Source organism: Camelus ferus, chromosome 25, assembly GCF_009834535.1.
Source record: "Camelus ferus isolate YT-003-E chromosome 25, BCGSAC_Cfer_1.0, whole genome shotgun sequence".
Lineage (NCBI taxonomy): Eukaryota > Metazoa > Chordata > Mammalia > Artiodactyla > Camelidae > Camelus > Camelus ferus.
This window is the reverse complement of record NC_045720.1, coordinates 30,192,093-30,336,271: the sequence shown is the minus strand read 5'-3', so window position 1 is coordinate 30,336,271 and position 144,179 is coordinate 30,192,093. Positions and strand designations below refer to the sequence as shown.

Here is a 144,179-nt window from a genome sequence, read left to right as displayed (position 1 = left end):
GGAAGACAGTATGGAGATTCCTCAAAAGACTAAAAATAGACTTACCATACAATCCAGCAATCCCACTCCTGGGCATATATCCAGAGGGAACCTTAATCCAAAAAGATACATGCACCTCAATGTTCACAGCAGCATGATTTACACAGAAGCTGAATTTGGCTGGCAGATCAAAGGCCAGCCGGTCCCCGGGTGTGAGGAGTGAGAGGAGCTGCCTCCCAGCCATGGGATGGGAAGCCCCGGAAAGTGGAGATCATGATGGAATCCCTTCCTCCTCCAGCCCTGTGCTCCTCATCAGCTGTGAGCAGAGGGCATCAGGTGTGCATCCAGCTACAGATGCCCCAGGACCATCTGCTCACTGAGCCTTCGCCTCTGCATGGCTTCCTGGGCTGTCACTCAGCAATCCTTAGCACAAGGCCTCAAGGGTTACTGGCATTTCACGAGAGGAGACTCAGTCCTTTGGTTTAAGCCTCTGTCCTCTATTACATACAAATATCCTGAAACAAGAGGCACTCTCATGGGGGAGCTAAGAGCTGGATTCTAGTACCAGTTCTGCTGCCAGTTTCTGAGAGACTGGGCAGCCTCCTCAAACTGGGTCATGGGACACCCTCTCTGAGGGTTAGTCAAAGACTGCCAGGATTCCAAGGTAAACAGATAAGAATGAATGACCCTCACACTTGACTGTGGTCCTTTTCCAGAGAGCAGCTTAGGGGGAAATGGATACAGAGAGGAACTGGGAGGCTGTGAGCCCTGAAAAGGAACTTTACTACCTGGCTTGGGGCTGCCCAATGCAGAAAAGTCAGTGCTCACAGAATAGAGTCACAGTGTGACGCCCTGGACAGCGCATCTTGAGCCCTTATGACGCTTAGAGGAGAGAGGATTCTGGGATACTCCTCTCTCTGGCATGAGGCTACAGAATAAGCTAGTGGGAAAGGAGAGGGACCCACTGGGTACTTGACTGCTCCTTAATCACCAAATATCCCCTGAAGGTTTTATACTATAAACACACTTGCCAGTTTTCTCCAATAAAAGATGAGATGCCTCCAATTATTTTTTCTTTTTTTCCTTCTGAGGGCCCACTACTATTTGAGTTTGAGTACCCATTTTAGGCAGAGGAGTTATTGTAGCCTGGACACAGGAGGGTTGAACTATGTTAGGCAAAGAATTTTGTTGTAGTTGACATTGTGCTTAACATTGGTGGGTGGTTGGTGTATGTTTGCCTTGAGTTTGCTAAGGGGTTGAGTGAATTAGACAACTGCAATGTTTCCCAGCTGTCCAGCACCTTTTTAACCTATCTTTGCTCTATTTGGGAAATTCTAGCTTTACGAGTTCTACTTCATTAGGAAAAATCCAGAAAACCAGTTCCCAAACTTCTGTCATTAGAGTACAGGTGTATGAACTGGGTTCCACCAATCAGAGTTCCATTTTACTTGAAGATGAGGACTTTAAGGAGAAAGGCTCTGGGTGGGACCCGTAGTGCTGGCAAGGGGGAAGCCGAGGTTTCCTTTAGAAGAAGTAAAACAGAAATAGTGGCAGTGCTGGTCTCCTTTTCTTGGTGGGGCAGCCACAAGGCAGCAGCCTCTTCGTCAGGACAGCTCTGTAGTGTGGATTCGGAGGTGGTTCTATGCGACTGGTTCTCCAGGTTCCCCCCAGTTGTGAGCTAGCCCATTTCCTTTCCATAAACTCCCTCTGCCCGATGACCAGAATCAGCCTCTGTGGCTCACAGTGGAGGCCCCGAAGGGCTCAGCAGTCAGCCACTAAGTCCACCACTCCTTCCCGCAGACACTCTGGCTCCGGGATCGCTGGTCCCAGCAGGAGCGGGAGTCTCAGCCAGCACTTCAGAGTCCCCCTCTTCAAACCTTGCCCCTCTGCCAATTTCCTCCCGCCTGTAAGATCCAGGGCCCCCAAGCCTCTCACAATGCCAAGCTAACGGCCGCTGTACCAGGAAATACAAGGGGAAGAAGGGGCCTGTAAAACCCATGTGACCACATGAGTTGTCCTCAGCCTGGTTTCAAGAGCCAGCCTGTAGTCAGAGAGACTCAAGTCTCCTCTCCTGGACTTGAGAGAGGGGCCATGTGCTCATCCAGGATGGCTTGTCAAGGAAGCCACTTTGGGGTTTCCATTCAGCTTCCAAATGCCTGGCCATCGTTCATTGCATTCACAGAACCTTTGAGTTCCTTTTGCTTAGTTAATTCACCACTGGCGCACGAGAATCTCAAGAAATGCCCACTGACTTAGGTGATTGCTGCTTGCCTCTGATTAGAAGTATTTTCAGAATGTAAACTCCACTTCATCAGAGATGAAGCTGAATGAATGACCAAAGCTAGAACGGGAAATGCTCCACCAACACAGGCGAAGCCAGTGCAACAGGGAAGGACACCCTGGTGTTGTCACATGTGAGACCTGTTACTCACAAAAGATGTCTCAACCAGCCAGTGCAAGTAGTGATACACACACACAAATGACAGACATGGTCCCACAAAGTCGGATAAGGGGTAGCCCCAAAATGCCACTTCCACTCCCAGATAGAGGCTTCCAGAGCAGCCTGGCTCCCTAAAGAAAACAGACCTAGAACGGCTCCCAGTGAGCCCAGAAGGCTCACTTCCCTTCCAGGTGGAAGCAGAATTTTCCCATCCTATGCAAGCTAGAGTGGCTCACTCCAAAACTATACACACAAAACACCACCACCAAATAACCTACAGTTGCACAGACAATCAGAGTAGGTGTGGTCTGAAAATTCCACTTCCACTCCCAGACGGAGACCTCCAAACAGACTGGCCCAGCTCTTGAAAGAGGACGTACCTGGAGTGGCTTGCAATGAGCCCAGAGCTGCTCACTTCCCGCACGGGAATGAGCCAGATGGAGTGGAGAAGATCCCAGCCTGAGCAAGCTGGAGCGAATCACCCCAGGTGACACTAAATGTGGACCACAGCTTCTTCAGAAGTTTCTCAGCTCCAAACAGCCTCATGCCAGCAGCTGATGCCTTCCAGGGAGGGTCCCTCCTAGTTCCCCGGAGTGAAGAGAGCTCCGGCAGCTGCCGGGACCCAGGGAAGGAGCTGGCTCTGGCCAGATCGACCTACCACAGGCCCAGACTTCTAGGCTGGCTTTGCCAAAGTTATTACCGAATGCGAGTTTGTGTGCCCAAAGCACAGTGAGGCCAAACAAACCAAATGTCACAGTTTGGAGCAGACAAAGGTTTACTGCTGGGCCAAGCAAGGAGGATGGGTGGCCCATGCCTAAAAGGCCCCGAACTCCCTGAAGGGTTTCAGCTGAGTATTTTAAAAGCCAATTGAGGGTGGGGCATTCCCGATCAGCTGTGCACAATTCTCTGACTGATTGATGATCAGTCCCTACGGGCCAGAAGATCTGGGGGCCATGTGCTCAGGATCATCAAGTAGTTAACTTCTTCCATTTGGTGGTGTTTTTTAGCTACTGTCTGCAAAGCTCCTCGTCTTAAAAAAAAAAAAAAAATGAAGGAGCAACCGTGCATATTAACATCTTCGGTCTCAGGCCTGCTTGAAACTGGTCTTTAATGCCTACGTGAATTAAACACAGGCCTCCCATGACGCCACCCCCTTGCACGTGGCCTTCAGACGATTATGCAGAGTCTCGCAACAAATACACTTTTAGTGTGTGGCTGACACTAAAACGCTTGCATGCATCACCTCACTTATCCTTCAAGGCCTTTGAAGGATATCCGTTATAGAATAATCTCCATTTGACAGATGAGGAAAGTGAGATATTAAATGATTGGCCAGTGGATGGTGGTCCCCAGGTTGTAACCCAGTCCAGCTGACACCAGAGCCTGTAGCCCTAACCAGTGAGTGTTCTGTGTCTGGTAGACAGGAGGGTTTCTGAGGCCCCTCTACTGCCTGTGTGTGGGAGAAAACGCCCAAAGATTCTTGTCACCCCCAAATATCCAGTCTCCACTCTGAGTCTCACAGCACCTACTTGAGACCCAATGAGAGGCACTATGAGAACTTACACATCCTAGTGAGACTCACCATTCCTAGGAAATTACTCTCTTGTCTTATACCCTGGCATCCCCTATCCTCATGAATGCAACCTTTAAGAACCAATTATCTCTAGAAAGGTATCTGAGTGTTCATTCAACAGAATGCAAAGACTCGATTTTCTATTTTATTTGTTTGGTCAAATATCCTGTCCCCTAACCTCACTCCAAGCATATGGGACCCACTTTTCCAACTTCTGTGATGGATAAAGTTGCTCTGGGTTGCCACGTGCCCAAGGTTTGACAGCAAAATGATTTGCTTTAATTTGCCAGGAGGAAAAACTTTGTCACCAGTTACTCCAGCTATTTCAGACTTATCTTCAGTTTGTCGAAGAAAGTTTGCTCGAATAATTTAAACACTGATGGGAAGTGGAGTGGTGGAGGGCAAGATGAATTCCTCTATTTTCCAATCCCTTCACCCCTAATCCATCAAATGAAGAATGAAATGTATAGACTATTTCAAAAATAACAGCCTCTCAGTCACAGCACTCTTTGACAGTAAGCTGTGGATAAATGATTTTTCAGGTGTTTTGAACATTATTAGTATGTTTGTTGGGAAACTTTTTGTCATTGTTATGAGACCCAGATGTAAGCTGGACACTGTTGTGATTTAAGTTGGCTGATGAAGGCCCCTATCTAAAAGTCTCTCATCTATACCTCCTTTTTTTTTTTTTTTTCACAAGAAGGACATTTTTGGACATATTCCTTCTTAGGACAGAGCACCTAAACAGCTCCCCAAGAAGGGAAGTGGATGTTGACCTGAGCTGATTCTACAATGGAGCTCTTTGTCTTCTGCTACCCAAAGTCAAACCTAAAAATACAAACCTCCGTCTGTAGCAAACACCAGGGTGAAAACAAACAGAAAAAACAACCATTTCCACTTTTTTGCCAGAACAGGAAGTCGTTACCAAATAGAGGATCTTAATGCCTAAGTTTGGTAGAAAAAACCAAGAAAGAGTAACGCAGCAGTTAAGCCAGTTTTTTGGGGAGTGGAGCATTCTCTTCCCACGCTCACCGAGAGGTTGCTAAGCAAAGTGTCTCACTAGCTGCCCAGCAGTGGGATGGCCACTTGGTCCAGGGAGGGGGCTTTCTCACTGTCCTGGGCTCACCTAGGAAACCGGAGCTTAACACAGCCCCTGATTACTTTGCCATGTCCACGGCAGCATTTTTCCTGGAATTGGAAAACAGCTGAGAAAGTCGGGCAAGTCCTCCTTGCTCATATGATTCCCGTCCTTTGGTTCCTTGTCCATTTCTTTGAAACCTGGGACCCATTCCAGCCCTTCTTCTCAAGGGTGGGGCCTGCAATTTGGTTTCAGTTTGATCTGTCTCAGTATCTAACCCGGTATGGAGTTCAACAAAGAATTTTATAAACACTTTCTGAAGCCAGCGTCTGTGTCTCACAATCTAGACATCTGGACGTAATGTTAAACAAACATTACCAGCCACAAAACCAGTTGGAGCTGTCTGTGGTTACTTCAGCCCTGAGAAATTCCTTCTTTCAAGATTCTGGCCTGATACCTGTGAGAAGTAGCTTTTGACCCCATCAGGCTCCTGGCTCAGTGAGTTAGAACTGCCCCTGAATCATTTTCTTCCCTCTGTGATCCATCATACAAAGCTGGATGGCTCAGCCCCTCCCTAGTGGACGGCTCAATGTTCTTCCTCTGACGCCAACCCTACATGTGACAGTTTCTGCTAAAATACTTTTCTTTGGGCCAGATTCTCAACAAAAACAGTGTAGGGTAAAGACTGATTCTCTTCATTTGCTTAGAGACCCAGGAGGCATTTGGGAGCAGCCTTTCAGAATCCCATCCTATGTGAGTTTCCATGTGCTCTAGGAAAAGTTTTCCACCTGCCGTCCATACCCTGATCTTCCCTGAGTATAAGATAGAGATGCCGCAGTGGTGGATTCACCAGCATTGTCCAACCAAAGTCCTACATGTGGCTTTCATGTCACCCACAATCTCATCATTGCTAAAAATAATAGTAGCTACTGTTTATTGGTCATTTGCTACATAGGCAAGGAATTGTTAAGCCGTTTGCGTGCTCCATCTCATTTATTCTTATGATGACCCTGTTGGGTAAGTATCTCTGTTATTCCATTTCACAGGGGAAGCTAAGGACCAGTAGGGTGGACTAGCTTGTTCAAGGGCATACAGCTTACCAATGGCAGAACCACCACTAACCAGGTATTTCCAACTCCAAAATGCATGCTTTTGATCCTGGCCTTAAACTTCCTGTCAAGTCAGGGTTGATGAAAGAAAAAAGAAATCTCAGTTTTTGTAATTACTGCTCGTTGTGTGATGACGTGTCAGGACCAAGTGCACAGCTCTTATTCATTCCAAGGTCCCTCTCTCGTGGCTGTTTTTCTCCCTGGCCCAGGATGCCAGCAAGCACAGGACTCTGAATGGAGGTGGTAACAGAATGAAGAAGTAGTTTAAAGATGCAGAGTTGGGGGAAGGGAGGAAGGAAATGAGCTTATTGGGGAAATAAGGAGAAAGAATATTCTTTGAGCTGTCTAGAAAGGTTTGACCCTGGGATCAGCCTGGAACGATGAGTTTGGTGCTTCCAACAGGACCAGTGTTTTGACTGTGAGTTCCAGAATGTTCAGCTACCAGCACCCGGATACCCAAGGGAGTGAGGATGGCCGAAGCAGGCTCTATGGAGGGGAGTGGTCACTCACACACTACCCTGGCATTTGCAGTCTCCAAAAGGTGTATGCTTTTTGAGGGTTGACCAGACTCCCCAGCCCTGTTTCCACTCTTAATCATCCAAAGGGGAAACTCACACCCACTCTACCTCAATCACACAGCAAAAGAACACGCTGTAAGCGTGCTGCCTGCAAGCGGTAAGGGCGGGATGCCTGCTGTAGCAAGGGCTCAGGTTATCAGGACGTCTTTCCCTTTGCAGCCCCGTTCTGCAGGACATTTCTAGTGGCTTAAAAGTTTTGGCATAAAGAACTAAAACTAGGTAAGTCTTGTCAGAAATAAACACATGCAGCTGTGCTATTATATAGCCTTGGGGGTATACGTATGTTTGTGTTTCTTGCTGACAGGTAAACCTTGCTGATGTATACGTCCACACTCCAGGGGTCACGTTTCCATATCTGTTGGCGTAAATGGAAAGCAAGATACTGTCCGCTTCCCTTCCTTCAGCCAAGCAGCTATCTGGACCCGGGGCAAGCTGGCTCTGCCAACGTGCCCGAGGGCAGCTGTGGGTTGTAAACCCATGGGTCCAGGTTAATGTTTAATTATGTTTATATCTTCCCTGATAGGGGGATGGAATTTGCCTAATGACTGTGTTTCAACTGAAAAGTTAATCAGTGTCTAGAGGAGCCAGTCACAGACCACCACGGAAGTGCAGTGAAGTTGGACTCCGAGTACTTGTTCTCAAGGGCTGTGCTCCCGGGGTGAGAGCAAGAGGTGAGCAGCGCCTGTGGCTCGAGGAGCCCGGGGCGGTACTGCTGGTGGACTGCTGTATGCCTATGCAGAGCTCTAGGCTCCAAACGCCAGGGAGGCATCTCCCAAGCGTCGCATGTCCTGTCCGGCCAGCACACCTGGCTATGGTCCTGCTTTCTTCAGGCCCCTTTATCACCTTGACCAGGGGCCCTCTGTGCCCACTGCTTCAGGGCTGTTCCTTCTGGAACTGTCAGTTAGAGGGGTGCTTTCATTCTTGCAGACGTACATTGAGCATATGTCACGTGCCAGACCTTGGGGCTACTGAGAGGGAGAAGGTGGGCGGATCTCAGCCCTTAAGCAGCTGGGAGAGAAGGGAGACAGAAAGACAATTACAATCTGGTGTGTGATACACTGCACGAGGCAGTCTGACCCCCGGTCACATCTTGGGAACCAGGGAGGCCTCTCAGAGGAGAAAAATAAAGTCTCAGCAGAACCTAGAAGGTCAATGGGAGTTGTCCAGGTTGATGCATCCTCAAAGATATGTCCACTTTATAATCATCAGAGTCTGTGAATTTTACGTTATATGACAAAAAGGGCTTTGTAGGGGTGATTAAATTAAGGATCTTGAGATGAGAGGTTATCCTGGGTCATCTGCGTGGCCCTAAATATAATCACAAGTATCCTTACAAGAAGGAGACAGAAACTAAAAAAATGAAAAAAAATTGATGAACTTTATCAAAATAAAAAAACTTAAATTAAATATATATATGTATTTACATGCAATATATTGTATATGTGCAGTCAAATTGTAACAATTCTACGTAATAAAACTAAAAAATGAAAAAAATTGATGAACTTCATCAAAATAAAAACTTCAAAAAAAAAAAAAAAAAAAGCAAGAAGGAGACAGAAGATTTGACTTCAGCAAAGAAGAAAGCAAGTAGACCACAGAGACAGAGACTGGAGTGATGTGCTTTGAAGATGGAGGAGAGAACCACAAGCCATGGAAAACAGGTAGCCCCTAGAAGCTGAAAAAGGCAACATTCAACCCTGGGTCTGTGGCTCTAGCAGCTCCCACTGGATTTCAGAGATCTCCTCTGAAGTAACAAGAACCCAGAGCAATTTGATTTCATTCAATTAAATACTGAGTCATTCCTGACTTGTGCAGGAGTCCCCACATTTGTTCTTTATGATAATTTGCCTACAAATGTCACTGTGTTAGGCTTGAGTTTTGAGATATGAAATTAGGCTGTGCAGGTGGATTTTTCCAACTGTATCTTGGGTAACCATAAAGAGGAACCTAAATGCAGCTGTGCCTGGAACTGGTGAGCTGGGACCTGGGGCCTAGGAGGTGTGTTTCTGTATCTTTGGGGACTATATTCAGATAAGAACCGACTACTACTGATGCTTTCTGGTCTCTGGACCCTTTACTCAGGTGCCAGCGGTGGCTGAGCCAAAATCCCAGGTTCCTTGTGCTCTTCTGGATGCCCTCAGATAGAACTTGCTACAAGAGTTACAAACCTAAGTGTCTGCAGGCAAAACATAATAGAGGTTGGTGGTGTCTGTCCTACCTAAAAACATTTGAATTCAAATATTTAAAAAATACATCCCATATAGCTTTCAGGCCAGCTTTGTAACTCTGATGAAATGAAGCCCTTTTCAAAATCAACCTTCTCTCAGTTTCATCAGGAGATCGGATATTTTTTTTTTAAGAACTGACCACTGTGGCTGTTTAAAAAGTTGATTTGTGTTATGGGGGAGGGGGCGCTGGAGAAGGAAAAGCCGAATGGAGCAGGTACCAGAAGCTTCTGGAAGTACAGACCCGAGGAGTCAGTAACACCAGCTCTCACTCCTTGTCACCTCCAGCTGCACCAGTGAGGCTTAGATACAGTTTACAGAACATTGCTAATAATGAACTAAACCACTTAGAAGAAGTCATTGGTTCAGGATATGAACTCAAGGCTGGGGTCTGTGGCCAAGGAGAAAAGCATTTGAGAGAAAGATCTTTCCTCTCAGGCAATAGGAATGTTGTAGCCCTTCAAACATAAATAAAGGACAAAAGAGCTTCATAACAGGATGTCCTTATTTAACAAGAGGTCTGGGGTGGGGGGATGCTCCCAGGCCAGGAAATGTAACTTGTGATAAACTTTTTTGGGGCAAGCTCGTGTCATTGAAGGAGTAAGGTGATGGGTGGTGAGGGGAAGATGACAACTGAGTAAATTAGCAAAGAACAAGAGGCCTGGAGCCATAATTTCTGACCTCTGTTTATACTTCTAGCATCTTCAGTCTGTATATCTGTATAATGGTGATAAATTACTTTGCCCCAAACCCTGTGCATCAAATTCTGGAAGGAAAAAAAAAAAACAAAAAACACTTATCAACCCAGAATTCCATATTCAGAGAAAATACACTTAAGAAATGAAGGCGAAACAAAGACTCTTTCATGTAAATGAAAACGAAAAGCATTAATCATCAGCAGACCTGAATTACAAGAAATGTTAAAGAAAGTTCTTTTACGCCAAAGGGAAATGAGATCAGATAAGAACTCAAATTATCAGTAATGAAGGACACTAGAAATGCCAGATATATGGGAACTTGTAAGAGTCTATTTTCTCTTAGTATCTCTTTTAAAAGATGAGTATTTAGAACAAAATGTGTAACATTGTATCATAATGTATACAACATATGTAGATGTAATACATATGACAAGTATAGCACATAAAGGCAGTGAATGAAACTGCACGGTTGCAAAATCCTTTCATTTTTGTGAAATGGTACAATATTGACTCTTAAATAAATTGTGGAAAGTTAAGAATATTTATTATTATCACTAGAGCACCCACTTAAAAAAAAAAACTAATGCACATAGGGTTAGCTAAAAAGCCAGTAGATAAATTAAAATTTAATTTAAAAAAAATCAACTAACTCCAAAGAAAGGAGGGCAAAGAAATAGAGGAATAAAAAATAGATTGGACAAAGTAAAAACAAACAACAAATAACCACATCAATACATTAATTATATTAAATATAAATTGGCTAAACATTCCAGTTAAAAGTCAAAGATTGCCAGAGTAGTGGTGATGCCATTCTCATAATTAATATCATGATGTTATTGATAAATAATATAAATATGATAAATAGGCCTTCAGAGTGATGCTGAAGAGACTGCAGCAGGTATTAAAATGAGATGGGTCTTCCCATGTCAGACTTTCAGCCTGGAGAAGGCTGGCATGGTAGGGAGGTTGGGCTGTCTCCTCCCTGACCTCAAACCCACATCAGGCTATCTTTGACCTCTGGGTGGTTTCCCAGCCTGGAAACCCTCCCCGCCTCTTCTCCATCTACCCCAATTCTCCAAACTCCTCAAGGTCTCCCTTTCCCCTAAGACTTCCCCAACTCCCACTGAGCAGAATCTTACTGCATTGGTAACCTGCAAAATTCCCATTCTGCAGTCTTCCTTTTTTAAAACCAGAAATGGTTATTCTTTCACATTCATGCTTTCTGTTCCTGCACTAGATACGGAGGGTATGGTGAACATTTGGCGTTTGTGTTGGCTGTCCTGAAGCCGAAACCCCTTTATGTTTGGAGAATTCTCCACCTCTTGAATGAGTATCCACCTCCCACTGCAAATCAGAACCTTCTAGCTTCCCTTGCAGCAGGATGAGGACACGACTCGGCACTGGAAGCCCTGGAATCTTCAACCTTGCAGTGCTGACAGTGGTGTCCCTACAAGTTGTTCCCACGGGCACACACAGTGGTGCTTCCCACCCTCCAGCCTCTCGTGCTTGCTGCCCGTTTTCTGAGCATGTGGTTCCCGGCTATACTCTTCTAAATTTCTTTTCTTTTGAACCAGTCAGAATTTGTTTCTGTTGTTTGCAAGTATGCAGCCTAAGACAAGTACATTTGCTCTATAAGAGCATTTAAGATACAAAAAAATTTAAAGATTCAGGATTCAAACTAAGACTCAGAATTTGTCTCTTTAAGAGTTTTCCTGGCCATGTAGGCAGTTGCGCTTGCTTTTGAGAGCCTCCGTGTGGTCCTCTTTTCAGAGAGCTTAGCTCTCCATCCAAATTATAAATGCTTTGAGGTGGGGACTGTTCTGAATACCTCTTGTATCCCAGCAGAGAGGCCAGCCTGTAATACTGCTCTGTAAATACTTGTGGATAAAGGTAATTTGCCCTCCACAAGCCTGAACAATCCTTATGAACCAATAACTCCTATAGGTTCCCAAGAGCATAATGTGCATTTTCTAGCTACAACAGGAGTCCATTCATTTTTGCTTATCTTTTAGCTCATTGTCTGACGGTTCACTTCAGCCTTCTCCAGCCTCCTTTTGGTCTTTAGCTTAAGAGCAAACTTGTTTAGCTCATGAAAGGCTAAGTTTTCTCGCAGCTGTATTCAGATCCCTCCCTGGCTGGTAGGCTCCCTCCCTGCATATCTCATGACTTTGTCCTCTCCCTTTAAGCTGAGACCCACGAAGCACACCAAGGACTGTCAACATGGCCCTTGTCCCAGAGAACAAAAACCAAAACTGTGTACACCAGTTCTGTCTATCCAGGCCATTGTCAAGGCTCTTGAGTTCAACGTCATCCACTTGCCAGCATTGGCTCTTTCTTAGAAAATACTGCTGTGCTGACACCTGCCCTCCCTGAGTCATAGCAAGGGTCTCCGCCCAGTTGAGAATCTGTGGATTGTGAACATAAACAGCACAACTTCCTGTTCCTCTAAAAACATCCTGCGGAGAGGGGAGGTCGGCATTAACTAAAGATGCCATCTCCGCTCCTGTCTCTTTCTGCAGTTGTGTCCTGGGTTTGTGACCTCATCAATCAACCAACTGCCAGGGAGAGAGTGAGTACATACTATGTGCCAGGAGATGGCCCCAAAGAAACAGAGAAGACAAGGCCCTGGCTTCAGGGGTCCCAGGTCGGTTCAACAAGTATTTACGGAATTCCTACTTAGGCAAAATGGTTTAGGATGGTGTGCCCAAACCAGGGGTGAATCTTGGCCTGGAGCTTTTGAGACAGGAGGGAAGTGGGCAGAGCACAACCACTGAAGGAATGACAGCAACTGAGGAAGGACAAACTGGTGAGAACCAAGATGGCGGAAGATTTGACTTCCAGTAGACCTGGAGCCTCAGGGCGCACCCACAGGCTCCGTGAGTCCCCAGGCTGACCTTAAAAGGCCAGAAAGTGGGTGGGGAGGGGGGCCCAATTCCTTGAAATCCCTGCCCCTTCCCCACTCGGGGAATTCAGGGCACAGATACAGATGGGGACTGTTAAGGTGGAGAGGGCGGAAACAGGAAGGGCTTACCAAAGTCACACACACAGAGTGCCAGCAAGTTCTTAAGCCCCAGGAGAGTAAGGGATGGGTGTGAGGACAAGCAGAGATCATTCAGTGGATTAACAGCGAAGGCAGGCCCTGACTGGTGTGCACTCACACTCAGAATAGTTATGAAGAGAAAAGGGAGCCTAAGGTGACAAAAAATAAACAAATAAAAAAACCCCCTGAGTCTCTTGCCTAAGGCAGCAGCTGGCTACTCCAGTGAACAAATTCCCACGGACACAGCAGTTCCTGGAGATGCCACACTGGCCTGCCCTCGCCCTTCATCCCTCCCCCATCTCCAAGCCAAAAGTTCACATTATTCCACGGGACACCCAATCAATGTCCAATGCTCCCCTAAATCTTCTTGACTTCTCTCGTACCTCGGTAGCCGGGAGGAACCAGCCTCAGCTAGAGTGGGGGTGGAGGCTGCAGGACCCTGTATTAAGGGCTGTAACCCCAAGTCTGGTCCTGTTTTCCATTAACAATATCATTAAGGCAAATGCACCTGAATGGGATCCTTGTCCGAAGATTAATATCACGAGACTGATGCTGAGCTTGAATCTCTGAAAGGCATTTGTGCTCAGGGAGGATGCTTGCTAATGCTTGGTTTTTATTTCCCCTGGAGCTGGTAGACATCAGCGAGGTCTGGGGATAACGAGTAACAGCACCGACAATAAATTTTAAACCAAACAAAGTAAAAACTCCAAGAACGCTAACGCAGACCAGGGCCGGGGTACGGCGCATGTTACTAAGACAGCAATGATTGGCGGGCAGGTTCTAGTATCTGCTCCTTAGAAGCAGTAGGTGGCCAACTCTTGCTGGTATTAGGTCCTGAGTCATCAACTTCTCAGTATGTCACACTGTGAGGGTGACAAAAGGAGCGAGAGTGGGAGGGTGAGGGTGGGTTGGGGAGGTAGAGGAATGGGATCTGCCGCAGGGGCTGTGGGCTTTCCACCAAAACCCACCTCTCTCTCCTTCTCGCTGAGTGAGAGCCAGGCAGAGTTTCCCAACCCCTCTTGCACGGAGGGGCGACCATGAGACTGACTTCCAGCCAATGGAATACGAGGAGCTTTTGAGACAGCACCACGCATCCTTTATCTTCTTGTCCCCTTTCCATGGACTCAGGGCCCTTGGGGATGATGGAGCTACAGCTGGAAGGAATCTGGTCACTGAGCCGCCATGCGGCTTAGAGCCACCTGCATGCCCACCACAGGAATTCTGGAATGGGAGGGAAGGCCACAGAAACTGCTTTTCATGAGCATTCTCTCCTTGAGCTTCTGGAGAAAAGGTGTAGAGGACACCAGAGCTGAGGGTCAAGACCTGGGACACCGAAGCAGGACAGACCAACCAAACAAATCAAACACAGCAGCCTTCCTTTAGGAGCCTGGTAAGAACGAAAACCCAGGAGGAGCTGTCAGCTGCCGGGTGAGTGCAGTACCAGTGGCCTAGCGCACCAGGGGCTCCTCTGTAAGCTGGTTCCCCAAAGGCATTGCCGGAGAGCGTGAATGCAGAAAACCTCTGTGAGGTCAGTGCTCCTGGGGGGCCCCAAGGGACTGTGCGCACAGGGCCCCGTCAGCAGGAGTGACAGGTTCACCTAGAACCTCCCGAGAAAGGCCTGAAATGCGGGGCTTGGAATCCAAGAGACACTCCCTCGTGGTTGAACCCACGCCCTCGATTCCATCTCCTCCAAGACCCAGTGATCCGGAGACGTCAAGAGTATATTTAAATACGTGTTAAATCAGTATGTTAATGACATTCCATGATGCTCGTGGATACATATTTGTAAAGATGGACCCCCATGGAAAGATATTTTCAAACTGGAGGGAAAAACAAGATTGTTTTCTCCAAAGTATTCATTAAGTAAATATTTACTTCAGCATTCCAAAGATAGACAAGGCCTACCTCCTGCCCTGCTGAGCTAATAAAATACAGGTGTGGTTTTCCAAAGTAGACGTACGGATGTCAAGAAGACGGAGGAGCAATCAGAAATCAGTATTCAGGGAAGAGAAAGAAATGAAATGTATTAAAATTCAAGAATCTCATATGTGTACAATGAATTAAATTACATTCCAGAATTATTCCAAAAATGTCCTTTCAAATCCTACTGACTTTCTAAGCGATTTAGCTTGACATAAATGACATCTTTGTGTACACTCAGCAGGAACTGAATTTTAACTGCCTGTAACAATCACTTCCCAGTCCTGCAGAAGGTGTGAGCCAGAGCTTAGCACTGAACTGCAGCTTGGTGGTTCTGAGAGCAGATATGTCTGTGCCCCTGGAGGGCGGTCAAAGACAGAGAGGCCCAGAGCTGAGGACAGGAAGGGAGGCGTGACTGCTGGACCTTTGTGCTTGAGAAGTCTCTTGCTCTTATTGAAAGAGTTGCAAATCCCCAGAACAACTTAAGCACACGCATTAAAACACACAACATCCAAAGTAAAATTAAGTTTAAAATACTGTTTACAAAACTAAACATATACTTAACCATAAAGTCCAGCAATTGTTCTCCTTGAAAACTTAACTTTCAGACGAAGGCTTGCACACAGATGTTTACAGAAGTTTTGTTCCCAAAACTGGAAGCAGCCAAGATGTCCTGCAGTAGGTGAATGGATAAACTGTGGTCCATCCAGACAAGGGAACTGTATTCAGCGATAAAAGAAATGAGCTGCTAAACCACGAGAAGACACACAGGAACCTTAAACGCGTATTACTAAGTGAAAGAGCCAATCTACTAAAGGCTGCATGTTGCATAACTCCACCTAACGCGTATGGCGTTCCAGAAAAGGCAAAACTGTGGAGACAATAAAAAGATCAGTGGTTGCCAGGGGTTGGGGCAGGAGTAAGGGGTCAGGGACTAGAGGAGAGGGAGGGATAAACAGGTAGCGCACAGGGCATTTTTCGGGCAGTGCAACTCCTCTGTATGGTACTGCAGTGGTGGATACACGTCATCATACATTTGTCCAAACCAAAGAAGGTACAACAGCCCAGGTTAACTTTAATGTAAACTATGGACTTTAGTTAATAATAATGTATCACAATTACTGAGCCATAAAAAGGAATGAAATAATGCCACTTGCAGCAACATAGATGGACCTAGAGATTATCATACTAAGTCAAAGACAAATATCATATAATATCACTTATATGTCTAAAAATAAGACACAAATAACTTATTTATAAAACAGAATGAGACATAGACATAGAAGGTTACCAGGAGGGAGAGAGGGGAGGGAGGGATAAATTGGGAGTTTGGGATTGGCAGATACAAACTACTATGTACAGAATAGATAAACAACAAGGTCCTACTGTATAGCTCAGGGAACTATATTCAATTGCTTATAGCAACCTGTAATGAAAAAGAGTCTGAAAAGGAGTATATGTGTGTATATGTGTGACTGAGACATTGTGCTGTGCGTCAGAAACTGACACATTGTAAATTGACTATACTTCAATAAAAAAAGAATATGAAAAAGAATATATATGTATAACTGAATCACTATGCTGTACACCAGAAACGAATACAACATTGTAAATCAACTATACTTCAATTAAAAAAAGTTTTAAAAACTGATGTATCAATATTGGTTCATCATTTGTAACAAAGGTACCACACTAATGCCAGGTGTTAGTAATAGGGGAACCTCGGCAGGTGGGGTTAGGGAGGATATAGGAACTCCGTACTTGCTGCTAGTGTTATTCAGTCCCTGGTCCTCTAATTTCAGCTCCCAAAATGTCAATCTAATAGTTTGAATGGCTAATCCAGAGCTGTCAGTGCAGCTTCGGAAGTCACTCTGATTATTTCCTTTGTGCTCACAGAGGAGTTACCACTCTTCTGCACTGACCTGCAAGAGGTCAGTGGGAAACCAGCCCCAGAGTTCTGACCTGCTGGGAAAGCCAGGAGGGTTTGCTTTCTGGAGCTTGGCCAATTCAACTGCCTGCACGCTGGCTATGGGTTCCCCAGACCCCTGGCCCTTGCCTCCCCTGGGAAGGAGACGAGCGTGGAGAAGAAGCAGAGCTGACCAGGGAGGTCAAGTAGTGCAGTGGGGAAGCTCACAGGCTCTGGGCTGCAGTCCCAGGTCTCCCCTTACTCATCTGTGAAATGGAGCAATAAAAGTACTTATTTTATAGGGCTCAGGGAGGGAACAAATGAGATGTTAGTTGAGACAATGAGCACAACGCCTGGCATGTTGAAAAAGCTTAATAAATGTTTATTTATTAAAATAAAATTAACTTTATTATAATTAATTATTACACCTATTATACAAAGGTATAATAATTATAATAATGGTTATTGTTATTTTACTTCCTTTCTCATGGGTTTTTGGCGAGGAATACATCAGAGGAGAGAACAGGTATAAACTGCTAGAGGTAGGAGAAGGGTTTACAGACAAGAAACGGTAGCTTTACGATTGCAATGTCAGGTTATGTTGTTCACTGTTGGGACATAGAAAAGGACAGATATAGATGCTTGAAAACATCACGGGTGAAGTCCTGCTGGGCTCTAATCATGAAGGCTGCAGTTCTAAAAAGAAAAAAGTCCTCTGTTAAAACAGTTACCAGAAAACAGTTGCCTCCCTCCCTGGCCGGCTTCCATGCTCACTCCAGTAGGAGCAACTTTTATGAGGTGACAGGATAGGACCTCACAGATACGCAGCCTGGACGTGGATGGACCGCCGGGTCCGTGGGAGAGAGATGGCTGCTTTTCATCTTCACGATGGGGGCCCTGCAGGCCGTCAAAGCCCAGGCAGGGGATCACAGGCCTCCAGGGTGACCGTCTGTCCTGGCCCTTGGCAGATGTGGCCTCCAGCAGGCTCTCGCCCCGTGGGGGACAGGGATGACCTCCAGCGTCTGGGCAGCTGGCCCCAGCGTTCTTGATATTTCTGGCTTTGGATTGTTGGGGTTGGGAAGGCAGAACAGGGGGTGCCTGAGAATAAACTCCTGCTGCTGTGGAGGGCTGCCTCCAGGCTCTGCATGCCCTGGGGCCCTTTGTAAAAACCTGGTCCAAGGAGTGATAACAGGAGGGAAAGAGACACAGACACAGAACCTTTCCAGTGATACATGCACAATAAACATCTCTGGATTTTTCCATCTGGACAATGCAAGCAGTCCCAGTGTGTGATACGCTAGCTACACACTGGCATGTCTTGTACTGGGAACAAACTCAGTGACTGGGCCCCCAGGTATTTGGCTTTTCTGTGGCTGTGATGAAGATTTGTGAAGAATGTTCATGGGGAAAACAGCTCCCACCTATGGGGAACACAGGGATGCGCTATGATTTGCATTGGGCAAATAAGACCCGGGTCCTGTTAATTCCCAGCACTTTTGTGACTCTCTGGTGAGCAAAGAGAGGCAAGGGGGTCTTGGTTAACCTGAGAGAGAACAAAGAACAGGTCTGTCTAGGGCCACCACGTCTCTGAATGGCCCTCCCTGGGGACTGTGTTAGGTACTGTGTGACATGAGCTAAACATAAGCGTCCCGGCTAATGTTTAGGGTGTTTACAACGTGCCAGGAGCTGTAACAATCTCTGCAGTAGAAATGAGCAGAGTTAATGTTTAGCAGGTGTGCCCTGGGCCAGGCTGGCGTTCATTTAATAGGTTAGTGCCCAAAGCTGATTATTAAGTGTTTTCCTGGGTACTAGCATTGGCCCCCATTTTACAGATTAGGGAACAGGTTAAGAGAGGGCAGCAGCCTTGCCCGAGATCAGACAGCTTGTCCGTGCAGAGCCTGGACGCAAAGCCAGGCTGTCTGAGGACAGACCTTGGCGCTTCGCCTGGGCGTTCACTGCGTTTAAGACCCACAGTAAGTATCTGGGCGAGAGCGCTGTTCCTTGCAGGGACACGCCTCCCGCACCCTGCACGCCTGCGCAGTGCAGCGCAGCGGGGTGGGGTCAGTGGGGCGTGGCTCGCTGTCCTGTGCTCCAGTCCTACAGGGGAGGCGGGGATCTGGGCTTCGGAAGTACCAGCTCATAAAGAAGAAAAGCTAACCACGCTTAAGGAAAGAGAGGGACTCTCCCTCCTTAAGAGAGAACCGAAAAATGAGGCAAGAGGGATGCTTCCTGGGAAAAATGTCAAGTCTTCAAGTCATCTTCTGCCAGGGTCGTCAAGCTGGAATTTATCTGACACATTCCTCCACGAGCTTATTACGCACAATGCTAGACTAAGTATTTTGCATATATTTTCTCATTTAACCCTAAAGCAACGCAGCGTGGGTGAGGTACCATGACTGTGCCCATTTTACAGGTTGGGGAAGTGAGGCTGAGAGAAGTGAAAGGACACACTGGATCTGACTGCTGTGTAAACCCGTGATGCTGGTAATCATTATTCTGTACTACCTTTCTTTTAGGAATTTCAAAAACAGTGAAGGCATAATGTGGTCTGTGGCTTTCATATACATTTATTTTTTACAGCTATATTTCCTTAGCACCTGCTATGAACTAGGAACATCTGTTCGTTTATTCAACTGATTTGTCAAGCCTTATTGCATGCCAAGCCAAATGCTGGGCACTCACTGGTGAAGATCAGCAGTTGTCCTTACCTTAGGGGTCTTGCAGTGTCGGGTGAGGCAGGTGGAAGGAGGAAGGAGGAAGGGGAGAAGGCGCTGGGAAAACTGGTTCACATTGTAGAGAGTTTCCTGTGAGCCAGACACTGTGCTGGATGCTAAGTGATACATCATTTCACCAGAACTGCCCCCTCCGTCAATAGACTCTCAGGTAGATTATTCTTTTTTTTTTTCTAATGAAGTATAATTGATTTACAGTATTATGTCAGCAGTGCACAGCACAGCGAATCAGTATTTTTGCAGATTATACTCCTTTACAGGTTATTACAAGTTAATGGCTATGGTTCTTTGTGCCGTACAGTGGGTCCTTGTTCCTTATCTGTTTTATATGTAGTAGTTTGTATCTGTTAATCCCATGCCCCTAATTTGTCGCTCCCCCCTTGCCTTTCCCTTTCGTAACCGCAAGTTTGTTTTCTCTGCCTGTGAGTCTGTTTCTGTTTTGCTTATATGTTCGTTTGTATTATTTTTTTAGATTCCACATGTTAGTGATACCATACACTATTTGTCTTTCTCTGTCTGACCTATTTCACTCAGCATAATATTCTCTAGGTCCATCCATGTTGGGGCAAATGGCAGTCTTTCGTTTTTCTCTTTTTCTTTTGGCTGAGTATTACTCCATTGTGTATATGTAGATACCACATCTTTATCCAGTCTTCCAGTCATCTGTTGATGGGCACTTTGGTTGCTTCCATGTCTTGGCTATTGTACACAGTGCTTCTAGGAACACTGGGGTGCATGTACATTTTCAAATTAGCATTTTCATTTTTCCCAGATATATACCCAGGAGTGGAATTGCTAGATCATACAGTGGTTCTATTTTTAGTTTTTTGAGAAAACTCCATACTGTTTTCCATAATGGCTGCACCAATTTACATTCCCACCAACAGTGTATGAGGATTCCCTTAGACAATTCTTATTACCTCCATTTCGCAGAGGAGCAAACTGACTTGGAAAAGTTGGATAATTTGCCCCAAGTTTCACAGCCAGAACACAGTGGAGCTGGGTTTTGGACTCAGATATCTGACTTCAAAGCCTGTGCTTTTATTTGCTGCTTTATATTCCCTACTTTTCATGTGTAATACTAGCCCCGGACCTGCAGGGAGCCAATATCAACCCCATTGAACTGATGGGAAACCCAGGCTTGGGGGGAAAGTGCTTTGCCCAAGGTCTCTCTGGCTAGAGCAGGGGGTCTGAACCCAGGGATTCTGGTGCCAAGTCCAGGGTGTGCTTGTTACTCAGCATCACCTCTCCGTGACAGAAACCTGGGGCCAGGAACCAGGGGGTGGGGGCTCCCCCAGCCTCCCGGCTGCACCTCTTCCAAGCACTGGTGGAACATACGTCGTGTGGCTGGACACTGTTTTACTGATGTGTTTAGGGCTGGCATCCAAGCATCTCTTGAAGCTCCGTAGGAAGCCGGGTAGGTGGGGAGGGGTGGGTGTACAGGGACGCACCCCACTTCCCGCCACCAAAGAAGGGGACTGGAAGCCTTTGTGCCCTTTCTCCTGTACTTCATGTTCCAGAGCCATGCCCCGTGATTTTCACCATTTCTTGATAAGAAGGAAGAGGCTGCTGATTCACATTGAAAGGAAATGGCCTGGGTTCTGAAACTTCCTGTTTATCTGGTATCTGCAACGATATCCGTGTTATGCAAATATCACTCCTCACTTCTGAAAAATGCGGGCATGTACACACACACACATACACACACATACACACACAGACCCCTCGCTTGGCCCTGTGCACTGGGTGTCCTCTGTACCCAATAAACTGAAAAATGATTCCACTAACACAATAGCCAGGCTCCTGGGGGAACCTGCTGTAGGAATTTATGATCATTAAAATAGCAGCTTTTGTCTTTGGGTCGAAGAGCTTAGCAGATGTTCCCACCAGGTAAGTCCTCGCTCTGGCTCCTGGCCCAGGGCTGGTTTGGTCTCTCCCTGGCAGAGCCTGGGAGGTGGGGATCCCTGATGAGGGAAGCAGAGGTGTGAAGGGAGCTCCTCCAGGCCTCAGGCCCCACTGCAGCCTGGGAAGGCCATTCCCTCGTGGCCCAGCTCTTCTCTCGCTGGGCTTCCAGAAGGTGCCACATGCCACTTCCAAGCCCGTGGTGAGTCCAGGACAATGAGACGTTGAACATTTCTGTTGGTTCACTGGGACCTTTTTGCAGGTCTATCTTTCTTTCAAAAGTTCAGATCTGGGCCCCAGGCAGCCCCTTGCTGCGCTGGTCTGCGCTCCCAGAGAGCGATGGCCCCTGGAGCAGGCCCGGGACCCAGGCTGTGCCGCCGGCTGCTGGCTGCCTCCACGCTGGGAAGCTTTTTTCAAAAAGCTGAACATAAGCTTCGATTTTAATAGGTGAAAGTGAAAATGACATGTGACTTCCAGAAAATTCTCAGAAGTTCAAAAGAATTCTTTGTAATGAGTGAAATAGCACTCTTCAAATGGCTGAATGCTTTTCTCATATTCAGAGTTGAATTAGGGGAAATAGATATAAACTCCTGCAAGAGGAAATCTGGTTAGCTATAAATTAAAAAAATTTTTTTTCCACTCTAGTCTTTTCCTGCCCCCATCCAAAAATCCTCAGCCAGGTGGCAGGAGGGTGGCCTTTCCTTCCCCTACTTAGAAAGGGGTGCAGCTGAAGTTCTGGGGGAGTGGCCATCACTGGCTTGGAGCTGGATTTGCAGATTCTAGGCCAGTGCTCAAAGGGAGTGGCCCAGTGACAGGAGCATAAGCTGAGACAGGTCAAAGAGGGTGGACATCTTGACTCTGTTATTTACCAGCTGTGTGACCTTGAGCAAGTGACCTAACCTTACCAGGCCTCAGTTTTCTCACCTGTAGAATGGGGTTATCATAAGGATGATGGGAGACATAGTGCCTGGTCCAGGACCTGGAGCACAGGACAGGGTCAACTGGGGAGGTGTCATGATGGCCACATGCTACAGAGACACTCATGATGCTGATTCAGCCTCACTCACTATAACAGGTTACGTGGGACCCGAAAGATCTTCAGAGTGTTTCTAGAATCCGTCTTTGGGGCAGAAGTTTGCCTCCAAGCTCACTCTTTTTTTAGGGATGCCCATGAGGAAATGATGAGTTGAACAGTGAAAACTTTTCTGAGAAAGGAAATCTCCACCCCTTGAGAGGGGCCCAGCATCGCTTTTCACACTTATCCATGAACTTGACCCACTGTGTCAGTGCCCACTCAGGCTCTGGGAAGTGAGAGATCACCCTGCGCTTCTGCAGATATGAGACAAGGCCAGAGAAAAGTGGAAACAAATGCCTTAGTGCATAACCCACGTGAGGCAACTAAAGACACAGATTCAGCCCACATAGCCACTGAGCACCTACTGTGCACCTGCTGAATGCCTGGTGTGCTGTCGAGCATCGGGGAGACTTGTGACACTAGAGTGATAGCTGTGTCTATACTGCAGTCCAGACACCAGGCTGGGTGCTCTGCAAACAAGATTTCATTTCAACCCCCCAGGAGCCTCTCAAGTATGTATTAGCATCCTGACTTATCAGTGAGGCACAGAGAAGTCCCTTGCCCCAGGCCACACAGTAGCAGGCTGCACTGGAATGCATGTCCCATCAGCTGCAGTCTGAGCTGGCCACCCTCTCCCTGCCCCCTGCCCCACTCTGCACCCTCCAGCCTGTGGGAGTTAAAAAGCAGGAGATGAAACACACAGCCCAGAATGCTGAAATAAGGATACAGATGCCAAAGAGCCCAGAGGAAAAACAGACAAAGGAAGCAAAGGAGCCAGGTATGACTTCATGGAGGTGGTGGAGTGGGGATGGGACTGGAGCATATCTGGGAGCAGGAAGCAGAGGCAGGAAAGAGAGTGGAGAACATAAGAATGTGCAAACTTGAGGAGAACTTGAGGAGACGAGGGCATGTCTGAGGCCGCTTTTCGTCCCCCTGGAACTGAGGACAGAGCTCTGGGAAGTGGCTGGGCCCTTGGAGTGTCTGTTGTCTGTGGGTTCTGGACTCTGAGGCTGGCCTGACACTTGCTTGGCAAGTTCTCCCTGCTCCTGACAACCTGCACCCTCTTCTGGATGATGGGTGTTGGATGACGGTTGCCTGAGGGGCTGAGAGTTATCTGTACAGCTTCCCAGCAAGCAGACAAGCCAGGTACCTGCTCTGACCAGCCGAGAACTTGCCCTGCTCCTTGCGTATCATTCGCGTCTCCCCCCAGGGACACCGGCGGCATGTAGAGCAGGTCTTTCTAGTCAATGGAGCCGGTAGGTTGGGTTGGAGTGGGGTACGCTGCAGAGGAGAGAGAGCGTGGGACAGGGCAAGAGCTGCCACACTTGCTCCCCTCCCATCTGTGGACTGGGGTGAGGCCTGGACCTTGGAAGAGTGATGACCAGGGAGGTGGGGGCAGGCACAGCTCCCTCTGTGTGGAACTCAGCATGGCTGCCTCCCAAGGCAGGTGTTAAGACCCAGTCTTGTGTTGACTAAAAAAAAAAAGGCCCATCCTAAAAGCTGAGAATTATGTTTCATTTGGTGGACAAAGCTGAGGACTTAAGCCCAGAAGACAGGCTCTCAGCTAGCTCTAAGGGACTGCTCCGAAGAGGTAAGGGAGGAAGGATATACAGTAATTTTGCAACGAAAACCAAGTAGTCATAAAATCAAAAGATTATTATTAATTAAAGAAACCAGGCATCTCAAGTTAATGAATTTAACACTTTTCTGTGTATGAGAAGATGCCAGAGTCTGGGCTCACTGAAGCCATTCCCTTGATGCGCTTCTTAACTCGGTATCCTGCTTGTTTTCATCCTGAGTCCCCTCAGGGTGCACAGTTGGGGCAGCTGCAGTGCTGACGGCTTGATGGCTGCAACACAACATCCTTTGTTTACTGATATGACAGGCGACATTTTTCATCCACACTTGCATGGCCGTAGGCCTCCCAGCATTACTCATCGCAACAAGTCCATGTGCCCGACACACAGTGAAGCCAAAAAATACTGAAACGTCCGAGTTTGGAGCAGAGAAAGGCTTACTGCTGGGCCGAGCAAGGAGGATAGGTGGCTCGTGCCTAAAAAGCCCCGAACTCCCTGAAGGGTTTCAGCTGAGTATTTTAAAGGCCAATTGAGGGCAGCGTGTCCCAGGGTATGCGATCTGCTGTGCACAGTTCTCTGATTGATTGACATCATTCCTTTGGGGCCAGAAGGTCTGGGGGCTATGTGCTCATGATCATCAAGTAGTTAATTTCTTCCATTTGGTGGTGGGTTTTAGTGTCTGAGAAACTCAGGAAATATGCACGAGATACTGTTATCTGGGTACTTCAGAGAGGAGTTCGGCAGAGGATATGCGGGAGGGGTCTGTCGTGGGAATGCCCCGCATGGTCCTCCTGCCCGCTTACACCAGCTGGGCACTGTCCTAGCAGCAGTGCTGAAACTCTGGCCATGCCCCTTCGAAGGCTGCAGACATTGCCAGTGGGGCCAGAGCAGATGGAAAACACACCCCACGGGAGACACTTGGCTTCCCCACACCTGTTCTTCCTCCACTCTGCCCATCTCAGGCTGCCAAGACCAGAATTTGAGGGGTCAGTTTTAACTCCTCTCCCACACCTGTCCCGTTCAGCACAACTCAAAATCTTGTCGGGTCCACCTCCAAAATGCCTCCTGGGCCTGCCCACTTCCCTCCAGCGCCATGTCCAGCTGTCTCATTCAAGTGCCATTGTCTCTTCCTCAGCCACTGCCGTGGCCGCCTGCCTTGGGGCTCCCCCATTTCCACCTTGGCTTTCTCCAAGCCATTCTGCCCAAAATAGTGAGAGGAATGGTGATAAAACACAAATCAAATCACCTTTGCACTTGTTGCATCAAACTCCTCCTCTGACCCCAGGGCCCCTTCCTGCAGGGAGACGGACGGGGTGGTGCTTCATTCCTGGGCTACTCATTCATTCACTCACTCACTCATTCATCCAACACACAGTCACTGAAGCCCTGTCATATACTGTTTTTAAGACCCTGGGGGCAATGACAAAATAGACAAAATCCCCCGATCTCTTGGAAGTTTTAGTGGAGGGGAGGGCTGCCGATCAATAAACCGATACAGAAGATGTTACAGGTTAGATGGTAAGACTAGGAAGAATGCAGGGCAAAGACGGGAACTAAGGGTGCAGCGGCTGGGGGTGGGCCCCAGGGAAGGCGGCACTGAAAAAGTGACACTTAAACAAACACCTGAAGGAAGTGAGGAGTGAGTCACGGGGATACACAGGGGGAAACTCCTTCTGACAGAAAGAACAGCAGTTGTGCCCCGCACAGGGAACACACCTCGAGGCTTGGGGTGTTTTTAAGGAAGACCCTATCTCCTGTTTTTTAAAAGCACAGTGTTTCCACAATTTATGGTTATATATTTTTTAGATTATTGTGTGCTTTCCCTTAATAAGCTGTCAGCTCTCTACAATCAGTGATGCATCTCTCTTGTTGACACCTGAATCGTTCGTATGACGTTATTAGCACAGGGCCTGGTGTCTCAAAGATATTCAGTAAATTTGTGTTAAATGAGGCAATAAACCTGCCAACTGGCACTACAAAGGGGCATGTGTGAGGAGTCCCTTTGGGGGCTTCTGGAAGATGACTGGGGACACTTTGAAGGGAGTGGAGTTCCACTTGAGCAGGTGGTTACCTCTGTGGTGGGGGCGGGGTGTGCTGTGAGCTGGGCATCACTGTGACCCCACTGTATATACAAGCTTTGGGATTCCCGCCATTGCGCTGGTTTATGAAATAAAAAAGAAGGCATGCTTCCTTCTTGTTAGCTCTGATACCCTGTTTTAAGTAGTCCTCGTCCCACTGTTCATCCTCCCTAAGGATGGGATGGAGCAGACCGACTCTTCTCAGAGCGATTTCTTTTCTTGTCCCAGCAGCAAAGCCCACCTGTGGTACAGGGGCTGTTCTCACTTGTAGGTTTAGACCACGCCTGCCCTTCCAGCCAACGGTACAGAAAACCTGAGAAGCAAGTTCTACTTGACAAGAATTTCTTGCAGACCCTGGAAAAGGCTTATTCTTTTTTATCGTGAAGGTTCTGGCCAGTGTGGTAGCAGGAATGTTAACTATCGATGAGGAGGAGAAGATAAAATCTCGCCACCCTCCAGGGCCTGGAATTTCCTCATTCCTGAGCCCAGGCTTCCTTGAGAGAGAGACTGCCAGTGCCTACTCCTTACCCAGTTTCCCCTTGTGCCTTATTGAAAGTAACTGACTGGGGGAGGGGCAGGCACATACCCAGCTAAAACACTGTGTTTCCCAAATCTCTTGAAACATGGGACAGACAATGAGGTATAAATGCAAGGAGTTGAGTAAGGCTTCCTCCTCTTAAAAGGAGCTAGCAAATGTGCTCTCCACCTGCCCCTCCCCTGTTTCTCCCCCAGAACACTGATGTGATAGCTGGAGCTCTAGCAGCCATTTTCGACCATGAGGCAACCTTGGAAAGGGAAGCTACAAACTAAAACATAGACTTTCAATCTTTAAAGTTGAGAAAGAAAAACACAGCACCTGACATCTGGAAACTGGCCTGATACTTTCAGCCAGTCTTAGTCTTGTTAGAAGCTGGCCTAGACATTCTCTTGTTGGGCATAAATGATCTCACAGAACACCAACAATGGACAGGGTCACTCTGTGGCTGTGATAGAGTGATTCAAACAAACCACTTCATAATTTTATCTAAAAACAGACAAAAACAACCACAAAATACTGAACATCTCCCTCTCTTGGCTAATTTGAGTGACGGCTGCTTCTTTACCAATTGCAGCTTTGGCTGTGATCTGGTCTGCCCTCCTTACTGATAAGACTTACAAAGATACCCAATCATAGAATTGTCCCATTTCCTGACAGCATCCAATCCAGAGCAAACCCCTGCTTTCTTGGACCCTCCCCAGATTCACCTAACCAAAGCTCAAGTCCTTCAAGTCCTTTCAAACACCTTTTTACTGAGATGGCCCCCAATTCCCCAGGGTGAACAGCAAGTGATCAGACCAACTTGTTCAGCTACAGGTATTCAAGTAAGTCATGTGGAAGGAGTTACAGAGCAAACTGTGGGTCTGCGTTATAGAGCAGCCCATGTCTGTGTTTCTAACACTTTCCCAGCAATTCGGAGGCTGCTGGGCATTGGGCCCCACTTTGAGTAGCAGGGCCGTCAAGGACAGTGGATTCCAACACCAGAAACACTTGGGTTTGGCCACAGGACCCCCACATGAAACCTAGACTGCTTTCTAGAGACAATATGCCTGTATTTCAATTAAGCCACTGCTTGTTGCTTCTCTGTAACTAGCAACCCAATCCAATCCATTGCCCGGGTCCTTAGAGAGGCATGTGCGTCCAGCTGCAGAAGCGTGTTGACAGGGCTTTGCGGTGGCCAGGTATGTGCAGACCTAGCAGGGGTCAAGGAATGATTGACCAAATATGTCGCCTTTGAGGTGAAATTTCGAGCAGCCAGAGAAACCAAGTCATTCCACTTAGTGGAAGGGTTGAAAATCCTCAAATGGTCCCATGTCAGCTGCATGTTGGGCTCTTGGGCTTGAGGACCAGAAACATGAGAGTTTCCAAACTGTCCTTCCAGCTGAAGTTGTCTGGGCTTCGCCCCACCTCGCCCTCCAGCTCCAAACTCACCATCCCACACGTAAGAGCACCACGATGTCTCCCACCTCCTTGCCTTTGCTGTTCCTTTCGCCCTGGTTGCCTTTCCCATCTCCTTTCACCAGGTCAACTGCTAACTCTGACCTGGCTCAGCCTCCCACCCCCGGCAGCCAGCTGAGTGCCCTTCTCTGTGCTCCCAGGGCACCTGGCTCCCCGACCCTCATTCTTTCTCAGGTTACATAGCCTTGATTTCTTCTGCAATCATCTTTCCATTGGTCGTCAGCTCCCAAGGACAAGAGCCATGTTTTCTTCATCATCACATCCTCAACACTCAGTAAATCTGAAACTGAACTAGAGGCTTCAGTCGCCCACAGCTTGCCCTTTAACCTTGAACCCACTGAACGAAGGTTAAAGGAGTGAAAGAAACCCTTCACTAATGTTTCTCCTTTGGGCTCATGTGAAATTGGGGGGTCCAGGGGCTTTAGGCGTGAAACTATAGGTCATAACCCCCTTGGAAACTTGGCCCCCAAGAAAAACGTGGGCTTCTGAAAACCCACAGGGGTATGAATTAGTGTTTAGTAAATAACTCTTAAACTGAAAGTTAGGACTCGTCTATATCTGGGCTTTTCATACTTGAATATGCTTATAAGTCACCTGAAAAGCACATGCAATTTAGCCCCCAGGTGAGTTTTACATGCTGAGACCCGAGCATTGGCCTCATCCAGCAGCTGCTTAGAAACTCAAAATCTTGGAACCCACCTGAGTTCTACTGAATCAGAATCTCTAGCGGTGCGACCCAGGCATCAGTATAAAACTCCAGGTGATGAAATCCAGGTTCCCAGAAACAATGAAAGAAAGGTAAATTACAGCAATAGTGCCCACCTAAACGAGTGAGCTTACACTGTGATTGACTTACTTTCCAATCTCACAATAACTGAAGGGGAGTCACTGAAAATGGACTTTGAAAAGAGAGAAACACTAATGACAGTGCCTGGATGATGATGACGATGACAATGAGGATGAAGATGAGGATGAGGATGTAGCAGCATCCACTCTGTGTGTGCGGGGCTGTGACTATGTAAGTGTGCACGGGCAAACTTTTCAAAGGAAATAAGCTAAAATGCTCACAGTAGCTGGATTATGAGTAATTCCCCCCCTCTTCTGTAATTAAAAAACTAACTTTTGTATTATTTGTATAATAGAAAGATACATGTATTCAACTTATAAATGTGCTCTTACTTCACACTGTAGGGGACAAAAGGGGCTGTGGGTTGGGATGGCTCAGTAGTCTCATGGCATCTCATGAAAACCAGACTGTAAGCCTTTCTCGGTGTTGAAGAGGGGAGGTGGGGTACAGCAGGCACATGGGGTGGAAATGCCGTTAGGGTATTTGTTGGAACAGCTTCAGTGCAAAAGACAAAAACCAAACTCAAACTGGACTGCGCCAAATTTAGGTGAGAAAGAGGAGGAGAAGAGGAAGAGAAAGAAGAGAAGGAAGGAAGGAAGGAAGCAAGGAAGGAAGGAAGGAAAGAAGGAAGGAGGAAGGAAGGAAAGAGGGAGGAAGAGGTGAAAAGAAATTGCTTGGTTCCGTAAAAGAAAAGACCAGCTGGAGCTGTGCACTCTGAGGATGCTTTCAGGGCTGTCCACCTCTTAGCCTTCCTTCCCTCAGCATCAGGTCCACTCAGGCAGGCTGTACCCTAGACGTGAGTCTGGCAGTTCCTGCTTGAGTTGCCCCTGACTGGCCCGGCTTGGGTTATATGTCCATCCCTGCGCCTTAGAGATGTAGGGCTGTGGTCTGGGCCACGTGCCCCCTAAGGAAGCCCGGAACAGAGAGGGGTGAAGAGCTCTCCTCCAAGGAAAGCAAAGTGCTGCCGTCAGAAGAAGGAGGTGCAGGGCAGGAAAAACCACTGGATACCAGCTCCAGTCAATTTTGTTACTGATGCTTGGAAGATTGGCTCTTAGATGTGTCCCAGGCATTTTTCAGACTTGGGTTGAGAGTCTAGGTAAGACGCAGAGTGGCTGCAGTCTTCCAAAGACCAAAGCTGCCCTCGGAGGCGTGGGGGCGGTGGGGGTTCTTACTCACCGAGTTAGCACTGCGCACAGTGCTCTCGGGAGGAGGTCGGAATTTCCACGTGGTAAGTTCCCTTCCCTGTACGATGAATTACCGTCTTGATGAGAAACCCGTGGGTATTCTCTGAATGAGAAGGAATGTACCACCTTCCTTTCAATGGTGACAGTGCGGGTGCCACGACAGGGTGCGGACTGATTGATCTACGCAAATACCCATCTACGCAGACACCATCCTGCTAGCCTCTGCAGAATACGCGCCTGGAGATCATTTTTGCCGCCCAGGATACGCCACCTTTGCCACAACCACTCTCCCCACCACCCGCGCACCCTGCGGGCCCAGGCATGTCAGCCCGGAGTTCCCCGGTTAGAACCAGATGAGAGATCTCTGGGCCTAAGATTTGCGGAGGTGGGGCTGGGGGTGGGGGTGGGGGTGGGGGCGGTAAGCTGGCTGGCAGTGGCCCAGGTCCCTCCCAGGGACCGTCCCGGGCCTCTCTGTCCTGCCTCTTTCATCCCCAAAGGGCTCTTCCCCATCCCTGGAACTCCCACCCGCACTGGGCTGTGTGGGGGCAAGAGCTGGGGAGGCAGGGAGGGTGGGGAGCTGGGAGAGAGACCGCCCCTTCCACAGGCACCAAGGGGTTCTGCTGGTGACCCGACCTGACGCCTGCCCTGACCTCCACAGGTCCCCTGACCTCCGACAGTGTCTGAGGAAACTAAATTATGAGTAAAAGTGAAAACAAATTTTTTTTTGTTTTGGGTTTTTTTTTGGGGGGGGGGTGGGGAGAGATAATTAGGTCTGTCTGTCTGTCTGTATTGTTAATGGATTGGGGATTGGATTGGACCCAGGATCTCGTGCATGCTAAGCAAATGCTCTACCACTGAGCTATACCCTCCCCCACTAAAAGTGAAATTTTTTATGAAAAAAGGTAGAAACAGTAAGAGTGAAAAAGTTTTCAACCCTGGCTGAAGAAGCTAAAGACACTCTCACACTAGTTTGTTCTCTGGTGGATCATTTCCATCAACAGACAGGTATGCTGTTATTTCTCCTGGCTTTTACAGTTTTCTCTATAAATAATGATTCAACAAATAAATATTATTCATTGATAATTAATCAATTAATAAAAAAGAAGAAGAAAATCTCTTCTATAGAAGAGTTCCAAATAATACATCGTAGGTAGAACCCCCTCCAGGAGGTAAGGTGTAAATCCCTTCTCCTTGAGGGTGGGCTGCACTTAGTGACTGGCTTGCAAAGAGCAGAATGTGGAAAGGGACAAATCGTAATTTTATAGGGAAAAAAACCTGGCAGACACCATCTTCATCAGGTGAGGAAGGTAACATTGCCAGTGGTAAGCCACGTTGCTATCACGTACCCTCTGATATGATCTAATGAAAGGGGTACTTTACCTCTGGGGTGTTCTTCCCTAAAATCCCTAACCCCAGCTGAATCATAAGAAAACCTCAAACTCAGATTGAGGGACACTGTAAAATACCTGACCTCTTTAAGACTGTCAAGATCATGAAAAGTAAGAAAAGACAGAGAAGTCATCACAGATTGGAGAAGACAGACATGATGACTAAATGCAATGTGGTGTCTTGAACAGAAAAAGGACATAAGTGAGAAAATCATGAAATCTGTTTAGAGTTTGCAGCTGGGCTACTTGTATCATACCATTTTAATTTCTTAGTTTTGCAAACATGCCATGGCTTTTCAAGACGGTAGCATTGGGTGAGGCTGGGCCAGCGGTACACCACAGCTCTCTGTAAACAAATAAACAAACAAACCTTCCTCTACAATTGAAAGACTGACAGAATCAAGTGTTGATAACTCTGGAGCAACTGAAACTCATACATTGCTGGTTAGAATGTAAAAATATGTAGTCATTTTGGAAAACATTTTGACAATTTTTTAAAAATTAAGCACATTATGATATGACTCATCAATTCTACACCTCAATATCTATCTTAGAAAAACTGAAATTTATGTCTAAACAAAGACTAGTATACAAACACTTCTTTCACAGCATCTTTAATCATAATAGCCAAAAACTGGAAACAATTCAAATGTCCAACAACAAGTGAATGGGGAATCAAGTTGTGATATATCCAGACAACAGAATACCACTTAATGATAGAAAGGTGGAGTTATGTCTCAAAAACGTGCTGAGCAAAAGCAGCTAGACACAGGAGTACATCCTGTATGATTCAATTTATATGAAATTCTAGAAAAGGCAAAACTAATCTCAGTGACAAAAAGCAGATCAGTGGTGCTGGGGATTGGAGTGGTGATGGAGAGAGGGACTGACCATAAAGGGGCGTGAGGGAATTTTTGGGGGGTGATGGAAGCGTTCTGTATCTTGTTTGTTGTAGTGGTTACATGGATGTACATGGTGGTTACAAAACTCATTGACTTGTATACTTCGAATCTGTTTAATGTAAATTTCATCTCAGTAAAGTTGATCTTTAAAAGAAGCTTGCTCTTGACCTCACTTACCCTGCCAGCTACTCTTTTGTAAGACTCCTGAAGGAGCTGTCTCTACTCATGTCTCCAATTCTGTCCCATGTATTCTCTCTTAAGTCAACACCAATTAGGCTTTTGTTCCCATCGTGCCTTGAATACTATTCTCATCAAGATTACCATGACCTCCGTGTTGCTAAATCCAATGGTCAGTTGTCATTTCTCAGTCACATCTTACTGACCTATCAGGAGCATCCCATCCCATTCACACCTTCTTTCTAGAAGCACTTTCTTCCTTTGGCTTCCAGGACACAATAGTCTCTTGATTTTCCTTTTAACTCAACTACCCCTCAATCTCCTTTGCTGGTTCTCTTTATCTTCCCAATCTCTTAATGTTGGAGTGTCTTGGGGCTGTCTCTCTACAGTCACTCCTCAGATGATTTCACTGAGTCTTGGGGTTTTAAATTCCACCCATATGCTGGGAACTCCCAAATCTGTTATCTCTAGCCCCGACCTCTTTCCCAAATTCTAGACTCATAATTCCAACTGCCTACTTGACATTTCTACTTGGATGTTGAATAGACCTGCCAAACCCAACATATTCAGACTTGAACTCCTGGTCTTCTCCCATAAACCCGCCCACGCGCAGCCTTTCCTCTCTGTGTAGGTGGCCCTGACATCTTACCATTTGCTCAGATCAAAAACCTAGGAGTCACCCGTGACTATTCTTTCTCTCACAACCCACTGGCTCCACCTTGAAAACATATCCATAATCTGTCTGTTCTTTATTATCTTCATTGCTACTCGCTTGGCCCAAGCAGCTTTCACCTGGATTGCTGAAGCAGACTCCTAATTGCCCCTCCGGGCTCCACCTTGGCCCTCCTCCACTCTGTTCTCAACACAGCGACCAGAATGACCCTGTTAAAACTTCAGTTAGAGCGTGTCATCCAAAACCCTGTAGTGATTTTCTCAGACTAAAAAATGTCCTTGCCGTGGCCTGAAGGCCTGCACGTCCAGCCCCCCACCCTGCTCCCCACTCCATCCCTGTGACTTCATCTCCTAATACCCTCCCCCTCCCCCGGCCCACTCCTCTCCAGACACACTGGTCTTTTTGCTGTTTCTCCACCTGTCAGGTATCGTCCTGCCCACCTGAGGGTCTTTGCTCTAGCTGCTCCATCTGGATGTGCCACTGGCCACCTTCCTCGCCTCCTTCAACTCTTTATACAGACCTCACCTTCTCAAGGAGACCTGCTCTGACTGTGACATTTAATATGCAACCTGCCCCGCCCCCAGCTCTTCTTTCCTTACCTTGCTTGAGTTTTCCCTTTGTTTCCGTGTCGCTTCCAATTTTCTAACATACTTTTCCATCTTATATATTTTGTCTACTTTTTATTGTCTGCCTACTCAAGGGCAGGATTCTGTTTTGTTCACTGCTGTACCCCAAGTTCTAGAACAGTGCCTGGCACAGAGAAGCTGCCCGGTGAGTATTCGCTGAGTAAATTGATGAAGTTTCTCCAGAGGGAGCAGATTTCCCACCCCTGGCCTAATAGCCCAGATCTGACCAGGCTGGCACAAGAGGAGGAGCATCTGGAGGGATCCCATCCCACATCATGACTGAGACAATCGGGAGGCTCGGACCCCCGTTTTGGGTTGTGCTCTCGGACCTCAGACAGACTAGGGCCTCCCTCTGGTTTGCGGGGCTGCAGTGGGCTCAGAGCAAGCCCCCACTTCCCGAGGTCACAGCTCCTGGGGAGCCTTCCCAGTCTGTCGCTGCATTGTCTAGCCCCACGTGGCTACCGAGCCCTTGAAGTGTAGCCAGTCCAGACTGAGACGTTTCAAAAGGGTAACATTTCCAAGACTTAATACAAAAAAGAATGTGACATAGCTCAGTAGTATTTTTTTAAATGTTGATTACATCTTACTATTTGGGATAAATTGGGTTAAATAAAAACACTATTAAAATTAAGTCCACCTGTTTCTTATTACTTTTTAAAAATGTGGCTACTAGAAGACTGAAAACTAACTACTTCAGCGGCTTGCATTATATTTCTATGGGACAGCACTGATCTCCGAGGGAAAACTACTCACATTTAGAAGTCAAATCCCATGAGCTTGAAAATCCACATTTCCTAAATGCAAACTGATGGTTCCTTTATTTCCAGTCACACTGAGATACAGTAGGATTCCATTAAGACAAAAGCCCCTTTAGGATTTGACTAATTGGGTTAATGGGGACTTTTAAAGAAGCTTTGTCTTTGTCTTTATTCTTCTATCATCTGCCGCTGCTTTGCCTGCGGGCCGAGAGCCCTCCCGGAGAACACGCGCCTGCCCCGTGGCTCCTCCGGAATGTACTGAAGTCCCACGTGTGCAGGGGCCGGTGGAGGCGGGAGGTAAAGAGGGCAGCTCTGGGCCCTGACCCTGCGTCCTGGTGGGGCCTGCCTGCCGCTCGCGGGCAGTGTCAAGGCCACGATGGCCCAGCTCAGACCTGAGGGTGCATCTGTGCGCACTTGGGGTGATTACCCCGTGGGTGCTCAGGCCTGCTGGCAGGCATGCAATCCCAGACCTTAGGCCAAAGGGAAGGACGAAGGCAACCAATTCTGGATGAAATAAGAGGCTGTTAGCGAGTTTCAGGAAAGACCGGCTCCCAGAAACTGGGAACACTGTGGAGCTGTGACTTCCAGGAGGCCAGGCCCCAGAAGAAGGGTGCCCCAAAGCTGGGGGTCAGGGGGCACAGGGAAGACAGAATGAGGGGCTCATTGAGCTAAGGGCCTGGCGCCAGGCAGACACAAGGATGGAAGGAGGGACTGGGGTGAGGGAGACTTTCTTCTGTTTTCCAAAATTCTGTAATCTTGCCATGTTGTTTTTATCTAATTGGAGTGGGGGGGGGGGGGGGAGAAGTGGGCAGGGGGAGAGGGAGGTGCAGCGTATCTTGAAAACTTGCCCCTGGATGTAAGCCATCTGCCTGGCCCTGCCTGGCAGTAGTCATTCCTTTCTGACTCAGGGCTGGGGATCTGGACTGGGAATTATAATCTTAAGTTTCTTGAGAAAAGCAAAATAAAATTTCAGCCTCTGTTTTCTCCTTCTTTCTCACTTTGCAGGCTGTAGGGGGAAAAAAAAGAAAAAGAAAAGCCAAAGCCAAAAGGATTCACAAATTGCAAAGTTAGAAAGTGAATAAGAAATGAAAACGAAGTAAGATGTTATTTTAAATTTGCATGAACAACAACTCAGAAATGCAGGTCAATTTACGACAGGGAAGTGGGCACGACTGTCCCGGATGTTCTAGGGATGGACGGGGCAGGAGGCAACTTAGGACAGGGACCAAGGTAACATGTCCCTAGCCAGCTTGCTACTGGGTTAGGGGGTCTCCTCAGCGAATGGGGGTTGCTGGGAGTCTTGCCAGAAGCACCCGAGAAGTATGGTGGGGATGGAGGACCCAGCCTCTTGGGGGCTCAGAACCTTCCATCCCCGAGCCCTTGTCTGCCTGTGAGTGAGCTTCCATCAGCCACAAACTGTATTTATGGCATCTCAAAATTTTCCGCATGAAGTAACATTTTTCCCCAGACCATTTTCTTCACAAGTGAAATCGGATCCCCACAGTCCGTGGAGACAGACCAAACAGTGTGACATCACCCTCCAGGGAGCCGTCACTTTAGATACCATCATAGCCTTTTATTCAAGATCAAATGGATGTGACTTGCCTTGTGGAGGTCGTCGAATCCTGCCCCAGCAGAGGCGGGGGATGGGCCCCTGAGCTCTGGTTGAGGAACTGGGAGGGCGGAGGGTGGCAGGTGTGCTGGGTGGCCTGCAGGGTGGGACTGGACAGGAAGGGCCCGTGGGGAGGTCTCCCTGCTGCCTCTCTAACTGCAGAGATGCTGCTCCATGACGTGCCGTGATGGGGCAGCGCTCCTGCCAGGGACACTGGCCCCCGTGTCCCTCCTCTCTCAGCCTCCCATGCTCTGGTGATGGTAGCCAGGTGCAGACAGCGCTGACCTGGAAGTTAGACAGCTTGGATTCTGCTTCTGTTCTGCCTTGCAGAGCTTCTGAGCCTCAGTTTCCCTCTCTGTGAAGGTGGCGAGGGTCAAAAATCCCAGCTCTGCTACACTACATAGATGCCTTGGGACCACACAGGAGAATAAGCATACGGACCTGGGAAGCACACGCCTGCTTCTCCTGTTCCTGCCTGCAGATCTGTTAACACTCAGAGGGGAGTATTCTGTAGGTCCTCAGCCACAAAACCCACGGCTCCCTACAGGGGGAGTCTGGGGGGATTGGCAGGGACTGTGATCCACGTCCTCCTGAGCTAATAACAAACATGTTATTTAATGAAAGCACCAAGAAGACGAGAAGACATCCTGTCATCTGGGAACCCAATCAGCCAGCGCCGAGGTCCCGACCCATCACTAGAGAACAGAAGTTGTCCTGTCTTTCTGCAAATGAAAGCTTCTTAAAGTGTAGCACACGGGCTGTCATAGTTCTAGGTAGTGGTTGGCCATGAAAGGAAGTAATCCATGAAATGATGCTAATAATCAGGAGTTACTGCCCACCAGGCTTGCACTGAGCATTTTATACCCTGGTCTCCTTTGAGCCTCTGGTTGGTGCTCCAGTTCTCGCCTAACGGATGACAAACCTGAGGCCACTTCACTCTGACCACAGGCTTGGGATCCAAACCAGGTCTGTCTACCCCAAGGCCCATGTGTTTAACCACCACACCATTCAGCCTCCCAGTCACAAACAGAAGCTCTCTGTGAAAAGCTGCGCCTTGTTTATTTTGTTTTCTTATGAATTTGATAGACGATGAGGCAGGGAGACCAAGGTGTGTGTGCTTCCTCGGATGCAGAAGGTGGGACACCTCACCTCCTCTTGTGGTATCTGTTCTTGCAACTCAGAAGCACCATGTTGACTCTGTTATAACCTATTTTATCCAAATTAAATGATCAAGAAAAATCATATATCTGGATATAGTTTAAAAGGCTGACATTGAAAATAAGTTGACAGTTCATATTTATTCCACAGCTGGGAATGTTATTTGAGCAGTTATAAACCAGTGAACCAAAGTCAAGTCACTGTCTGGGTCATTAGGACTCCATTAAAGGCACTGAAGAATTTCAATCAGCAGGAGAAAAAGGGTGCAGCCACGTAACTTTAGAATTGGAATAATTTCTAGTAAGAAAAAGTCTTTTGACTTAATAGAAGTTGTATTCTGAGCAGGGTCAGATGTTTAGTTTGTACAAAGAGAATCATAATTTCAGGCAGTGGGAGCTCCAGGCCCTTCTGCGCATAGCATTTTCTGAGTCAGGGCCAGAGAACAAGATGACTGCTTGCCTTCCAAGTTTCTCTCTCTTTCCTCCAACAACAGCTCGAGACTAGGGCAGGGCAGGCCTTGGAAAGGTGTAGGTCCAAAGGGGAAATAAGGAAGGCAGAGCCCTTTTATGTTGGGGCTGGGGCTGCCACATTCCAGAACGGGGATTCCAGAATGGCTGGAGGTTTGCTGATTGAGGATCTACTGTGTTCGCATTTCAGGGACCAGAACATACATTTTGAAGATCATAAGAAGTACAGTGGGTTACTAAGCTCAGCCATTAAAATATTTCTGTCATCAGGCAAGATGATGTCACCACAGCTCTGGGGATCTGATGGCGCCAACATACGGATACAAAAACCAAGAGAGAAAGGTTTCATGCTACCTACATAGAAAATGAGCTCAAATAGAAGAAAAGATATGCTTCCATAATTCTCATTTCTATGTTATCATCAAGAGTACTTCTATTAGAGGAATCCCTTCTAAAATAATTTAGCAAACATGGCCACCAATATCCGGATCTTTTCTCATAGAGCTCAGTGGAAATCATCTTCTTGAGTCTCACAGGGTGTGCATTTGGCATTTTAAAACTTCTGTTGTCAAAAGGCACTTCCCACCTCAATGTATACTTGAGACTGGGCAGTTCAGAGGTTATGAGCTGGGGCATTTCCCTTCTGTCACTGGAGAGGTCTCTGGGCTCTACTGATGACTGAGAGGCTCCTTTACTGCGGAGGGGCTGTCAGAGCTCATGAGATGATGCCTGGAAGGTTCTGTAAGGCCAATGAAAAATAACGGACGGGGGTTGTAATTAATAAAGCAGTTATTAAAGCTTCCTCATCAAATCAGAAATTATGTGATAATGTGTAGATCATTTGCACATAAAAAGCTAGAGTTCAGCCACTAAATCACATAATTTATTCTGCTGAGAGAAAAGAAGTAACTTGTATTGAGTTCCTATAAAGTACCAGGTACTTCCAGATATGGTGACTCACTTAATGGGAGAGGCATCATGTTCTAATGGCCACACGCAAAACCACTGGAATTAGATTCTTAGTTTGTTCCATGACCTTAAGAAACATACATAACTTTTTAAGCCTTGTTTTCTTTATGAAGAGAGAACAGCAGTATCAATCCTTGCAGGACCTAGTACACGTGTACACACAGCGCTTGAGTAAGACAGTTTTATTATTATTAATTATAAGTCTCTGTGGGGGGGCTATTATTTCTGTCTTACAGATAAAGACAACGGTTCAGAAAACCTAAATTTTTTGAGCAAGGTCAGCCCATATTAGGTAGAGCAAGAACCTCTCAGCTCCAAGACTACATGTTTTCCAGTATAACCACAGACGGTGCCATCTAATCCAAGACTGGAACTTAAACTAAAATAACAAACGAATGTGGATAGCTCAATAAAGTGAAATACAGAACTGATATCTGGTTAAGTATGTCTCCTCTCCCCAAATCAGGGGCTCGACTAAAGTGAGAACCGCCCAGGCCTAAACTTACAGAAGAAGAATTCAAGGATCCTCACATTTTATTTTCTCCTAAATTTGAGTCAGAGTCTAAAAGAACAGCCTGTGCTGATGGAATTGTACTAACTAGGACTGTCCAAAGTAAGTTATAGTTTTTTGCCAGCTTTCTGTGCCAGTGACCTAGAAACTATTTCAAAACCTATTTTTGTTTCTTAGGGGTTGAAATTTCAGTGAAGCAGTCCAGCCAACTCTGACCTGGAGTCTTCAAATTTAGAAATTAATCCCCAAAGAAAGGGAATACTAATTTTTATTATGACAGAGAATAACCTTCTCATAGCCCAGTTACAGGAAGAAACAACTAATGCTGTAATGCCACACCTCTAAACGCTTGCAATTTATAGCACCAAGATGCAAGAGAACTAGGCTAGCAATTATCCATGAACCTCCAAAAAGGAATCTGGCTTATGGACATGCACAAAACGTAAGCATTCTGTAGAGATAACGCTGCATACTGTACAATTTTAACAGCTCACAAAGGGATACTGTAAAGAAAGAAAGAAAGGAAGGAAGGAAGAAGGAAGGAAGGAAGGAAGGAAGGAAGGAAGGAAGGAAGGGCGAGCAATTGAAATTTGCTAAAATGTATTCACACATAAAACAATATGGGTACATGTTAATTTGTAATGATTCCAGCAAAAAAAAAAAAATCCATTTGTTTATTTTTAAATCTCAACAAATTTACTATTGCATATTTCAACTTGAAATTACCCTTGGTCAGAACTTATTATTAAATTGATCCTTAGATTAATATGGACATGAAAAAATAACCCAGAATTAAAACAAAACAAAACCTTTAGGGGAAAAAAAAGGGGAAGAAGAATCTATTAAATACCACTCGGGTGAGTGATCCCTAAGCAGATACAGTGATAGCGTCATCCCGGTGTGGGGTATTCTCTTATCTTCACACATTTCTCATTTTAGAGATGCTTCCAAAGCTGTGGGAGAGGACACACAGGAACACATACAGCAGAGCTCAATTAACACCCACAAGACATCTCGGACACACTGGGGCACCAGGCAGTGAATGGCCTTGTTAAATACCATCCAGCAGGGCATTCTGCAGCTCCAGCGCCAAGCTGACAAATGGTCCTGCAGTCATCAATCTCCTAACTTGAATTAAAAGTATGCAGCAGACAACGGACTGAAGAAATAGCTGTTCTAATAAAGAAGTACTGTGACTGACCAGTGACAAAGTGGTAACACCAAGCCTGCTATGGAAACTCTGGAAACTTCTGCATGGCTTCCTCACAGCCTTTCCACAGTGTAAGGTGCTTTATAGAGAAAGTGCACTATTTGATGTGAATTTTTTTTTTTTGAGAAGCGAAACAATTTCTCACTTAAAATGTTTATCAAGTGAAGATGATAGGTTTACAGTGATTCTCCTGTTCATAAAAAAAAAAAAAAAAAGGAGATTTGGGTGACAGGAAAATATTTCCCTGGCTTATGACAGCTTACTGAACAGGTCAGTATCCTGGTTAATTATTAAAATACACAGAACACAATGCAAAGTTTATCTTTATATAGCTAACACCAGATACTTGTATTTTTTTTTAATAACAATTAGAATAGCATGTGGGAAGTCAGTGGATGGAGACCAGTGAGTAAGGGGCAGTGTAGTTGAGGTAAGAGTAATAGACTACAGATAAACAATAAGTTTCTTCTGTATAGCACAGGGAGGAACTATATTCAATATCTTGCAGTAACCTATAATGGAAAAGAATATGAAAACAAATATATGTATATATATGTATGACTGAAACATGCTGTACACCAGAAATTGTTGACACTGCATTGTAAACTGACTCTACTTCAATTCAAAAAAAAAAAAAAAAAAGGAAAAAATAAAAACTAGAGTGAATTCATGTAATGGTTCTGCCCCTTTCTTCCTTGAGGGGCCGCAGTCACTGAGTCCCTTAGTCTTCTCCCCCCTCCCTAGATGACTTCTAACAGCCCTCATCTCTGAAACTGTGATTACAAAACTTGTTAATGTTCATTTTTTTGACTTCACTCAAATGATTCACCAAAATGCTAGAAGAAAACTAGGACATTTGATTTCCAGCATTTAGACTATTACCTGCTTATTCAGCAGGTATTTTAAATCCCTTTTGGAACAAAGAGACACACATAAATAAGGTAAAATGACAATCTCAGCTATGCCAAAAACCACAGTTGCATTTTGAATAGAACGCAACAGATGATTGTTACCAACTGCAAAAGGTCAATGCAACTGACAGGTAAGTTTGTGGCAGTCCTATCAATCCAACTTAACTGTCTAACTATCCATCTCCCATCATGATTCAAAAATGATATAAGGGGGCTTAAATAATACAGAATAGCATAAATGAAAAGTGAACATTCAGAACAGGAAAATAAAACTAAAGATGAGGGTATAAAATAAACCAGGAGTGATGTTCTAATAAATCACCATAATGACCTATATTACAATCTGCTTCTGGTGGAACCCAAATTTGGCATTAAGCTTGTTAGCATCCAGTGTGAAAGAGGAATTCTACCTGATCAACTACATAATTCATAGAGAACATAAGATGGAAGCAAAGCTCAGCAGAAATGCAGTTTGCGGTTGTAAGAAGCAATCAGGGGGTCTTCACACAGAACTGCGCCAACAGCATGTTCAGTAGCCTTCCTTAGAGTGGATGCAATGGTTAGTACACAGGGCTAGTCCTCGAGACAACTCTCACTGCGAGACAACATCACCACCAAGCAGAGCCAGGCATCACAGTACGATGGTCAGAAGAGGCTATAGTCCCACACTGTCTGACTTCACACCCCAGCTCTGTCATGAAAGCTGTGTGACCTGGAACATGTTATTCCAGTCTGCCTCAGGTGCCCTCAGTTTCCCTAACTGTGAGGTGGGGGTAAAAGCAATTTGTGAGGATTAAGTGGGTTCATAAGAAATGTACAGTGTCACCACTTGTTCACGAAGAGCTCAATACAAGCATTTGGGGTGGAAACTGCCTCATGACCGTTCAATAGCTTACTCTACCCTGTCCTGACGAGCCCAAGGCAGGTTTGAGAACAGTGCTGTCCAAAGGAAGTTTCTGCAGAAACACTGTTCAACACAACAGCCTCTTGGAGGCTACTGAACAATAGAAATGTGGCTAGTTTTATTTTAAAATGTAAAATGGGAGGGAGGGTAGAGCTCAAGTGGTAGAGCGCATGCTTGACATGCACAAGGTCCCAGGTTCAATCACCAGCACCTCCTCCAAATAGAAATATATGAATAATTATGAATAAAACACCCCCCTGCCAAAAAAAAAAAAAGATGTAAAATGGAGCTGGCTTTCAGGCTCAGATAACTATGCTCTGACAAACTGAATTTCTAACTTAATTTGAGTAGCCACAATGAAAGATACAGAAAACAGCCATCACTGCAGAAAGTTGGGGCAGTGTTGATCCAAAACATCTTCCAAGCAATACCCTCTTCATGCTGTTATCAGCGGTCTTTGATGACTATTAGGCAACAAGGAACCCCAGACTACTCCTTGACGTCTCACTGGAGTGCGTCCAAACCCCCGTTGCCAGGAGAGTGTAGACCCTTGTGCCTATGTGGAGCTGTCCATTTGTGACGTAAAATGAAACAATGAGCAGATGAGTGGCTGAACACAATGCCAGCCTATCTGTGCTTTGAGGGAAGCCAAGTAGGTATCCACAGCAAGGCCAAGATCCTCTCCAGAAAACTTTGGAATCTACATCTGAGCACAATGGAATGGGCTTGATCCCAGAGTTCTACCTCATCTAGCACAGCTGGGATTGTTTCGGCTTGAACAATTTTAAAGGGTGGTTTACCCAGATGCTGGCCTCTTTTTCCTCCAGCGTTCTATTAACTTTGAGAAATGCTACTTCCTGGTGTACCCTTCCAAGATAAACTACTTGGAAAAGGTATACCAAGATGACTAAAAAGAGAAGCTGTAGTATGTATGCATCACTGATAAAAGTAACAACTGCTGAAGTCAATAAATGACTTAATATAAGTCATGTAATATGAAGGAAAAACAAAGGGAAAGTAACTGATAATGAAATGTGTATTTCCACATGTGAATGCCCAGGTGCAGTGACACTAGACGAAGCAACTAAGTCACTGGTACCCACACACACAAGTATGTGGGGACTCAACCATCATCAGCAGCAGCACTGCTGTCAGTAACAAGATTTTTTGAAATAAGTATAATTCCTGGTCAAGTTTTGAACAAAATAAAGTAGAATCTTCCCTCAGTTATCTCATGAGTGTATTCTTAGAAAATTCAGGGTACATTAAAACTGTATGAAAAAATACTTTAAAATGTAAAATGGAGTTAAGTTTTAGGCTCAGATAACAAATTAAAAAAAAAATCATATGAATGACCAGCAGAACGTTCAAGAATCATGGATGTGGCACAATTCTTTGTTGTGCTAAACTGTCCCATGTGCTGTAAGACATGAAACATCTATGTGACCTGCCCACTGATGTCAGCAGTGTCCCCAGTTGTTTCTAAAACCATGGGTCCAAGCCCATCATATTAATTCAACCAACACCACCCGCACAGGTAACTGATTCGTCAATCCAGGCCTAATCAGCCAGTGCACGGCATTGGTTGGTTTGAGAACACGGTACACGACGTAATGCTGGCCAATGAAACCGAGAGGAAGTTTGCTGGGGACTTTGCAGGAAAGCTTCCAAGGAGCAAACCAAAGGAAAGACAGTCTTTTTTTCTCTACATGGTCACAAATGGATGTGAGGCCTGAAAATTCTGGACTCATCTCAGAACCAGCTGGAGGATGAAACCAACAAACAGGAAGGGAGAACAAAAAACACAGGGAACTGAGCTAAATGTGGATTATGTCACCCTTGGGGTCTACTCCACCTCTGGGCTTCCAGTTACACAAATCAATACGTTTCTTACGGTTCAAGTCATTTTGAGTTTGGGTTTTGGTTTCTTGCAGCTGAAAGCACTTTGATACATACATAAACAATTTCACAAGTCAAAGACCGGGTTAAATAAAACAACAACAAAAAGTGACTATTGTTCCTAGACTTCTATACCATGTGGTAAAAAAACAAACAAAACAAAACACAGTATTTTTTCCACCTGTGGTAAGTGTGAGGCAGGCTGTGCTGGTGGAAGGCCTGCACGCTCTTACGTAAAGGAGCTAGGGGTGCAGGGCTCTGTGGTTCCTCCATCCAGCAGCAGGCATGTTGTGGAAGGAGAATGGCCAGCACAGTTCACACATGCAGCCTGTTCGAGGAAACACGAGAAAAGTACACGTTTAATCTGAAAAGGAAAAGTACAGTTACAGGAAAAAAAGTATTTGTGTACAAAGAGTTCCACAGGGCGTACTGTGAACAAACAGGAGAGGAAAAATAGACTAAGTCTCCGTTCTCATGAAACTTATCAAAAAGATAAAAAAAAATACAGTTGACCCTTGGATAGCAAGAGTTTGAACTGTGTAGGTCCACGGATGCCCAGATTTTTTTGTTAAATACACAGCACAGTACTGCAAGACCATCTGCTGGGTGAGTCTGCAAGTGCGGAACCACGACACCAAGGGCCCACGGTAAAGTCACACATAGACTTTCAACTGCACGGTGGCCAAGGCTCCTAGTCCCAAACCCTGCGTTGTCCAGTGGCCAACGGTGCATGTTTCTGAGTACAGCACGTGATGAGGAAATGGTACACAGGGAAGTGGGCAGTCAGATATGGTTAATGGTTAAGGGTAAGTATTTGTAAACAGGAGTGGAAATTTTAGTAATATATGCTGCTGAGATGGCAGCAGGCAAGGTTCTAGATGATTCCAATTGCCAGGTTCATGACAGACAGCAGGGCAGAAAGAAAGAGTAAATTTATAATTGGGGAAAGGCCTAAATGTGGAATCCCTGCTCTACCATGTCCCAGCTGTTTGACCTGGGACGAGCTACTTAACCCTCCTCATCAGTTTCTTCATCTTACAAGACCGGGAAGTGTATCGGGGGTGGGGCGAACATAAGGAAGAAATGAGATGAGGTATGCTGGGAGGTGCTTAATCATGATAGTTATGATCATTCTTAAAACCACAAGCAATTCACCCAAATTAATTTCAGAATATTTATAAGATAAGCAAATGTGAAACTTGAAATACCTATTACATCAGGTTTGAAAAAAGCTGTTTTTTTAAACAGCCAACTGGAACTCATTTTTAAAAACCCTACATTAAAAGAAAAAACAATGATACAGAAGAAAATAGATTGTGATTAAGAGATTATAAATACATTTATTGATAGTATTACTGAATACTGAATGTAGAGAATAGAATACAAAGAAATCAGCACTTAAAAGGAAACATTAATCTTTAAAAAATGCAATATATTTACATAGATGTTAACCAATTTCACACATGTTTAGAGTTATAAACATAGACAAAGCTAATTTCAAAGCTTTCAATCTGAATGTACTTTGATGAATTCTAGTGTTCTCCAGTCTAATGTCCACTGTTTTTTGCTGTATTTACACCAAGTATGATTAATTTTATTTGTATCTAACCTAAAAGCAAGACTCTGTGCGCTGATCCTGAGGCAGCCAGGTAAATCAGGAATTTCAGAACACCTCTTTGAGACAGGATAAAGCCACATGAAAGAAAACACCTCAATTCTAGATATACAAATGCAAAAGAGAAAATATTAAGCAGCAAAGAGAATCACAGAAATATCAATTCTATTCTAAACTGTAATTTCTAATTCTAGCAGCAGTTCAATTAGCAGTAGCTTAGATGACTGTGTGTGAAAAATGAAACCATTAGTTCTTTCACTACAATTTTTTGACTTAATTATCAAGTCTTCACATCCTATTTTAATAATCCAAGAATATGATTTATATACAACATAACCATTAACAAAAGAGGCCTTCAAATGTACTGCTGAAAAATGCAGTATAGTTTGGGGGCCAGATTTCAATTCACATAATACTACAATGCAGGAAGAGTTTACGACACCTAGAATAGCGTTCAGCGCTGTTAATTCAGAAATACTCCATCCACTCTTGCCATCGGAGAATTACTGACATGGATGGGATTGTTATGACAATTCTAACAGGGCCTCTAAACAAGGTTGAACTTAAAATGAAAAAATTATAAACTATGATACAATTGTGACAACACAGCTAGCTTATAGAACTGAATTTTTCACATAACAGCGCTACAGAATTACAGTGACAGGTAAACATCAGAAACATCTCCCCCTGCTAACTACTGAGTAGAAAAGGTTTTCTGACTGTATTTTTGATGACTCGGATATCTTGCAAATAAACACCAGAAGAAAGTGAAGAGTGAAAAAATGAACTTCTCAAGTTCTGTTTTCACGAATATTATAAAAAAGCAAAGCAGTTTACCAAAAAATCAAAATTATCCTAAAAACAAATAAATATGAGATCAAATCAATCATTCGTGAAGAAAATATAGCATATTTTCAAAAGTTCTGTTCGGTTTGAGACTAGACTTAAAAATATTAAAACATACCAAACAGATTCCAATAACACTGATTTGCTATTCAGGCTTTGAAAAAAACACTTCAAATTTTAAGCTGAATGTTTCATATTCCCCGGTATTCCCCAGAGAAAGTAAATACAAAGAGAAAAGTGGCTTTTGAAAAAATAGACAAACAAAAGCAAAACAAAACTAACCAAAACTAACCACGTAGGATAACCTTCTCCTTTCTGAACGTTTCACTATCGTTGAGCCTACATTAAGGTGAGGTTTGTACAGTAAGGGTTCCTAGCCCCGGCCTCCATCTTTTGTTCCACAGTCCACGTTTTATCAGAGAAGGCTGTGCAGAGGCTTTCCTAAGGAGTCAGGCTGAGTTGGAGGTAGCTTAGGACACAGTATGCTTGACTACAGTATGTAGTTAGTTCAAATAGACATGTCGTTCTCCTAAAAGGATAACAATGTGTAAAAATGCCAAAAGGAAAAATGGACAGCCCTCACTGCCTAGCACTAAGAGAAGATTCTGAGAAACTGAGAACAAACACTGGAAGCCAGGACACTGGCACTGGTTTCATCTCCCACAAGCTCCTTCAATGCACCAGTTCAGGCTGGTTTTCCACAAAGGGCAGCACCCCACTCACATAGTAGGCGATGCCAAGGGACAGCAGAGCAATGACAAAGATCAGGAGCAACACCCTCCAGAAGCCCAGATCCTCTACAAACTCCTGCCACGTGGTTCGGAAGCTGGACAGGACTCCTTCTCCTTGCTGCAGGTTGGGATTGAGCAGGGAATGGCTTTCCATGGCACTGTGAGAGAAGCAAAGAGAAAAGAAAGGGTATGAGACAACACATTTCACCTATTTCAAGAACATAAAGCAAGAGGAACTGCACTGTTCAGAAAAGACCAACCTTAAAACAACACTTACAAGAAGAAAACTGACACATGTACGCATACTCTCACCCACCTGTGTGCTGATTTGTGTATCTGCATGCATCTCCACAATGTACCTGTAACTATAAATTGCTAAATAGCAATGATTATGTTTCATGCTTTAGTATCTGGAAGGGTCAAAGTTCAGAATCCTTTTCTAATAAAAAATGTCCCAAGCAGAAGTCTTGAAGTAGGTCAAATGAGTTGTTTCCATCAGATACTAAAGCAAAACACATTTTGGTTATTTGAAATTTAGACGAATTCAAAATGTGAGAATTCATGTTGATGAAAATAAGCAAAGATGGGCAAATCTAAAAAACTGCTTTATACAGTGTGTGAATCTTAAAGTGAAAAGGGGATTTTATTCATTTAGTTCAATAATCTGACCAGTGAAGGAATTCCTTCTCGCAGCTGTCATCCTCTAATAGTGGCTGCTCCCTCTTCAGGCCGCGGTACACTTGGACAGGGCTAGCCACTAGGAATTCCTCCTGATAGCTTCCTCCCACTGGTTTTAGTTCCATCTTGTACAACAATACAGAGTAAGTTTATTTCTCTTTCACATTAAGGCTGAGTCTAGTTGAATATAAGGTAGTACAAATACTATAAAAACACTGATTCTGGTTTTCAGAACTATATAAACAAAAAATATGACCACCACAAAGAGAAAACAGCGTATCTGATGCTGGTATTCAGAAGGCTGCACTGTGATCAATTCCCAGCTCTAAGGAATCAGCATGCACAACTGTGTCACAACACGCAGGCCCAGTAACAGGGCATCACTTAGACTAAAGCCACAATGACCATAATCACAGGTACCAGCTGTCTACCGCTATTACTATCCTTCCTAAACTCCTTCTCTTCACATTCTTCCAACCATCTTGGGACAGAACAATGGAAACAGCATAAAACAATTAGAGTCTGGTTCTTCGTGCGTAACTGACAGTTTTCACTGTAACCTACAACTTTTACTTCTGAACACTGTGAGCCAGACGCCCTTCAGCCTATCCTGGCATTAGTCTTCTCTAGTCATCGGAAGGTGACTTCCTAAAGGGCCGGTCTGCTTAACATCCAAATTTTTTTATATTGAAAAATGTTTATCTTCTTAATAATAAAAGACATTTTCTAGTTTTATTTTTAATTTTTTTTATTTTTTATTGAAGTATAGTTGACTTATAGTGTTGAGTTATGAGAAGACATTTTCCATGGTTATCTACAAGAGTATGAAAATTTAAGAAATCTCAAGGAAGTTCAAAATAAGATTGGAACTCTGAGAAGTTTAGGAGAGGTTAATTTTGACTTACCTGAAATTTACTGACTATGTCTGAATCGACATGCTCTCATACGTAAAGGTGTTAGATACAGGTATCTCCCACTTTTTCAAAGTTCGCTTTATGCCACCTCACTTTTAAGAAACATCTGCGATACTACCTGTATTCGCTAACTGAAAAAAATCCCAAGAGGAATTTAGCTTTTATACGAAAAAAGGCAAAAATCAAAAATATTGTTCAATGTTTGTTTTGCAGCGAGAGTGGCACCGCCGAGCTGCTTCCCCAGAACTACACTCCTCATCTCAGCACCCAGCTGCCAAAGCTCTGAACTGTGTCTGTGAGCCTCTGTGCCTTATCCTCATTTCTTCTGTGCATCCGTTAGTGAGATGACTCCTAAGAGAACTGCTTCTTTGCTTGATGCCACCTTGACTCAGGAAAGGTTTCCTAGAACACTCTACTTTTGCATAGTAAAGGGTGAAAGCGGTGGGAATCTACAAAATGAGAATTCAGTCGCGCAATCTCTAGGCACTAGTGAAGTTCTGCTAATTAGAATTTAGCCAATGAAGTGTTTTCTACTGTCTAGGAAATACCTGATTCTAGCATGGTGGTCTGTGTGTGCATGTGTAATTATTTTTGTATATGTATCATCTATACTGTCTCTGTCATCCATACCTACAAAGTGAAGAAGAACTAAATTAAACCTAGGATATATGGGGGTGTGGGGAAATATTTTTCATCAACTAAATGATTTAAAGGCCTGTAAGAAGTTATGCTATTTTTCAGGGAACCCTAAAGGAAATGGAAAATACTTGGTACATTCAAAATCTTGCTTTTATCTCTTGCTCTAGAAAAGACGAATCATCACACAGCTGTGCCACAATGCCATGTACTAGCCAATCCTTTTAAGCTTTTCCCCCCACTTTTTCTTCTTGATATAATTCACGTACCATAAAATTCATCTTTTTAAAGTACATGATTCAGTGGCGTTTAGTCTGTTCACCAAGTTGTACAACCATCTCCACTATATAACCTGAGAACATTTCTATAATAAACTCTGTACCCTTCAGCAGCCACTTCCTACCGCCCCTGCCCTGCTCCTGGCAACCACTAATCTACTTTCTGTTTGCTGATTATGGACATTTCCTATAAATGGAATAGTATGATACGTGGCCTTCTGTGCCTGGCTTCTCTCACGGGGCACATTTTCAAAGCTCATCCATGTTGCAGCACATGTCAGCATTTCATTCTTTTTTTTACGGCGGAATAATGTTTCACTGAATGGATAGGTGACATTTTGTTTATCCGTTTATCGGTGATGAATTTCTGGGTGGTTTCCACCTCTTGGCTATGAAAATAATGCTTCTATGAACATCCACGTACAAGTTTTTGTGTGAACACATGTTTTCAATTTTCCTGGGCATATACCTAAACGTGGAGTCGTTGTGGTAAGTCTGTGTAACTTTCTGAGGAGCTGCCAGACTGTTTTCCACAGCAGCTACGCTACTTTACGTCCAGCAAAGATTGAGGGTTTGAATTTTTCCTTGCCGGTAGTAGTTGCTATTGTCCATCTGTTTGATTACAGCCATCCTATTGCGTAGGAAGTGGTATTTCACTGTGGTTTTAATGTGCATTTTCCTAAAGACCAACGATGCTGCCCTTTAAGTGTTTTACTTTACGCTTCACCCACCGCCTCCCTACCATGGCACTGGAGGGCAGGAGTCAGTCCGGACAACCAGGTTTTAAAGAGCTGTCTTCACACTATGCTGTGACTAATATGCATACACATGCTGAACTGCAGTGGCAGGTACGTGAAAGAAGAATAAATGTCATACTGCGCTGCTCAAGTGACTAATCACTTCTTAGTTAATAAGTAATCACAATTGATGCAACAAAGTTAAAAGTGTATTTCGAATAAAGAGGTGCCAAGAGATTGGCTATTAATAAAAAACACCAAGCAAAAATGCATTCTTGGACATTTTTCACGGTAAAGAAGCTTAAGGTAGTTATGAAAATAATCTTTAAGTCCTTTTGGAAGAACATGATCTTTAACAAATAATAGGTAACTCAATGCTACTGAATTGCTGATGGCATTCTGACCGCCAGTCTGCAGCAGACAGGAGAGAGAAGGGCCTGCCCGTGCACCTTGGACTTCTCCCTTGTTTCATGTGCTTGCCTGCTTTCAGTGGTGACTCGCGAGGCGCACGCACGGGAGCCCCCGTTTCACCTGTTCCAGGTCACGGGGAAGTCGCCTCATGTCCACGTCACTGGCGGGTGTGTGACATCTTGTCTTACACTCTCTGCTCCTGTTTTACTGTCCTCAGCACTTTAATTCCCTACCCTTGAAACTCCCTTTTCGGTCTCTTCTAATACTGTCCAAGTTCTTGGCCTTCCTTCTCTCTCCTCCCTTTCTGAAATTCCTTTCTTTTTGTGACCCGTATCTGAATTCTCAAACTCCTGCTTCCTTCCCTCCTATTCAGCCTTTCCCCGCCTGTACAGCAGGCTTCCCTGCACACTGGCTAACAGAACATAATGTGCACGTGGGCACATAGGACTTACTGTTAATAGCTTTTCAATTGTAATCTGGAGCCAGAAGGACAAAATAAAGTTCAAAGAAAGAATCAAAGCTCTTTACTTGAAAGCAAATAAATATAAAGCTCACAAAAAGCTATCATAAAAGATTCACTTAAAGTGACTCGCCCCTTAAGAAAAATGGTATCTTAAGTACCTTTCACTTTCAGCTGTCTGCATGGTCTCCAGTTTTGAGTGAGTTCCTCTGTTAAATCCTTTTACCTCCTGTTCTTCCAAAGATTCCAGCAATCGGATGACATCTTTATTCACTCCTCTGCGCTTTGCCAGCACTAAGGGTGTAGCACCTTGATGATTGCTAAAAAATTTCATAAAAATAAAGAGGTCATCATAGCAGTTTTATTACCCTGTTAGTAGCCATTTGTGTAGATCTCAGTGAGGAAGGCATGGGCCCCATTAACTCAAATCCCAGAGCAGAACCAATGGTTGAGCCAGAACCTGAATTTTGAGTTAACCAATTTATTTTTTCCTTTTAGGGAAAAAAGGGACAAAAAAAAAAATATATATATATATATATGTAGGCATAAGAGTAGATAAATGAGAATAAATAAAAAGAGAACATCTTCCTAGAAATTAACTGGAAAATTCTACATTCTAGATTCATTCTTGTCTGACATTTATATTTTATGGGAAGAGTATATATATTTTAAAAATACGTAAGAATTAAAACAAAACTCAAGCAATCAAATAAGCTGCTTTGGTTCACCGAGCTATTCCACAACAGGAGACAGCCCAAGTAACACTGAATCCTCTAGTCAATGCCCACCACATTTTGTCCTATAGTAGCAAAACCATTTACTGTCTTATTCAGATTTAGGGACATTATAGTACCAATACATTAGGGCAACATGTAACTGTAGCTTAAAGGTCAAGGTTGCTTTTAAAAGTGGTCTGATACCTTTCCCACTCAAGAGACAAGGTATCACTAAAACAAACAAACAAACAAACAAACAAAACCAAAACCAAAACCAAAAACCTACTTCCTCAAATTGTTCAGTATAAAAAGGACTCAGCCCCAGAGATAAGGAGGCTGGCATGGTATGTTACATGACAGAAGTCAAACAAGCTCTGGATCAGGTGGAACGAGGTTCAGACTCCAGCTGTGTGACCTCTGTTACACCATTTAAGCCAGAATTCTTGTCTCAACCATCATCTATAAAATGAAGATAACACCTACCTCAAGAGCTGTTCACTCTGAGGATTAAATGAGCTAACACAGTAAGTGCAATGCCCAGACCATAATCGATTTTCAACAAATCTGAGTTCTTCTCTTCCTTTTCCCTTGTCTAACAATACACAATTAATGAGGAGCAGAACCTAGCCACTATTTTCATAGAAAAACTTACCACTGCTTCTGCATAAATCTAGAAGTCAGCCTCTTGCTACATCACTCCCCTAACAAGATGACACTGTCCTCAATACCTTTCTGAACTTGTCACTACACCTGATCAACGAGGAGACAAAATCAGTAGACTTCCAAGATTAGACCACTGGTTGAGAGACTAACGGGAAGAAATGACTAGACTTCAAAAACCACGGAGAACTTACCAGATATCAATTTTGAGTCCATTAGAAACTAAGAATTGAATAGTATCCACGTGGCCACAGAGGTGAAGGGCTGTGTTTCCCTGGTAGTCTGTGGCCAGGAGGTCAGCACCGAATTTATGTAACAACTGGCAGATGTCCACGTTGCCTCGGGCTGCTGCGAGGTGAAGGCCTGTTCTGCCCCTGCCGTCACGAATATTTGGGTCAAAGCCACTTTCCAAAAGCCGCTTGGAGTAGTTAAAGTCTCCATCAATGCAGGCTTGCAGCAGGGGCACGTTAGTCTGAGAGGAATCATTTACAAAAACGTAGGACATTGCTGGAATGTGGTGGAGGGAATATGCCTGTAATGAAATACGAGGTGAGTGGGATTTGCTGCAGCCAAACTAAATCAAGACAATGAAGTCACTCAGAAAAGCACTATTTCTTTTCCTTCTTGGCCTCCTGCCGCTAATAAATCATCTCACCAAACAGAAACAACAGCAGAGTTATCAAGTATATTTTATTTTCCATTAACGTGTCTCTTTAAGTTAAGCAAGATACAAGCAATTTGATTTAAGTTTACTGCTCTGTCAGAAGACACAGACAACATATTCCTTAAACTTCAAATAACTACCTACATGCACACACACACACACACAAATGTTACTACTGGTAGAGATTCTTACTAAAAACCAAGTAATTCTCTTTCATATATTTGCTTCTTACTGTATTTGAGATATTCTATTTGGTAAACAGAATTTTCTGCTCAAAAGTTAACTAAATCAGCTTTAAAAAATAAATAGCTTAATTCACACTCAACAAGGACCTGCTAAATGCTGTGTGTATAGTACAAACTTCAAATTTTAATTGAAATAGAAAAGCCAAGGAAAGTAAAAAACTAAATTTAAAAACTGGAAATATCATAAAATTGATCCAGATTGTCCATCGTTTTACGGCGCTGATCCTATTCTGCTCCGTCCTGTGGTTATCTAAATATCTGATTTCGCTAAACTCCCACGGTCTGAAGACGGAGCGGTGAGGAGAAACAGGTCTCTGGGAATTCGGAGGTGGGACCAAGGCAGCAGTCCTTGCTGTGTCCACTCTAATATTCCACCCATCTGAGCAGCCCAGGTTCACCAGTCGGTCTGTCCACGCCTCTTTCACTGCTGCTTCTCTGTCCCAGCAGTCTCCCGGTCTCTCAGTGTGCGCGAGCGTGTGTGTGTGCGCGCGCGCGTGCGTGTCTCCACCCCACCCCCAACTTCCCTTTCCTTGGTTCACTTAAGAAAAAGTTAAAGCCTGATAAAAGAAACTTTCCTAAGAAGTTAAAGAGAAAGCAAACCAAAACAAGAAAATACAAAGGCAGAGACTTCTGTGCTTGTGAAGATGGCTCCCTTTACCTAAGGTTACAAAAGTCACAGATGAGCTTGGCCTGTAATTTATCAGGCGAAGTCCTTCCTTCTGGAACACAGATGGAACTGGATGCTAGATCAATCTATTGTGCCTAACCTCAAGGGAATTCAGGAAAGCCTGGCTCTGGAGTTTGGTAAGATTCTTTGTCCCTACTCCACTCTGCCTGGTTTCCAGCAGAGACACAGTCCCTCTAGCCCTGGGCCACCTTACACTAAGCTCTGTTGCTGCCCTGGGCCCACCACGCGAGGCGGAGACATTAATACTGACTGAGAGCCTGTTCTGAGCCAGGCACTGCACTAAGGGGTCTTAATAAATTTCGTTTAACCTTCGTAACAAATCCATGGTAAAATTTATTACATCTGAATTTTAGTAAGGAGTCAATGAAGGATTTTAAGCCAAGGAAATGGCATGGTCTTAGTATATCAGTCCTTCAGAAAGATCACTTTGTTTGAGATATAAAGAGGTTAGACTGGAGGGGGTCAAGACTGGAGGCAGGGAGATCAATCAATAAGCCGTTGTAGAAATCCAGGCAAGAAATGACAACAGCCGGACCTGAGACAGTGGTGGAGAGAAGACGGCATACTGGAGAGGGACATACTAAATAGAATTAACATAACTTATTGACCTGCTGGATATAAAGAGTGAGAAGGAGTCATTAAGGATAATTCTAAATAAGGAGAAAATCTGCTTATGATTAAGAATTACAGAGATCAAGTTAAGATAAACTTCAGATTATGGTACCATATAATGCTTCTTAAGAAATTAATCCAATGGGAAGATATTACTCAAAAAAAATGTCAAGAGTTCTCTTTTGAGGGTAATCTCCCTATTTTCCCCTACAGTACTCACTGGATTGGATCATAAAAAAGACAAAGGTATCACAAACTTTTTAAAAATTAAAATACAACCTATCATGTGCTTTTCAAGAGGCAATGTGCTTTGGTCAAATTCTCTCAGAATAGATAATAAAAAACAATCTACTTGGTGTTTTTGGTTCAAACACAGTAAGAATTCTTGTGGTTTGCAGACTGGGATTCTTTTGAATGTTGGCTCAGTAAAATGGACAAGCCTTTCTTGTCTATTTTTAAGTGAGAGAAAGTGTGGTGTATTTTGTGAGTTTCTTTGTGTCTTTGCAAAACTACTAACCTCCAAATTTATTAGGCCCAATGATAGATAACATTTTTCATCTTGATCGCAGAACTGATTCTGCCCAAAAGCAAGGCCACAGTTCACTGAAGCTTTCACGTATTTTGAAGAAGTCCACAGCAGAAAATACTAACCTGGGCCTTAGGATTGGATCTTTCTTTCAGTGGTCACACGGCAGTTTCTCTGAATTCTTAAGAAGGTTTAACAAAATATCCAGAAGTGTGCTGGCAAGGATCTACAGGAAACAGAAAATTCAATTATAACAAAGAAGTGGCGTGAAAAAGGACTTGCTGTTCTACTAAATACAGACAAGCTAGACGGGCCTGTAGATACTTTCCAAAAAATCTCTGGGTAAGGCATCAACTTATGAGGCCAATAAAGTCACCGACGAGTAACAGAGTGGTGAAAAGGAAGAAGAGACGGGCTTAATAAGGAGGAGCTCTGTTGCCCACAAACAAGCAAGCACGCTCAGAAAGAGGAAAGAGTCAGATAATGTGCCATCAGCAGAGGACAGACTGGGCTCCAAAAATTCACTCTACGTCAGCAGAAATGGAATGCATATTTTCACGTTATAAATGGTGGCTACATCTCAGGTTAGCCCACTAAAGCACTTTTAGAAATAAAAAGCTGTCTGCATTGGGGAAAAAAGTTAAAAAACCAATACTTGTGTTTAAACCAAACAGGTACATTTAAGAAAAAAAATATTTCTAATCTGTCTTAAATGCTGGTACTTTACCCTCCTCCTGAGATTGTCCCCCACTGTTTCTTTTCAGTGCAGAAGAGATGCTGGCTCAGATCTACCTGCAGTCTTCTGCACAGCCCTTCCTGACCCAGCTCCTCCTGCACCGTGGCGCTGCCTGCCCTCCCTCTCTGGGCCCTGAGAGACATTTCCAGAGTCCCTGGCTTGTCCCACTGCACTCTTCTCTTGAGGGAACGTGGAAGAGAGGGGGTCATGGACAGGTAGTATGAACCACAAAAAAATCAATGGTAATTTGTTAGGCAAACATTTACTGTGTGCCTAAAATGTGCCAGGTACCACACTCACTGGTAAATTTAGGACATAAAGTCTAAATCCCAAATTTATAGTTCCAGCTGAAATTCATGACTTTTACTGGTCATTCATGCTATTACCAAATCCCTTTAAATAAACTTATATAGGGAAGTAATTAATGGTATTTTATGAAGCTCCACCTAATGTACCTACGTCAGGCTGTATCTTACAGGCTAGCAGTGCTAGGCTGGAAGCGAAGATGAGGCTGACAAACTGTACGTGAGCACCAGTCCCACAACAGCTGAAAGAACACCATGATGACACGACAATATGCACAATGCCCACCTCCCTGACTGTGCCCTAGTTCTCTGTGGTTCTGCAACACCAACTCAGACAAACTTCCTATCCCTGAGCCACTTAATTTCTTTAAACACATAATCTGTGTTCACCAAAAAAGCCTACAACTTTCTTTCCTTGTCCTGACCACTGGAGCTGAGTCTTCATGCCTGAAGCCTGTCTCTAACATATTAATATATGATCTGGCTTTTTCATTGTCAAGACGGTACAGGGGTTATTCTGAAGATAGCAGAATTTACATTATGAAAAAGACAAGTGCTGCTTTTTGTTTGGGGATAAAATTATAGATTATATACTTATGCCCCCACCAAGAAATCCTAATATTTCCTTAAATCCACAAGAAAGACCATTTTTCTCTGATATGACAGGCCCCATTAAGAAAACAACTTGATCAAATTACAGATTTATTTACATGATTTCAAACTTAGTATTATATAATGCATTAGGCCTAATTATTAGAAACCTGCCAAGAAACTGTCCAAAACCCCAATTAAATCATTAGAAATCTGTTACTGGCTTCCCCAAGAAGTTATAGAAGTGAATAAAATTCAGGACACATTAACCATTGTCCAAAGAGGGGAGAGGACTAAAGACTTTTTAAACTTTGTTGAGATAACTAGATTCAAATTCAGTTGTCAGAAATAATACAGAGAGGTCCTGTGTACTTTTTACTTAGTCTCCCCTGATGGTATCATCAGTGACACTGACGCTGAATCAGTCAAGATACGGATCACTTCCAGCCCCACGAGGATCTCTTCTATTGCCCTCTTACAGCCACATCTACTTCCCTTCTGCCCCCACCCCTCCTCATCCCCTGGAAATGGAAGACTACTGTCTTCCATGTCTATAGTTCTGTCATTTCAAGAATGTTACATGGATGGAGCCATAGAGTATGTAACTGTTGCAATTTTTTTTCACTCAACATAATTATCTGGAGATTCATTCAGGTTGCCATCTGTATCAACAATTTGTTTCTTTTTCACTACTGAGAAGCATTTCATGGAATGGATATACCACAGTTTAACTGTCTATCTACTAAAGGACATCTGGTTATCTCCAGGTTTTGGATGTTACGTTAAAGCTTCTAAAACATTCAGGTACATATTTTTACATAATGTAAATCTCCATTTTCTCTAGGATAAACAGCTAGAAGTGCAATTTCTGGGTCATATGGAAGCCTAAAGATTTTGATGGAAAGACTATTGAGTCTGAAAGTGCCCATCTTCCCCATGGGAAAAAGAGAGTAAAAGAGAAAAAGCCAGATCTTTGAGGTCATTTCTCTGGGTGCTAAGAGAGTGAGAAATCATTTATGGATGAGTCTGTAGGACCAAGATTTGGAAGGGCTCAGGTGGAAGCCCTGGCACTTACCAAAGGGAATGTATCGTATGAGCCACTGCACAAGTATAGTTAGAGGCACGCATGTGACAGCTCTCGAGGTGCACAGGAGGCTGAGTCTGTCACCCTGTGAACACATGTGAGCACACTGGAGCTGCTTTAGAGGTGGGGAGAGCAGGACGGAGAGATGCGCTAGTCTGACTCTCCCGACAGAGGTGACTTTGGGAGTGTACAGTTCTCTGAAGGCCGTTTTTCTACTGTCAGATGTTCAGAGAGCGTGGCTACTCCACCCAGAATGTATCCAGAGCTGGGATGCCTGGGACTGAACCCCACTTCAGCTCCTCACCAGCTCTAAGACTTAAGCACCATAAAATGACAGATACTACGCAGGAGACCAGTGCTCTCCTGCACCTGAGCTCGTACTCAGCAGCGTTCTGTAAGCCCCTGGAAACGTAGCGGTTTCTAACAAACGAGTGACCTCTAGTGGGGGGTAAAGGAAAGAAAGAGAACTGGTTCCTGGCAGAGGAAAAACCGTAAGAACAGTCAATAGTGGGGACAGTCAAACCCCAGAAAGTCCTCCGGTTGTTTACCAAGGCCTGGTTCTGGTTCCTAAGGGACATAGTGTCCATAAGGGCCAGTTGACTGGCTCAGAGGCCGACTCCCTGGGACTGTTCAAAGCAGGACTCTGAGGGTCAGGTCTTAGAGGGCTGGCACAGCGTAGCGTTTAAAACTCTAACTCCATGCTCTGTGGCACTGCCCAGGAAACTGCATGGGGATGGAGTCACTCATCCTCTGGGACAAGGCAGTCACCTAGATCCCAGTAACAAGAGCTCCTAATGCCAAATAGTGCTTGTCTCAACCCACGTACCAAAACAAGGAGGTTTTGGTGAAAGCTTGTGAGCCACCGACTTGATAGAAATACATTTTCTTATTAAAACATTTTTTTACATTTTATATATTTTTTTATATTTATCTTAGGTCAATCTATACAACTTTAAGAAAGTATTCTTGATGGTTAAGAACTAATGGAGAAGACATGTCTATTTTAACATACACTTACTATACCATCACTTTAATTGGTCTTCTGTGTCCAGTATCACCAGCCATACATAATGTATTGATTTATTTTTCATTTTGAAAGGTCCCTAGGAAAGGCAAGACTAAGTGCTACATTCTTGGTTCAGATGGACTGACAGCCTTATGCCTATATAGCAACTTTGATCAGAGATCAAAGCACCAGACACTTCAAGGAAATTCAACGACAAAATAGCATAGCTGGAAAGACACACCAGCAGATCTTACTCCCTGCATCTTCTAATGTCAAAGGAAAGAACTAAAACTGAGAGTGACACACAGTAAATGGAGTCCCCAAATTTGGATTCGCTACAGCTCACTTGTTTTATTCTTGCCCTTTAAAAAGGATACTTGCTTTTAAAATATAAAATAACCTCAAAGAACCAAAAAATAAAAACGCCCAATGAATTCATTAAATCCTAACTGCTTGCACTTTAGAATTATTATTCTTAAAACCTAAGCAGTGTGCAGATCCACAGATACTAGGCATGGGGAAAAAAACAAGCCATATTTGAGAGTAAGTAAAAATTTTAACAATTTAAACTTTTCCCCATATATTGGTATGTTTCTTCAGTCTGCTTATCTTTAGCAGCTTTATTTCTCAGTGTTCTTACTGAATTCTTTAGCACATTAAAAAAGAATCTGTCCTATATTTTCCCAATTATCACACAGAGTGGAATTTGTTGACATTTTAGACCAATCAAAACGCAAATAGTCTAAGAGAAGTTTAAAATAATATTTTTGATCAAAATTCAACTATCACAATGGGTTATTAGGCAATGTATTTAAAAGATGTGATACAGATGGATCTGACTACAATGTAATAAGGTTATAGAACCAGTTTCATTTCTTTATTGGCAAATAGTTTAACTGTGACAGCAATCGTGATGCAACACTTGCTTTTGCTCACTATAAAACTTCCAAGATTCCAGTTTATAGTTCATCTTAAACTGCGATGAATTTAGGGTCCATATTTATCTGTTTTTTTGGAGTCTGTGTTGAAGGGCCTGAGATTCACATAGATCTTATGGCTAGAGTTCCAAATTTTAACCTTTGAGGTATCTACCAAAACAAAGGCAAAGCATATGTGAATATTTACTTTGAGTTCTTAAAAAAGGAAAAGGGCAGCCCCCTTTCTGAAAGCCTGGTAGTGAGTAAATAAAAAAGGAATTGAGAATATTACCCTTTTAGGCTATTGCAGTACCATGACAAATATTTTAAAGAGGAGGTTTATAAATAGAACCTTCTGAATTTTACTTCTAAGGCTCAAAAATAATTAACAGAAGTTCAAAAAGAGTAAATTTTAGATAGACCTGGACTCACCACAGATACATTTTTACTTTATGTTTAAATTTGTGGAGAATACACATTTTATGGTATTTCCAAGTCAAATTTAACTCTAAAATGTTTTAATTTTGTGATTTCTTCAATGCCAAGCTGTCAATTACTTCATAATTAAAACATTATTAATGCAGTAAAGCTGTGAATTACAGAGCTACTTTAATAAAGGCTAGTTCATTGTGCTTAAGTTCATATAATAATTAAAAGTAGGCTAATCAGGTATTACTTAGGTGGTGTTCTTAGGGAACAAAGGATTTACTTATGTTTGTAAATGGTTATTATGTTATGTTTATTATTTATAATGAAAAAGAAAAAATGATTTGTATTTTTGCTATTACACTGCAAACAACTGCTTAGCAACATGTTTTAACATTTATTAAGTTATACTCCAGGCATTATTTAAGTGTTTTTCCTGTAATAACTAATTTAAACCTCATGGGAAAAAAACCTAAATGGGAAGTACTATCATTATTCTCATTTTCTGGGTGAAAAAAACTAAGTCACTAAGTTTGTTTTCTTAAGATTCTTTTTATATAATGAATTAATTTAGCAAATCTTTTCATCAAAGATTACATAAAGGGAAACATTAGTCTAGTCCACACACTCTGAATTAAACTCTTGGAATCATTTTATTAAAAGTAAACTTTTTAAACTGTGGGAAAACAATAAATATCTGGAAATGTTTCTTACTTTACAGGAAGCATCAGTCTAGCTTACATATTCTGAATTAACTCTTTGCAATCACATCACACAAAGTAAACTTTTTAAAATATTAGAAACCCAAATAAAATATTTGGAAAAGTTTTCTACTTTACAGGAAGTGACTACATTCCTAGACTCACTGTTCAAGTATTTCTTACTTGTTAGGATAGTGAGAAAACATTTGCCTAAATTTTTATTTCTCCATCAGGAAATCAAAAAATCAGCAAACAAGAATTTTTGATATATATTTCCTGCAATATTTATATTATGTAACTATTTTTTTACATTATTAAAATTTAGTTATAATTCAAATTTCAGAACGATATTGGTTTAAAAATTAAAATTAATTTTTTACAAGGAGAATATTGTTTATCTTGGATATTTCATTTTACTCCAATGCTTTTCAGGATTTTCCAAAATTTTTACTGTGTAATTTTACCATGTTTAAAATTCTTAGCAAGGGACTCCCTCTCATAGACGTTTCCAACTTATAATTATATAATAGAGGCATTAAATAAGCTCTAGGAGGTCAATCTGAAGTTTTTCATACACGTGTTACTTTTGTAATAAGAGTTATTTGATTTTTTAAAAAATTACCTTTTTCCTAGCTACAGCAGTACGCTATTTACATGGCCTAATTGCGCCACCTTGTGGCCCACATGGGCTTCAAGAGCAACTTGAGCATCTAATACTGGTATAAAGCAATACCAGTAACCGCCTTTGAAGCTTCTGTTTCATTTCAGTTACCTATTACAGTGCTCATTACTTCGGAAATTGTTCAGAATTGGGATGAACTTCAATTTTCCTTAAAAAAGAAAAGTTAACTAATACAATTTTGTAAGTCAATTAGAAAGAAAGAAGAAGAAAGAGAGAGAGAGAGAGAGAGATTTACCAAGCAAATTAACAGCATAAATATAAACATGAAAAATCTAAACCTCTTTAACCTACATTATCAGACTTCATTTACACAGAATTTTTACGGTACTATGAAAATGACATTCTTACTTATTCATTTACTCGGTGTTATTTAAAAATGTAGAAATTAGAACTTTTGTAAATTATTCCTTATTTAAAAAAAATTATTCCTTATTTTCTAAATACTCCACAAAATTTAAACCAGACTTTACCTCAAATAGTTTGAAGGTACAAGATTGTTTTCTTAGGAGAAATTTAAATTTATTTCTGTGAAACTTTTACAGCTGGAAGGGCCATCCAGGATCATCTAACCTAGATATCTAACCCAATCTCCCTATTTTTCAGATAAGGATACTGAGAACCAGAGAGGCTCTAACTTTACCTGCCAACCCTTACCTCCATGGTTCTAGATAAATATAAATATTTTATTTAATCACTTTCAATCTTTACAATGCAACAGATGGCTGGACTGCACCCGCTTTGGAAAAAGCATGTAAGATCACGAAGAAAAAAAGATATATGTGTGTATATATATATATATATATACACACACACATACACACACACAAATACAAAGATCATGGAAAGAGTTTATGTCCCCAGAAAAGATGGTGTAAATCTGGTATATACTTGCAAATTATTTTGTACATGGCATTAATTTACTGAGGGCAGAAACAAGAACCTAAACTCATGTCCTCAGACAAAAAGACAGCATACTTCAAAATAAATCCTGGTTCTCAACTTCTTTGTGCATGTATTTTGTCTTTAAATGTATAGTTCGTAGCACCTCTATGTTAATTTTAGCCTAACGTAAGAACAAAGATAAGTGGCAAATGAACACACTCCACGCAAGCACTTTTATGAGCCCTGAAATGTATTATGTAAAATGGACAAACTTCACTGGGTGTTGGTTTTGGAGGTTAACAATACATTATCATCAGCAGCAGTAGTATTTTATTTCCACCAGTCACTGATAAAATAATCCAAGCCAAGTTGCTACAGAGCTGAAGATGGAAGTAAACTTATTTACTGTGGAGATGACTACAGTGCTTTCAAATAACTTATATATGAAAAATTTACAACTCACCTGCATTAAAGAGTTGTACATACTTGCAGACTCCAATCCCTCTCCCCCTTTTCTCTCTTTAAATCACACCGATCAGTTTTCTCCCCCATTCTTCTGAAAGTGCTCTTGCCCAGTCACCAGTGATCTTCACACTGCCAAGTCCAATGGTCATTTCACAGTCCTCATCTTACCTGACTTATCAGATGAGCAGGAGGAGAAGCTGGTCACTTTCTCCTTCTTGAAACACTCTCTGCACTTGACTTCCAGCACTTCACCCTCCTGCCTGCAAAGGTTTCTCCTCTCAGTCCTTTTGTCGTTCTTCATTTCTCCAGCCTCTCAACATGGAAAGTGCTAGCGCATTCAATTTCATGGCTTTAAATACAATCTATATGCTAGCGACTCTCAAATTTCTATTTTGAGCTGGAACTGGTTCATTGAACTCCAGTCTCAAATAATCCCACCTCAACAGGCATCTCAAACCTGATGTGTCTACAACTCAACTCTTGATTCCCGCTCCACCCTCCTTCCCATCTCTCTCCACCCTCAAGTCTCCCCCATATCAGTAAAGGGCAACTCCATCCTTCCAATAGCTCAGACCAAAGGCCTTGAGGTCATTCTTCATGTTCAAATATTTGTATTTATAGTGATTAAAAAAAACTTATCGTTTTTTCTGTCGAGCGAAGTGTTTAAGTCTTCAAGTTTGTATCTTTTGTTTTGTTCTTTTTTTTCCTCTGGGAATTTTTCAGGGGTTGGCTCCACTCTCTAGTTGTCCTAATCATTTCATACATCCTTTTTAACTGTTTTCTTTTGCAGAGCTGCTTAAGTTAGGCCCTTCCATTACTGATTTGATTTTCTGTAATATTTGTTGTTCCTTACTGTTTACAATTTGGATTTTAAATTTATGTTTTTATATAAATTTAGTCTTTTTATCTTAATCTCCTTATGATACTGATTTTAAAAAAATTTTATATATTCCTAATCCACGTTTTTCTAGATTTTCTTCTATTTCTTCTAGTAAATAGTTGTCAGTGGTATACTGTTCTGTGTAGAGCTTATGAACCTCTTCTCTTACAGTGCAGAGTTCACTAACTCTGTTGACTTTTTTATTATTTATACTTTAAAAGTGAAAGAACTTTTGAGATTATCACTGTACTACTGAATTTGTCATACCAAATTTGCTCAATATTATTCTACTAAAGACTTTCTAGATTTTTTACAAAGAAAATAACTAGAGAATTGGATTTTGTGTCGGCATTCTGTAAGGGATTGTACTGTGGTGTTTGAAAAAGACTTACCTATTTAAAATATTTTTGGTATTATTAGAACTTAAGTTTACAGTTATATCTTTGTAATAAAATCCTTTTTTTCCAATCCAGTATACAGCCCTAAGAATGATCAACTTAAACTTCACATATAACAATAAAATCAGTAACAAAGGAATAGCTAGTCTCCAAATTAAATAGATGCTTGTTCCTCTTTCCTTTTCTTTCCAGCTTTATTGAAATATTATTGACAAATAAAAATTGTATATAGTATTTATGCAGCATGATTTTTTAAAGGTGTACATGTGATGATTCAATAGTACATTGTGAAATGATTACCCCCATCAAGTTAATACATCCATCACCTCACATAGTTACCTTTGTGTGTGTTTGTGTGTGATGAGAACACTTAAGATCTGCTTAGCAAATTTCAAGTATATAATACAGTATTAACTATAATCACGATGCTATACATTAGCTTTTCAGAAATTATTCATCTTATAACTGTATGTTAGTACCCTCTGACCAACATCTTCCCATCTCCCCCACCCCTCAGCTCCTGGTAACCACTGTTCTATTCTGGTCCTGAGTGGGACTTTTTTAGATTCCATGTATAAGTGAGATTATACAGTATTTATCTTCCTGTGTCTGGCTTACTTCACCTAACATGATGTCCTCCAGGTTCATCTATGCTGTCACAAAAAACAGGATTTCCTTCCTTTTTAATGGCTAAATAATATTCCATTGTGTACATGTACCACATTTTCTTTATCGTTCATCTGTGAATGGACACTTAGGTTGTTTACATATCTTGGCTATTGTGATTAATGCTACAGTGAACATGCAGCAGGTATCTCTTCCAGATAATGATTTCATTTCCTTTGGCTGTATACCCAGAAGTATAGAGCCTGAAGAAGAAGAACTTGCCTTTCTTTTTTAAGTGCTATTTAGTTTTTTGGAACTTCTCTGTTCACTGGTGTGATAGGCACTTCCTCCAAGGCAGTGTATAGAGACATTTAGATAATTTAACTTCTGATTTGCCAGTGGTTAAAACAATTCTAAGACTAAATATGTTCAACAAACAGTAGACACCCCTTTGCTAAAAAAAAAAAAAGGTAACTTTTTTGCCCCTAGTTCTTGATCAAGTGGCCATAAACACACATTTGGCAAAGAAGTGCTGGTATTTGTGTGTACTCAACAGGCTATCCAAAAAGCAGTAATTTTAACAAATTTCTGAATACAGTCAATTAAAAGGTATGTGCACATTGTTATTCAGGGATGGTACCAATCAGTCAGAAACCAGTGCAAGAGCACACATGGTTTATTTAGCTATCTTTTCCACACTGGGTCTTTAAGAGATCAGATACTCTGCTGTGTTTTACTTTTTAAAAAACGAAGTATATTAAAACTAGCCAAATAATCTCTATTTTCACTTATTACATTATGGTGTCTTTTTTCCTTTAGCCTGAGTTAAATTTTTACAAAACGTCCTGAAGTATGACATTGTCAGAGCAGTTTATCTAGACATTCCAACTCTGGTGGCAATTTTAGTCCTAGTATCAGTTTTTTCCCAGAGCCAAATGGCATTTCTTTTATTTAATTCTCTTTCTGTCACTTCCCCATTTGGGGCTATGTTTCGCCTGTTGGCTGTTTTTCTTAAAAACAAAGCAATAACTGGTATTGTCTGTAAGAGTTTTCCCTCAGTGAGCTTATTTTATCTCATTTGTTTATTCAGAGCATCCTTTCAGCTTGTTCTTCAAGTTATCTCCTTGGTGAGCTCCTAGAATTTACCCAGCCTTCAGCCTACTTCCAACCACCATGAGATTTGTTCCATTTAAGCGTGAGATTTCTTAGACCTCAATTTAACTCCTTCTCGAAGACAGTTAGATACCATTACACCCCACCCTTCCTTTGATCTTTGTCTTTTGCTGAAACATGTAACACAAGCAATTTTTTTTCCTTCTTAGAAAGCAGTGGCAGATGCATATAGCAGTAGGAATCAAGTGGTAATGACTACTTTAGGTTCTGTGTCATTTAAATATTTGGGTCTAAGTAATGGAAAACCTAACTTAAACTGTCGATAAAAAAGGGACTTTATTGATGCCTGTATTTGAAGTCCAGACTTAGTGTAAACTTCAGGTGAGGTTTAATCGCGGTTTGCCCCTGTTTCTCTGTCTGCCTTAGCCTGTGTGCGTCCCTTCTCTCTCTCTCTCTCTCTCCTCCCACCCACTGCCTCTATCTCTCTCTGTCCTTTCTGAAATATTTACTAAAATGATTAAGGCAACTTTAGCTGTCATCTTCACACCATATTTTCAGGAAAAAGGAATATATCATTCTAGCACTCCAAGTAAAGGGTCTTATTGGACTGAAATGTGTCTACCTCTAAATAAACCACTACATCGAGAGGAATGTAGTATGTTCCATAACTTAAAATAATCAGAGCTGATCCCTTCAAAACATACGGACAGTCAAGAGTAATAGTGTTGAGCACTAACAGGACAGGAAGATGTAGGACTGGTGGGCAACCAAGTTGTGCCCACGACCATGGGACTGGGCCTCCCAGGGAATGAAAAACACATGGTTTGGGATCAAAACAGTACATTAAGTTAATGTTTTAGCATATGGAAATAACTGACAGAATACAAAAAGTGGAAAACCAAAAAGATGTAGTCAGAACAGTAAATTAGTTAAACATCTCTACATAAGCACAAAGTGATGAGTGGAGCTTAGCTGTCTGGAAGTGGGCACTGGCAGCCAAGAATCTGACTCCTGCTGGGTACTGAGGATAGAAAGTGCTCCGCAGACAAAAGACTGGAGTGGGGTTATGGCTTAAAGTCAGGGCCTCGACTGGTACCTCCTAGGCTTGCTAAGAGAATTAAATAAAGGTAGTAGGTTTGAAAGCACTCAGCAAGCGACATAGAGCAAGCCCTGAAGACAGCTATTACTGCAGTTCCTTCACCACTGACATTACAGCTATTTCAGCTCGGAGCGCCTTGGTACCACTGTCCGTTTTTATACGGAGAAGAATTACTATTTAATGGTTTTTTTTTTTTTTTAACCTCGTTATGTTCTGTAGCCAACTGTGGACACTATGGAGCATTTTAAAGAATGTCTTTTTATCCAGGCAGAGGCCGGTACCGGAGGACAATTTGCTTCTTGCATTGCATGTTAGTTAAGAGGCAATGCTGTCCTTTACCCCGGGCACCCGGGGCCCGTGCCATCGGGACAGTTCACTCACGTCTCAGCTGCTTCTGCTTTCGCCTGGACTGCGGGTTCCCAACAGTCGGGGGTAGCCCACCACCGGGGCTAATGCCATCTTTTCTGGCCCGACGCCTGGACGCCGGCCGAGGGCTTCGGCCCGGACCTCCGCCCTCACGATTCCCGGCGAGCACGCCCGCCCCAGGCCGGCCCGCCGCGGCCCACAGCACGGCCTCTATGCCCCGAGCCCCGGAGCCCTCGCAGGCCCTCCCCGGCCCCGCGAGCGGCACAGCCCCGCGAGGAGGCCGCCCGGACGCGCCACGGCTGGCCTGGCTCCGGCGGGCGGCCTCGCCCCGCAGGCCCCTCGGTCAGGCCCGGGGCCGGGGCTCTGCAGTGCTTCGGGGTTGGCGGGGGAGGTGTCAGGGGCTTCCACCCCGAGGCCGCCCGCGGGACGCGGCCCAGGTACCTTCAAGTCGGCCGAGCAGCGGTAACAGCGGCAGCGCCTTCCCCGCAGCGGTGACGACGGCGGCGGCGGCGGCGGCGACAACGGCAACAGCAGGCGGAGAGGAGACGCGGGCCACTGAGACTCGCGGAGCCCCGCCTGGGCCAGAGCGGCCTCCCTGCGCCGCGGAAGGCGCGCCCCCTGGAGGCGGGAGGCCCTCACGGCGGCTCGGCCCGCACGGAATCAGAAACACCGTGAGCCTGCTGTAAATTAGGCAAAGCATCAAAGGTGCGGCCGGCGGAGGACAGCCGAAAGAGGTTTCCTCCCTCCGGGTCCAGGAGCGCTTTGCAATTTTCAAGTCCTTTTCTAGAGAAACATCCCAACCCTGAGCCAAATGAAGACTTCAAAGATCAGGACAGTTTTACCAAGAGCTGTAGACATCAATTAATAGCTGCCGGCCTTTATGTTAAGTCGTCTCTACAACCTGAATTGGTATATTAGTAACAGCAACTAACTATTGGCTGCTCTAATTCTAAAATATGAGCGTTTGCATTTTCGAAAATGGTTTGAATACTTACATCCCACTTTTTAGGGTTCCTAGACTGGATACAAGATATATCCAGCCGAAACTAAAAAGGTGGTGGGTGGTGGGAAGTTCATTTACTGGGAAATTTCTTTTTTTCTTTTTTAGTTTACTAACAACTCCAGCCCTACAGCCAAGAAGACTTGCCCTGCATGGTGATCTTCCTCCCCCTGAATTCTAGCATAACTCGCCCAGCCAAGCCACCCCCTAAGGGGTCTCATGTCCCTTCATTCAAGGGCTATTACTGCCGTGGAACAGTTTGTTCCTGGAAACCTCATTTAAATGTTTAGGATTATTGTCGAATTTGAGAAAACCTCTATCAAATCTCTTTCATATAAGAATAAGATTTCGGGCATTCCATATTTTCTCGTGCAGTGACTAATCATAAATATTAAGTACTCTTTAAATTGATGAAATTTATTAACCAATTTGTCATCGATGTCCTCTTTGAGGCTGTATTGAGATAACATCTTCATTGATGCCCATCAATTGTGTCAAATCAACAAAGAATTTCAACCTTTTCCCAGTGTGTTCATACAGTTCCCTCCTTTTCATTAATCGGTTTATCAAATAATCTGAGAGCCTATTCACTAGTTCTATTCAAATTAATCTCTCCATCTTCATGAATTGCTGCTTTTGTTTGATCTGAAAAAATGTAGAGACTGTGCAGACAGCTTTTTCTTCTGGTGAGATTAAAAGAATGAACTGGATGCTGTACATATTCTGACTCCATGTCAGCACCCATGGGACTTGAGCACAGTGGGCGTTAGGAGTGTGCATGGAAGCCCTCCCCACACTCCAGCAATAGCTTAATGCTGCACAGGACCATGAACCACATAAGCAGAGCCCACCAAATGCAAACCGGAGTATCCTCAGCAGCATTCCTGATTAGCCAGACCCCCGAAATACCTGTAGCTATGCCACATTTCTCAACAAGAGGACAGTGCCTTGGCAAGTCTGAGTGCAGAGACAGCAGCCTTAAACAATTGTAGTTAAAATAATTGAATTTCATAAGCTTTGCAGAAACATTTGACCACGTGAACATACTTCCAAGGTCCCTTGCAGGGTCTTGGAAGGGGCCTGTACAAGGCAGAGCCATATTAGTTCCTAATTGTTATTGTAACAAATCACCACAGACGTAATGACTTGAAGCAACACTAATTCATCTTGTTACATTTCAGGAGGTCAGAAGTAAAAATCAGTTTCACTGGGCTAAAATTAGAGTGTAGGCAGTTCTGAATTTCCTTCTAGAGGCTCTAAGGAGAACCCAGTTCCCTGTCTTCTCCAGCTTCTAGAAGCCTCCTACAGCCCGTGGCTCGTGGCCCCTTCCTCCAGGTTCAAACCCAGCAGTGTGGCATCTTTTCTCCTCTCTGATCTCTGCTTCTAACCTTGCATCTTTTCTATCTTTGACCCTCCTGCCTCCTGATAAGTACCCTGGAATTATGTTGGGCATATCTGGAAAACCCAGAACAATCTCTCCAGGTTAAGATCTTTAGTCACATCTGCAAAGCCCTTTTTAGGTAAACAGTCACAGATTCTGGGGATGAGGACACCTGTAGGGGGAATGTTACTCAGCCCACCACAAGTGCCGTGAAGCTTAAACTCCATTTCCTTCAGCTAAATCTACCTTTTCTTCCTTATTACCAAAAGCTAGTTAGTCCTGAGTGCTGATTGTGAGAGTTTCAACGGAGAGGAATACCTATAATTACAACTGATGAGTGTTACAAAGGAAAAGAGGAGGGATGTTATATGAGGGCAGATGGTACGGGGCCTAATTTAGATGGAAGGGCAGTGGTGCCTCTGAATAAGTGACGTTTAACTGAGATGCAAAGGATGAGGAGTTAATTATACAATGAACAAGAGGAGTGTTTCAGACAGAGGGGACAGTATGAGTGACCTGGAAATGGTTATGTCAGAAGGTCAGTGTGGCTGAGCTGTGTTCCTACCATCAAACTGTCAGCCCTGCCGCAAGGAGGGACACATTGTCAGTAGTCAAGAGAATTAGCTTAGCAGTTCTCAGCCCTGGCAGCACCTTACAGTCACCACAGGAGCTTAAAAGGGCCAACACGCTAGCCAAGACCAAGTCAGAAGTGTTTGGAAGTACAGCCTGGCACCCATATTTTTAAAAGCTGCTCAGAGTGTTCTAACGTGCAGCTGGGGTTGAGAGCGACTGAGTCAGATGCAGCCACAGAGTAAAGAGTGAAGGGATGACAGAAAGTATTTGCTTGCAGAAGGATTTTCTGTTAGGAGGTTTTCTTCTGTTTAGAGAAAAGAAGGGTTTGGGCCATATTGATTATACATTCCTATTCAGTTTTAGGAAATGCAGAAAAGGCTTTCAAAAGCATTGTTAAAATAAGCTACAAGAATATACTGTACAACATGGGGAATAGAGCCCATATTTTATAATAGCTATAAGTGGAGCGTAACCTTTAAGAATTGTGAATAACTGTGTTGTACACCTGTAACATATATAATATTGTACATCGACTGTATCTCAATTTTTTTAAAGTAAAAAAACCTTTGTAATAGAACATTTATCAGAAGATACTCAAAGTGATACAGCAACCATCCCAGTTTAACCAGTTGTCTCTGTAGAAAAGAAATGTCTTGGAAGGGAGAGATGTTCAAAAACACGCGTATCTGCAAAGGAAAAGGCATTTCTTGGTTTTGAGATCTATTTTCCGGAAGGCATTCTGTTTTTTGTAGTACCAACGCATGACCACTAGAGGGAGATATGCTCCCAGAAAGCGTGGCTCCCCCTCTCCCGCCCCTCCCAGTTTCTCACAACCCGCCACGGGGAATCAGGTGTTTTTAACAACACTGGGAGTTCTCAAGGCATAATCATTGAATCAGCAAGTCACAGGATTAGAGACAAGTAGCATATATCTTTCTGCACCAGAGTTAGACTCATTTCAGTTCTCTGACAGTTTAAACATCTGAACCACTGGGGGAAAAAATGAAGTTTGTATTTGTGCCAGGCATTGTATTTGCAAAACTAAGGGGAGAAAAATGGAAACCTAGGAGGGCATTTTCCTTCAGCAACTACCACAATTACAAATGAAGTATTCAAGCAAGTCTTTCAGAAAGAGATCTCTTCCTTTCTTAATTGCAAAGTAAACATCTTAGGTCTCCTTGAATTTCTGGAGTTAGTGAGATAACAGCTAGACCCCTGGGAAGAAGAAAAGAGCTTAGCTGCTGGCTGAAAACCGCCTTGTTGTTTTACTTTGCAATTACCCACACATGGGAGAACCACACAGATTTTCACACACGCATCAGAAGATATAATGTATGTGATGGGCAAGTATATAATGCCTGGCCCCAATTAACCTTCCCTTCCAAAAGTAAAGTAACTGATCATTAGCAAGCAAATACCTTTTGCAAAGGTTTAAGCAAACACATTGCTTTGCAAAGCCTTTAAATGTGACTGGTGAGATGTGGGTTCAGTCAGGGAAGCGGAACAGCTGTGTTCTGGGATAATGGATTTATTACAGGCATTCCATCTCACACAGCTGGGGGAGGAGTCCTGGAAGTGAAGGTTTGGAAGGAGGTTTTGGAGGATCAGATAAAAAGTCAAACTAGTCTGCCTGAGGATTCTGGGAAGCCAAGCAGGGTTTGGGTCCCACTGAAGTGGGAACATGAAGGGGGATCTTGAGGATCCATTGCCTCTGTGCAGCCAGCCACTGCTCTGAGTCCCCACCAAGTATCTGGTGGTGGGTCTGAGGCTCTGTGGGTCAGCAGGGCCAGGAGGCAAGAAGAGCTGGGTTTGGAGTGGAGGGGGACAAGGACAAGCTGGAAACTGCCAGGAACTGGCCTTTCCACGTCACTGTATCTGATTGTGAAAAGACAGTCAGAAGGTAACGGCTACTGCCTTGCTCTGTCTCCCGGATCTCATGGAAAGTCCTCTCTGCTCATTTTAAACTGAAACCATACAGGAGAGGGGACACTGGGAAACATAGTTCCCAACTTAACCAAGTGGATAAAAAAAAATCCAGTACACATATAGGATCTTACAACTAATTTTGCAGGTAAGAAAACTAAGGGCCATGTAGTTAGGCTAATTGCTTACACTCACATTACTAGCTAAAAGGAGAAGCTCAGAATTCAAGCCAGAGGGGTCATTTTTGTACTCCACCATCATGCCTAATGATGCTACACAGGCCACTCAGAGACTCTTAGCCCAGGAAGGGAAGTCAGAAATGATGCATGGAATTTTTCTACCATTTTCTTGAAATACTTTAGAGTGCTTACTTGTTTCTATTTTCTTTTCAAATTTTTATGTTTTAAAGTGGCATTTTAAAAATTTATTTATTGGGGGGTTAGGTTTATTTACTATCTATTTTTAATGGAAATACTGGAGATTGAACTCAGGATCACGTGCATGCTAAGCACGTGCTCTACCACAGAGCTATACCCTCCCCCTCCCACCCCAGAGGGCGTGGGTTTGTTACATCTGGGCAAAGAAATGCTAAGGAAGGGCTCATCCTGATCCCAAAAGGCTCTGGGATGTCTTCCTTGTCCAGTTTAGAAGATTCTAGCCATCTGTGTTGGTAAAGCATCCATTTCAACCCTAGAATGGCACTTAGCTCACCCCAGGGGCTCAAACTGAACTGAAATTTTAGGCTTAGAGGGATCTTAACCCTCGTCTTAGACTCAAAACAAACTCCTGGCGATCAAACAGAAGCAAAGCACAGCTTCTTAGTCTTGAAATAAACTCCAGGAAGTGAGCTTGATCAGAACTTGCCTCAATTCCACTCTTTTCCTCACAAAACACCTATCCTGTGGTTTCATTTCCACCTTTACAAAATTGTGATGCTCAAGGTCAGGATAAAGTCCGAGGCTATTCTACTCTGACAATTATTTTCTGCAAATACAACTGGACTAAAGCATCTTTTGACCTTATACTTGTGATTGACAAGAAAGGTAACTTCTGACATTTTTATAGGAAAAATAAAAGGTAGGATAAGTTATGCAAATTGATCTTAGCCTATGCACTTTTTTTTAAAGGCAGAGTGAGAAAAGACTTACAAATGATCTTATTTTGTAAAAACCTGAAAAATGTATTTTACATGTCTATCTTCCAAGCTCACAAAGTACATTAAAAAAACAAATGAAGCTAGTTACTTTTTGTGTTTGTTTTTGTTTTGTTAAACATCTAACAGGATTTCAGAAAGAAAGTCCCAGGTAAGGGGGTTTGCATTAAGGCAGTAAGGTTTTAGGGTTTTTTCTTCAGTGAGTTCTCTGCCCAAGATCTCAGCCTGTCTTCATTGTGGTCGCCAGACTGCACGTCACCTGTTTTAATTTTGACAAATGAAAAGGGAAAAGAGATGTAAGAAAAAAGGGGTAAAAAGAAGATCTATGACACAAACAACCCACAGTTGATGACAAAAGACAAATACTTACATACATAATGGGTATGAATCCAGTGACCTGTAAAAATCTTAGGTTTTTGTGGTGCGTGTTCAGTCAGTACATGAAAATACACTCTGATGTACAATCTTTCTACGTTCTTCCCTAACACAATGCGATACAAGTAGTGGGAGTGGAACCACTCTCCCTCTGAGCTTAAGGAGGTGTACCTGTTGGCCCAGTACTTCTGGAAAGCATGATGCTCCACCAGCTATTGTAAAGCAAAATCTGGAGATCACCTCTGCCATTGATTGATTTTTGAATAGAACTTGTCTCCAAGTTGTTGACTTTCACAGCATCTATGTTTAATAACTGCCATTCACATGTCTTACCCATCATTTTTGTTCTGACTTTCCTTTGATTGAGACCCAGAAGCAGCAGACTGACGTCATCTCTTCCTCTGCACACTGGACCCCATACAGAGGATTGGAGCGCCCCAGAAATTCTGCAGGAACCAGTTGCTAGTGAGAATAAGAGCGCGCACGTACACAGCAAAGCCGGCTCACACTTTTCAGCCTGCTGTTCCGAGCGCCTCCACCCCCAGACAACTGCTGTACCGCAGACCCCATCAAATATGTGCTCTTGTGGACAGATGGAAAACCCATTAGGAAGTGCAGCCAACTCCGTGTTCCCACATTTCCGGGAGAGAAACCACATTTAGTGCAGGAGCAATGCAAAATCACTAGGGTCAGTGCCTTTAAATCAACTGAATGTCTAATCTTTTCCAAGATATTACACAAGCAAAGCCCATGTGGTTAGCTAAAGACTTTGCCCTACAAAAAAAGTACATGGGCTAGGGCTAGACCCAAGCCCACCATGTATTTTTTTCTATAGCTCTCACTTATTTTTCTTATCTGGAAATTTGTTATACAAATGACTGACTTCTTAAGAATACTAACAAATAGCTATTACAGAGCAACTTATAAGTACAATTATACCTCAATAAAGTGGGGGGGGCACAGTTATAGGACTTCATTAAAAGCCACGTAAAAGGGATTTAGTTTGTCATACTTTTTCTGAGTTAACTCAGCATGTCTTATTTTGGGGTGAATGAGCCAGCAAAATGTACCTAACTTTTTCTTGACTTTTTTTCCCGGCATCACTGGTGGCAGGATTCAGACCATCCTCATGAAGGAGAGAAGTGTTTTCCACTCTGTCCCCCACAATCCTGAGTCCACATGGGCCACCCACACCCAGCCTGCCTGCTGGCTGCTGGACCACAGTCCACACACTGCATGAGGGAAAAGTGTCCCGGGACTGAACCCAGGACCTAGTGCACGCTAAGCCTGGGCTTTTTTTTTTTTTTTAAGTGGGAAGGTAATTAGATTTACTTATTTATTTGTTTTTTGGAGGAGGTACCGGGGATTGAACCCAGGACCTCATGCATGCTAAGCATGCATTCTACCACTTGAGCTACACCCTCCCCTCTAAGGTAATTTCTAATGTACATATTTAACATAAAATGTGCTTCCCAATTATGCACGTGGGGTTGTGTGCAGCTGTGAGCTCACCACATACTGGTGGCTTTGGCAAGCATGTCAGCTCTTCAAATGAAGCCTGCGCGTGCTCCCTTCCGTGGGACCCAAGGGGGCTCAGCCCTCAGGGCCTAACCACAATTTAATCAGCTCTGTCCTTTTTTCTCATAATTATTTTTGTGAAATTTGCAAGCCCAAGTGTGTTTGCCTGTGGGCAGAGTGCTTACGCCGGTTATTTTAGGCTTAGGAGCAGCAGTAGGAACAAACACGCATGTCTAGATGTGGGGAGAAGTGATGTCAGTGAACGCAGATGTATCAGGAGGACGTTTGGCTGAGTGGGGACCATTTTTGGAGGTATATGAGGAGTGAATCTATAGACTAAAGCATAGGCTGGTAATTTCCAAAGCCCCGCCATGCCACTTAGGAGTTACTTGATGGAATTCAACAGTTGCCTACCTTCATACGTCCTGCTCTGGCTGGTGTCTCCTCCCGTGCTGGGTGGCTGTGCGGTGGGGAAGGTCCCGCCCCAGCAGCACCACCGAGAGTGAGGGCATCACCTCCAGCAGTGATGGGGTCTCACTCGCTGTCTTCCCTCTGAGCCAGCAGCAGGGAAGTCCACCCTGGCAACTGGAGTTTAGACTTTTTACCCAACGACGAAGTCCTCTGATCCAGAAGTGATTCAAACCCCAATTCTTTCTAGATAAAGATAGGCCCAGTAACCCCCAGAGGGGCTACTCCCCGCTTCTTCTCTTGCATAACTGCTGGCGAATATGTCATTTTACAAAGTAAGTTTTGAATTTTGTTTCCTATCCCTCCCAGTTCCTTTATTCTTCACGGTGTATACTGTGGAATGCACCTGTATTTTTCTTCTCACATTCTGACTTGGATGATCATCTCAGTGTCTCAGGGGGAAAAGACTATTAAATTCAATGCATCTATTTTTGCCAGCCTCAGATAGGAATAAATTGCTCTACTGACAAGGATGCTGCAGTGGTGTGTGCATGTATACTGACCCCTCTTCCCTCTTAACACGTTGCTGGCACAGAGTGGGTTTACCTGTTCTTTCCCAAACACCGTCCTCATTCTCCCATCAGTGCCTGTCCTTTCCTTTTACGCGTGTGCCTCCATCGCTGCCTCCACTTGGCTCTCCTCTTCCTTCAAAGTCCCTCTTCCCCTCGGACCTTCCTGACCACCCTCCCTCCTTAACTTCCTTTGACACATAGGTCCGCACTACACGTTGGACACCTGCTACATGCTGTCTTGGATTACTTGCTCTTATGATCAAGTGGCAACGTACAAAATATGTACCATTCAACCATTTTAACATACAAAACAGCAATTTGATTGCATATGGTTCAATTTGATAAATGCATCTTCTCACCCCCAATATAAGTTCTCTTCACATTCCTAAGGTCTTCAATAGACCCTTACACAGTGTAGGCATTTGCTATTAAAAAGAAATAGACTTTGACTATTCTTAATTTGGCAAAATAGAGGATAAGTTTCCATTTTAATCTGAAAATGCATTCTAATCCATTAATAAACTCACCAGGGGTGATTTGGGATGTTTATGATTTTCTCTTGCAAAAATGTCCTACTACAGCCTAGAATATAAATATAAAACTTTATGGCACTGGAAGTTATGGCTAGAGATGTTGCTTTATAAATATTATGGGTCTTTAGCAAGTTCTACACTTCAAAAAATCATTCACAGAATTTTCATCAGTGAATTCTATATTCAGTAGACTACATTTGATATTTATAATATAATTTTATATTTATAATTCATTTATAATTAATTATACAACCCAGTTAGTAAAGAACATTAGAATATTACACTTTATCTAATTATACTGATTCCTCTGTCCCTCTCCCTTATTGAGATCTTAATTCTACATATCATTCTATTCATTATGATGATAAACTGAAACTGGATAAGGAAAGGTCCAGCGAGAAAATACACATTTTAAAGCTAAGGTATCTGATGCTGAGTACAGAGCCCCACTGCTTTCTAAAGTAAAAATATTCAAAATAGCATGATGGCTATTGAACTGAATTCAGTATTCTAAGGACAGAATACAACCACGACAGTGGAGAGAGAACCGGGCAGCCTACCACTTTGAGTACATCCATATTGATAGTCTCAGAATGAGGTAAGGAAACAAATCAGCATGTCATCACCTCCTTGCTCTGGGGCTGTGGTGGGTCAGAGAAGTCCAGATTTCTTTTTCATTGATTCCATTTCTTAGAGCCACTGCTAATGAGTCGTGTCTTCGGAACTTAACCCCAAATGCACTTATGGTGTTTTATCCTGAGCCTTTCATTCATGCAGTATCAGAAAGTGTAAACGACTTCATGAAGCCAGGTCAGCATCTATTTTAGGAAGGGGAAAAAAAAAAAGAACGAGCTTCATACTAATTGATTCAGATTTCCCATTTGTCATCTGTAAGTCATTAAAAACAGACTACATAACCTTGGTTTGTGTTTCTTTTTAATCTTGACATTTACAGACTTCTGAAGTAGTCTTGATGCATATAGTCCATCTTCATGTGGAAAAAAAAAAGGAGAAAGGGCCACACTTCTTCCGTTGGTGGCAGGAAGCCTACTTTCAACCCCCAAGCTCTTTCACGGTCAAGATGGCCTTTGAGAACATTTTTTAAAAATCAGACTTTCTCTTCAAAGATCTTCCTTTATGGTCCCAAAACCACAGTCAACTTCAACTATCTTAATCTTGCTTTTTCTTGGTAGAAAACTAGAACAGGCTTTCTGCTGCAAAGTAAACAGAGATCAGAGATTATATATGAGAGGAAACAACTTCCATAGCAGCAATAATAGTAAAAAAAAAAAAAAAAAGTCAAACGTTAAAATAACATTAAAAAGGCAACAGAAAGGTTATATTTGTTTAAACAATGGTTGTTTTTAGAAGCTTTGTTTTGGGGTAGGTATGCATCTGTTAGTGCTGAGATGACGAGGTAGGCATGTCCAGAGCATCTTTCCAGGCACTGTGATGTCTGTCTCCAGGCAACAGTTGAACTCTGCTTCTCTTGTCTTTTCCCCCTTCTCTTAAAGATATGTGGCTTTCAATTGTTAATTTCACCCCAAATCTTTAGGGTACGTCCCCCACAAATACAAAGTTTTAATTTAAAAAGTATTACAACTATTTAAAAACACTTTAAGAGGTTATGGTTGCTACAGACCTTCAGTGAGTGAATAGTTGGCTTTCATTGTTTATAAAATCCCAAAGACAGGGCCGTGGAGAGTGGGCTTGGGCCTTGGTGAAATAAATGTGTGACAGTCCAACAGGCAGAGCAGCTGAAAAATTTTTTTTTCTACAAGGGATTTGTCTCAATGGAGAGGCCCCACAGCAGAGTGGTTAAAGGAACAAACAAATTGTATTTGTTAAACAACAAATAAAGACAACTTGGGTAAGGATACTAATTCCATCATTTGCTAGCTGTGTGACCTTGGGCAAGTTACTTAACCTTTCTGTGTTTTCAGTTCCCTTGGCTACAAACTAAGGATGATAATAATACCTGGGTTTTTATGAGGATTAAATGAGTTAGGTGTGGAAAGCAATTATAACAGTGCCTAGCTCAGGATAAGCTCTCTATAAAGCCTGGCTAAAATAAGTAGAATTCAATATAATTGGATAGCAGGCCCCCTTCTGACATGCTGGCCCTGCCCGGAGCATGAGCGAGGTCGGCCTGCTTTAGTGTTGCTGCTCATCCCTACTGACTGTTGTGTTGTGGCTCTCAAACTCAGACATGCACCCGACTCACTTGGAGGGCTTCCTAAATACAGATTGCTGGCCCCCATCCCCGGGGTTTCAGATCCAGTAAGTTTGGGGCTGAGGATTTAAATTTCTAGTAGGTTCCCAAGGGATGCTGACCCTGCTGGTGGAGGGGCCTCCCTCTGAGAATCACTGTTCTAGGGACAATGGTTCCAATCCTGCCTGTTCATTAGACCATCTGGGAAGCTTTAAAAAAACCTCCTCTGCCAGGCCCCTCAGATCAGTTAAATCAGAATATCCTAGGGTGGACAGCCCAGCCATCCTTCGTTTGTAGAGCTCTCCAGGTGATTCCAATATGCAGCCAAGGTTGAGAAGTACAGCTCCATGCCATCACCTTGCAGCGAAATGGATGCACGTAAGTGATGGAGAGATTACTACCGGTATTTTACAGATAAAGAAATTGAAGCTCGGTGCAGTACTTCCCATTGGGGTACTTCCTATAAAGGCTGATCTCCTGAATCCATCCTTTGGGGTCAGACCCAGGAATTTGCCTTTTAATAAGCACCTCAAGAGTTCCTTATACACATTTAGTTTTTTGATCTGCTGGAAGACACACAGTAAGTGGTGGAGTTCCCATCTCCTGTCTCTGATGTAAGCAGTCTGAAATGCTGTTGTTATGTAAGAGTGAAAACTCTGCATTTAACTCTATTTTTAAAATTTTTCTCTGTGCTTATTCACTCAAGGAAGGACCTTACACACTTATAAATGCTGTACTTACACTATCTTAAAAGACACATCAGACCCTGTAACAGGAGCTCGACCCATAATAAACCCCATTCAAATGCTACTTAAAGGCCACCTTTATTTCGTTTACCTACACTAGGATTTGAACCTGGAAAGGAGTGAGTTAAGGGCATGGCCCTGGAGTCAGACTGCCTGCTTTCCTCTACCACTGATAACTACAACCTGAAGCAAGTCATCTCACCAATTTATGCCCCAGTTTCCTCAACTGATTTACAGGATCAGGTCACGATGAACACATTCATCTGCAAAGAAGTGCTTAGAACACTGCCTGGTGATGCGTATCTATTAATGTTTTTCATTATGATTTTTACTATTATTGTTATCTGCACAGCAGATCTAAATGCTTGCAAAAGTAGTTTATAAACTTTGTTATAAAAGTTACAAATATATATATATATATGTTATAAAAGCTGTTTTATAGAGTTCATTGTAGAAAGTCCATGAAACTAAAATATACAAACTAGAAAGAGGATTTTCCCCAAAAAAATGCATGGAGTGTAGAAGAAAATCACTAAAGAGTTTTGTGTTCTTGAAAGTTTTCTATATATAAAAACTTGAAAGTATTCCTCCTTGCCCCCTGGGGTGCCACAGTAAAAACACCATGTTTGTGTGATGGTTGTCCAACTGGACCAGCCTCCATGGAGCAGCTTCTGAGAAAGAGAATTCTGCCTTATTCTTAAAAGTAGAATGACTCTCGTTATTTAACGGGGGGGGGGGGGGAGGAACGGGCAGATTTATCAAAATTACAATATATCCATTACATAATTTTACTCACAGACCTGGCTTTGTTGAACGTGGTATTTTCTGCTTTTGCCCTGCTCCGGAACTTCAATCTGCTAAATAGATTAGTGAAATGTCAGTCAGCACAGCCGGAGAAGCGAGCACACAAACAATCTCTTTAACTAGCACATTTCCCTTCCACAGTAATCCTCTTGATGGGCCCGAAGGCTGCCAGTCAGCAGGACACCTGCCTGTCATCTGCACATCCCCCTTCGTTTGCAAGTATCTCAGTGTTACAGAAGTTGAGTCCCCAGAAGTTAAGTGAAGCTCAAAGTTTGACGTTAGTGGCTGCCTATGGATTTTGTGCTTTCACATAGCTTTTAAAAGGAATTCGCACGAAATGAACTCCTAAATCCAGAAATAATCCACAGAGCTCCAGTCCGTATGTTGAACCAAAGCCAAATGGGGCTTTGATTAATCAAAAGGCATCGTTAATCAAGGGAAGAATCAAATTGAAGTTTAAGATGCTTGAACACAGCTCATGCACAGAAGGTAGACTTAATATAACAGTCAGGGGCCTGGCAGAAAGCAGATGGCCTACTCCTGGGGTAACTGAGGGGAGCTTCTAAAACGAGCTGCTTCGTGGCGGTGTGGGTAAGATTAAAGTGAATCAGTGAAGGGATGTCGGAGCGCCCAGCGGCCAGCAGTGAGGGGCTGGCGTGGGTGGGGGTAATTCTTACCACTTCTAGGCCTGAAGGGGCGGGGGGACAGCTGGTACTGGAACCAGAGTAGCCGAAGCAACAGGGAGGAGAGGTCACCTACAGGAGCCGTGGCCCTTGTCAGGGGGCCGGGCCAACCACAGGGACCCGGCAGTGACAGAGTTGCAGAAACGAATACCCCAGTCTCAGTTTTCTCCCACGCTCCCATCTCACTGGGTTTTCCCATGGGTGACCCCCCTCAGAGGCTTGAGGTCAGAGGGCAAGGTCACGGCACACAGAGGTCAGTCTCCTAGCCAGGATTTAGGAGAAAGTGTTCTTAGACTCTTCTCACAGAAAAACCAAAGAAATACTATTAACCAACTATGTATGATGTACACAGCTCCACCTGTCACTCTCCAATCCGCAGTATCCCTTTACTGATTGCCCTTCTCCTCCAACAGATATAAACTGGACACGGAGTCCTCAGTTTCTAGCCACTGCCTGGTAAATACAGGCATTTGGGAATGATGGAATGAGGGCGTGAATTAACTAAGTTGTTTTTTATGGCTTATTATTCATGAGACTACAGAGTGGGGCATTTCAAAATAATGGGATAAATAACATGATACTGCAAAAGAGCATTATCTTTTAACTATGGTTAACTTAATTTTGCAGTAAAATACACTGCTTTGAAGGATACATAGGACTTCCTTTAGGTTAGTATTCTTAATAGAGATGTTCACATATTTGAAGCCTAGCTCAGTAACTTTAAAAAATCATCATTAAGTCTCAGTAAATGGGGAATTAATACTCTGATGCCTTATGTGTTTTGCTACTATTATTATTATTTTACAATATTACATTATAGTTTGTAAGTAGTCTTGTGCAATGAAATACGAAGTTGGGGGGAGCCTCTTGGAATTTCTCTCTCTCCTAGTCTCCTTCTCTACCCCTCCCTAGGTAGAAATAAATAAAATAGAACCCATGATACATGTTAAGCAGTTTCTGATATATTCTGTTTCCTTGACTTATTTCAATATAGAGAGTTTATGAATTTTATATAATGGGGAAATAACGTTGGGGGAGAAAGCTAATCCTCTTTTCATAGTGCCGTATTCCCACACTCTCTCTCATCAATAGACAGTTTCTGTTAATCAGAGGACCATTTATCCTGCACAGTAACTTCCCCCTGCTCGGCTTAGACCTTTCTTGCGATGGCTGCAATGTCTGTACATCTTCCATGTGCTGAACTGGACCAGCTGCTCAAAGGCTGACATTCCTGGGATGTTCCTGGTGTTTTCCCTTCCCACCGTATAATGGGAACATACTTCAAAGCACCACTTTCCGAACCCAGTGGCCTTTTACATAGTTTGATCTTGCCCCAAATGAAAGAGGAGTGACGAGAGAAGTAGGTATAGCCATGGTAGTTGGGGAGAGGGTAAAGGTATGAGGCAAGCCAGAATCAGAAGGCCACTTTGTTCTTTGCCATTTTTCAGAAAACCAATTGAGACATCCAGACCCACTTTTAAGTAAACCTAATAAGGTAAAGATATATGGACTAATAAAAACAATCAAACCAGGCATAGATTATTAAAAATAGAAATTGTTTTTCAATTCAGAAAATTATTCACCAGCATGTTCCTGATACCTTTCATGTGTTCAAATTATGGCTTAATATACAAATAATACTGATGACAATGCACTTTCAGAAACTCCTTAGGACTGTAAATTGACTATATGTCAAAAAGAAAAGAAAAGAAAAGAATAGAAAAGAAAAGAAAAGAAAGGAAAGGAAAGGAAAGAAAAGAAAAGAAAAGAAAATTCCTTAGGGACACATCTCCTGCATAAAATCCATCAGCTTCCTCTTCTTGGCATCTTTTAGATTTCTTCGCGTAGCAGAGATGGCTGGTAGCCTGCTCCATTGTCCATTTCATCCTTCTTTCTTAGCAATAACACCCAAATTTATTTGGAAAGACAACATAATCTGCACAAAGACTACCTTTACTAGACTTCCTTGCAGCTAGGTGTGGGCATGTGGTGTGACTAACTCTTTGCCAATGAGCTGTAACCAGAGCTGCAAGCAGAAATTCTGTGTGGGATTTCTGAGACTCCTCCTTAAAGAAAAGAGGTGACCCCTCTGCATACTTCCCTTATACTTGCTGCCTAGAATGTGGATGTAATGACTGGAGCTCCAGCAGCCATCTTGGACACGAGGTAAAGGCCACACACTGAAAATGGCAGAGCAGAAAGGTCTCTGGTGACATCAAGAAGCCACCATCCAAGCCTCAGACTGCCTACCTCTGGGCTTCCTTTAGGTGAGAGAGAAACAAATGTTTATTTTGTCCAAGACACTTATTTTGCCTAATTTGGTTTTTGTTATAAGCAGCCAAATATACTCCTAACCAATATACTTTATTTTCAAATGAAATAATCCTTTAATTCTGTTGTAGTTAAAAGTAGCAAATGCTACAAAAGAAAAAATTTTAGTTTTTTTGTAAAAGCAGAACTCTAAGAAGAATGTTACACTTTTTTTTCTCCTTTCTTGTTTGCAGTTAATACTGTCTTAAGAATTTAACATGTTTTTTGGCTGTATGTTTATATTTTCTTTATTGCATTTGTTTGACTTCACATTGTAATGATCTTGGGCTGGGTACCGCTCAGTGGTAGAGCGCCTGCTTAGCATGCATGAGGTCCTGGGTTCAATCCCTAGTACCTCCATTAAAAAAAATATTAATGATCTCTTCATAAATGGTTTAAGTCTTACCTTTACTGCCTAAAGCTAACTAAGCTAATTAACTTTAAGTTAGCACTAAATTTCTTCTTTCATTGCTTCCTTCTTACTAGGATAAAACAGTACTATTTAATCTCCCCAGGGACCATCTGCTTTATTTATGGAGCTCCTTTGGTTACAGTTTCCTCAATTTCTCTTTCCCTCCCCAGATCCTTTACAGCTGTCAAAATCTTAGAATTTATTCTGCCTTGCAAATTAGAGACCTCTGTATCTCAGTGCATACAAGCCTTCTGTAAGTGATAGGTGTCAGTTCAGACTTTCTGTGTTCACTTAGAAAATGAGTTAATGTCAAACATTTATATGGCTACTTTAAGCTTCGTAAAATGACTTGCTCTCATCAGCTGTACTTGTGAAGAGGTCCAAAACTCAGTCGAAGTTCCAATAGCTGCTCTATCAGTCCTGTTTCCCTCCCATGGTCCCATTCTACCCAGGGATTTGTAGATGAAATTCCAGACTGAAATGTGGACTATTCCTACAACATCCAATTTTCGAGAGGAAGGGTCTTAACATTTCTAAGAACTGAAATAAGGAAAGAAATAAAGAGTCTGTGGAAATCAAACTTGTTTTGTATTTTGATAAGGCAATACAAGTTTTATTGGCTCATATGCTGATTTCGCTATCAGCCACAGGGATAAACTAGAGATTTCAATTTGTGTGCAAACCTAAGGAATGTGGTAGCATGGTTGTTCTTCTTGAAAACTTTAAATAGATTACTACCTTCTCCTATTAGAGAGCAAACTCTTTAGCTATTCATTGTACAAGTATATCCTGCATCACGTAGCTTACACTTTATTCAACCACATGTGAGATCACTTCCTCCTTTTAATGGGGCTGCCTTAGTTAATTATTTTTCTCTTAATATATAGGTCTGTCTGTCTGTCTGTCTCTCTCTCTCTATATATATATATAAATTGGAGCCTAAGAAGGTCCATCCTGCCTAGGAGGTTAGATTTTATTGCTCTTTTAAAAAGAGCATCTTTGATTCTTCTATTGCTTTGATTTGCTACTCTCTAGTACATTTTGAATTGTTCAAACACCAAGGGCCAGTGAATTTAATTTTCCCTGGGAAAATATTTTCAGTTCTAGAAGAAAGAGAAGTAAGTATAAAATGCAATTTTTTTCTTAGAAAAATGCTGCAAAGTCAAGTAAAGATCAATGTTAAACTAAAGCTGTTATCCACTCACTTATAAAAGACTAAAATTAAAACATTAAGGAAAGTTTTCAAATATTTTTTGTTGTATTTGTAAAGACCAGTGTACTAGTCTGCAAAAGAATTATATTTGTAACCATCAACCAAGCAGTAGTATTTGTAATCATTTTTAAAAATCAAACTGTATTATCTTCTTTGGGACATGCTTATATCATGATGGTGACAAGGGAAGGAGAAAATTTAAAATCCCACGCACCCTTTTTACAGCTTAGCACCAACACTTTGAATGAGTACCTGGCCTTTATTGAAGAGATGGAGACTAGAAAAACAAAGTTTAATTTTACATTGAGAAAAAAATTATAGCCTTGAAGGCTTCTGTTACTTGGTGGCTTCTCCTAACTGCTAAAGGCATCTTAATTTGGCACAGTGGAAATATCAAGAGGCTGTGAATTCTTTCTGGAGACTAAATCACAGAGCTTATGAAAGGTCATGGCGGCTGTGTCGAAGACCTCTCAAGATCCTATCTTTATGATGTTGCTTCTATGGTAAACCTGGAATCTTCCATTTGGGGGAAGGTAGAAATACAAGGACACAGAGTAGAGGGTTAGAGAACTCTCAGAAATCCAAGGATGACTTCTCGTTGGAAAAAAATGGCTTGAATTCTAAAGACTGAGCTCCCAGAGGGCAGAGATGCTCACATCTGGGCAGCTGGGTTCCTGCCTGGAGGACCAGACTCCACTGATCCAGGGAATTCATCAGTGTAGTTTAGTGTCAGCTGGTGGTGGAAACTTAAAGTGAAATATCTACACAGATAAGAGCACTTACCATTTCTGGATTCTCTGCAGCTAGCTTTACCATCTTGTCTGAGATCATCTTTTTCAAGCAGCTACTCAGCAAAAAAGCCTGAGAAACCCAGAAATAAAGAACTGTCAGTTGAGGATATTTTCATCATCTTCCTTCTCATCTCATACCGTGAAGCAGATCTTGAGCCCTGCCCTCCAATAGCACGCTTTTAAGAATTTTGGAGTCCTTTACCTTTCATAAATTTGCATAAGATGTAATTAGCAAGTAACCATAAATTTTCTCAATTACACAGACATAGTTACAGTACATTTTTAGAAAGACAGATTAAAAATGTCTGGGATCTCATTACTAATATTTTTCCCTTTTAAAACTCCCTTAACACATCCCATTTTTAAAATTACTTTGTAAACAGCTCATGTCTTATGAGCAACAAATAATAAAAACTGCTTATTATTGTAATCCAAACAACTGCTGATGGTCAATCTTATAACTAACTGTATGTGTAATGCTTGAGAGACTTAAGGCATAAGTAGTAACCTGTTTGAAAGAATATATTAGCACATTATGGCCTTTACTGAAATAAAAACAAAATTATTTGTTTTTCTTCACTTTCTTACTTTTCTGGTATTTTTAATCATTTGCTGTCCAGATTGACAGTTGCCCCCAGCATTACCTGTGGCTTATTGTTGGCTCATCACTGTTAGTGCCGAGATACACGTTACACGTCCTGCTGCACCAAAGCTGGGGCTTCCTTTTCCCAGGAGCTTCCCCCCACGTGCCAAGTTTAAGGTTCCCTGCCATCTTAATGGGAGCTTGCTCCTCTACCATGGGTCCTTTTTCTCTCCTTGTCCTGCTCTCAGCTCTCGGCTTGCCTTTTGCTCGTTTGGCCCTACTAAGGTTTAAGACAACTGAAGCTCAGAGCTCAAGGATGTAGACCTTTAGGGTAAGTTGTGCTCAAGGATGGTCACCGCACTGGAGCGGGGAGGAGAGGCAGAGGAAGCTCAGGCTGGGGTGGTAGCCAATGCAGAAAACTCCTGGAGGACAGGCCACGGAAAGTAGAATTTGAGGGCGAGTGGCTTACACAGAGGGAGCCTTTCAGAGTCTTGCAGGACTGTAGAGCCTGATAGGGGTGCATTTTATTTAAGGGGAAAGAAAGGAGGGAAGAGAAAGGAAAGGGCTGCCACCAATAAGGAAAAGAGGCACAGACGTGGGGTTTATATACAAAAACAGATTTTGCCTTCCTTCCTGGTTTAGCCAAGAACTAACCCTGTTTATCTGTAATGTATGTAACCTACCAGAACCAGGGTACGAAATGGTTAAACAACCACCTCTGAGCTGACGTGGCGAGGAAGGGTGTTTAATGGTGTCCCACGCAGTGTGGACTGATTCCCTAGTCCTGTACAATGCACAGAGCCATACAGGTTAGGACTCTGCTATAAGCCAGGTGAGGGTTATGAAATACAAAGGGACAGAGGTTTGTTTAAAGGGTCTAAGGAAGATATGGGGCCAAGCCCTCTTTTGTATTTGCAAGGCACACAAGCCACATTTCTGCCTTTTGCAGAAGTACCCCTCAGGTGCATGTCAATAAACCCACACTCCAAAGGAAATAAGACCTTACTAGGAATCCTTTAAAAGAATGTTTATTGCACCTCTTCATAGTGGCTTAAACTCATTTGCTCTAGACTAGATTAAAAGACCATAATAAAATTTAACTACCCGCACTTAGCATTCTGGGGTAAAGGGGTGGTTTCACTGCCAAACTATCTGTGTGTCTCTCCAAATGACTGCAGATTTTGCCTCAGCAAACCATCCTACCATTTCCCTAAGGGTCTTTCATATTTAAGGTGAACCCGGGGAACCATTTCTTTGACCTAGGATTTTGGTTTAGAAACTATGTGTTTTTCAGAGAACGCTAATATCTATTACCATATTAGTAGAAAGTTGAAACAGAGCTTTGGTTGCCTGAAACCAGAATGCTCCATGGAACACAAAAGTTAGTGTGACCACCAGGGATATTAATAATGTTGATGCAAAGGATACTTTAATATTTTGGTTTCGTTTTAGAACTCTTGTAGTTTTGATTTCAAATTGGAATAGCTTAAGTTAGCCCACTGAAAAGAACTGTCAATTGGATTTGGTGTTTAGAAAATCAGATTTTTTTTAATGGATTTTTAATTTCAATTATTTCAAATTTAATTAATTCAACTCAACAGCCATTGTCCCTTCTTCCCTCATAACAGAATCTTGACTTCGGGATGACAAAGTACCCAGCTCTAGGCAATGACTCATGCTTACTCTAAGCTGATCATGAATCCTATTTCTCTATGCTAAATGCTTGATTCCCAGACTCTCTTGCAGCTAGGAGTGGTCATGTGACATGGTTCTGGCCAATGAGACATAATGGAAAGTCAACCGGGGGGCTCTTGGGGTGAGGCTTTTGCCTTCCAGATAAAAGGGACAGCTTTTATCAACTTGGAAAAGGTCGAAAGAATTATAGGGATGCCACTCATCTACCTCCAGCATTCTTAGTAAGTGAGATGATAAAAATTTGTATTGTCTAAGACACAACCTGTTTTTGTAAATAAAGTTTTATTGGAACACAGCTATACCCATCTGTTTATGTCTTAGCTGTGGCTGTTTTTGTGCTGCAACAATAGAGTTAAGCAGTTGCAACAGGGACCATATGAACCTCAAAATGTAAAATATTTACCATCTGGTCTTTGGATAAAAAGTTTGCCGACCTGTGGTCTAAGTCACTGTCCATTGAGTCTTCTGTTACTTGGAACTCATTCATTTCTAATTGATATGAAAGCTATGGTGACGAGCAAAATAAAACAAAAAGCAAACAAAAGAAATGGTATTATGGGCCGAACACAGCGTGAGTCGCAGGCCAGCACTCTGCTCCAGCTGGTTACGGTGATGTGCTTTGTCCATCCCAGCATGCAAGAGAGCATTTTGGCACAGAAGGTTTTCCTGCTGTGCCCTGAGAACTTACCTGCTGGGTGTAAATAACAAACCACTGCCAGTGACTATCCTCGCCGTACTGAAATCTGAGCTCTAAGTTCTGGTTGAGAGTTTGCTGGGGCCCATCCATATCCAGCAGAGAACCCTGCAGAGGAAAATATATTATTTGACCTTCAACAGAAATTTAAGTGGCTATTACCTGCTGGGAAAAATATCAAAACAAGTGAGACTGTCCCTACTCCCGAGAAACTATCAGTCCTACTGGGAGCCATGAGAGTAAATCGTCACAGTTTGATGTAACAAGTATTACAAGGGAAGCAAACACAGGTCTATGGAAGTAACTTGGATGGACACCTAACTCAGACCAGGAGGGTAAAGGAAGGCTTTGGGGGGTGGGGTGCAGGTATTTGAGCAGAAATAGAAACTATGCAAGTTTGTTATGGTTTTTAGTGGAGGGGCACAAGGGGTTCCTGGTGGAAGAAAAAGCAAGTGCAAATGCTCTGAAGCATGAGGGAACCTGGTACATTAAAGACAATGCAGTGTGGCTGAAGTACAGGCTGCAAGATGTTGAGGGTAGTGAGAAAAGAGGCTTCAAGAGGCAGGGCAGGGCCAGATCTTGAATGCCTGGTGGGAGGCACCTGTGATTTTTGCTGTGCAGCATCCATCCCTCCCCCTCTAGTACCGACATCTCAGATTCCCTTGGGGGAAACCTCCCTCTCCACTGTGGCTCTCTAGGTAGGTCTGTCAGGAAATGCTGCCCTCCTGGAGTGGGACACATGACCCAAACTCAGGCCAACTGGACAAATGGACAAATTGGACAAATGTTCTCTGAGCCCCTCATTTGATTCCAGGGCAGAGAGACCCAAGGAGCAGGTAGTAAAGAATTCCTATTTTCTAGAAACCTTGAGCTCCTCTGGTTCCTGACCATCTCAAGTCTCTGCATCAGCCTTTCCTTTAAATCAGTGGGTTACCCCATATCCTTCCAATATATCTTTTTTTTTCCCACTAGAGCCAGAAGTCTTGGTTTCTGCTGCTTGCCATGAAATAGCCCTAACTGTTACATGTTTTATAAGCTAAGTTAAGGAGTCTGGACTTTATCTTGAGGGCAGGAAGCATTTATTAAAAGATTTTAAAAGCTGGATAATAGCACAGATTTATATTTTACAAATATGAATCTGGCCGCATCAATGTAAAAAATGAACCAGGAAATAGCTATTTTCAGACATTGAACAGCAGATAATGCAGGCCTGTTAACCCAGAGAGCAGGAAAACAAGGTGAGCTTTACAGCCACCCAGCTTACTGCCTGGAGGAGTTTCCAGGACGCAGTGCAAGGAGGGGGAACCCAAACAGAACCCAGAAGCCTTGCTGAATTGAGAAGAGAGATAAAAACAATCCAATTAGGAAATGGGCAGAAGATATGAAAAGACATTTCAGCTGAGATACCCAGATGGCAAATACTCACACGAAAAGATGTTCAACATCATCAGCCATGAGGGAAAAGCAAATTAAAATCACAATGAAATACCATTACACACTTATCAGGATGACTAAAATAAAAACTAATGCCAACACCAAATGCTGGCGAAGATGCAGAGACTGGATTGCTCATACATCGCCGGCGGGAGTGTAAATTGATACAGCCCCCCTGAAAACGGTTTGGCAGTTTCTTAAAAAATTAAACATGCAACTTTCACATGACTCAGCAATTGCACTCCTAGGCATTTATTCCAGAGAAATGAAGACTTGTGCTCAGACAGAAGCCTATACATGAATATTTATAGAAGCTTTATGCGTAATAGCTAAAAACTGGAAACCACCAGATATCTTTCATTGGGTGAGTGTAAAGAAATTTTGGCCATCCTATACCATGGAATCCTGCTCAGCAACAATAACAAAAGACAAACTACTGATGTACCAACAAGCGGGATGAATTTCCAAAAATGTATGCTGAGTAAAGAAAACCCCAAAGGCTGCACAGAGCATGGCTATATTCGTGTAATGCTCTTATTTTTTGAGGTAATCAATCCCTTGCTTTTATTTATACTTTCACCTCCTAAACATAGTCAATTCTTTCTTTTTTTATTGAGTTACAGTCATTTTACAATGTTGTGTCAAATTCCAGCGTAGAGCGCAATTTTTCAGTTATACGTGAACATATATATGTTCATTGTCACATTTTTTTCTCTGTGAGCTACCACAAGATCTTGTATATATTTCCCTGTGCTTTACAGTATAATCTTGTTTATCTGTTCTGCATATGCCTGTCAGTATCTACAAATTTTGAAATCCCAGTCTGTCCCTTCCCATCCTACCCCCTTGGCAACCACAAGTTTGTAGTCTACATCTGTGAGTCTGTTTCTGTTTTCAAACGCAGTCAGTTCTTATTAGTTACAGTAGTCATGTTCTCTAAAGTCACCATAAGCACTGAATTAGTGGACTGAAACACAGCCCAAGGGGAAATACAGGTCTAGGTTCCTGTGAACCTCTGGTTACAACATTTTCATCAGCTGATCAATATATAACCTTGTTTTATGTGTGTGTGTTTTTAAATTGAGGTATAATTGATATGCAAAAACTGCACATATTGAATGTACCCAATTTGAAGAGTTTGGACATATGCATATATCCAGGAAACCATCACCACAGTCATAAGGAAGATCATCTGGTGAACCCTTGGGTTTCATCTAGGCAGGAAGTGTTGAGGCCAAGCTGTGAGGGCAGGCGGGACGGGAGAGTCCTGAGGGACAGCAGGGGCACAGAAGGGCTGGGACTCTGTCAGAAATTAAACATGCGAGGTAAGAGAGAAAAGTCAGAGGTGGTTTTAGGATTGATGGTTTGGCAATTAAAGGGCAGTCACGGAAGTCCCACTTATGAAGACAGGGAACACAGGAGGAAGAACGCTAGGATGGACATGAGAGGAGGGAGCCTGGGATGGACATGAGAGGAAGGAGCTTCGGGCAGGTGTGAGAGGGAAAGAATGAGACTGGTTTGGGGAAAGGTTGAATTGAGGCGTCTATAAAACCCTTGGTGAAGATGTCCAGAATTCAGTAGGAACTATGGACCTTTTGACAGGCATCTGGGTAATTGATTTCAGGGAATACGTAGAGGAAAAATGATAGAAATGGAACCCCAGAGAACACCAGCATTTTAGGAATGGTCAGAGGGAGGAGCAACCCACAAAGTTAAGGGATGAAGGAGGGGGAGTTTTGGGAAGGAAGACAGTTGACCGTATCAAATGTCACAGAGTGACCTAGCAGTGAGCCAGCTAAAACATCCCGGGGGTTTGTGGATTTAGCACCTGGGTGCATTTGTCCTCTACTAGTTAACCTCTCTTTCCTGTGTAAAGCAGACAATCCCTCTTAGCTCACTGCGTTCTATTTTAGAAATTAATTAAATAGCAGATGTGGCATTGCCCACACAGCACCTGGTACAAAGTAGGCACTCAATAAATCTGATCAGAAGGGTTTCTCTGGGAGGAGACAGCAGTGTAGGTGTGATGCCAGGGACTGTTAAGAATAGCTCGGCTGGTCAGCGTCCAGTTTCCAAGCATAGAGGTCTTGCCAGTACTGAGTACGTATTAAGTGCTCAATAATGGTAGCTGTTATTTCTAAGTGGTGTGATTACTTTAGACATCCTTCAAGCAGTAGAGAAGTCTGTGGTTGGAAGGTTGGGAAGACTGGTGTCTCTGCTGTTATGGGTGGGGAACTTGGGTACCAGATAATAGACAGGTTTTACCACTAGGTGATGCTCACTGTGGCTTAGACGCCAGTCCACTCAAGGTTCAGATTCAAAAGGCAGCCCTCTCTCCCCAGTACCAACGTCATCATCCAAGAACACTAGGATTTTTAAATCGTGGGTGGAGGCTTTAAATCATGGGTACGGCGAGGTGCTAAGATACTCACAAGGAAAGTGACCTGCCAGCACTTCACTCTGTTCATCTGGAAAATGACATCCTGGGTCTGGTTATCAGGCAGGGTGACACAGCAGCTGATCTCGTTATTGCCAACAGAGATTACGGCCCCACAGCCCGGTTCTGGGTAGTCACAGGTACAGGGATCCAGCTGCACATATCCATAGTGCCGAACCTCCTGGGACAGCTCCAAAAACTGTTCCAAAAGGGGTTGGGGGTGGAGGAAGCAGAAGACCACTTGAGGAGGACGAAAATCTCACATCAGGAGGTACCGCCATTCTGACAGCACACACAGAATGGAGTCACAGTGAAAGCACCTTTCTCTTCGGGAGGATATAAATGAAGGCAATGCCCCTTTCACTCTCTGACAACAAGGGCTGCCCAAGTTCATGGTGGGTCCCTGCTCCTGCTACAGTGCTTGGAACAGTGGGAATGAAAATAGTCGACGTGAATGATGAAGGGAGAAACGAGTAGAATGAAATCAAATGAGTAGATAGGATTTTATCTCAGAAGATTATAGCAGCAAAACAAACAAAAAATGTGCCTATAAAATGCTTTTTTTTTTTTTTAAACTAAGCTGAGATCAAGGTAGGAGGGAAGCAGTTCATTTTCACAGGCTGTTGTATATACTGGTGGTGCTGGTTGTCAGAGACAGGGGTTTTGTAAATGGCAATGAGGAGAGAGCAAGAGTGAATCTGCTCTCTTGGTGGGGTTCCACGCCCCAAAGCACCAACGGAACACTTTCATGTGATGTCTAAGGTTTAGCTTTTCCCTCTGCTTATGATGTGACTTAAGAACAGAAGATAGATGCAGTCCACACCCACAGTCCTGGCATCCTGTCCTGTTAATGTCTGTTGAGGACTTGTCATTTTTCTAACAAAGTGGTTATTAACGACTGCATTCAAGTCACCTGATATCAGTTTAATGCCCTCCAGCTTGTTCTTCTAGCCTTCCGCAGGCTCCTGCCTGATGGGGTGAGAGATGTGTGTTCAGAGAAGTGTTCCCACTTTACCACGTGGTTAAGTCAGAAAGAAGACCACGCAGTAACAACCTGCCTCTTTCCCAGTCCTCCCCTGAAGAAGGCAACTTACACCTCTCTTTCAAGAGCTACCTGGGAAATGTGCTGAGACATATGTGGTGAGGGATGGCTGACTCTTGGTACAAGGTGGCAGAAGGATTCCAGGCCACTGTCCCTCCGGCCACACGTCGTACCTGCTCACTGTGCTGCAGCCCATTCATTCAACTGAGGAGCTGCATGAAGCTGCTAGACTTCCTTTTGGGTCAGTGGGAAACATCAGAAATGACAGGTTGTGAGTAAATGCTACCTGGGCAGGGTGGGGACGGGGGCTGGGTGATCTTGCCACAGAGCAGTTTCACGGCTCCTACTACAAAAGTTCTCATTTATTATATAGTATAAATCTTTAATTGTTTATTTTATTATTTAGTAACACAAAAAAATTGTAATAAACCGTTGGCTGCAATGCTCTAAAAGAGATGAAAGTATTTTAAATGAAGTTAAGAAATGACGAGTAAGTAACTTGCTCAAAATGCTTGCTGACATCTGCTATTCAAAGGGGGTGCACTGATACGGATTATATGAAAACTGGAAGACAGAAATCTAAAAGGATTATCTACTTGAAAATCAGTTCCTTTAAAAAGACTGTACCTGAAAAAGATAATTTAACATGTATAACTGCAGAAGATATTTATAAATTTTCGTTCAGATCAGGATTTGGCAAACTGTTCTATAGAGCCACATAGTAAATATTTTCAGTTTTGTGGGCATGTGGTCTCTATTGCAACTACTTACCGCTGCTGCTCCAACACCAAAGCAGCCTTTGACAATAGGCAAATGAATGAGGGTGGCTGTGTGCCAATAAAACTTTATTTATACAAACAGTGGCCCATGGGCCATAGTTAGCCCCTCTCTCTGATTTAGAGCAAATGACTGCTCCTTTCAATTAATTTCACTCATTTGTCAACTCCAAGTTTTCTTGTACATGTACCTAACATAAAGCAATAGTTGTTCGTGTGTTGACTCCATTAGCAGAACGCCACAAACATTTAAATAATGCCGGTTTTATAGCAGTATTCTTAGATGCCTCAAGAGAAAATCATTTAAGATAACTTGAATAATGGTTCCATTTTTTTCAGATGAAAAAAAAAAAAACAACCCACATATACCCTGTCCCAAAGCAGTATATATGAGTCTGACAAACAAGACATATTTTAACAAAAGAAATGGCCTCTACTTCACTGTGTTCTTTTTTCCTTCTCTAGATTTGGCCAACCACTAAAGCACTGAGTTTGAACAACATGCAGAAAAAGTTTATAGGACTAAATCCATGCACTCAAAGTAAAGTTTTCAAAAGACCACTAGTAAAACAGTATGGTAAAAATCATGGGAAATATTCACCATAGAAAATAAAATTTGTTTTGTGGCAAAAATACACATTTTGGCACAGCATAGCATCATAGTTAAAAACAATATTCTTACTAAATTAAGAAGTTTATAGAGCAGAAATGCCCTTAGAATTGGTAACTGTATCCAAAGTAGCAGCAAGATGCTACCCATCAAAATAGAGGCTGTAATTACAGAAATTGACAAATACACAGAGAAGTTGAATTCCAAAATTTCCATGACAAAGCTGTGGTGGAATTCCCAGCAGGGAAATACTAAATTTTGGCAGTATATGCTTTTTCTCCTCCATCTTTTTTTTTTTTTTTTTTTGCAGTTCATCAATAAAATTTTCAAAATATTGCAGACTTTGAAGAATTACTTTCTACATCAACCTAAGTATAAATGAGTCCTCTAAATTTTGTTTGCTTTTTCTTCAAAAATCAATGCTTTAGTGGTGAACATTTGTTAAGTATAAAGAATTGTTTTAAAAAGACAACCCAATGAAGCAAAGGCCATTTCCTCTGCTAAAATATATCTTGTTTGTCAGATTTCATATCCACTGCTTGGAAACAGGGTATGTCAGTTGGTACCATCTTCATGGAAACTTTACAAATGGACATTTAGAAATACATCCTAAAGAATAAAAGAAAATAGAATGTATATTCAAAGACAGGATGCTGGCTGCATGTTCAGGGACCTTCATCCAGGAACCACACCAGATGTTGGGAATACACAGGGTATGTATAAATTAGACTCAGTCCTGGGCCTCATGGCACTCGCTGACAAAGTGATTTATAGCAGCAAATCCTGGAAACAACCTGACTTCCAATAATAGGAAATTGGATAGCTGAATGATAACATAACCATAAAATGGAATAGTCTGTGTCATTAAAAATAACGTTGAGGGTCTACATTAATTAACTTGGCAAAGGACTCACAATATATTGTCTGTATTTTTTAGAATGTTTAAACAGTAAGCCTTTATTAATTTCATAAAAAGGAAAATCAATGAAGGTAGTCTCATTTTTTTTTTAAAAAAGCCCCATTTTTGGTGCTTGAAGGGTTTATAAATTACAGAAACAGCTCAATTCCAATATGTTTCTTTAACTCCCTTCCAAGAGATTTCTCTTGGTGCAATATTTCATTCACCTTTGTTTGGTTGTCTTCTTTCCGGAGAGCTTCTAATTTCTGCTTCTGCTCCTCTGTGGGTTTGGCCCATTCTTTTTCAATGTCCTGTATTGCCTTAAAATAATGTAAGTTGTAAAATTAGCAAACCTAACAGAAATGAATTGATCTGAAAAAAAAAAAACCCACACTTATGTATAAAAGGCTATAAAAACAGACCCAAATGGACATATATAAAGGTCTAGCATGTTAGAAGGATGACTTTTTAAATGAGTTGGATGTGGGAAGCAATTGCTCAATGGTTTGGAGACAACTGGCAGCACTTGGGAAAGAAAATAAAAGTAGCTCTTCCCCTACACCACCCAACCACATCAGCCCAGAGAGGTTCAAGATTCAAATATAAAAACCATAAAAGAACCAGAAGAAAATAAAAGGTGAGTATTTTAATCTGGTTTTGAGATCGGAAATAGCTTTCTAAGATACAAAGGCAAAATGTCATATCAATGAATATATAATTACATAAAAATATAAAAACTTCTGTATGTAAAACCACCAAGAACAAAACTAAGAAGCAAATGGCAAACCAGGGGAAATGAGTGCATCATATGTGGCAAAGAGTTCATCTCATTTAGGTAAAGAAATAGTAAAACTGCAAGCATCCCTATGGACAAAGGGTATGTATCAGCAATTGATAAGAAGGAATTCCAAGTGACAAATAAATATTGAACCTCACTAGTAATCAAAGAATTTTTTTGCCTCCCAACTTGGCAAAGACTAAAAAATATATATAATATTCAGAGTTGGCAAGGGTTTGGAGAAACAGAAAGTTCCACACAGAACTGATGCAACATAAACTGGTACAACTTTTTGGAGGTGATTTGACGATATAAACTTAAAACCGCCTACAGGAATGATAAGCATAGGGGGGTGGGTGTAGCTCAGTGGTAGAGTGCCTGCTTAGCATGCACAAGGTCCTGGGTTCAATCCCCAGTACCTCCACTGAAAAAAAAAAATGCTAAGTATAGATGTGGGGAAAATGTATTGAGAAGGCTATTACTATTGTTGTCTGAAATATTGAGAAATTTTCAGCTATTAATAGTGGCAGGCACACTTATAGTGCTTACTATGTGTCAGGCATTGTTCTAATTACTCTGAAACAAAAGTCGACCCCACTTCCTCCCCCTCTGCTAACTACTGATTTGTTATCTCTATCTATGTGTTTGTTTCTGTTTGATTTAGTTTGGTTTGGTTTGGTTTGGTTCATTTATTTTATTTTATTTATTTATGTATTATTTAATTATTATGTATGATGTAATTTATATTTCAGTAAATCATGCAGCATTTGTCTCTCTCCATCTGACTTATTTTACTCAGCACAATCCCCTTGAGGTCTATCCATGTTGTCACAAATGGCAGGATTTCATCCTTTTTATGGCTGAATAGTACTCCAGCCAAGGAATGCTTGGAGCCACCAGAAGAGGCAAGGAACAGAAACTCCCCTAGCACCATCAGAGGGAACATGGCCCTTGCCAGCACCTTGATGTCAGACTTCTGGCCTAGGGAACTGTGAGAAAATACATTTCTATTATTTTAGCCCCCTCCCTCCCCAAAAAAGTCAGTTATCACAGCCACCCTATGAAACAAGTACTATATGAAATGCCCAAAAATAGGTGATTGAGTTTGGGTACAACCACAATAATAGGTTATGCTATCATTTGAAATTATACAGACTATTTAACAACATGGGAAAAGTCTGTGATGTATTGATACATAAAAAAATGTCAAGTTACAAAATAAGGGCTCAGGAGTAGGTCCTGATTTTTAGAAAACAAAAGAAATATGTAAAACAAAACCCGAAAGACCCTGTGTGCACACTTACGAGTCAAGAAAATGGATGGGCTTATGAATAAAATACAGCACATGAAATAAACACAGCAAAAAAAGTTGAGAGTTTAGATGTGTAATTGATTTAAGATTTGGGGTGACATTTGCTTTTATTTTTGAGTTCTTCCATATTTGTAAATTTTTATAAGATGAAAACAAACGTTACCATTAAAAAAAATTAAAAGGGAAAACATTGTTGGGCCCTGTTTGCTCAGCTTTGGGTAACTGCTACCAGCAAGTGTGTGCACTCTCCACCTCCCTAATGGGCTTCTGGCTTCTGTTCCCTAATCTGCACAGAAGGTTTAAGCAGAACAACACCGGCCTCAAAGGCAGAAATCACCGGGAGACAACTGCCCCCTGGACTGTCCTGAAGCCTCAGGAACTTCTTCTGTGCTCTTCCCTTTTCCTTCTGGAATCCAGCCTCCTTTCCCCTTTTATCCTGCCTGGCCCCAGGGGACGCTCTGAGACTGCTTTCCATCTCATCAGCTGCTAGGCTTAGCCTGCGCTATGCTGACATCATGCTCCAAAAGAGTTCCTCACTAGTCCTCAGTTAAACTGTCAACCCCTCAAAGGAAGACCCTGAGTCCTTTACCTCGGTGCATCCTGTCTGATGCTTTACATACAGCAAACACGCAAATAATTCTTTTCCAGTTATCAGACACTTATATATACCCTAGTCTGAATGTAAGTCTATCTGCTATGTCCCTCAGTGATACAAAGGACAGGGAGGAAGAAAGAAAGAGGAGAAAGAAAACTTGAATAGATTTTTGACATTGTTATTAAGGTTGGGGGACAGGAGATGGGTTGAGAGAGGAGAAGAAAAATAACTTCTATTTGTTGAAAAACTGTTTTAAGATAAATTTCTCATTGATTTTTTAAAAACTATTCTGTGGGTTAGGAACATTTTCCTAACCAGAGAGGTTATGACTTCAAGATGACCCAGTAAGTGGCAAGAGTTGGATTAAACCCAGGTTGGACCCACTCCACCAAACCTTCCTACTATTGCCCAAGACACTGAATTCTACCCCAAGACTTTCTCCTTGTTGCCACCTGATCTCAAAGCTGAACCTAGATGCTATACCAGAAGGGAATCAGCATGGGCACGAAGAACGAAACACCTTTTCTTCCTGAATTCTACCTGATGTTAGAGCTCCATAAGGACTGTTAGAACAGGGCAACGATGTCAAAGAGAAAGCATGGCTAAATCTACACGGTAAACAGCAGTCATGGCGGTAAGGAGGTAGATACTAACCAAAGATACATCATTCGTCATGAGAGGAGCTGGGCCTCTCAAACACAGAAATTTTTGTTGTTGTTGAAGTGTAGTTGATTTACAAGGTTAGTTTCAGGTGTACAGCAAAGTGATTCAGTTATACATATACATACATACATATATATTTTTTCAGTTTCTTCTCCATTACAGCTCATTACAAGAAACTGAATACAGTTCCCTGTGCTACACAGCACGTCGTTGCTGTTCATCTGTTTTATATATAGTAATGTATGTCTGCTAATCCCAAACTCCTATTTATCCCTCCCTCCCCCTTTCCCACCTGGTAACTGCAGTTTGTCTTCTATGTCCGTGAGTCTCCTAGTTTGCAAATAAAATTTGTATCTTTTTTTTTTCAGATTCCACATGTAAGCAACTTACTTCCACATATCCGACTTATTTCACAGAATATGATAACAGATTTAAAAGTCCTACAGGAGAGGTAACATAACTATTTTAGTTTCACTCCCTTCAAAAACATTTGACCCTGATTATGACTTCACAAGTCATCACTCAAATATATTATATACAGCCCCTCACTCCAGACAATGAGAGAGTGAAGTTTAGACAAATGTCTCTACTTAGTTATATGGTTCCCCGAAGACTGGCTGATGCAGACTCACTCAGAACCTAATTTTTTAAATTGCATGAAATCACATAAGTCATGGTTTTCATGAGCTTCAATCACACATACTCTAGTGCCCTCTGCAGAGGCTACAGTGGTGAGAAATGGAGAGCATATGCCTTTTTAAACAAGGCATCGGCCACTCGGCTCTGAGCAGTTGAGGCCGTGAGCAGAGCAAGGCCAGGGATGTGTGAGTAGAGGATGCTTTGTACAAGGGCCCTGGGCCATTGGGGTGTTAGGAGGCTACTGGTCAGCTCATGCTCCCTTCCCAAGCCACAGGCCCTGATGCAGGACTGGGCCTGCCTGGAGGAAGGGGCACCTTTTTCTAATTTGTACAAAGTTATCATATGGGCCAGTGGTGGCCCTGTTGAAATGTAGGCTCAGAATTGACTGAGCCTTCAAAATTTTTTTAGAAAATCTAGAAACTTATACTTTTATAGGCAATCTTCCATTTTGTTTAGTGTCACTCAAATTTTTAAAAAGAAGAAGGAAACACTCATGAAAACCATGACTTAATTTGATTTCATGCAATTTAAAAAATTAGGTTCTGAGTGAATCTGCATTGTGGGAGCCCCCTTGGCTCCTGGGACTTCACTGAGCACACCTGCTCTAGAAAAATCGAGTGTAGCCCTTAGCAGTTCATTACGATGGCACTGTTATTTATCAGAAGAGCTCATCAGAACTTTTTGCATTATCTTTTTTAAAGGGTGATTGCTTCTCACTCATTCATGTACCCTAAGCTCCCAGGACACAGTCTCTGCCCTCGGTCATCCAGAGTCTAGTTAGGGGACACAGGTGTGTGAACCAGTATTCACAGCACTGGGTGGGAAGCACCACAACAGCAGGCACAACAAAACACCACGGAGCAGAGACGGGGAAGGCATTTTCTTTTTGTAGAAGCCAAGGAAGGCTTCCCAAAGGAGGCAACAATTGTGGGGCCCCCTTTTGATTTCTCAGGACCTCTAGTCAAATTCAAGGAATAATAATGGCCCAGGTTACTATGACATCAATGACAATTTTTGGAAGACTTTGCCAGGCAAAGAGCTAAGGTTTGAATAATAGTCAATTAAAGCTGGAAGAAAACTTAGGGAGTGTTAGTTTAGTCTCGTCGCTTCACAGGGAGACATTGTAGTTCTAGTGCCAGAAGGAAGACGGGATTGGCCTGAGGTCACACAGAGAGAAAGCCAGTGACAGGGCAAGGGACAGAGTGCATTTCTGAAACTACAATTCAGTGTGCTTTCCACGAAGTCATCTTTCCCCAGCTTTAAGCTGTGATGGCTCCTACTTTACAACTCCTTAATGAAGACAGATAAAAATCATATTTGATGCTGGTAGTTCCTAGCTTTCCCCACCATGTATCTCTGGAAGCCATACCACAGGAACAATATTAGAATTAGGTGATGCAGTCCCAATCAAGGATGCGATAGTAAATAAAAAAACAGATGCCATTAATAATGTATCATATCAGCAAGGATACCTCAGCACTGAGCCTCAGTAAACACTTAGAATGGTAAATTGTGTTCCAACTCATGTAATAGGGGTATAAGTACATGGAACGTGACTATGCATGGATCAAAGTAAGATCTGAAATGAGTTCAAAGCTATACTCTAGCCATAAAAATATGATCATGAACATTAAACAGTTAATAAGTGATATTTTGATTTGCCTTCTTTGAAGTTAGAATAGTTTTGTGGAAATTATTTACTAGTTGGTCTTGGTCTCTTAAAAAGTCACCTAAGGAGGAATGGGTATTAAGGTTGTGACTCCTCCTGTGACATCCTGGCTGCTGGGGTCTGCTGTGTCTGCTCAGTCACGCACCCAGGTTCTCTGCGTGGTGCTGAAAAAGCCAAGGTCCCTGCAGGGGGCTGGTGGTCTGGTGGGGGAGATGCATACACAGCTGATACTCTATTTTGTCAAACTGAAGATACCACTGATTTTTCTGATACCCTGATTTTGTGTGACATGAAGGAAAAACACTGTCAATTAAATTGACACAGTGCCACGTGGCCAACCTATGTGGTACGTGAGCTGCTCACACCAGTCTCTCCCTGTTGATAATTGCTTTCATTTCTTCTGAGGCACTTGGTGATTTCTCTCACCGTCTGTGGCACTGCTCAGCCCATGTTAGGTAGTCTTTTCCCCTAATCTTAGTATCATACAGAGCAGTTTCCTCTCTCTGGGAACATAAAGCACTTGGTTGTTGCTTTGCAAGAAAATACAGAACATGGAACTGTAGTCATTTTTCCAAAGATGAACTTTAGCTTTTCCAGTATATAAGGGAACTGTCAGTCTTTGCCTTTCTGTGTGATCAATAACTCCCATTCCATGAAGAATCATAGTGTAAATTTTTGGAAGTAACTTTATATGATAATTAGATTCAACATATGTATCAACAACACACATAATCCAACTAAAGGGAAAACAGTATGAATAGCTATGTATCAGTTAGCTATTGCTGTGTAACAAACCACTCCAAAAATGACAACTTGCTTAAAACAATGCCATTAAAGCAATGCAACTGCTTAAGACAAAAACAAAAGTCCCCTAAAGAAGTATGTGCTTTTCCTCTTCTCTGCTCTTTGGTAAGTCAAAGCATCAAAATCTACCCCTTTACCTTTTTGCTATCCCCGAAGTACTGAGGGAGGTTCTATTAATGTTTCCTTGTCCCCTTGCAAAGCTCATCAAAAGTGATATCTGACCCTACATTTCTCCCCTCTCTTCAATTCTACCTCCTTAGTTTACAAAAAGCTACAGAGTATAGCAGCTTAGAACCACACCACGTAAAAGCCACCTGCAAATAAGTATCATTAAATCCCTTTTCTAAACCCTCTGTGTCTCAGCCTACTCAGTTCTTTGTCAGCAAACTTCATTTCTTCTTCTTAAAAATGTAGGTGGTACCAACTGCCTGACAGTTATTATAAAGCTTAAATGAAACAATGTATTTAAAATAATTAGTACAATGCCAGACCCATCACAAGGCTTAATGCCAAGATCATGCCAGGAATAGTTCTAGCTTCTGGAGATACCACAGTGAGCAAATTCCTGAATTTCATGGAGAAATCATTCTAGTAGGGAGAGAGACAGTAAACAAAAATTTGAAAATACACGTATACACACACACAAGTAATATACACGTATACAGAGTGAAAGGGCGGAAAAGCTAAGGGGAAAATAAAGCAAGTGCATCAGAACTTGGGGTTTAGTCTGAGGGAACGGAGAACCCTGGGAGGGCTTGAACAGGCAGGGAATTCAACCCACCACTCTGCTTAAAAGAAGTTTCCAAACCGCCAGAACTGTCAAGCCAGGACTCGGAAAAGATCAGACCTCCAAAGATGCTGACTCGTGCTGGTGACCGCTGGGGAGGAGCTGGGGAAGTGGGAGGAGCTGGCACAGGGGTAACCAGTGGTGCATCACGGAGGCAGCATCTGCTGACCAGCCCAGACTGAGCAGAACTTTCACCATGTGAGTCAGGAAAGGAAAGGCAGCCAAACTCAAAATTTACTTTTTTGGAGGTTGAGAGGCAGGGAGTAAGGCAGGACCGACTGCATAATTTGCAGGATCTAGTGCAAAATGAAACTGTGAGATCACTTGTTAAAAAAAGTAGTGAGAATTTCAAGATAGGACAGCAGAGCAGTAAACAAGCCTGGGGCCCTTCTGAGCAAGGGGGGTACGGGCAGCGGGTGGGGACCATGTGCAGCCTCACAGGTCACTTGCCCAGGAGGCTGGCCCTGGGGGCACGTATGCAACCTGTTGGCTCAGGGAAAAAGAAAATTATGCTAAAGTGAGATTTAGGGACCATGTATGACTTTAAATGATCGGGGGTATCCTTTCCAGGCTCATGTAAATTAGTCTAGATGACGTGTCAACTGCCAATTCAGAGAGAGTCTTAAAATGGAGGTAGAAGAGAGACACAAGGTGCTACTGTCTAGCACAGGAACTATATTCAATATCTTGTAGTGGCCTATAATGAAAAAGAATATGAAAAGGAATATATATATATATATAACTGAATCACTATGCTGTACACCAGAAATTAACATAGCATTGTAAATTGACTATATTTCAATTAAAAAAAATACAACATGGAGGTAGAACTCTTTCCCTTCCAAACTTTACTTTTGTTAAATTTTTAATTAATTTTTTTACTGTGGTAAAATATACATAACATTTATCATTTGAACTGTCTGGAGGTGTACAATTCGGTGGCACTAAAAATACTGACAGTGTTGTGTAACCATCACGGCTCTCCACACCTAAAATTGTCTCTCCATCCCCAGCAAAAATTCTGTACCCATTAAAACAATCACTCCTCCCCTCCCGCCAGCCCCTGGTAACCTCTATTCTAGTTCCCACCTCTATGCATTTGCCTCTTCTAGGTCTGCAGGTAGAATTCTTAACTGCCACGCACATTCTCTAATGGTTTCAAACCCAAATGGCCGATAAGATACTATGTTCTAGCAGCCCCTGGCTACCCTCACCTGCATGTAGATCAGATCTATAGCCACTCTGCAGTCCATCAGCCTGGAGTCGAGGGATGGGTCCAGGTACCTGCACGATTCCAGAGCATTCGGTTAATTCATGACACGGCTAAGGGAGCATATGCTCCCTGAAGTGGTGGCCCTGGATGCTTTGAACCAAGGCCCCTCTTTCTAACAAAGCCACAGCCTTCTGCTTGCCTGGTCTTCAGTTGTACCTCCACCTCTTCTGTTTCCTATTGTCGTTATACCGTAAGCTTGCCTGGCTGGCTCTGAGAGTAGACATGCAAAAATAAATGAGTTGATAAAGCTTTAAAGGAAGGGTCTGCCTCCCTGTTCACACTCAGCCCCACTGTTGGTCGTCAAGTTTTGACATCCTTTCCCTACCAGCAATCCCTGGCACAGCCATCTGCCCAGCACTCACAGCCATGCTGCCGCCCTGTGCATGGCCACCTCATCTCTGGCCTGAGCTGCTCTTGTGACCTCACCAGACTTTCTGCCTTGGTTATGTTCCCTCGATCCCTGGCTCCACATTCTAACTGGAGTGGTCTTTCCCCAGTAACCTTTCAGACTCTCCTGGTCCCAGGAGTTAGAGCATTTATCCTGCTCACTTCCAAGGCCCTTTATGGAAGACCCCACCTTCATTTCCAATTCCATCTCTGACCTGTCTCCCCTCCCTCTACTCCACATTCCCACTGTGTTTTCTCTCCTCTCCCACCACCTGGAGGACGGCTCCCTTCACCAACATCTTTCCCTGATTCCTCCTCCTCTCCCCCAAGCCTCATCCTCATGTCCCCTCATCAGGCCCCTCCTCCCCAAGGCTATGTGAGCAACCCATCCCCTGTGCTTCCTCAGCGCTCTGAGTTTGTCCCGATCACTGTCTGATCGAGCTGATCTTGACAGCAGGTGTGAAGACCCCTGAGTCCAGCGGCTGGGCCCTATTCAGACTCCTGTCTCTGGACCTTGGCCAAGTGACCTGCAAGTAGCAGGGCTTTGTGTCTGTCTAACAGACCCAGAATCACCGGGATGAACTGAAGTTTACGGTTACCAGATGAGCACAGCAGCTTGCTAAGAACTGACAGACTCCATCAGGAAAGGGTGCATCCGGACTGGCCTGTAACCAGTCTGAAGGCACAGGTGAGCAGGACCCCCACACTCAGCAGTGTGGGGGAGTAGACCGATGGGACTGGCATAGACTAGGAAAAGGATGAAGATGTTGCTCGAAGCTCAACGTCGTCCTAGGGTGGAGAAGCAGCTGAAGCATTCCTACCTATATTCCATTTAGCGATGTTACCCCTGCACCCCAGGGGCCTGGTGTGGCTGCGAATAGCAACCATTGCACCAGAGTTGGAGAGCACCCAGACCCATCCCAGGCTGGGGCTCTGAGAGGCCAGGGCAGGTGCTCTCTGGTCTGGAAGGAACTATACTGTCTTTGGAGAGATGCACCAGGGAAGTCACACACAGAGAAAAGTCCCTGAAACTCCAAACAGGGCTCACCTGCCGGGAATCCCACAGCTCGCAGCAGTCGAGCTGCTCTCCCTGCTCCCACCTGCTAAGTCCTCACTCTGGACAGAGGACCAGGCAACTGTATGATCTGCCTCCAGACTCTCCCTTCCCAGTGACCTGACCCTCAGCTCTAACAGCTGAAGTAGGACCCCATTTCCTCCCGGTTCCCATGAGCAAAGGCAATGTGCCCAGATCCGAGATGTGGGCTTGTGATGGGGCAGACATTTTATCTCACATTTATGATCTAGAATTTATCTGCTTACTGAAGATGCAGGCAAAGCCCAATTTCTAATTCAAGCTTCAAGGAGACGGACAAAATCCTCATCTTTCCTTTGATTTCAAGCTCTCTGGAGAGTTCATGGACAAAACAGTCCAAGCCCCAGGGATTTGTTGTTGTTGTTGTTACTCTTATCATCATTATCATCATCAATATAACAAAAAATGACCAAGATTCATTGGACATATAGGATTACTTCATTTAACTCTCACTATAATCCTATGAGATACTCTACTATTATATTATTCCCATTTTACAGATAAAGAAACTGAGGCTTAGAGAGCTTGAATAACTTGGCTAAAGTTATTTAGCTAAACCCAGAGAACACTGGAACTTAGATTCACATACTCAGATCCAGGATAACTGTGCTTCCTTAAGCAGCTTCCAGAAGAACAGCTACTCTCTAGACTCTCAGACAGAACTGCATCCTTTTCCCCTTCTCGGGGCTCCAGGCCACAGATTTTGACCACTTCTCAGAACACTTTTGAACAGCAGTATATGAACTTCTAGCCTTGCTGGGAATCTCCTTCCAAAATTCAAAACGATAGCCTGGAGCTCTAAGGTATCACAAGGTCAAGATAACTCCTGTTCCCCAATTTCAAAATGCCTTTCTTTAAAGTGCCTATTTTTAGATTACTGAATAACTGGGCCAGAAGAGCATGAATAGCGAAGTAATCTAATACGGCCACGGTAATAAACACTGGGGAATTATAGCTTATAGGATGATGAGGGTGGGTTGGGCTGGGGGAGTGTCCTGCTTCTCATTGGTATTTTGTCTGTCTGCTCTCCACGGGACCCCTTGTTTCTGGGGGAAACAAAAGTAATTTCTGCAAAACTACTACAGATTTTTTTCATAGATTGCATCCTATTGATCTAGGAAGCTAGGGCTGCTCTGGTATATAAGCGTGTATTGTTGGAATCCTTTAGGAATGGAAGCCAAACACACAAAGTGCAATTTCACTGTGAATTGGCTGAGTTCACTCTTTGCCCACAGGGAATACTACAGCTCAACAGATAAATAGACTTGCTTGTCATCATCAACAAATCCCTTCAATTAAATACAGTCGGTAATCTATTCCCAAGCCGACCCACAGCCTGCAGTTCCTCCCCGTCACCTGCCCCAATCCCCGGCTTCCCTGCCCCCGGCTCTTGTTTTTCAGTCCTTACCTTCATGGCTGCCGTCCTCACAATATCCGTCAGGTTTTTACTCGAGACCAGTGAAAGTCACCCTCCACATCCTGTTCTTCAGGACGAATGTTCTGGTAGACTCCCTGCCCTGCCCTTCTCTTCTTCATTGCTTTCCTCCTAACCTTGCCCCAGCCCCTGAGCCCCTTCCAGCTGTCAGACTGCGAGCTGGATGTGGTGAGACTCGGACAAGTTCCCATCAGCAAGGGAAGCTATCCTGAGGTAGCTTCTGCCACGACAAATGCTTACTCACCACTTCCTGAGTCCAATCCCGCAGTTTTCCACTTCGGAACTTCGGAGGCTAACGTAAGGGAGTTCAAAGTCCACCAATTTTTTCATGACTGGACAAAGTGGAAGAAGAGTCTTACTGGTTGAAACTGCACAAATAGCTTACACACAGTGCTTTAAAATGATGAAATAAAGTATTACCATTGGAAAGAATAAAATCACAATAATAATGCTCTTTTGCCTTTGGATATAATTTTTAACTTTCTGAGGTTCATTCAAAAAATAAGTAGCATTTGATCCTCACAAAAGACCAGTACCTTCTTCCATTTCCACTTCGCTACAGATGAAGAAACTGAGGTTCAGAGAGGTCCAGTGCCTTACCAGCACACCACAGCTCCTGGTGGCCAAGCTGATACCCAAACCCCTTAACTTCTACCTTAGAATCACCCCCCACAGCTTTTGAGGACATATGTAAACTACTTGGAGATAACTGATACCATTTTACAACTAAAAAAAACTTGTAATATGTAGAAATGCACTGCAGAGAAAAGCAACAGTGGAATATTACCACTCACGGTCTCCTTACATCTTTTTTTTTTTTTTTTGAGAATCTAAGAACTTAATTATAGCATCCACATATTAAAGCAAATATTCTTATTTGAAGTACAGACAGTTTACAATGTTGTGTCAACTTTGGGTGCGCAGCACAAGGCCTGGGTCAGACACAGACATGAGTACACTCCTTTTCATTTTCTCCCCCTCTACAGGCCCCCACAAGATACCGGATATAGTTCCCTGTAAAGCAAATAATCCATAACAAGAAGCTATGATGGTGTCACAGGATGGACTGATGCCTGGAGTCCAGCGCTCCATTCACAAGGGGCTGGTGGCATGGCTGGTGGTCACAGCCAGGGTGCAGGGATAAAAGTGCACCGGACAGCAGGCCTGGGGCTGGGGGAGGCACGAGAGCAAGTGTAGTTACTGGAAAGAACTGATGTCTTGCTCCTGACCGTGCTGCCTCTCTGGAGCTGCTCACCCCCAGCCCACCCTGAACACAGGCAAAACCTCCCACTCCCAAATGTCTGGTCCAGGGGCCGAGAGCCAGAGTAGGACCAACACACTGAGGAGCTCCTCTGGGGGGTGGCTGTCCCCTCAGCCATGACCCCGCATTTCCCAGCTAAGCGCATATCTGCCCACCTGCCCGTGTCTGCCCATCCCGTCTCAGGCTGCCCTGTATCCCTTCCTCTCTCCTTACCGGATAGCTTGCCCTCCTTGCAAAACTGAATGAGAAATAGGCCAAAGAAGCCCAGCAGCTCCCGACATAGTCCAACTTTGTGTGACACCACCTTCAACCAAGGATCAGAAAGAGGAGGGTAAAGTTAGGCATGTCTGGTGTGATGTGCAGGGTTTGAACTTGCCTGTAAACAGCAGTAAAAAGAGCTTTAAGGAGCTCGTGGACATTAGAAGAAATCCTTTCTGAATCTAAAAATAGTACACACTCATTTTAGAAAATTTAGGAAAAGAAAAAAACAGTGAAGAAAATAAAAGTCATCCCCCCCTTCCCCCGCCCCCCGCCTGCCCTGCAATGAACATGAAATGGCTCAGCCGAGACTGGTTTGTCCCATCTCCCATGCGGACGCAGCTCCCAGGTCGTTTGGTCTTTACTGTCCACTGGGGGGCAGCAGCCATTCTCCATGCACATCAGTCCTTCTGTAATATCTGGTCCTGGAGTCCACACTCCAACTGGTCTTCCCACAAGGGCTGGATCACTGGATATTGGGGAAGCGGATGTTCCTCACTGCTGGGCTGCCATATACAAGTATACAGGCCCCTGTCTGCCTGTGACACCCCTGGACTACCTCTCTCTGATGTCTGCTGTGATGGTCAAGGTCTAATTTCTGTGGTCTTTGCTCAGATCCCAGGCATGGGCTGCCCTCATTTCACATTCCTCTTTGACCTTCATGTCAAATGGCTTTCATTTCAACACCAATGATTTAATTTTCACTAACTGGTCCTGAGACCATAACCTTGTAACATTTCACATCCATTCACCCTCCCTTAGCAGGGACGTCCTTGCTTGCATAGACTTGCTTCCCTCTCCACCCTGCCAGCCCACTACCCTTGAGGCTGGGCTCCTGGGTGATTTCTTTGCATGCCTCATCTGAGTTCGCTGGGTCACCTCTGTAACGCTCAAGGGTCCACCGGTACGGCTCTGTGAGTGACCTGACCCTTTAACCACAGCTCCAAGCTCTCAAGGTGACAGTGCTATAAATGCCAGGCTCAAAAGGGTACTTTTCTTGTCAGAGATCTGCAAATCATAAGACAGTTTGATTGGCTGAGGGTATGAGTGAGTGTTCTCGGTACAGCTCTGAACATAAAGAAGAGCCTGGGAACTTTTCACAACTTTTACTCAGTGTTGATCCCCATTCGCCTTCTTTCTACCTCACTCACTTCCCCATGCCCTTGCAAAAAACAACCACCACCAAACAAACCAAAACACTGAGCTCGGCTGTGCAAGGGGCTGAGTGTGCTCCAGTGGTAACAGATTGCACAGACATCTTTCCCTACAGTAAATACGACCCATGTCCACCCTGGATGCTTTTTAGAAAGATCATTCTAGAAATCAGCACAGATTAGCAAGACTGGAAGCTGGGAGGCTAGTTTGGGAGCTGCTGGGGGCACAGGGCTGGAGAGGAGGAGACGGGGAAGAAGGGACGAAAAGGAGAGAGACTTGGGATGTAGCGTCAGTAGGATGTGGGGGGTGAAGTAGGAGGAGCCCAGGGTGGCTTCTCAATGGAGGGGCCTCGGCAACTAGCTGGCTGCTGATACGAGTCAACCAGGCCAGCAATCCAGGAACCAAGAAGAGGTTGTATGCGGTGACTTCAGTAGGAAGAAAGGTCCAAAATAATCATTCTCAAGTATATCAAGATCTAGAGAAGGGGCGTTTCCTGACCTGGGGATGCAACCAGGAGGGCGCGGGCAGGCTCAAATCTCCAGGCTGGAGGAGGAGCCACGGTGCAGGAGGACACCTCGGCAGTGCCAGGTGAAGGCAGGCTCAGGAGCTGGGAGCCCATCCCGGGGCACCTCCAGTCATCTGGCTCAGGAGGCCGCAGACACCACGACCCCAGCACAAGAACTTTCTGTCCTTGGAAAGGTCCTAGAAACTTTCTGACCTCCTCCCGGTTATAACTACTTCTTTTCCCTTGCATGTGTCTCTGGAGGATTAGAACTTGTGAAAGAACTTCCATCCAGAGTGGAACCCGAGAGTAAGAAATGGAAAGCCCCACAAGCATGCCCTCAGGAAGACAAGACTCAAGGGCTGAGAGGCTGACTTCCCGTCAGTGCCTGATGCACAGACCGCTGATAATACTGGAACTTTCTCAAATGACAAGGAGTTGGTCCCGGGTTGCCTCATATCAGCCTTGGGAAATTTCGCTTATGGTTTCCAGAGACCCAAACGAGACATGACCCAGGTCAGGTTGGGCTCATGAAATAAGTGAAACTGAGCTTTGTTTGTGTGACTGGACCGGTTTTGTCTGCTCAGGGAATTTTCAAATCCGGTCTCCGTTTGTTTTGACTTCAGCAGACTCTAACTGAACTCTCCCCTCTTTACATTCCCTGCCCACAAATACAGGCTGCCCTAACCCCTCCGAGGACCGGCCTGCCGCCTCTCCACCTTGCGTGACCCAAATTGCAATTCCCCTGCTATTCCCGAGTCACCCATCTGCTTGACAGTTTTGAGCTGCCTCATTTTACCTTTTTATTCAAGTGGACAGATCCCACTCCCTCCACCCCCTCCCCCTGCCCCAAGGGCCTGGGAGCTGGCCCTCAAGCAGTGTGGTGCCCTCCCCGCAGTCCAGCTCCAAGGAGGAAAGGCCCCAGGGGCAGAGCTGGTGACAACCGCATCTGGGCAAGGCAGAATGCTTTCTGGGTCTTGTGCTCTGAGTCCTCAGAGAACCTGCTAGAACTCAGGTCTGGCCCTGTGGACCCAGAATTAGTTCTGCCAGGCACTGGCTTCATGAGCTTTCTCCACAAGGGAGGAGGAACCAGCCCACTGGGTTGGTAGACTCATCTGGACTCCACCCTCCTTTCTGCTCCCAACCACGGACATCCCACAGTGAAGCACTTCGTGTATTTGCAGGGCACCTCCTTGGCTGAGTTTCAGGGAACCAACAGCAGCCTTAGGAAGGACCCAGGAAGTCGATGCTCACAGGGAAAAAAAACAAAACAAAACAAAACAAAGGGACTCAGTCTCTCAGAAAATACCAGCATCTCTACAGAGAAGTCATCCAGAGCGAAATGACAGGGGGGCAGTTCCCGGGAGGTAAACACATCCTAGCCCCTGTCTTCACAAGAATGATTCCTAAACTCAGCTTTGGGGCGGGGGTTCAAACACAGCTCACCTCTAAGACTCTTTCGGCAGTGTCTGATGTTAGAGCCTCGACTTTAATGCTCCTTCCATCAGGTAGAAAGATATCCAGAGACACTTTCTTGGTAGTGATGCTAAATGTGTCCTGTAAGCAAAAGGGAGAACAGTAAGCTTCGGTGCCCTTCCACGGGGCTCATGGCAGCAGGGGGCAGTCAGCTCCCTCTCTGTGGGCCCTTGGGGCACACAGTGTCCAAAGCACAGAGAGCCCAGGGCAGAGATTTGGAGGAGCGGGTGGAGGAGCCCAGGCAAAGAAATGACAGGCAGCTTGAATGATTTCCAAATAAACAAGGCATCCACTTTAGGAAAAAAGCTTTGGATAAAATCATCCACATGACTCTAGGTCATCGCAGATTTTAACTCTCATTTTGAATATTTCCTGGCATCCCTAAAAGTCCATAATATGCACTCATTTAGGATTCTGCTACAGCGAAACTCTGAAACTTCTAGTTGCAAACTGTGAGGCCTGTGTGGGGCAGTAAGTTTTTCTCTGGCAAACAGGCGGCCAGCTGAGGGCCAACACCCCAGCTCTGCACAGCCCTGACTGCACTGATGCCTTCTGCCTGCTGCGAGGGGACGCATGCGGGCCAGGAGACTGCCAACCTGGGGACGTGGGAAGCTCTCCAATGGAGTGCTCTAGAATGTCAGAGACACGCTGGAGGCACGGGAAGCCCACCAGAGTTCAGGACAGCACGAGGCTGAGGTCGGCTCTCAGGTACCATAGACAAGGGGACCCCGGGGGGAGGCAGGGTCAGTGGCTGCCCAGGCTGACCCCCCGCCTGGGGTGGCTGCATCTGGGGGTAGCTGTTCTCACTGCCTCCCAGACGGGATCCTGACTGTCCACAGAGCTGCTTCATCTCTGGGAGGCTGATGTGGATCACAGCCGTTCTCATCCCAGATCCCACAGTAGGATTAAACCAGAACGCAGCCACGGCATGCAATGCATTCCAGTCTCTCCTAGGCATTTAGAATAGCATGAGTGATGTGTCCTCCTTAGAAGAAGTGATAAAAGAGTCACTCAAATCATGCCCTGTGTTGTGAGCCTACTATATAAGCCAGAGCATTCACAATTAGCAATATCGTGGGCGGGAACGAGCTGAGGGAGGTGAGAAGAGGTAACTTTAAGTGACCAGAAAACTCCATCCATGTCACCTTCTTCCTGGATCAGTTTGGGGGAGGGAAGATCCAAAGGACTGATCAGAAGATTATTTGGACATCATGGAATTGGGGCTCCACTCAGCTGACCAGGCGACACCCCTTCTCAACAGGCAGCCCCTCCCCATTTTAGCCCTCCTGACCCCTCGCCCTCTCCCACCACCACCATTCACAGACACGACAGACCCGGCACCAGGCTTTGTAGGCAACTGGGAATCCGACAACCCAACTGAACTGTGAAAGGCCCATCACATTAGTGACAGGCTTATTTTTTCCTAATTTTGTTATCCAAGGGCAAGCTTTGGCTTTCAATGTTAACCACCCACCCCCAGCCCCTCTAGCCCACATACTAAAAGTTACTAAGTGTGAATGATTCTGAACCTTAGTTCTTTAGAAGAGAAAGTCTGCTATTTTCCAAAGCCAAAGGGGTGGTCCCCCAAAGCAACATTTGTTTTGAAATGTGTTGTATCTACCTCTATAGGTAACATGTGTCCTTTGTCATTTATGAGTAAATACAATATCTGTGTATTTGTTACATGTAAATACACTGTTAGATCCTGACACCGATAACTGTGCTCTGTGCCACCTGCTTCACACATAGAGAGACGCTCATGTAACTCTCATAACAACTCTGTGAGGGATATATACTCACAAAGCATCCTTTTCCAGATGAAGGAAAAGTTTACAAAGGTTAAATAACTTCCCCAGGACATACTGCTAGTTGGTGGCAGAATTCAGGCCAGCTCGGCATGTCTCTGGGCCTGGGCTCAAAATAGGGTGGACATGTCTCCTGGCTGGCCCAGCAAGGTTCCAGCATGAGCCCGTCATCCACGTGGCTTTGGAGTGAATGTCTGTCCCTCACCCCCCATTCATGTGTTGCAGCCGTAAGCTGCAAGGTGATGGTATTTGCAGACGGTGCCTGATGGAAGAAGAGACACCAGAGACCTTGCTCTCTGTCCACATGCACACAAAGAAGAAATCCATTTCTCACAGTTTTAGGAATTTCTGTTGTTTGAGTTACCCAGTCTGCATTTTGTTATGGCAGCCTGAGCTGGCTAGCGCCGGCGTAACAATGACAGTTCTCCTTTCTCTGTCACAAGTGTCCAGGACTGGCTAAGTTGTGCAGCTGCCATGTTACCACCGTGACACCAGCAGCAGGTACCATGGTGTGCTGCCTCCCTCCGCGTGCAGTAAGCTTCTGGCTGCCTGAGTGAACCGGCCACTTATTGATCACTGTGCTGGCCACTTTTCAAATAGTCCTGGGGCTTCTCCCTGTCAGAACTGGCCTCCAAGTCAGCAAACGCTGAACTAACCACCTGCAAGATTTTCCCTTTAAGTGGCCAGTGCTGGGACATCCCACCTCCTCGTATCCTTTGAGAATCACTCCAAGCCCTTCCACATAATGTCAGGGCCACTGGTCCCCTTCCTCCACAGCACCAGCCCCCCACACAACGTCAGCTGCTCTTTCTTCACATCTCTCTCATCAGGGGAATTCTGGCAGATTTCCCTACTTCCCCTGCAGTTGTAATAACTGACTGAGGTGAACCACAGCGTGGCCCTCAAGACCCCATATTTAGCTGAGCTTCAGGTCGCCAGGGGTTTCCTCAGAGAAACTGTTGCAAAAAGTCCCTTTCTAGGCCCACCTATGCCCAAATCTTGGGTTCTTAAAGGTTTTTGCCCTGGATTCACAAACATCGCTTACCTCAGAGGAAAACACTCTCAAAATTAATGGAAAGATATCATTGCCTTTTGATAAGATTTAAGGGAAAGCCTACCATTAATTGGTTACATCAGTGCAGCTCCCAACTCAAACTACATCACAGAGTAGTTACCTCTGTCCTGCTTTCCTCTTGGAGACAAACAGAAAACCATTGGAAGGAAAATCAACTTTGAAGAAGTGGAAAATGGCCCTGAGGCTGGACCACTGGGTTTGCAGAGAGGTTGCTAAGCACGGTTAACGCTGGATCTGGTCAGGGAGGAGGGAGGCAGAGGTGCAAAGGTGCAGCCGACAGCACACACAGGCACTGCCTTGTCACAGTTCATCAGGAGGCACAACGCCTGCCTGTGGGCACAGCTCTGGGCCCATCCGACAGCAGCCACTGGCTGCAGAGGCCAAGGAGACATGCAGACACCCATCTTCACTGAAAGCAATCTCTCAGCAGGCGGGGAAGAGGAAAAAGGGCTGGCACTGGTGATGGTAACAGTACTTCACAGGGGTCAGCATCGGCCAGATGACATTGAAGTGCATTAAGAGCACTGGCTCACTTAATCCTCACAACAGCCCTAAGAGACAGGCACTCTTCTCCCCATTTTATAGACAGGGAGACTGAGATGCAGAGAGGCTAAGTAAACTGCCCCCAGCCACACAAATTGAAAGTAGGGCAGCCAAAATTCTAAGCTCACGCCAAGCCTGCACTCATAAACACTAAGCCAGGCCTGAGGCTGATCAGTCAGCGGGAGGGTTGAAGATCTGGTAAGAGGAACTGTGTGGCTTTGGCTTCACCGCGGACATGCTGCTCTGGCCTGGGGGCAGAGTGTTAGAGAGAAAGTGCTCAGAAATGAGACAGGCGAGATCCAGAAGGACAGCAGACAGGTTCAAAGGACTCGGCTCCAGCAATTCCCAGCACTGGGAGCCCGCAAACCACTGGCTCACGGAACACATTCCCTGTCAAAGTTGGGGGATCACCTCGGAAGAGCCAGAGGTAAAGATCCCACCAAAAAAAGGAGGAAAGAAATGTGGCCAAATCAGGATGAAAAACATGTCCCCCTAGAATGATGCCATTAAGGAGACGGCAAGGAGGGCTGTGCTAATAGAAATACGGCTTCTCTGAACTAAGATCTCAAAGAACAGACAAAGGCCTCAAAAAAGAGGTATGATAACAAGAGGACACGAAAGTAAGCTGGCCAAGTTCATGCCAGCAGTGGAAGAGGGACACAAAGCCACTGCAAAAGTGAAAATTTCATCAAGAAGAGACATTGCAAATGCAGCTGGGGTAAAAGGCTTCTGTGCAGAGTTACACGGGTAAAAATTATGAAGAGAACTAAAGTCCGGATAAAACTCTTTTAAATCATCAGGGGAAAAAGACACTCAAAGCAAAACTCCAAAACATTGCTACCCTGTGAATGACTTTTAAAAAACATTGCAAACAAAAATCATAATGCACACAAAGATGACAGAACCCAGGCCAATCGTACCTCCATGCACTCACATAGAATGATTTGCAAGATGCAAACTTTAAAAAACAAGGCTCAGCCCTCCTACACTGTTGGTGGGAATGTAAATTGGTGCAGCCACTACAGAAAACAGTACGGAGGTTTCTTAAAAAACTAAAAATATAGTTGCCATATGATCCAGCAATCCCACTCTTGGACATATATCTAGAGAAAACTCTAATTCAAAAAGATACACACACCCCAATGTTCACAGCAGCACTATTTACAATAGCCAAGACATGGAAGCAACTTAAAGGTCCATCAACAGATGAATGGATAAAGGAGATGTGATATATCTATACAGTGGAATACTATTCAGCCATAAAGAAAGAATGAAATAATGCCATTTGCAGCAACATGGATGGACCTGGAGATTATCATACTAGTGAAGTAAGTCAGAAAGACAGATATGGTATGATAATCACTTACATGTGTTATCTAAAATATGACACAAATGAACTTATTTACAGAACAGAAACAGAGTCACATAGAAACAAACTTACGGTTACCAAAGGGGAAAGGGGACAGGGGAGGATAAATTAGGAGCTTGGGATTAGCAGATACAAACTACTATATATAAAATAGATAAACAACAAGTTTATACTGTATAGCACAGGGAACTATACTCAATATCCTGTAGTAAAGCATAATGAAAAAGAATATGAAAAAAAAATTTCAGGAAGAGGGTAGAGTATATGGCTATTTGTAAAATAAAAAAAGTACATAGATATGGATGCTTGTATCTGCACAGAAATGTGTAGAAGGAACACACACTAAACTATAAACAATAGTTCCCTCTGAGAGATGAGATTTGTGGTGAGAGCAGAGGCTACTTTTATGTACACCCTTTTGTGCTGTTTGTATGTTACCACCATTACCACCTCAACAACAAACTTTTCAAAGAGGAAATTATATCTCTCTATATATACATACATATATAATTGTGTATATATACACATATACCATCAAGTACATGTGAAAATACGAACAATCATACAATGAGAGGCTGCAGTGTCATTTCTCAGTTGGGTTCCTAGAAGTAGATCAACACAGTTGAACCCACTGAATAAATGCAATTTGCTCCCATTTTTACAAATCTAACCAGGGTATCATTCCTCCCCACACTAGGGGGCCAGTTCAATAAGGTATCATTGTACAACTTCACTCCTTCCAAAGCTCTTCCATTCAGTCAAGAACATACATGCAGGCATAAAAATGCTCCCCCATGTACCACCAGAATGAGTGACGTGCTAAACAAATGCACCTGGCCAAGCTCCAGCTTCCAGAGGGCAAGTGGCCAGCGGTTCCTTTGACCAAGAGGAAAGGGAGTTGCTATACGTCATTCTGTTGAGACTGAGTTTTCTCCATGATTTGTTTACAATAAAGTTAGGAGCAGAGAATATACAAGTTAACAGCTGGCATGGCTATTCCTGCGGCCCTGAGGTCTTCCCCGTCACACACGTGCAAATCCCAGCTACAGAAGTAGGGTCTCAGAGTTGTCCTAGGGCCCCTAATGATAAAAGGTTCTTTTCTTCATGGCCAGTTTTGAGATTCACAATGCTTAGGCTAAAATGGGCCAGTCAAGTGACACACTTAATTTTCCTTCTAGAATCTAAACCTCCAAAAATCCAAAATAGAAACCATCTTCCAGTGTACTCCAAATGGATGTATTTTATCTGAATCCAGGCTCTGCGGGGCTGTGAAAAGGCTGGAAATGCACATCAGGAGATACATTCCGCGGTGAAATAATGACCTTAGTAAAGACAAGTGAGCTTACCAACTGCACCAGTTTTAAAAAATCAACGAAGACGTCGCTTCTCAACATGTTTGGGTCCACGGTTACTGAAAAACAGGGACGGTGAACCTGGTTAGCATGGGGAGCTGGGTTGACTTCCCTGTTAAACTGCTCTGTCCTCCAGGGAGCCCTCCAGGCCTTGCCAGTGCACCGCTGCCTCCTTGAAGGCAATGGAGCCTGTGACCTCTGGGATCCATGAAAGTCTACAAAGCTCGCCTCCTCCAGGCAGCCTTGACAACAACATGAACCCATCAGACCAATCCTGGGTGACCGTTTCTAGGAATCCCACTTTATTTGTGCACACCCATTGCCCAAGATCCACCTTGTTGCCTCTACTTCTTAGAAAGATGATGAAATTAACACAAAGAAGCAATAAGATCTAAAAACCTGGACAGAGATTCCCACGTTAGTGAGACACTGGATAATTTGCAAATTTTAAATCAACCAAGAAACACTGACTGAGAGGAACTCTTTTAACGATAGGAGCTCTCAAGAGGTTCAACAACAACAAAAAAAGTGATTACAAGGCTGTCTGAGAGATTAAACGTTTCCATCCTTCTCTACTTATAAGAGCATTTTCCCCCCTTAGTTTGAAAGCTCCAGATGCCAATACCCAGCGCTGTGGCCAGAGCAGATGGAGCAGAGTTTCTCCTGAGAACCCCGAGCTCTGGGTGAGGCATTTCCTGGTGGACTCCTCACTTCTTTCTTTTTTTTTTTTTCCTATTTGTTTTTAAATGGAGTTCCTGGGGAATGAACCTCCTGCATGATAAGCATGCGCTTCGCCCACTGAGCTCTACCCTCCCCTGGCTTCCTTACTTCTTCTCTTCTTCCCCATCAGTCCTCTCCTTACTAAATCTTTATTAAATGTCTTTCTTTTTGTTGCTGCTTTACTGATTTTGTCAAATCACTTCCACCAGCGTTCAAAACCAGCACTGGCCAAGGTCATTTCAGGTCATATTTTCCCAAATGATGCCATGTTTTTCAAAATAAAGTAAGAGAGAGAGTGTCTGCATAACATGAGAACCTTTTTATGAAACGTGTTCCCTCTATTTCAAGGGCGATAATTTCAGGGGGGGAAGGCCCTCGTCTTGTTTTCTGGAATGTATGTGGCATATATGCAAACTCACTTTATAATCGTTAGCATGGAGACTTGGGGGTGGGGAAAGCTGTTGGGAAAGTGTTCACCCAACTACTGTGCAACTATTAAGTAAGCATTTTGTATATTTTAGCTCACTTAATCTTCACAACAAACCCTGAAGGATCTCTATTTTATAGATAAAGACACTGAAGCTCAGAGAAGGTAAGTGTCTTGCCCCAGGTGAGGTGCAAACCTGAGGCTTGCCTTCAGGTCTGACTAGAGCCCGTGCTCTCAGCCACAAGGCTATGCTGCACTCCTTCCTTTATCTGCCAAGAGGATGCACAAGGCATCCTGAATGTAGATACAGGCCAGGCCAGGCCTGAAGTGACCTCTTAAGCGTGGTGATCATTTGTGAAAAGGCCAGTTTCTAAAGGAGCATTTCACGAAGATAGGAGAAAACAAACCAAGAGAGAATGAAAATTCAAAAGATATTACATTGTCAGCTTGAAAGGGCTTATTTAACAGGTCTAAAAGAGGTTACACTTAGAACATTCTGTATCACAAAAGGTGAATGGAAAACAGCTGACTTCTAGAAGTTCTATTTACTGTGTTTAAAAAAATATGTGCGGCCCTGAGAAATAATGAGGTAAATCTATACTTGCTGACCTAGAGTAATCTATAAGATTACTATTTTAAGAGGAACAAAATCAATGTACAGAAGGAAAAGCTTTTTTTCTTTTGTTATCAAGGACATTAGTGGGGTAGTTGGTGAAGTCTGAATAATGTCTCTAGATTAGATAGCATTATTGTATCAATGTTAATTGCCTTAATTTAATAACTACACTGTGGTTACAGAAGAAAAGGTCCTTGATACACATAGATGTATTTAAGGGTAAAGTGGCTTGTATGTGCAACACAAGCCTCTCAAAACTTATATATATATATATATATATACACATGTATAGAAATGTATATATACATTCATAACACAAACACAGACGTGGGGACGTGAGAGAATGATAAAGCAAATGTAAAATGTTAACATTTGGGAAATCTGGATGAAGAGTACACAGTAATTTTTGCCTTGTTTGCATCTTTTCTGAAATCCAGAAACTCTTTCAGAATAAAAAGTTTTTAAAAATCAGATACAGAAAAGTGCACAGAGTAAGTTTCAATTTGTGTCGAACAAACAGCCGGGTACACCCACTAGAATACACAGGATGGTTTCTGAGAAATGCACAAGCTGCTTCTAACAGTGTTTTCTTCTAGAAGCTTGGGAACCTGAAGTAGAAGGGAATGCACCTTTCATCGTATACTCTTTAGACAGGTTGTATTTTTATAACATTTTGTGTCTATATCATTCCTCACCACCCCCCTTTCTTTTTTAATAGAGGGATTGTACTGGGGATCGAACCCAGGACCTCATGCATGCTAAGCACACACTCTACCACTGAGCTACTATCCTTCCCCTCTTATAAACCTTTGAATATTTGAATGCCAATGTTGCTTTCTCTCCACTCCCTCTTTTTGTGAGAGAGAAGTTTTGCTGTGCACAGCACTTTTCAGGAGCCAAGCAATGGGCCAGGACCTCTGTATTGCAAGCGTCACGGGGCCAGAGCAGACCTCAGGGAATCCCTGGTGCCCTAGTGTGACCCCCGGGAAGAACAGAGCTGGAAATGCCAGTAGACGTCTCCGACATCTCCTGAGAGCTTTCACATACATGGTTCATTTCATCCCTTTGCTCAGTGCTAATCCAAATGGTACTTCTTTGACTTCTGCAGTCAAAGCCAACACAGAGCACCAGGAGATGAATGTAAGCAGAGCATTTTCAAACCAAATGCAGAGACTACATGTTGTATGATTCCATTTTCCAGAGCAGGCAAATTTATAAAGACAGAAATCAGTGTCTAAAGACAGGGGCTGGTGGAGGAGAGACAGAGGGAGTGACTGGTTAAGGTATAGTTTCTTTTTGGGGTGGTAAAGATTACATTACAGCGATGGTGGCACAATCCTGTAAATATACTGAAAATCACTGAGCATATATATAAAATGGGTGAACTTTTTATCTCAATAAATCTGTTTTAAAAAATCTAAATACATACCATTTTGCAAATACTGCTCCAACTGGTCCCTTCTCTCATCAGCCATAGATGTGGTCATCGCGAGATAGTGCTTTGGCGGAAAGGGTGGCAGGCTATTTCCAAAGACCCGCCTCAGCTGAAAGATGCAGAACACACACAGTTAAGGCGAAGAGCCTACAAGTCAGGGGTGGTGAGCTACCCATGCCTCCTCTTAGGGCAAGTCTCACTCCGGCACTTAATTTAAAATTAACCCTTCCTGGTGGCCAAAAGGAGGAAAAGGGGACACCTTGATTTTCTTAAGGAGGAATTTATTTCAGTATAGGTTTCTAGAGCACCATTAGACACATCCCAGACTGACGACTCCAGAGGGAGTGTGGCAGATTTGGGGTACATTTTAATTTTTCATTTGTTTTTACCAAACTGCCCACTGGTCACATCATACAATATTCTTTTAATTCAGTCTCCAATAGAATCTGTGATATCAAGGATGATAGTTGGGAATTTAATTCCCCCACCCCACCTCCACCAAATCTGAACACAGCAGCAGGTGTTTACAGCTGTGCTAATTCAGTAGCCACTGGCAGTGCTGCCGGCCCGAAGTGAGCTGTGCTTAAGTGTGAAAAACAATCCAGATTCTGAAGACTTGGTTCAAAGGGAAGGTAAAACACCTCACTGATAATTTTTATATTGATTACATGTCGAAATGGCAATATTTTGAATATATTGAATTGAATTAAATAAAATATATTATTGAAATGAACTCCACTGGCCTCTTTTTATGCTTTATAACATGACTACCAGAAAACTTTAAAATACATATGTGGCTCACATTATATTTCTCATGGACAGTGCTGGTTTCTAGAATTCCTACAAGGCTGACATATGATCCCAATAGAAACCCAGCCAGGCCTCTCCCTTCTCCCCACACACATATGACCCAAGGCCACGGTGGAAATGACTTTTATGTAAGCTAATAGGGGATGCTTCAGAAATGATCTTTAAATTGAAGTAACTGAAAGTACGTCTTCCTTCAGTCCAGCCCTGCATTTACAAGGACAGCTTGAGGACCAGGCACAGCATCATTCTCTTTAAAGTAAGAGAAGGGAAACCTGGAAGGAATCCAGTTAGGTTTTAACATGGTACTTTGGAGCAGGAGGGCTCAGTGGCTTAAAGAAAATGAAAGCAGTGGCTTAAAGAGAAATGAGAATGCGAACAGGTAAGAACTTGAATGCCATGGCCTTTGCCACAAACACAGTTGTGTGTGTGGTTAATATTTACCTTGCATAGGTCCTATCTTCAAAACACATCAAGAATCTGTTCACTTCTCTCCACCCCCATGGCCATCACCCTGGTCCAAACCACTGTCATCTCTTCCAGGTTGTTGCAGTAGCCTTCCAACAAACCTCTCTGCCTCTGCCCTTGAGCCCCTTCTGTCTATTTCTAATAAAGACTCTAAGGTGGTACCTTAAAAATGTTAAGTCAGATCATTCTACTGCCTGCATGGCTTCCCATCTCACTCAACTACAAGCCCAAACCCTTCCAGTGGCCCAGAACCGTGTCACCCGATAAGGTGTCCATCAGCCACCTGTGACTACTTAAATAAAAATAAAATGTAAAATTCAGTGTCTCAGTCATACTAGCTCTATTTCAAATATTCAGCAGCCACCAGAAATGCCGCAAGTTGCTACTGAATTGGACAAAGAGGATATAGAGCGTTTCCACCAGCACAGAAAGTTCTACTGGACAGTGTTGATCTACCACCGAGAAAGGTTATTAACCGCCTGCCTGTAGGTAAAACACAGCTCCTGGATGTGTTTTGTTTGGTCTGCTAAGTTGTTTGTTTGATTTACAGGGAATTTGAATTTGATACCAATATTTTTTTTTTGTGATATAAAATATAAAAAGTTATGTCCTGGAGGGAACATGAAATGGTACAGCCATTTTGGAAGATAGTTTGGCAGTTTCTTACAAAGCTAAACATAGTTTTATCATACAATCCAGCAATCTCACTTCCGGTTATTTACGGAACAGATTTGAAAACTATATTCACAAAACCAGCATACAATATTTATAGGTACTTTATTCATAACCACCAAAAACTGAAAGCAACCAAGGTGTCCTTCAATGTGTGAATGAATAAGCAAACTGGTGTATTCCTACTATGGAATATTACTCAGCAATAAAAAGAAGTGAGCTGTCAAGCCACAAAAAGACATGGAGGAACATGAAATATATTGATAAGTGAAAAGCCTGTCTGGAAAAAGCAAAATTGTAGAGTGAGTAAAAATACCAATAGTCACCAGGAGCTTGGGATGGGGGTGTTGAACTGGTGAAGCACATGGAATTTTTTTAGGGCAATGGAACTATTCTGTGCGATATTGTCATTGCTGACACGTGATGCTATGCTTCTGTCAAACCTACTGAACTTTACAGCACAACCTTAATCTGTATGACTATTTTAAAAATCATACAGAAAGTTGAGGAAAACCCAGGACAGAGTGCAGAATGTAAGAAAACATTACAGGCAAAAGAAACTCTACGTAAGCACTGTGCTCTAGTTGGTAAAGTTGCTTCCTGCACAGGTACAGGTTAATAATTCTCATACCACTATATGCATGCACAGAACTGAACAATTAAGTAAACGGATGGCAGGTGGTGGGACTCAGATTTTTCACCGTTGGAATGAGGGTTTTCAGGTAAGTAAGGGGAACAGGCTAGGAGCCATGTGGTAATGGATGGTAGCTGAAGACACTGCTGTGAATTTGTTTCGCTTAATAGGGATACAGATGGCTACACACAGAAGTATTTATAGACATGCAGATACACATGGTGTATTCCCTTGCTCTGTCAGCTGAGGGCCTAGAAGCCACAGCACTGCACTGGTGAGGAGCACACCAGTGCCCAGACCTTGGCTTCTAATACTGTTCTCCAATAAAAGCAACTAGAGCTCCATGGAGAATGGTGGACTCCAGGACCGAGGCAGGAAACGTACAAGACAAGTCTGGAGCATCTGCAGCACCTGAAAATAAGAAAGTGCCCCAAACAAGCCAAGAAAGTCAACAACAGGGGCATGTCAAAGAAACGCAGCAGCAAACCGAAAGAGCTCCCACAGGCCAAAGCTGGAGTAATCTGAACAATAAGATAAAGTCCTAGTGACATCCAACCCAAAGTAGAAAGTAAATGTCCAGGAGTCCACACAGATATAAATTATTGAATAAACAAATAAACTGGAGAGAACAGACAAATCCCTAGTACAGAAGAATCCCAAATAATGTATGTAGGTACTTACCTCACAGAGAGATGGAGCATAAACCCTCACTCTTCTAAGTGTGGGCTGCGCATAGTGACTTCCTTCCAAAGAAGTCACTAAGGAAAGGGGGGGGGCGGAGGAGTTACTTTACACGGAGAAACCTGACAAACACTACCTCAGGCAGATGACCAAGGGCAAACAGTGTGAAGTCCCGTCCATAGCAGGTACCCTGGACATGATGTGATTAGAATGGCACTTGGTCTTGGCGATCGTCCTCTCAAAGGCATAACCCCAGTCTGGCTCTGGTCATGTGAAAAACATCAGACAAATTCCAACAGAGGGGCATTCTGCAAACTACCTGACCAGTAATCCTCAAAACAGCCACAGTCACTAAAAACAAGGGAAGTCTGAGAAACTGTCACATTCGAGAGGAGCCTGAAGAGACAGGACAATTAAATGTGATGTGCGACCTGGATGGGAGCTTGGGACAGAAATGGGACATTAGGTAAGCACTAAAGAAGTCTGAGTGATTGATGGGCTATAGTTAATAATAGTGTATCAATACTGGTTAATTAACTATAACAAAAGTACCATATAAATGGAAAACTACAGGGGAAACTGTGTGCAGGGTAGATGGCAACTCTCTGTACTATCTTGGCAATTTTTTTTAAAGATTGGTCCCCCCAAAAAAGTTCATTAAAAAAAGAAAAAGAAAAACTGATGTTCTGGCCTCTCTTGAGAAACCAGGTCTGGAATCACCTAGTTCACATTTTCTCAGGCAACTGTCTCCTTCAGAGACCTAAGCTGTTCCCACCACTCCCCGCTGCCTCACAGCTGACCCACATCTTGCATTTAAATTTAAATTACCTGCGTAACCCTGGTGTCCAATTAGTTTGCAATCTTTCCTCTAAATCTAATAGTATAAAATATGATTGCAACAATTCCATTTCTTCAAATGCAAGGAAATTTTCCTGCTATGCCAGAGACTGTCCAGAGCCACTTCGCTCTCCACACCCCACCCCCACTGAAACGTCATCACAGGCAGGGCTGCTCAAACAACTTGGGATTTATGCACCCTATCCCGGCTAATTCCATCAAGCAGGAGCAGGAATTTATCTTCTTCGCATGCAGTTATTTCTTGATTAACTAAGTGATCTTTAAAAGGTAATTGTCTTCCTTGGCACATGTTCATAAATTCCTCAGGTGCTCCCGGATTGGTTAGAATCACAGTGGCCTTGAGCCAGCAGGGCTGCCTGGTCACCCATCAGGAGGGGAGTATCTGGGAGAAACCCTAAGGGAAAAGTCAACAAGGATTAAGGTCCTAATACCCATACCAGAGCCAAAACTCTCCCAGCAGGTTTTACAACCTGAGCTGACTTCTTGAAGAATCCTCCCCTGCCCCGACCCCGCCCTTTCTGTAGCACAGGACTAAGAGGGAAGAGAAATACGCAACAACCTGAGCGGTTGAGCCAGCCAAAGTCAATTACCAACTCCACAAGTTCTCTAACTCTCCCGAAATACAAACCTTTCAGTTGGTCTTGGATAGCACATAGTTTAGCTATTAAAACCACAAGCATACTGAGAATTATCTGGTATTAGCGTTTAGCCCCATCACTCTTTCCAAAAAATTTTCAAGAGATCAAAAGGAAAATATCTCTTCTGTTCATTATGAGGTGTTTTTGTTTGGTTGTTTTTAAAGACCATGTTCATATAATATATGTTCTTAATCCCAGCACAATCTCCTGCCCCGAATTCTCCATCGTACAGTTCTGCATTTTAACATGAAAAGGACTTTACCGGCCAATTGAAAATATCACCTCCTTCCCCGCCCTACGCACTCACAGCCCCCATCCCTATCCCACAGTGGTGACCTGGGACAAGTGCAACTGTGGACACAAAGGATGTCTTTTCTACAGTCTCTGTTTCTAATGTTGACTCATTTGTCTCACCTCAGCAAGGCCCATTGTAATAAAAACCTCAGATTTTCCAGATAAAGGGCCACAAGCTCAAAGCAATCTGGACTGCCAAAGGACAGTCCCACGAGGCAGATGAGCATCATTGCCATTAACATTGTCATCCTTCCACCTTGACGACAAGATTACTTGACGATAAGAGTAACCTGAAGCTCAGGGAGATGAAGTGACTTAAGCCAAGATCCTACTCGTTATTGAGTAGCAGAACTCAGAGTCTTTTCACTGCTTTTCCTCCTCCTCCACCAGCACCACCGAATCTCTACTGAGCATCTACTAAAGTAGGATTCTGTGCTGGTTCGGCTATGCCTACAGCCTTCATTCATCCCTTCAAGTATTGGGATTTTGCAACTAAATAAACAGGGGAAACCAAATCTACACACCAAAAAAGGGAACATGACAAGGTCTGAACATAAAGTGGCACAGGAATCAGAGAAAGGCATCTTGTGCAATCAAGGGGGACTTCCCGGAGGAGGTGAGCCTTGAGAAAGGGCTGGTCCCTAACCCATGGCCAAAGAGCAGGGATCTTCCCAGGAAGGGGAGGTGAGCCAGGCAGAGGCAATGGGCCAGTTTGATGAGAACAAAGGGTCTGAGTTGGGGAAAGAGCAGACATCGGGTGGAAGGAGGGAAGGAGCTGGGCTGGGTCAGCAGCCGGCTGAGAGGAAGATGGAACTGGTGCATAGCCTTCCTCTTCCACTGAAGGATCTTTCCCAAGCTTCCCTGGCCAATCCGCATTGCCACGACTGATGCTGGCAGAGTGTTTGCAAAGAAGGAAGCATTCTTTCCACAGAGTCCAGCCTCACTTACACTGGACGGCCAGAAGGAGCCAGATTTCTTTAAGTCCATTTGAGGGAGGTGGTGCAGGCAAGAGCAGAAATCAGACTGGTTTTATTCATCTAAAAGCACAGAAAGAAGTCAGGTCAGGCAGTTCACAGGGCAGAAAGACAGGCAGTTCTCAGCAGGAGCAGAGCAAGCTGCCACCGCCTGAACTTAGGGGAGCCTAACAGGGGACAGGGCTGCAGGCAATGACTTCAGAGAGGGCAGGTGGATAAAATCCTGCTCCCAGAACTCTAATGACAGAAAGCAGATCTTGGTTGTCTCGGGCCAGAGGTGGATCAAAGGCAGAGGGGACAAGGGAACTTTATGATTTCAGGAACTGTTCTCTATCTTGATTATGGCAGTGTTAATCGTATACATTTACCAAAAGTTCATCACACTGAACATGGAAAGTCAGGGAATTTTATTAGGTATGCCCAAATAGAGTAAAAGCCTGTTAGTTTAGGACACAGTTGTTTTTCTCATACAATTTATTTTGTCAACTTTGGTAAGAAACCACAAAATGTAATAGGTCAGAGCAGGTTCTAGAGATAAAATCTTGACTCCAACACTTACTAGCAGTATGACTTGAGGCAGGTTGTGCCTCAATTTTCTCATCTGTTGAATGGGGCTAATTATAACCCTGCTCTTAAGACTTGTAAAAACTAAACATGATATTACATGTCAAGCTCTTGGCACCCATCTCAGCACAGAGTAACTGACTGTTAGCTGTTGTTTTAAATTAATAATAATACTAATAGCCACCCAGATCTAAATAGTTTCTTTAAAATGGAGTTGTTCCTACAGAAAATGGAAACAATGATACCTGTAAGGTAGCTAGAAACTGGATAAAGAAATCTCCACTTTAGGATTTTGAAAAACCTGGGACAACTATGAAGTATTTGTGGATATCGATTGTATACCCTCCAGGGGCCCCTGGGCTGTGGCAGTTCAGCCTGTAAGAGTCCACTGCAGGGAACAACAGATGGTTTCTTTTTCATGGCTTCCAACATAGAAGATCAAGAGTAAAAGAACTGGCTTTCTGTCTCCACTTCTGGACCTGCTAGAATTTGATAAGTCCAAGTTTTTCTGAAAACCAGCATTATCCTGAGTCTGTTGGTTCACGAGGGTCAGAAGCCTCTGAGTGAGTGAATGTTTACTGAGCATGTAACCTGTGCACCAAGTTCTGTGAGAAACTGGTCCCTCATCTTCACAAGTGCCCTGTGAAGTTGACATCCATAACCACCAACTTGATTATTTCTGAGGAGAAAATCAAAGGTCAGAGAAGAGGTGAGGTGCAGGGGGAGGAAGTGGGCAGTCAGTCCCACGCCCTCCCTGCTCCTCTCTGCTCCTCCCTGCCATCCTCTACTTTTCCCCCATGATGGCCACTGCCCCAGGGCCATCTCACATATAGGAAGACAGATGAGGGCGGGAGATGAATGTCGAATTCCTCTTCCAAATACCTAAAACACCTGTACCTTCTCTTCCTTCGAGATCCCCATCTGCCTGCTTCTGTAGCCCTCCCAACTCCCCAGACACATTTCGATTACAACTAGCTTGTCATCTTTCTGAAGTCAGAATCCATGCCCCTTTTATTCGGTCACTGGCAATCATTCCTGAGGACCTGTTGGGTCACAGGCACCATATTAGGTGCTAGCAGTTCAAAGACAACCACAAAAATCAGGTAACAACCACATTAAACCTGTTTTTGTTTACTTCCAAGAATTGTCATCATACCTTGAAAATAGATTTTTCCAGCACTATGATGTATGAGCAAAAAGTCTGACTGGAGTGATTTTTTAAAAGTTTTTAAATTAATTTATTATTGTATTATTTAATTATTTTATTTTGAGGAGAGGTAATTAGTTTTATTTATTTTTAGAGGAGGTACTGGGGATTGAACCAGGACCTAGTGCCTGCTAAGCATGTGCTCTAGTGTTTGAGCTATACCTTCCTCCCTGGAGTGATGTTTTAATTGTGGAAAAATGGACCTGAGCTGCCCATCAACAGAAGATAGTGTTAAAGGAAACGTGATGTATCTATTCACTAGAAACCAGAGATTGCCTGAAAGGACTCTCCCAAAAATGTTAATTGCTGTTACCTAGGTAAGCTTCTCTTTTTCTTTTTTTCTTTCTAACTTTAGGTATGGGCTCTTTATAATCAGGATACAAAATCTAAAAATTAAAAAATTAAAAATTAAAAAGAAAACACTGCACGAGGGTGAAGTTCACTTGCAAACTTCCATGTACTCCTCTAACCCAGCTCGAAGACTTGCAACACTTCTTTCTTAGGAAAATAAAGCCCATTAAAGCAGGATAAGAAATCAGTCTGCCTCCAGGAAGAAAATGCTATCAGGACATCAGAGTGAGAAACTAGAGTGGGAAATGGCCCCCTGTCTTGATAAGCAGTCTGTTTGCTGGGTTTCCAGCCAGCTGGTATTTGAAGCCTATGAATACCCTCGTTTGAAAACAAAAATAAAGACATACCTTTTTAAAAGGGGCAGACAAATTCTGGGAGAAAGGAGATTAAATACTCATGTAGAAGATTCCTAAGAATACACCTTGATCTAGACTTGGTCTGCTCACTTTGAACAGGGACATCATACTGCGGGAACAGCTGGTGTTGAAATGGAGCGCATGTGGGGCTGGTGGGAATCACGGGGCTGGTACCGGTTGGGATAATCACCTGCACCCTGTTCCCTCATCTCACAGCTGTTGGTGATAAGGAGCAGCAACATGTAGTCATTGCGCTGAATACCAAGCAATTCACACTCAGTCCTCACCACGACCCTGATTAGAGCCTGATGCCCTCAAAAGCTTCAGTGTCCCGAGTCAGACGCCAAGAGACCACTGGGCACACTTTTCTTCACCTGCCTCAGGTGGGTGGGCTGGTACCCGACTCGGATCCGCTCACCTGTTCGTTCCAACGATGCAACTGGCTGTAGCGCACCCTGCAGAACAGGAACCCGTCCAGGTACACGGAGTACAGCTGCAAACACAGACACATCGCGTCCGAATTAGCCGAGGGAGGTGAGCCCCCCTACCCCGCCATGTCACTGGCCTCCTCTCTGTCCAGCCCGACCCCAACCCACCACGTAGCGGCCCCCCAGCCCGTCCGGCCGCTGCTGGGACACCGGGATGCAGAAGTGCATCTTCATGGCTCTGGCGGTGGCCCCGGAACAGCGCTGGGAGCTAGACTCGTGGCGGCTGCGGCGCGGTCGGCGAGTCCCGGCTCCGCGATCAGCCAGGGAGCCAGGCCTGCGGCGGCGGCGGCGGCGGCGCGGTCCTCGGCTCTGAGCCCGAGGCGGTGGGTGCCGCGGGCTGGCCGCGCAGTCCGGGGCGCGGCCCGCTCCCGCCGGCCCCTCGCTCCGCGGTCCGCAGGTGGGGCCGGGGCCGGGCCGCGCCGCCTCCTGGTCCCCGCCCCGCTCCAGCTGCGCAGCTCAGGTCCCAGGAAGGGAGGGAGGCTGAGCGCATCCACCGCCAAGGGCCCGCCCGCCGCCAGCCTGCGCCCGCCCGAGGCCGGGCTCCCAGGTGCGAGGCAGGAATTCCCTGGGACGGAATTCAGTGTAGAAGACCCTAGAGAGTGCCAGAGCCTCCCTCGGCTAGGGGTTGCACCCTGAGGTCTATGGATTCCTGGGGGCTCTTTGCGGGGAAAACTGTGAGTGAGTGGTGGGGTGATAGAAATTCTTCTGGGGAGAAGGCCCAGGATCTCATCGGATTTTCAGAGGGTTCCTTGAACTCACTAAAGTTAAAAATCGTTGTGCATGTATGTCCCGTCCACCTGCCAATGGAGTCAGTCACTTACTACACTCCATCTCTCCCCAAAAGCTCAGGTCAGGCTTCCCGCTGAGGGTTAGGAGGTGAGGGTGGGGTGGGGTGCACAGCAGAGGAGAAATGGCCCCAGGGCCCCATTCTGATCCCTGTGGCCTGCAGAATGTTCCAGTCCCCCTTCAGTTGGGTCTATCATGAGACAGAGACAGATCACACTCAGACTAACCCTCAAACTCAAAATGTTGACATTTGCTGCAAGTAGGTGCCCTGACAGGGTTGGAAAAAATGTGTCCCATTACCTGCCAACACTGCATGCGGTTACTGTGAATTAAGGTTTTCAAATATATATGTACATCTAGTAATTACCCCTATGACTGGAACAATTATATTAGGTTTTGTTTTATGTATTAACGTTTGTCGAACGTAACGCTTAAGGTAGGCCACAGTGTTTGTTAACTGTACTTTAGTATTTTTTTAAATACTAAATATTTTTCCTTTAAAAAAAAATACCCTTTTTTTGGGGGTGAGGCTGGGGATATAGCTCAGTGGTAGAGTGTATGCTTAATATGCATGAGGTTCAATCCCCAGTACCTCCATTAAAAAAGAGAAAATAATACTTTTTTTCTCTGTTAATATACCAGAAACCTCATCAAATGGAAATGGCTTTGGACTCTCTTGATCCCCCAGAAGCTTTGACTTCAAATAGGTGCTGGCACTCAGATGGTTCATATAAACCCTTTATTCTCTGGACTAACCATCCCACGTTCTTTCAACAGTCTTTCATTTTTCATTGCTGTGGAAAGTAATCCTAATCCTCTTCTTTTAGTTACACCAGGACAGCATTCCCCCACTTTGCTGCGGTCATCAGGCTGGAGGGAAGAGCAGTCACGTGTGTCTGTCACAAGGAGGCCCTGGGCTCTCTCCGTGCTCCCTGTGCTTTAACCCTCCCCTAACTCTTCTGGGTGAACATTAAGAACAACATCCTTCCATGTGGAGAAAAGAGAGCCCTCCTACACTGTGAGAGGGAATGTAAATTGGTGCAGCCACTGTGAAAAGTACCATGGATTCCTTAAAAAACTAAAAATAGATTTACCATATGATCCAGCAAACCCACTCCTGGGCATATATCCGGAGAAAACTCTAAATTGAAAGGACGCATGCACCCCAATGTTCATAGCAGCACTGTTTACAATAGCCAAGATGTGGAAGCAGCCTAAATGTCCATCAACAGATGAGTGGATAGAGTTGTGGTATATATATAATGGAATACTACTCAGCCATAAAAAAGAATGAAATAATGCCATTTGCAGCAACATGGATGGACCTAGAGATTATCATACTAAGTGAAGTAAGTCAGAGAAAGACAAATATCATATGATATACTTATATGTGGAATCTAAAAAAATGACACAAATGAACTTACAAAACAGAAACAGACTCACTGACATAGAAAACATTCTTAGTAGGGATAAACTGGGAATTTGGAATTAGCAGATACATACTTATTTTTTTGAAAAATGTTTTTAAATTTCTTTGTGTGTGGGTGGGGGGGTAATTAGGTTTATTTATTTATTTTTATACTTTCTTCTTATTTTTTAATGGAGGTTCTGGAGATTGAACCCAGGACCTTGTGCATGCTAAGCACACAGCTGAGCTATACCCTCCCCCTACAGATACACACTTCTATATATAAACTAGATAAACAACAGGGATATATGCAGGGATCTATGTACCGTAGCTTGTAATAACCTGTAATAAAAAAGAATATGTTATATATAACTGAATCACTGTGCTGTACACTAGAAACTAATACAACATTGTAAACCAACTATACTTCAATTTAAAAAATAAAGTAAAGTAAAAAGAACAACATCCTACCAATGACAGAACAGGCCGAGAGAGTAGAGTAAATTTTCCAGCGTCACAGATCACTTTTCCATAGGCCTGAGTAGTTTCTTCCAGGATTTAATCAGAATCTTGGAAAGTCCTTTAAGATGCAAGTCATCGCTGGGTGAGAGATGAGGGCCTGAAATGGGACTCTGAGACAAGGGAAGGAGATCACTGCTGGACACCCACTCCTTCTCTCACACTTGCTGGGCGCCCTGCTCTGATGTACATTAGTCTTTTTCATTTCGCCAGTAGCTTTGACCGAGGAACCTTCAACTGTTCTGGTTTTTCATAAAAGGAAATTGAGGCGTAGGGCCTTTGAGTTAGGGAGGCCGTATGTCGTAGTGACTCAGAGAATGGCAGCAGGAACTCACATCCCAGCTCAGCAGCATCCAGTTAGGGGCCTTGGGCAAGTTAGTGGACTCCTCCCTGATCTTAGGTGAAAAGCTTTCAGCTTTTAGCTTTTCATCCCTGATTGTGATGTTAGCTGTGAGCTTGTCATACGTGGCCTTTATTATGTTGAGGCATGTTCCTTCTATACTCACTTTGTTCAGAGTTTTATCATAAATGGGTGTTGAATTTTGTCAGATGATTTTCTTCATCTGTTGAGATGATCATATGATTTTTAATCTTTTATTTTGTTAGTTTGGTATATCACATTGTTTGATTTGAGATATTGAAACATCCTTATGTCCCACGAATAAATCTCACTTGATCATGGTGTATGATCCTTTTAATGTATTGTTGAATCAGTTTGCTAATATTTTGTTGAGAATCTTTACATCTATGTTTATCAGCGATATTGGCCTATTAACTTTCTTGTGGCGTCCTTGTCTCTTTTTGGTATCAGGGTAATACTGGCCTTTTAAAATGAGTTTCAGCGTGTTCCTTCTAGTTTTGAAAAAGTTTGAGAAGAATTTGTATCAATTCTTTTTTAAATGTTTGGTAGAATTTATCAGTTTAGCCATCTGGTCCTGGACTTTTGTTTCTTGAGAGGTTTTTGATCACTGCTTCAGTCTCCTTGATCTGTTCAGAGTTTATATTTCTTCATCATTCAGTCCTGGGAAGTTGTATATTTCTAGGAATTTATCTCTTTCTTCTAGGTTGTCCAGTTTATTGGCATATAATTGTTCATAGTAGTCTTTTGTGATCCTTTGAATTTCTGTTATCAGTTATGACATTTCCTCTTTTATTTCTGATTTTGAGTCCTTTCTCTTTTTTTCTTGGTTAGTCTAGCCAATGATTGTCAACTTTTAAATATCTTTTTAAAGAACCAACTCTTAGTTTTGTCCATCTTGTCCATCTTTTTCCTATTCTCTATTTGATTTATTTCTGCTCCAATCTTTATGATTTTCTTCAGCTAACTTTGTCCTAGTTTTTTCTTCTTTTAATACTTCCTGGAGGTATAATGTTAGGTCATTTGAGATCTTTTTTTTTTTCCAATCTAGCCATTTATAGCTATAAACTTTCCTCTCAGAGCTGCTTTTGCTTTATTCTTTAAGTGTGATGTATTATATTTCCATTTCCATTTGTCTCAAGAATTTTTTAACCTCCCATTTGGTTTCTTCTTTGATCCATCTGTTGTTCAGGAGTGCATAGTTTAATTTCCATGTATTTGTGAATTTTCCATATTTCCTCCTACTGATTTCTAGTTTTATACCATTGTGGTCAGAAGAGGTACTTGATATAATTCCTATCATCTTGAATTTGTTGAAACTTGTTTTATAGCACAACATGATCTGTCCTAGAGATTATTCTGTGTGCACTGAGAAGAATGAGTACTCTGCTCTTGTTGGATGGAATAGTCTATATAAGTTAGGTCCACTTGGTCTACAGTGTTGTTCAAATTCACTGTTTCTTTATTGACTCTGTCTGGATAATCTACCCATGATTGAGACTGGGGTATTAAAGTCCTCTACTATTATTCTATTGCTGTTTTTTTCTCATTTTAGTTCTGTTACTATTTCCTTCATATATTTCAGTGCTCTGATGTGGGTTGATAAATATTCATATTTGTTATACGTTCTTGATGAATTGACCCTTTTATCATTATATCATGATCTTCCTTGTCTCTTGTTAACATTTTTAGCTTAAAGTCTATTTTGTCTGATACAAGTATAGCTACCCTGCACTGTGCAAGGTACATTGCTCAAACATGTCCAAGAGATAAGTATAATAATAATAATAATAATAATAATAATAATAATAATAATAATAATAATAATAATCTAACACTTCTTAAGACCTTACTCTCCCAGACATTGTTCTCAACACTTTACATAAATAAACTCATTGAATTCTCACAACAGCCACATGAAGTAGACAGTAATATTATCTTCATATGCACATGGGGAAACTGAGGCACAGAGCAGCTGAGAAATTTGCTCCAAATGGCAGAAGTATAAATGGTGGAACTGTGATATGAAGGAAGCAGTCTGCATCTACAGCCCATGCTCTAGGAAGTTGCTTTTCAAGGCTACTTGTGAAATCTGTGCCATTAATTTACCATCATGCCCTTTGTAGTTTTAAATTCTTAATGTAGTTTTAAGTAAACACATTTAATGGTGCTCAATCTCTGAATCAATTCTATATTGTTTTTGAGGGGTATTTTAATTTACTCTGTGTCTGGAACATGGTAGGCATTCAATAAAAGCTTAACAGTCCCTCAGTCAAGGGCTGTTTACTGAGAGCCTCGTATGTGCTGGGCAATGCAGTGACAGATCAGCACTGTAACCTCACAGAACCTACAGCCTAGTTATAGACCCAAAAAAGAGGCAGTTCTGTGGTGTGATCCATGGTATTACCAAACAAGTAAACCATTTACTGCTTTTAAAACCTTTTAAATGTTATTTGCATATGGCCTCTTACTCACTTTGTATAACCTTTTTGGTCCTTTGATATATGGTACCCACGCTCTTTTGAAGGTATGGATGGTGAGGTGGAGCTTTTTGCCTCTCCTGAGTCCTTCACACCCTTGGGCCTCTGGGATGGGCAGCGTAGTAGGGACTAGAGAGCTAGCCCAGTGGTTCCTAATGGATGGTGCTCTCGTGAAAACGACAGAGACCCAACCTATGTGTACATGTGTCCTTTGCTCCTTCTTTTCTTATAACCCAGCCTTTGGGCACCAACAGCCAAAGTCATGGACCATATGGACAAAGGGACTTGAGCAAACATGCAAGAGTTTTGGGTTGGTGGGCAGCTTTTCTGAGCAAATATACCAAGGAGCCATAAGAGGCAGGGTATGAAGTTAAATCTGCCCACCCTATTTTTCTTCATTTGTCAGCATTCCTTTAGTCCCTTGAGGTCCAGACAGATGAGTCAGAAAGGAAAACTGGAGAGTTTGGGCTGTGTGTCTTTGTCTTGACTCTACCTCTATTGGGCTTTGTTGAGTGCTTTGGGGTCCGCTGGAACTTCAGAAAACAAAGAAAGCTATAGAAAACATAAGGGAGCTGCAACAGTACACCAGTAATGGGGAGTTCTGAAGTGTTCATGGTTCCTGGCTGATTTTCTGATCTGGAACACCTAAACCCACAAACTGACCATAACCAGTTGAATAGCAGCCTTGCCAAATTCACATATACCTGGAATCTCAGAATGCAACCTTATTTGAAAATAGGGTCTGTGCAGATGCACATAAGGCAAGAACTGAGATGAGAACCTCCTGGATTAGGGTGGCTTATCCACTTAGAGTGTCCTTATAAGGCCCAGAAAAGGACACAGAGACATGCACCCAGCAGAAGGCCATGTGAAGGCAGAGGCAGAGACTGGAGTTTTGCTGCCACAAGTCGAAGTTTGCCTGAGGCCACCAGAAACAGGCGGAAGCAAGAAAGCATTTTCCCCTGAAAATAATAGCAAGACTCTCTAACCCTTACGTAGCGCTCACTCCGGGCCAGGCGTGACTCTGCATGTTTACATACACAGGCCCACCTAACCCCCACACCACCCGTACGAGCTTGTTGTATCTGCCATTCTTGTTTACAGGGGGGCGAAACTGAGGTGCAGGGCATTTCATGCAGCTTGTAAGAGGGGAGTCGGGATGAAACCCAAGCTGTCTGACTCCAGAGCCCTTGCTCCCAGCCACTTCTCCAACCAAAGTAAGTTTTCAGTCCGTCCCTACTAATGGAAGGAACTCTAGAAAACCAAGGGCCTTTAGATTCGGGCCCTGACATGGGGAAGAGCTCACCCTGTGGAAGTAAAACTGCTGGGAATCAGGCGTTCCAAACCAAGCCCGTCGGAGGCGGGGAGGGGTGGGGGGGCCGATGCTCACGCTGCGGAGAAGCTCAGTTCCGCTCAGGTGCCTGCGTGGAGGCACCGAGTCAGGCCGGGGGTGGAAGGAGGGATGGGACTGACTGGGAGGCCTCGCTGCCTGCTCCGGGGAGGCAGACACCCTGAAATACCAGCACTGCTGGGAGTCCAGGGACAGAGGCACCCCCCGTGCACAACAGCAGGAAGAGGGGACACTGACCCAGCTGGCACGGAGAGAGACGGGAGGCAGAAGAGGCTTTCTGGGAAGGAAAGCAGGTGCGGGAGGTTTGATGAGGACCTTTCAGGACAAGAAGTTAAGTGGAAGGCAGAGCAGCAAAGGCCTAAGATGATCAGGGAAAAACAAACAAACAAATCAAGCAACCAAAGCAAAACACAACAAGGACTTTATTGTTACAGGGAAATGAAAGGGGTGCTTGAAGAAGTGCACGTCGAGGCTGGAGAGGGAGGCGGGTGAGATGGGAAAGGTGCAGCCGCCAGGCCGAGAAGCTTGGACTTTGTCCTGCAAATGAAGAGCTGCTGAAGGTTTGTAAAGAGGGAGAGGGTGCGGAGGGCACGTTTTAGGTGGAGCACTCTGTGACTGCGCCACTAGGAGGTGAGACCAGCGAGGGAGCCTTTGACAAAAAGAGATTATAGATCACAGGTCCTGTAGGGTGCATCTCAAAACCTGGATGCTCAGCTCTAAGAGTTTGGGGTGACACTGCTTGGACAGTCCCCTCTCGGGTGTTGACAAAGTACATAAGTGGACTGAGGATGTGGAGAAGTCTGCAGCAGAGACAGCTGGAACTGGTTCAGGTCTTCCCTGCTCATAGCCTGGGGAGCTGGTGTCCCGGGAAATGCTGTCACTGTGCCAGAGAAGACGGGGCCGTGTCGACAGCGATAGATTTCAAATATGACCGAGCACAGTTAGAAACAGCTCCTGTTCTCAAGCAGCCAAGGGGTATCCATTTAAGGCACTGGAGCTTTTTATTTGACCCCAAATGGCTTGGTAATCCTTTCACAATATATTGCAAGGATTGGCTTGTTAGATTTGGTCCAAATTTTAGACAAATTTGTAGGCTTTCGTAACTCTCTTGGCTCTTTTCTTCATGTGTAATGGTTGCTTCTAACAATCGTCCACTGATGTGACCCTGCTCTGTCCGGGTCCAGCAGCTCAACACATGGAGAAAGTGAACTAGGGATTGAATTGTAAGGAAGCAAAGGTGCAAGAGCAAACATCCAACGTTGCTTTGTTCACTAATGATGCTCGCCAGATGAAAGGACGGCGCGTCACTCTGCCTCATACCTGGCAATACATCAATACTGTTAAACTGTGAAGGAAAAAAAAAGGGAAAGTTGTAAGACTCAGATTGATGGGCCATGGGAGGTGAGGAAAAGGAGAGGGCGACCCAAGGCTGCCTTGGGGTTTGGGCTGAAGAGACTTGATGGACAATGGGGCCCACCATCTGGGGAAGCAGCAGGGTAGGGGTAGGGGAGCACAAGATGAGTTTGGATGTGCTGAGCTGGATGTGCTGGAGAGAGAGCCAGTCAGAGGGCTCAGAAATCCAAGCTGGAGAGGAGGGGTGAGACCATGAATGGGAACCCAGGTGGAGGTCAACGTCACCGGAGAGGATGGGGTGACCTGAGGAAGGCACAGATGGTGAGAAGTGGGCTCACGCTCTGGAAGCTTGGTAACAACCCATGTAGTCAAGGCAACTAGAAGAGTGAATGAAGCTAGAGCTCTAGTCTAGCCAATTTTCCTGAACTGTGATTGTCTGAAAGGATGGGGAATCCTAAGGGCCTGCTAGTTGGTGGAAGGGCCGCCTCTGAGCCGAGGCTCCTCCTCCTGCCCCTCCTCCAAGTTCCGTCCAGGGGAGGAAGTGATCTGCACACCTCAGATGGATGCGGAGTCTAATCGCTGGACCTGTGCAGCTGGGGACGTTCAGCAGGGATGAGATACAACTCAAGACCATCCAGTTTTCTCGGCTCCGACTTGCCGCTCACCACCCAAACTTCTGATTAGTAGCTCAGGTTTCTAGGGGATGGGGCCCTGGAGAACCCAGACAGGAGTGTCCTGTCACCAGAAGTGCCCTCCCCCTGGAAGTTACATAAATCAGAGCCTGGCCAGGACTTCCATGTCCTGGGAGCCCGGTTCCTATGTCCTTTCCAAGCCTGGCCAATTCCAGGTGCCCAGGCAGGCCCACGCAGCCTGACGCAGTCTGAGTCCCAGAGGGGGCCAGGCCACAAGCACCCACTTTGGCAATGGTCTCTAAGGGCAGCACAGCATTTTGGAGGAGAGACAGATGGTTTTGGTGAGAAGGAGAAAGGACAAACGACCTTTCCTAGAGAAATGGGATATAAAGTGGAAGGAAAAGGTGAAATTACTGCAGGCCTTGTAGATGCCAACCATGGCTGTAACACACACACAGACCCTGCACATCAGGGCTCGGAGGACCACCCGGAGCATTATCCAAGAGCCGCAATGGAAAGGGGTTTGCTGCCCCTCAAAGGTGGTGGGAACGTTGTTGAGGAAAACCTTATCCAGGTTGTAGAAGAGTCTGAATGACCATCATCTCACGATGATGATGATGATAAGCATGGCCAACCCTGCAAGGGTTTTCCCAGCACCAGGCTCCTTTACACAGGCTGTCCTGGCTCAGTATTCACAGTGACCCGAGACGGGCCCTCTCATCCTCGTTGACAATGGGAGAAACAGGCACAGCGAGATGGAGGAACTTTCTTACGACACACACTCCACGTCCCTCCTGCATGGCCTCCGCGGGCTGCCTCCACCCTCCAGAGACCCCAAGGCCCCTTCTCTGCTTCATGGCGCGGCTCCCATCTCACCTTCAGCGTGTGCAGGAGGGTTGTCCATGTCCCCGTCATACAGCAGTTCTCCTCCACAAGACCTTGCGTGCCTCCAGGGCAGGGCCACTGGAGAACTGCCAGGCTCAGCCCTGCCTTCGCCCAGCCCTGCCTTTGGATTCACATGGGGAGTTCCAACCAAGAGCAGCGCAGGCGTTATCCAACAAGAAGGAACGGTTCCCCTAAAACTCCGTAAATGACAAGAACACAAGCCGTACTACCTGACGATCCCCAAATCAAGCATCTTCCAAAAAGGAGGTCAAATACTAGAGAGCTCTGACATCTTAAGGGCCCCATTCCTGAGCCTTTTCTCCCCTCAATCCTGCCAGTTTGTTAACATCCACTCATATCTTTAGCAACATACATTAGCCTCCACCTGTGACCCGTTCCTATGGTGAAAATGTTCACAAACCCACACATTTGGATGAGGCCTGGCAGTGCCTCCCAGCCCTGACTGCCCTTTGGAATCACCTGGGTAGCTTGTAAATACTGAAGTCTGGCTCCCTCCTTCAGGGATCCCAATTTAATTGGTTTGGGATCCATCTTGGGCATCAGGATTTTAAAACTTCCCAGGTGGGACAGTTACAGGAGGGTGAATAAAAGCAGTTATGGTCAGAGCCCCTCCCATCTCTTTAGAATTCTGAAGGCTGAGTTTGGCTCCAACTTGCTCTCTGAGAGATGACATCTAGTCTCTGAGATGCTGCGTTAAGAATGTCATCCAAGCTGCTTGCTGGGATAAAACTGAAGTCTGGAAAGCATCACCTGGGGTTTTATTCGAAGTCTTTTTCATCCATTTGCCGAATGAAGACTTATTTCACACGCTGCTAGGGACCTACTGAGGGAGGTGGGTGGACTCAAACCCTGGGCCAGTGATAAAAATAGTTCACATGGATGAGGACTTACTGTGCGCCAGGCACCACTCAGAGTGCTTGGCAACATCAATTCTCTCAAGCCTCACAACAACTCTATGTGCCCATTTTATTGATAAGGAAACTGAGATACAGAAAAACTAAACTGAGATACAGAGAGATTAAGTATCTCGCCCAAGGTAACACAGCTGTAATATCCCAGGATTTGAAATTCGACTCTCTGGGCTCTTCAGTGAAATGTAAGACAGTAAGACAGTGGTGGGTCATGGCCAGAGTAGAATTTTGAGGAGCGCACATGAGATGCTTCTGGGGATGACCACAGCTTTTAGAAGGTTCCTTGCAGTGGGTGCTGGTTCCGGTTCAGCAGGAACGGCTATGAACCAGTGACGGCTGTTCCATTGCTCTTGGGGACACCCAGTGACTGAGAGGCTCGGGGGAATTCAGGGTACAATACAATTAGTCTCAAGCTGAGTCACACAGGCAGAAAACATGTTGATTCAAGAAGAATTTAGATTTATGTATAGATTACAGAGTAAGATCTAGCCCTAAGGGCCATAAAGTGGCTTGGGAACAGCACAATCTTTTTCATTTGGGTGCCAAGGGGCACAGCCGGACCTTCCTGAAGCTACCCCGTGACAACAGCTCTCAGAGACAGATGCCGGAGCTGGGAGATCATACATGGAGGCATTTAAATTATTTTCCTCTTGTTTACAGCTGATGGTTATCTTTATTGGTTAGAGGTAACAAGAATGTTTCTTCCTTTTCTGAACAAAGGTAGCAATTCTATACTAGAAATACTTTGGTTTGGGGATTTTTAAAAAATTTTTTCTTATTGCAAAAGTGATGTCCACTCACTGTAGAAAATTTAGAAAATGCAGATAAGCCAAAAGAAGAAAGTAAAAAGTTTCCCAACATGAAGCCTAGAAGTAACCACTGGTAGTGTTTTGATTTATACCTCTCGGCACATACTTGGCAGTTTTAGTTTGCCTCTTTCCAGTCTTTTTCACTCTGGGTATATAAACTCTCTCTCACCCCTAAAATGAGGTCTTGTAACAGGTGCTCTTCCCTGAAAACACCCCTGCAGTTTCTCTGGAGTGATATTAAACGATCATTTTTCTATGCAAGAGATGAAACCAGGCCCTGGAACGCCACCCCGCAGCAGGCTGTCACTCATCGAAGGGCGGGGCCCCTGGCCAGTGGAAGGTCTGACAGGTGGAGTCTTCCCCCTGGAAAATTCCTACACAGAGCGATCCTGCTAACACTGGCCACGCCTCTCCAAGTGGCTCGGCCTGGGTCCCTCAGACTCTGATATCTCTGAATCCCTCCTCCACAGCCCTGATGAGTAACAAAGGTATTCATACAAACCCCACAAATCTAAGTAGTATTTCTAAAAGGACTGCTTTGAGAGGTCCTTAGTATCAAGTCCTGCTGGCAGACCAAACACATCAAGTATTCAACTAACGCAGCACATGTTATCCCCTTGTGCTTGGGTAACACTGCACAGTGTTTTAGAGCATTTTGATGAAAATTTCCACGTCAACTTTCTCCCCAACCCAGAAAGGCAGGTGGATATAATTTCCATGTTACTGATGAAAAACATTGAAGCTCAGAGTTTCAGTGACTTGTTTAAGGTCAGAGGACTAGTAAGATACAGAATCATAAATTCTCAAAAGTGGGAGAGAATCAGAAGTTCATCTAAACCAGAGAAAACCAGTAAGACTAGAATTAACTGACTCTGATCCAGTAATGATGACCAGCTGGGGCTCCGTGTTAACAAGGATGAGATTAGTAGGAAATGGTAATGGCTCATGCTTTCCCTAAGCAGTTTTATTGAGATGGAATTGACATACAACAAACCACATTTAAAGTGTGTAATTTAGGAAACTATATTCAATAGCTTGTAATAACCTATAATGAAAAAGAGTATTAAAAAATATATAACTGAATCACTATGTCTACACCAGAAATACAACATTGTAAATCAACTATATTATAATAAAAAATAAAGTGTATAATTTGGTAAGTTTGCACATATACATACAATCATGAAACTAAAACCATCGTCACAATTAAGATAGTAAACATATCCGTCACCACCGAAAGCTTCTTCCTGCCCCTCTTCCTTCCTTCCCACCTCTCCACACCTCCCTATTCCCAAGCAGCCTCTGCTATGCTGTCACTATAGATTCGTATATTTTTTCATGAGTTCTATATAAATAGAATCATAGAGATTTTTGGTCTCTTCTTTCCTTCAGCATGGTTATTTGGAGATTCATCCAGATTCTTATGTGTGTTAATGGTTTTTCTTTTCACTGCTGAGTAGTATTCCACTATACCACAATTTATCCATTGGCTCGCTCAGTAGGTATTCTGTGAGAATTGTTCCACATGTAGATGTATTTTTGATGTATTTGTGGGAGGAGGTGAGCTCTGCATCCTTCTGTTTCGCCATCTTGAAGACCCTCCTCCATTGGCTTGTTGATGGGCATTTGGGTTGTGTCTAGTTTTTGACTTCAGAGCTTAGTATTTCTTAAGCACTTACCTTGGGCCAAAAAC

At 43.6% G+C, this 144,179-nt stretch overlaps 2 protein-coding genes across 10 annotated transcripts; both read right to left on the bottom strand.

Annotated features, from left to right (window-relative positions):
• Positions 1 to 45,416: 45,416 nt before the first annotated feature.
• Positions 45,417 to 68,371, bottom strand: ANKRD46 (ankyrin repeat domain 46). 3 transcript variants are annotated; one of them, XM_032468213.1, is made up of 6 exons: positions 68,218 to 68,312; positions 63,483 to 63,574; positions 55,645 to 55,745; positions 52,979 to 53,316; positions 51,570 to 51,728; positions 45,417 to 47,452 (listed from the first exon to the last, which is right to left on the bottom strand). In XM_032468213.1, the coding sequence occupies exons 4-6, from the start codon at positions 53,287 to 53,289 to the stop codon at positions 47,236 to 47,238; spliced, it is 687 nt and encodes a 228-aa protein (XP_032324104.1). In that variant the 5' UTR covers positions 53,290 to 53,316; positions 55,645 to 55,745; positions 63,483 to 63,574; positions 68,218 to 68,312; the 3' UTR covers positions 45,417 to 47,235. The 3 variants fall into 3 exon arrangements, with proteins under 3 accessions (XP_032324104.1, XP_032324103.1, XP_032324105.1); XM_032468212.1 differs by lacking the exon at positions 63,483 to 63,574 and having other exon boundaries at positions 68,218 to 68,371; XM_032468214.1 differs by lacking the exons at positions 63,483 to 63,574; positions 68,218 to 68,312 and adding an exon at positions 67,792 to 68,021.
• Positions 68,372 to 77,142: 8,771 nt separating this feature from the next.
• SNX31 (sorting nexin 31) lies at positions 77,143 to 140,836 on the bottom strand. 7 transcript variants are annotated; one of them, XR_004315134.1, is made up of 15 exons: positions 131,082 to 131,370; positions 130,904 to 130,978; positions 121,976 to 122,090; positions 118,778 to 118,842; positions 112,610 to 112,720; positions 109,462 to 109,552; positions 108,232 to 108,319; positions 105,014 to 105,083; positions 96,780 to 96,872; positions 93,222 to 93,425; positions 89,350 to 89,463; positions 86,376 to 86,453; positions 80,971 to 81,027; positions 78,131 to 78,426; positions 77,143 to 78,030 (listed from the first exon to the last, which is right to left on the bottom strand). XR_004315134.1 is itself a non-coding variant. In XM_032467774.1 (15 exons), the coding sequence occupies exons 4-15, from the start codon at positions 122,031 to 122,033 to the stop codon at positions 78,334 to 78,336; spliced, it is 1,122 nt and encodes a 373-aa protein (XP_032323665.1). In that variant the 5' UTR covers positions 122,034 to 122,090; positions 126,072 to 126,495; positions 127,982 to 128,070; positions 130,904 to 130,954; the 3' UTR covers positions 77,143 to 78,333. The 7 variants fall into 7 exon arrangements, 6 of the variants coding, with proteins under 6 accessions (XP_032323665.1, XP_032323662.1, XP_032323663.1 ...); XM_032467774.1 differs by lacking the exon at positions 131,082 to 131,370 and adding exons at positions 126,072 to 126,495; positions 127,982 to 128,070 and having other exon boundaries at positions 77,143 to 78,426; positions 130,904 to 130,954; XM_032467771.1 differs by lacking the exon at positions 131,082 to 131,370 and adding an exon at positions 140,737 to 140,836 and having other exon boundaries at positions 77,143 to 78,426.
• Between the last annotated feature and the right edge of the window lie 3,343 nt (positions 140,837 to 144,179).

Bases quoted from the DNA above. Each gene is read 5' to 3' on its own strand.
- SNX31 (XM_006192817.3), bottom strand. From the start codon at position 131,147: ATGAAGATGCACTTCTGCATCCCGGTGTCCCAGCAGCGGCCGGACGGG. The intron at 108,320-109,461 runs GTAAGGAGAGAG...CACTTTGTCCAG, and splicing joins CAAGGAGGGCAAGCTATCCG to TCATGAAAAAATTGGTGGAC. The intron at 89,464-93,221 runs GTGAGTATCTTA...TTTCCTCTGCAG, and splicing joins GCTGGCAGGTCACTTTCCTT to GGTTCTCTGCTGGATATGGA.
- ANKRD46 (XM_032468212.1), bottom strand. From the start codon at position 53,289: ATGTCCTACGTTTTTGTAAATGATTCCTCTCAGACTAACGTGCCCCTG. The intron at 51,729-52,978 runs GTAAGTTCTCCG...GAAATTTTTTAG, and splicing joins GGACTCAAAATTGATATCTG to CAATCATCAAGGTGCTACAC. The intron at 47,453-51,569 runs GTACTTAAGATA...CTTCTCTCACAG, and splicing joins CAGACAGCTGAAAGTGAAAG to TGCCATGGAAAGCCATTCCC.